This window comes from Amblyomma maculatum, chromosome 1 (assembly GCF_055883805.1).
Source record: "Amblyomma maculatum isolate TAMU_Amacu chromosome 1, ASM5588380v1, whole genome shotgun sequence".
Classification (NCBI taxonomy): domain Eukaryota; kingdom Metazoa; phylum Arthropoda; class Arachnida; order Ixodida; family Ixodidae; genus Amblyomma; species Amblyomma maculatum.
The window spans coordinates 408,237,658-408,343,362 of NC_139344.1; the positions used below are offsets into that span (position 1 = coordinate 408,237,658).

Sequence of the window (105,705 nt, forward strand, 5' to 3'; positions counted from 1 at the left end):
ATTGGAAGTGTAGCGGGGTAAGTTGAGGGCGGCCTTGTACGCCTGTCGGATAAGGGCGTTAACCTTGTCTTCCTCCACCCGCGTGAGGAAAAGGTAGGGGAGCGAGTACACAACACGGCTCAGGACAAATGCCTGTACCAGGCGTCTGAGGTCACGCTCGCGCATGCCGCGATGGCGATTGGCTATGCGGCGAATGAGGCGGATTGTTTGATGAACCATCACCGTCAGCTTAGTGATGGTTGCGGTATTCTTGCCATTGTTTTGTATCAGAATACCAAGAATCCTGATGTTGTCCACTTCTGGTATCCGGGTGTTGTCAATTGTCAAGAAGATGGGGGGGAGGAGGTCCTTTGTCTGTACGACACCTAGGAGGTCGGAGTATGAGAAGCTCCGATTTGGTAGGGGAACAAGCCAAGCCGACATTTGCGGCAAAAGATACTACAATGTCTGCTCCGGCCTGTAATGTATCTTCCATGGCGCCAATGCTACCTGTGGTGGTCCACAGTGTAATATCATCGGCGTATAAGGAGTGGGACAGGGCAGGGATTTGGTTGAGGGCGTGTGCCATGGGGATAAGGGTAATATTAAAAAGCAGTGGAGAGAGGACAGAACCCTGTGGGGTGCCAATACTACCGAGTTTGAAAGATGCAGATGAGAGCGAGCCGATGGTGATTTCTGCTGTGCGATGACTAAGAAAGGCGGATGTGTACTGGTGGACACGCGAGCCGACTTGAAGCGATGAGAGAGCATCTAAAATGGCTGCGTGACGGACATTATCAAAGGCCTTTGTGAGATCTAGGGCGAGAATTGCTCGGGTGCGCTTTGCGTGGCGGGGGTGAAGGACATCTTCTGACAGTTGCAGCATAACATCCTGCGTGGAGAGATGTGGCCGGAAGCCGACCATTGTGTCAGGGAAGAGGTTGTGGTCATCTATGTGGTTCTGCAGGCGTGCCAGCACAACATGTTCAAAGAGTTTGCCAAGACAGGAAGTTAGAGATATGGGTCGGAGATTCTTGATGTCGAGTGGTTTGCCGGGTTTAGGGATAAATATGATACGGGCGTGTGTCCACTGGGCCGGAAGGGTTCCCGTGCGCCAGCATTGGTTGAAGAGGTCCGTGACCGCATCGACAGACGGGTCATCCAAGTTACGAAGCATCTTATTTATGACTCGGTCCGTCCCCGGAGCTGATGTCGTCCTGAGGCGGTGCATCGCCGCCCTGACTTCAGCTGAAGAGATTTCCTCATCAAGGGTAGGGTTGGGAGAACCGGTGTAGGAAGGGAGGGGGGTAGAGGGGGTTGTAGTGATGTATTGATCTTTTAAGGTCTGAAGGAGGGCGTCATCGTTTAGGGGAAGCTGATGAATAATGCGGGTAATATTCTTACGCTGCGTGGCCTTGGTGTGCCCAGGATCAAGGAGATAGCGTAAAAGCGACCAGGTGTCTTTAAGGCCTAGATTACCGCTCATGCGGTCACAGACCTGCCCCCACTGCTGGCGAGCGAGGTCCCTTGTATAAGCTTCAATTTCTTTCACAAGGCGGGAAATTCGCCGTTTGAGGGTGCGATTATGCTTTTGGGACAGCCAGCGTCTCTGAAGGCTGGCGTGTGCCTCCCACATGTGGAGAAGGCGACTATCCGCAGCCGAAGTGTCCTCTGGTTCCGGGATAGTGGATGTCGCCGACTCCACATCCTGTGTGAGAGAAGCCACCCAGGCCTCCAAGTCCACAATGGTGTCCGGGGCGTTTTGCCGGATGCGGCGAAATCGATCCCAATCGACCACGCAGGCCCGATTGCGTTTGGGTGGGGTGAGGGAAGAGATGGAGAGCTCAGTGCATAAAATGTAGTGATCACTGCCTAATGAGTGAGTGGTATTAGTCCAGGGGCTTTCTCGAACGCCTTTTGAGAGAGTGAAGTCTGGGCTTGTGTCGTGCTGAACGCTAGATCTGATTCGGGTGGGATAGGAGGTGTCGTTGAGAATAGAAAGCCCTTCGTCCTGAACGAAGGACAAAATTGCCGTACCCTTACGGCAATTCTTTCGGTAACCCCCGCTGGTATGGCTAGCATTGAAGTCGCCAACCACTAGTAGGGAACCTCCCGCGCTAACTGTGAGGGCTTTCTTGATTGCGCCAATGAGGGGGGCAGGAGGGCTCTTGGGAGGGCTATAGAGGTTGAGAACAAAAAGGGTGTGTGCTTTTCGTGTGCGGGGTAGGAGTTCCAGCAAGAGACCATCCACGTCATCCACCTCAAGAGGGTGTTCGACCGCGGTAAAGTTGCGGTGCACCAACGACGCTACCCTGGATTGAGGCTGGGTGGAGGGCTCGTAAGTAGGTCGCGGAGCTTAACCGAAACAAGCGTCTCCTGCAGCGCTATCACTGCCGGTATCTCGCTAGGGGATAGGGTAGATAAGTGAAGTTGCAGATTATTCCGCTTTGTGCGGAAACCTCTGCAGTTCCACTGCCACACGCTAATTCTGTTGGGGTGTGCCGCCATGTTGGGTGCTATCAGTAATAGCTAAAGGGATGGGTAGTACAGTGCAACCTCTGGGGAGAAGCTCACAAACTTGGGTTTGGATTTGAGAAAACGAGGCCTCTTGAGCACTTTGACGCTTCTCAATAGCCTCTAGTCGTTTTGCGGCGTTCGTCATCCAGTTCTGGGTTTCGGCGCGGAAAGATTGTACCGAGCGTTCCAGGGACTGCATTGCCGTCATAAGGAGGGCAGTCTGGTCTGGCACTGATGGTTCGGAAGGAACTACCCCAGTGGCTATCTTGCGTTTTGCGGGAACGCCACGAGCAGGCGACGTAGCGCGCGAAGAGGACGCGGAGGGGGAGAGTTTGAAGGAGTTTTGGAAATGGTGGGAGGTGCTTGGGTTTGCAATACTGCAGGGGACTGCTCTCGCCTTAAAAGGAGTTGCAGCTGCCGTTTAAGCTCGGCAATTTCTTCAGACTGTGTTTTTAACTGAGCTTTAAGTTCCGCGTTCTCTCGCTCGAGCGGGGAAGACTGCGGCCTCCAGCTTACCTGTTTCGTGGATTCCTGGACTGTTTGGCCCGGGAGTGGCGGGAAGGACCTCGAGCGGCTTCTGCTGTGGCCATGGCGGAATCCCGTCTTCGAGCGGCTGCGCGACTTCGAAGACGATCGAAACCGGCTTCTTGATGGTCTAGATGACTTGAGAGTTGTCTCAGGAGGTCGAGCGTCCGAAAGCGTTATCGGCGGTGTGGATTTTTTGGAGGAGTTTCCTGAGCGTTCGAAGCGCACTTTGCAGCGTTTGGTCCCCGTGAAGTGGGCTTCACCGCATAAGATGCACCTGGGCGTGCAGTCCGGCGTTTGCTTGGGTGGATGGGCAACGCCGCAGCGGGAACACAGGTCAGTCTTCTCCTTGGGACAGACGTCGGCACGTTGTCCAGGCTTCCGACAGTTGAAGCAAGCTTCAACTTTTGCCTTGAATGGGTAGCAAGAATAAATAGTGCCGTAGAAGTTCAGTTGACGCGGTACCTCCGCGGTGTCGATGAACGTGACTAAAATTGACTTCGTCCTGCCGAGCTGCCGGGCGTCGGCGATGGTGAAGTACTTGCTCTGATTAAGGGCCACAAGGTCTTGGAAGATTTCATCTTGCGTCTGATTGTAGACGGCTTTGTAAATAATGCCTCTTACAGCGTTGTCGGGGGCCGCGCATAAGCTTTCAGGGGGTACATGTGGTCGTTGAGGCGAAGTCCTTGCATGCGGACAAACTGTTTCATTCGAGCTTCAGAAGGTGTGCTCGTGTGCAGCCTCATTTCCTGCAATAGACTCGTGCGCTGGAATCCATATTATTTCTATATTACGTTCTATCGGCCTCGCATCGAGGACGCGTTTGGCCTCTTCCGAGATTCTTCCTTTCCCAAAGTTCCTCACTGGCATCTCTCGTGCGGCTCGAAGCCGCTACCATTAATGCTCCTGCCCCGTCGACAACCGCGGATACAGCCGCCCCATGCTGTCCGCACGCCGCGTCTACATAAGCCGCCTGGTCTGCCATCGCTTCCTCATCTTTCTCTCGCAGGCCTTAGCCCCATGCTCTCGCCTTTCTTTGTTGGACTCGGGGTGCATGTTTCGCGGCATAGGTGGGACGCGTATCTTGGCTCTGATTCCTGGCGGGATGTTTACCATCTTGTGCGTGCTACTTTCTGGCCGGATTCCTACCTATTCGAGTATTGTCGTGCCCGTTTCAGACTGGCCAAGCCGTTACAATTGGGATATTCTCACCCCCTCAGCCAGCTCAACCCATCTGTTGTGAACTCCCATTTCCTCAAGCCGCTCCGTCGACGTGGGTATCGGGAGTCCCAAAGCTCGCTTGACGAATTTCCTCAATATTCTGTCTATCTTCTCTGTTTCTGTCTTGTTCATGTTTAGGTACGGCGTCGCGTAGCAGATCCGACTTATTACGTACGCCTGCGACATTTTCAGGAGATTCCTTTCTTTTAGTCCTGTCCCCTTTACTGCTACCCTCATAAATATGCCTACTACTTGGTCTGCATATGTGGCTAATTTGTTTATGGTGTTGGTGCCCTTCTTGTTGATAAACATGTCTAGGATCCTCATTTCCTCGACCCTGGGCACTTCCAGGCCTTCCACCACCACTTTAATTTCTACTTCTCTCTTGTTCCTGCTGTCGCTATTATATACAAAAAGCTCTGACTTTTGCGGTGAACACGCCAGGCCTCTTTCGGCCGCATATTTCACCACTACGTCTGCTGCCCTTTGCAAACTCCACTCAATTTCCGCGTCGCTTCCGCTATTCATCCAAATGTTTATATCGTCGGCGTACATGCTGAATTTTATATCAGGGATCTTGTTTAGCATTGCCGAGAGACCTCTCATCGCTATGTTAAATAGGAAAGAGGACAGATGGCTCCTTGCGGGGTACCTTTGCTGCCCAGCCTTATGCTGGGTGCTCTGCGTCCTGGAATTTGATCACCGCCTTCCTATCTCGGAGGAAGTCCTTGATATACTCGTATGTTCTCTTGCCCACGTTTACTTCCTCCAGACCTCTGAGCACCGCCTCGTGTCGGACGTTGTCGAAGGCCTTCGGGAGGTTAAGACCTAGGATCACCTTGGCATCTAATCCTTTCTTGTCTATAATGTCATGTTTTTGTCTGAGCATGCATTACATCCTGCGTGCTGAGCTTAGGTCTAAATCCCACCATCTCGTGCGGCCACATGTTTCGATCTTCCATGTATCTCGTTAACCTCGTCTGCACGTGCTCCATGACTTTCCCCACGCACGACGTCAGCGAGATCGGTCTCAGGTTTTCCAATTTTGGTTCCTTCCCTGGCTTGGGGATGAGAACCACCTCTGCCTGTTTCCATTCCTCCGGCAATTTACCTTCCTTCCGTATACTTTGTTCATGCATCGTGCAATCGCCTCTATCGAGTCGTCGACTAGGTTCCTGAGCATATGACATTGGATATTTTATCCGGGCCAGGGGCCGAGCAAGTTCTTTGCCCAGCAATAGCTGCTCTGATTTCCGCTATCGTAATGTCCGCGTCCAGCTCTTCATTTCCCGCTCCTCCATATTCTGCCTGTCGCATTGTCGTCGCGTTCTCTATGTAAATGTCCTTGAGCTTGTCCATCAGCTGTTTGTCCGTCCCCTGAAATGCGTGTCTCGCTTTCACCTGGCTGATGCTCGCTACCTGTTTGGATTTGCTCGGGTCGAGGAGATGCCTCAGTATATTCCATGTCTTTGCTAGACTCATGCTCCTTTCCATCTCGTCGCACCTGCCGTACCAATTTTGCTCTTTCAGTTTGATCGCATACGTTTCCATTTCTCTCATGTGTCTGGCTAACGAACGCCTTAAGTTTCTGTTCCATTTTTGAGATTTCAGTCTCTTCTCGAGCCTTTCATTCTCCTTCCACATGCTCATTAGTTTGCTGTCCATTATCTCTGGTGCATCTTCCCCTTCGGCTACCGCTTCCGCGTCCCTGGCATCTTCCCTCAGCTGTTTTGCCCAGTCTCCTATGTCTAAGGAGGAGGAGAAAGAACATTTATTTCCGCCGAATATGGCGCGGCAGCCACCTCCTGGTCCGCACGCAGGCGTTCAGGGAGGCAGTCTGTTGCACCGCGGCCAGAGGACACCCGGCCCCGTCTAGGAGAAGAGGTCTTCAGCCTCGGCCGCCAGGCGGACGGCGAATCGCTGAGTTTTTTCGTCGGAGCTTCTTAGCGTGGTCTCCCATTCATTGCTTGTTTTAATCGCGTTGCGCCCTGGGGCACGAACGCATCTCCATATGTGATCTAATGTTGCCACGTGGCCGCAAAATTTACAAATTTCGGTTTCTGCACCTTCCCTCTTCCGCCCTCTGGCACCCGTCCAGCTCCTCCACAGGGGCGAAAAGAAATTTCGAGCTTGGAGTCTTCTCCAGTCGTATGATTCTTTTTTACTCAGGGATCTATCCGGTAGCGGTTATATCCTCCGGTCTTTCTTCAGGTTGTCGGTTACATCCCTAAACGTACCAATACATTCTTTGCTTTTAGATGTTGTGGAGGCGTCCGCAGCACCCCGAGGTAGCGAGGAGCGGGCGAGCATGTGGGCAGCCTCGTTGCCGGCGAGACCGGCGTGTGCTGGGGTCCAGATTATGGTCACGCTTTCGGCGAGAGACGACTCGTTCAGAATTTTTGCAGCACGATTGCTGACTCTACCCTTGCTAAAATTCCTAACCGCCGCTTTGCTATCGCTGATGACGTGTTTCACGCCTTGTCGTGCAATGGCAATGGCTACTGCAATCTCCTCCGCCTCTACCGGCGGTAGATCTCGATTTCTTTCGATTCCTATGGCGATCCCGGTGTCTAATAGGGCGACTGAGGTTACGTCACCTTCTTTCCCGATCGCTGCATCGGTGTAGGCGACCGATCCCGGTGGGAGTTTGTCCAATTTGTTAGCGAGGTGCTTAGCTCTGCTTTTCCTCCTCCCCTTGCCTTGCGTACCCCCATTCCTCGTGTGCCGCATTAAAGTCCCCCACGATCACCAACGGGCTTGGCCCGGTCAGTTTGATGGCTTTTCTAACTATTGTTCCGAATTTCATTTTCCTCTGCCTCGGGTTGCTGTAGATATTAAGGAGAAATTTCTTTTTGTTCTCTTGCGTCTCGTGATCATTTCTATAATAACCGCAATTCTATGTCTACCGTGCTCACATCGTGCTCTAGTGTTGCTATATTCCTTTTGGCCAGCGTGGCCACTCTGCATTTTTCACCCCTATCGCTACAGAAGCTTTGGTATCCGGCCAGTTTGACCCGATTTCCTCCGGTTTCCTGCAACGCTATAGCAATTAGTTTGTCCTCTACATGTTCCAAGTGCTGCTGTAATAGCGCTCGCTTCCGTCGGTAACCACGGCAATTCCATTGCTAAATGGTGGCGTTCTCTTTCTTATGATTCCTGTCCATCATTGTGAAAAACTACGCGGTCCATTTTCGCCATCCTCTCGGTGAGGCCGCTTAATGCTGCTCGAATCTGGTCCATTGAACCCTTAATGTCTCCTAGAGCGTTTAACCTTACACTCATTTCCTTCATCTGCTTTTCCAACCTATCAATTTTGCTTCCAAGTTTACTCGTTAGTTTCCTCTCTTCGCCTCGCTTATGACGTCACACCACGTGTTAGACCACAGCGCACCTATTCGGAGAAGCGTGAAACGCCCCGCGTGGCTACGAGCCACGTTACGCTGAAGAGCCGACTTGGTAGCCCAGCTCTCGCGCTGGTATGACGTCAGTAGTCACGTGGTGTAAAGCGTAACTACCGGACCACGCTACGCTGAAGGCTCGAAACCTGGCGTAAAAAAGCTTACCAAAAAGAGATTCACAATACTGGAATGCATTACAAGCTGCATGAAGTGGCTCAGAAGCAGACCCCCTGAGCTGTACACGTTTGGCAAAGCCGGTACATACCTCCAATTGTATGCCGTTCATAAGAAGTATAGGTGTCCAACCAAGAAGCGATCGAGGCCGACAGTGCACCTTCCGAAAGCAATTTCCCCGAAAGCAAAGCCAACTAATAATAATAATAATAATAATAATAATAATAATAATAATAATAATAATAATAATAATAATAATAATAATAATAATAATAATAATTGGTTCATAGGAAGGCAAAGGCGCAGTATCTGTCACACTTGCTCTGTGGACACCTGAACCGCGCCGTAAGGGAAGGGAGGAAGGTGGGAGTGAAAGTGGGAAGGGAGATAGGGACTATTTCTTTTTTTTTCAATTAAAAAAGCTAAAGGCGTTTAATGCCAGTATCTAAATGCAAAAAATTCGAGGAGTGAAAATTCGATATTAAGGATGCTATCGCGAGTGCTCTTAACAGGAAGCCTTAAGTGCCCAAATTTTTCATTCTCTTCCACGCTTGAATAGCTTTACTCATCGTCTTTCTTCAACGCGTGAACAGCGCGGCAGCATGCCACGTTCTGTTCCGACTCTGCACGTGCTCAGCGCAGTGACCAAAATTTTCCACCGACCGCTCTTCGAGGAACGAAGGCGCCACGTCTTGCTTTCGTGAGTCCTGACACAATAGAAAAGCGCTCTGTAAGCATGGCGGAGATGGGCGACCCCCGGGCGGCCGTATGCAATGTGTTCTCACAGCGTCTCGAATCTCTAAAGCCGGCACAAGAACTGCCCACGCTAGTCGAAGACGACCGCTTCGAGCCCAGCCCTCGTGAAGCCGAGCTGGCAATACGAGTGATTGAAAAGGACTGTGTTGTGGCCCTTGGAACTCCGGAGCTGAGGCGGCAGCTATGTTTGAATGTTATTTATTTCGTGAGACCAGCACTGACCATTATTGTCGGTCAGCGTATCGTCGAAGACAAAGAATATTTCAGTTATCTGACGATATTGCTTCCACACGAAGTCCGCGTTGTACCTTCTGTGTCGTCTTGGCCTCGAGACTCCTTCCAAGGTGTGTGCCTCGTGGAGCCTGACGTACTGTTGGCGCTTCTCACGAACGGAGTTGTCAGAATAGGTGACGCCGATGTTTACATTCTCCGTGACTTCGAGCACTACTTGGACCCCGGTCACGCCTATCGCAAGATCGTCGCCTGCTTACAGGGGGTTTTCGGGCAGAAATTGTGCCCGATAACGCGACTGCTGGCGACAGCTGACGAACTGCAGATTTCTAGCCTGGACGGCCTCGAAAACGACCTGAAGCGCCTCAGAACGCCCTTGAAGCTCACCTGCTGCTTAGGGACACCTGTGAGGCCGTATGCCAAAGGTGCTGCCATTGAAGTGAGCTTTCTTCAGACGGACTGGTCTGCCCAAGTAGGCGATATCGTGGCTTCATCTGACGAACCAGAGGTACAGGAGGTAGGGACAACTCTACGGGAGCGGGGTGTCGTTGCAGCTCGTCGTCAAGCTGAGAAGATGCACGCCGCAAAGCCAAGAGCCGATTTGCAGCATTTCTTGCATCAGAGCCAGGCTCTGCTGACTAGGTTGAAGGGCAATGCACTTCTAGATCTCGTCCAAGGAAAAACGTTAGCCCTGACGAGCACGGTGTCCTTCCAGCGTGATATGAAGGGATGGCTTTTGAGCAAAGGTTCTGTGCTGGTCATCGACGGGCTCCATGACCTTGATCTGGAGACAGCTTATGTCTTAGTGGCTACGATGGCAGACATACCGACGCTACGGCAGTATCGCTGGAGCGTCGTGGTTTTTTGTGACTTGCCTTTTGGTGTCTCGTGCGATGCGCTGTTGGTGCAGGCTAACCGCACTGTGGCACTGGCTACTGAACCCGACTGGAAGAAATGGAAGGAAGCTTTGGATCTTCATGACGACCTGGAGGAGGTTCTCCAACGCGTGAACGAGTGAGGTCCTCTTTAAAAAAAAGGAAAAATAAACCATTTTTTTTTTGTCCATCAGCACTCCTGTGACTCGAAATTCGATTTAGCCAGCGACGCGCATAACCAAGTGGCTAATTACCACCAAACTGTGGTGCTTTCGTCGTTCGTATTCAGTTTCGGAGCATTTGTTTCATTTGAAGAGAGTAGTGGCTGCCTTCCTAACATGCTTCAGATGATTCAAGCATAAAAAAAAAAACTGCGTCAAGCGCTTGCTCTTTAAAATCGCGCAAGCCTTGTATTATAAGGGTCCTGGGTCTGTATTCCGAGTTGACGTCGTTTTCGCCTTGACTTCGAGTCATCTGAATAATGAAAACGCCGAAACCGGACGTCAGTTAGTTTGCCACCATTTCCCGTTTCGCCGTTTCCAATAGTCAGATAAGCGTGAAAGCGACACATACGAAAACGCTGTAGACTCTGAATACGGGCCCTGGCACATCATTGTGAGGAGCGACAAGGCTTTGTTATAACCAGCAAACGTTATTCAGCGATACATATCAACGCGAAGTGTATACAGCTCGTTGCCGATGCTGTCGAAAGGACACAACTTGAGAAAAACATCTCGGAGGAAGTACACTTAATTTCGTATAATAATGGTGAGTTTTTAAGCACGGCTACAACATAGTTGTGCGAGAAAAAGCCCTGTTAATAATAATTATTATAATTATAATTATAATTATAATCAAATTAGAGGGCCTCTTAGATGTCTCTTAAGAGGAGAATAACGAAAGCCTATACTTTCTATCCTATAATTTGCCTCCCGTCTTTAGCCTCTTGTTGGCATTATAATTATAATTGGCTTACAGGAAAGGAAAGGCGCAGTATCATGCATCTCCGGCCAGTGTGTTTGAACGGTACGCCATGCTGTTGTTGTTGTTGTTGTGGTTGTAGGAAGAAGGAAAAGAAAATGCACGGGCCTGCTACTGGCTCTGTAGCTGAGCCACCTCCGCTGCCTCGCGCAGACAGAAGAGAATGGAAAGAAGGAACAGCTCAAACGGACGGGACGTGTAGGAAGGCGAGACAGACACATGAGCTGCCTTCCTACACGTCCCGTCCGTTTGAGCTGTTCCTTCCTTCCATTCAACATGAACCAACCAGCCCGACTGATTTATTTATACTTATAGGAAAGGAAAGGCACGGTAACTGTCTCACTTGTTTTCTGTGGACACCGCAACCGCGCCGTAAGGGAAGGGAGGAAGATGGGAGTGAAAGTGGAAATAGAGAAAGAGGAGCCGTAGTGGAGGGCTACGGAGTAATTTCGACCACCTGGGGATCTTTAACGTGCGCTGACATCGCACAGCACACGGACGCCTCTTCGTTTCGCCTCCATCGCCTCCATAGACAGCTCCTTCGCTCGTTGCGTATTTTTCGTGTAGAGCTATTGCCCTAGCTTTCCTCCTTTCTTCGTGGTAAGAATGGTGCATATTCTTTGGTAGTGGTTTGATCGTCAGTCGCTTGCGAAGGAGTTTGGGTATCTGTGTTTTCGTGTCCTCGGGTGGAAGTTCCCCGCCTATATACCTAGGCGCTCTAGTATGGCTCTACCTGCCTTAGTGCGCTTAAGCCGTTCTTTTTGCATTGTGAGGTGAGCCTCCTCGAGCTCCTCTAGTGTATTATGTATTCCCAGTCCCATGAGTCTTTCTGTCGATGTGTAGTTCGGCAGCCCCAGGGCTGCTTTGTATTCTTGCCTAATTATTGTATCGGCTTTGCCTTTCTCCACAGCATCTAGTTTTAGGTATGGCAGGGCATACAACATCCTGCTCAGGACAAATGCCTGCACTATCTTACAGAGGTCTTTTTCTTTGACTCCTCTACTACGGTTGGCATTTCTTCTGATTAGCCTAATTGACATATTAACTGAACTTTTCAGCTTTTGCAGGATTTCTTTGTTTTTCCTGTTAGCTTGTAGATACAGCCCCAAGATCCTTATTGACTGCACCTCCTTGATTGGAAGTCCCCCCCCCCCCCCCCCCGCACACGTTAAGCGGGGTTGGGGGCGCTTGGCTGCTGGAACCGGGACTCCTGGGTTTTTTGTCTGATGACCAGAAGCTCTGATTTTGGGTGTGAGCATGATAGGCCTGAATGACCTGCGAGCTCTGCGATAGTGTCTACCGCGCGTTGTAACGTTTCCTCTACCTGACCGTCATTCCCGTTGGTGGTCCAGAGTGTGATGTCACCTGCCCAGAATGTATGTCTCAACCCAGGAATGGCTTCCAGTCTGGGTGGAAGCTTTATGAGAGAGAGATTGAAGAGAAACGCGGACAGTACTGATCCTTGCGGTGTCCCTCTACCCCCTAGCCGAAAAGGCAATGACTCTATTTCGCCTATTTTAATTGCTGCGGACCTATGGCTGAGAAATGAGCGAATGTATCGGAAGGTTTTTTTCTCCCGGGTTAATGTCCGAGAAGTTCTCGAGAATGGCTTCGAGTGCCACGTTATCGAAGGCCTTGGTGAGGTCTAGCCCTAGCACTGCTTTGGTGCCCGTGCATATCTCCCAGTGTCTATGACTTCTGCTTTGAGCTGAAGCCTGATATCCTGCGTAAATAAATTAGCTCCGACGCCTAGCATAGTTGTCGACAAGATCTCTTTGTCCTCTGCGTACTCCTGCAGTCTGTTTAGGATCACATGCTCCATGAGCTTGCCTACGCAGAAAGTGAGCGCGATTGAGCGCAAATTGGCTATATCTAGTTTCTTGCCTGGTTTGGGAATAAAAGTAATAATTACATGCCTCCAGGCTTAAGGGATTTCACCTTCGTTCCAGTACTTATTCATGAGCCCCGTGATTGCCTCTACTGATTTTACGTCTAAATTCCTTAATGCTTTGTCTGGGATCCCGTTCGGGCCTGCCGCGGACGTGGTGCGGAGCGGTTCCAATGGCGAAGAGAACCTCTGTCTCCGTTATTTCTGAATTTAGCTCCGGATTTGGAGTCTTCGGTGGTCTGGCAGTTGAATCCAAGAGGCCTTGCTGAGATATCGATCCTGTAGTTCTAGCAAGAACTCTTCCGTGGTGCCCTCGTATTTATGGATAAGTTTAGCGAGCTGATTTTTCTGTGTCGATTTTGTCTGTGTCGGATCTAGTAGATGTCTGAGCATCTGCCACGTTTTTTTTACATCCTAGTTGTCCATTCATGCGTTCGCATATCTGACCCCACTGCTTTTCTTGAAGCTGCAGTGTGTAGGCTTCTATCTGTCTTTCTAGTTTCGCTTCATCCGCTGGAATAAATAATAAGTTCTGCTCTCTCTCTCTCTCTCTAGTTTCGCTATACGTTTCCTTAGAGGCCTTAGGTGTTTGCGCTTCCTCAGTCTCTTTTTGCAGGCTGAGGTGAGCTTCCCACATATGGAGTAGCCGCGAGTCAGAGATTAGGCCCTCCTGTTCTATCGACACCTCCGATGTGGTTTGCTTAATATCATTTTTAAGTGACTCGATCCAATCATCGAGATTCGTGATTTCTGTTTCGGCTGTTTGCTCTCATAGGTCCCTGAATTTATCCCAATCCGTAATGTGTGTCTTCCTAATTATTGTTTTGTGCTTAGCCGTTTCGAAGGTGGTGGCTAAAATATAGTGTTCACTACCTAGTGTATGACCTGTGTTTAGCCATTTGGCTCCCATTATATTCCTAGCAAGGGTGAGGTCCGGTGACGTGTCAACGCTGATGCTATTGCTTAGCCTCGTGCATTCCTGTGGGTTGTTTAACACGGAAAGGCCCATGTTCTGTATCGCTTGCAATACTATGTTGCCTTTTTGGCTGGCTTTAACGTATTCCCATTCTGGACGCGGGGCATTGAAGTCTCCGACAACTAGTAGCTGCGCTTTGGCTGCCAACTTTAGGCTTCTGACCAGTAGCTCCGGAATATCCGTTCCTCTATCTCTCGGCGGACTGTATAGATTTAGAATAAAGAGATTTTTGTCATCTCAACTTTTTGGCACTATCTCGAGAAGGATGTAGTTTTCTTTGGAGCTGTCAGTATTATGCTGTATTGCAGTGACATTACGCTGCACCAACGTTGCAGTGAATGCACCCGTAACGGTACCGGCGTCGTATCCCGGTGGTGGGAACGCTTTGTAGCCCGGAAGTTTTACGGCACCACTAGCTACTTGTAGAGCAATAACGTCTGGTGGATGCTTTAGGTTTTGTATGTGGAGCTGCAAGTTCCCCCGCTTACAGCGGAAGCCTCTACAGTTCCACTGCCACACTTTAATTTGCTGTCTGGGGGCCATGATGCGTAGCAATTGTGTGCATTGGCTGCTGACCAGGCAATGGAGGAAGGCGCGCCTCCATTGAGCTTAATATTTTCATCATTTGTTGGAACGACATGGTTGCCTGATTTTGGAACACCCTGAATTAGTTGGTTAAGGCGTCCACCCTATTATTCAGTGTCCACCCTAGCCGAGAGGATGTCTACTTTAACCTCCACGGGGTCCATCCTTTCTGTGAGTGCATTTACATCGGTCCTGAGTTTGTTCGGGGCTCTCGTGTGCTGCGGCATATCAGTTTCTGAAGCTTCTGCTACCCGTTTACTGTTCTTCTCTCCGCTCAGGAGAGGTGGCCTTTTGATCGGGGCTCTATAGAGCCTGTTTCCATCGCTACCACCCCTACCGACGGCGCCGGTGGCGGGGCTTGCGTCTCCTTAGTTATTGGGTGTTCTAGTACCTAGTATTCTTAATTAATTGGCGGAGCTCCGCTATCTCATTTTCTAGTTTGGCAATTTTATCATCGCGTGCCTGTATCTTTTTCCGTAGCTCCTTCTCTTGAATATTGTTAATATGGGAGGCCGTATCCGGCCAGCTCACCTTATTATCTGGCTTGTCTCCGCTTCTTCTGCGGCTCGAGCTTCTTTCTTTTCTGTTGCACCTGCCCCCTTCCTTGTTTGGTAGCGACGGGAAGGAGCTGGATTGGTCTCGGGGCTTGCTGTTGCGTCTCGTCCGGCTCGAGGACCTCTTTCTGTCCCTTGGTTGATGTTCCGCGTGGCGTCGCCCCGCGTTGTCGTTTTGCGCTTGTTCGCTTGTTTCCGGACCACAAGACGATGTTTGCGGTCGTCCGGCGCCGCGACGTACGACGCCACTTGCTTGCCGTGCCCTTCAAGCTTGAGGACTTTCATGCCGGCGTAAGCTGATGCTCTTTGGCGGTTCGGTGTGCTTACGATGAACGTGTTGTTCACGATGTTTACACGTGTAGTGTCGACACTTGTGCCTCCAATGGCGCCACGTTCGCTGCCTCCCATATGAAACTATTGAGGGCACGTGGGGCGACGCTGCTCAGGTCCCAATTTCTCGGTCGACACACGATTTTGCAGTCGTCCATTGGTAGTCTCGGGGACGGTATGATGCGAAGATTATAACGTAGGTTTCGGGCCTTCGCGCGACGCCCGGCGGTGGCGCCACCATCGCTGCATCACGTGATATGTGACGTCACGCCAGGGATGAAGGCCCGCAGTCGCGTCAGTCTCTGTGCCCGCAACCGCGCCAGCGTCTTTGCGCCGGGAGTGTATGCGGTCAAGATGCCTATACGACGATTAACCTAAAACCACGTCTCCGTTACTTAGCCCCATCCACACTGAGGCAGCTGCTTAACATGCTTCGCATCCACTGGGCTTGACCTTGATAAGCCTCCAATTTTTTTTTTAGTGGCGGATGGTCCACGCTTCTTTTTGGCTGTAGTGTCGGAGTTCGACTTCCATTCGGCCTGACCCGGCTTAAGCCTAGCTCCGTCGACCGACGTGGCTGTAGCGCTTTGTTTCAAGCGTCTGGCGCTATCTTGAAGACTGAGAACGGTCTCCCATTCTCCGTTATCTAGCTCCGCTGGCGTTATGTCTTCCCCTTCGACGGAGTAATGCATCTTCAGGGTTAGCAAAGTCTCGGGCTTGCTCACGGAGCCCGTCGGCACGGGGCCGAGCAAGGCGCATACGCGTTAGGCCTAGCTCACTCCGTCACTTGGTCTGGATAAAACGTCCGAAAAATACGGAAGCTTGGCGTCGACTTGCCAAAAATTGGCATCCACGGGTGCCGGGCGGCCCCTCTGAGATGTTCCAATAGGTGGCAGGCCCAAGAACCGAAGCGTTCCGCCAAAACTTGGCTTCGAGGCGGGAGCCCATGCGACGCACGTCCGCACTGCTCGACAGCTCAGGCAGATATATCTGAAAATCAAGGGGCTGCCATCATCTGCTGCACTGCTTATATGGACGAGGTGGCTTTTTTTTAAGGCGATGGACGGCTAATCCATTGGGCTCTGCCAGCGTATGTCCGAATCCCATCCTCGTCGGAGGAAGTTTTCTATTTTTTTTCAATGCCCCTGTGAAAATGTAGGGGCTGCCATCGGCTGCTGCACTGCTTATCCGGACGAGGTGGCCGAGAGGTTAAGGCGATGGACTGCTAATCCATTGTGCTCTGCCCGCGTGGGTTCTTTTCCCATCCTCGTCACAGGAAGTTTTCCATTTTATTCAATACCCTTGTGGAAATTTGGGGGCTGCCACCGGCTGCTGCACTGCTTATCCGGACGAGGTGGCCGAGAGGTTCGATGGACTGCTAATCCATTGTGCTCTGCCCGCGTGGGTTCTTTTCCCATCCTCGTCAGAGGAAGTTTTCCATTTTATTCAATGCCCTTGTGGAAATGTAGGGGCTGCCATCGGCTGCTGCACTGCTTATCCGGACGAGGTGGCCGAGAGGTTAAGGCGATGGACTGCTAATCCATTGTGCTCTGCCCGCGTGGGTTCTTTTCCCATCCTCGTCAGAGGAAGTTTTCCATTTTATTCAATGCCCTTGTGGAAATGTAGGGGCTGCCATCGGCTGCTGCACTGCTCATCCGGACTAGGTGGCCGAGAGGTTGAGGCGATGGACTGCTAAACCATTGGGCTCTGCCCGCGTGGGTTCGAGTCCCATCCTCGTCAGAGGAAGTTTTCCATTTTATTCAATGCCCTTGTGGAAATGTAGGGGCTGCCATCGGCTGCTGCACTGCTCATCCGGACTAGATGGCCGAGAGGTTAAGGCGATGGACTGCTAATCCATTGTGCTCTGCCCGCGTGGGTTCTTTTTCCATCCTCGTCAGAGGAAGTTTTCCATTTTATTCAATGCCCTTGTGGAAATGTAGGGGCTGCCATCGGCTGCTGCACTGCTCATCCGGACGAGGTGGCCGAGAGGTTAACGCGATGGACTGCTAATCCATTGGGCTCTGCCCGCGTGGGTTCGAGTCCCATCCTCGTCGGAGGAAGTTTTCTATTTTATTCAATGCCCTTGTGGAAATGTAGGGGCTGCCAATGGCTGCTGCATTGCTCATCCGGACAAGGTGGCCGAGAGGCCATTCCACTTCCGGCCACCGAGCGTGACGGACGTGTTTATCATGGGCTCCCAAAGAGCTGCGATTGCGGCCCAGGCTGGCCGCGGTAACAGGCTTGATGGAAACGATGACAAGGAATACCATATCATTTTGCCGCATCTGTCCACCGGACGTGTTGTTTTCAACACAGCTTTTTTGCACGGCGACGTATGTACGAGTGCGACCCTTTAGGGTTGAAGATTTGCGGGACGCCCTGGCCAAGACTGGTACGCTCCCAGACGTGGTGGCCTTGGAGGCTTACCAAATAAACCATGTCTGGGCGGTGACATTGAGCAGCACTGAAGCAACCAAGCGGCTGCTAGCCTTTAAGGAGCTTCAAGTAAAAGGTCGACGGTGTATCGTCATTGACCCGGAGGATCAACAGGTGAAGCTACGGCTCCACTGGATGTTGCATGGCGTGGCGGATGAGGATATCCGAACTGCTTTTGCGGCTTTCGGTGAGGTGACCGAAGTGACCCGTGAGCGGTGGCGAGTCCAGGGCGTTCACGAAAATGGCTCAACAACGAGAACCGTGCTTCTGAAGTTGAAGCCTGGGATGAAGATAGAAGACCTGCCTCACCAGATAAGAGTAGCAGGGGAGTTGGCCCTTGTTGTGGTGCCTGGGCGGCCAATGCAGTGCCTGCGCTGCCGCGGGACCGGTCATGTGCGCCGGGAATGTAAGATTCTGCGTTGTTCGACGTGTAAGCGTTTTGGCCACTCCGAGGAAGATTGCGTGCGAACGTATGCACTGGCTACTGCACCAACAGCGAGGGCGGACGTGACGGAGCACCAAATGGATGTCGCAGAGACAGAGGAGGCCGCAAAAGGGGTCGGAGAAGCTGAAAAGTTAGCAGCAACGACAGGTATGTTAGTGCCCCTGGGGGGTGGTGACGAGATACTCGGTAGGTCAGAAAAGGTAGTCACACTACCAAACAACGGACCGTCAGAGGAAGAAAGGGTGAGCGATGCCGAGAGCTCAAAAATTGAACTTCCGGAGTCTTCGGGCAGACAGGAAACCCTCGAAAAGAGCAGCGGCCGAGCGACCAACGTCCAAGGCCCTGCGAAGCGTGCCCACGAGGAGAGCACCATTGAGACAAACAAGGCAGAGGCAGCTAGCAACGACGAGCCGCCGATAAAAACGCCAATAGGGAAGCGGGCGACCTTCAGACCAAGACCGAATGTCTCGACGGACAGGAGAGCGGCCGAAAAGCCGCCCCTGTCGCAAGGTCTGCCAGTCCAACCTCATGGCTCTGGCGTCAACGAAAGCGTCTAGCGCCATGCTAGACGTGAAAGGTAAGCACCATGCTCTTGGCCTCTTTTCACTCTAAGAAAATGGCTTATGTACTGTCACTAAAGACTGCGACCCTTAACATGAGAGGTCTAGCAGCGAAAAGGAAGCAGAGCCAAGTACTGCGCCTTTTAAATGAAAATGACATCGATATACTTGGAATTCAAGAGACAAAAGTCGAGGGTGAACAAGAGACCGAGAGCATGGTGCAACGTTTCAGGTCGCGGTTTTACGCAGCTGTCAGTCATGCAGTCGGTACTTCTGTTGGATGCGTCCTGTTTGTGAAGAAGTTGCCGGGTCTTGTAGTGCAGTCGCATGCTTCTTTTCCGTCGGGTCGGGGTTTTTGTCCTCGATTTTAGTTTTTGCTCGGCTGAGTGGCGTGCTGTTTGTATATGTGCACCTACGGTAGTTGATGAGAGGGCTACTTTGTTTGATTTTGTTGAAGAGTATTTAAACACGGATAAGCAACTTGTCTTTCTGGGAGATCTCAATTGTGTACTGAGCTCCGGTGACAAAACTAGCCATCGTACATTTAGGGATCGTAGCACAGAGGTACTTTCGCGCTTGATTGACGAGTTTGCACTGGAAGACGTTGCAGAGTGTCTCACGAGCGAGCGACGGGTTCAGTATACGCATTTTCAGGGTGCTAGCCACGCCCACCTTGACAGAATTTGTGTCCGCAGAACTGGCTCCAAAATGCCAGGATTATTATGTTTTGGCGGTAACGTACTCAGATCACTGCATGGTTCAGTGTACAATTGAAACAAGAAAGGGAGGTAGCGGTTTTAATTGGGAACTGTGGAAGTTAAATAATAAACTGCTGAATGACGAGCAATTCACCAGACTAGTAGAAGAAGAAATTGGTAAGATTTGTCAGGAGGACACCCACGAACTCGGTCAAGAATGGGAACTGTGTAAGCAACAAACTAAAATCAAAGCTATAGAAAAGGCCAGCTGCAAACGGTTTCAAGAAAAACAAAATGAAATGCATTTAAGATCTTTGCTAGATAAATTGTTAGCCCTGTAGTGTAACACGCCAGGGTTATACATGGACGACGTTAGAAAAATAAAACAAAGACTTCAACTGAATGACGAAGACCGTTATCGCGGAGCACTGGTGCGTGCGAGAGCGGAAAAATTGGCCATGGATGAGACGCCGACAAAAAGATCGTTGGGAATAGAAAAAGCAAATGCAAGGCAAAATCACGTGGCAGAGGTAGATTGGGCAGGACGCACAGAAACCGATAACGAAGGAATCGCGAAAGCTTTCCGGGAGTATTATGAAGAGCTATTTTCTTCCCGAGAGGTTTATTTGGACCGTTTTAAAGAATCCTTTCTTGACGCGATGCCAAAAATTGATGACGAATAAAAAGAAAGACTGGAGCGGCCAATAAGCGAAAAAGAAGTGCAGCAGGCAATAGAAGAGTTAAACCCAGGGAAATCACCCGGGCCTGATGGCCTGAGCAAGGGTGCGGCTTTTTATAAAGCGTTCAAGGAACAGCTATCTCCTTTGTTGTGTGCCTTATTTAATGAAGCGCATGAACTGAACGCACTGCCTGCGTCTTTCGGATCGTCGCACACAGTACTTATTCCTAAAACTGACCAACCAGATAAGCTTAGGCAGTTGTCGTCTTACAGGCCCATTGCTCTGACAAACGTTGATTACAAGATTTATATGAAGGTGCTTGCTGGCAGACTACAAACTGTTATATGCGAACTAGTGGGCCCTCACCAAACGTGCGGTATCAAAGGGCGATCTATCTTTCAGAACATTCACAAAGCGAGAAGTGTGATCGAATGCTGCGATGCAACTCATGCATGTGTGGCGTTACTGCAGTTGGAGAAAGCTTTTCATTGTGTGGCACATACTATTCTGTTCAGTATATTAGACTATGTTAATGTCGGCTCTGTTATTCGAGAGGGAGTGGTCTTGGCGTACCGTAACTGCACTAAGAGATTAATTGTCAACAAGTCACTGGGGGCCCCCATCAACGTACGGCGTTCGGTGCGCCAAGGTTGCCCCCTCAGCCCTCTTTTGTTCGACATTTATATTGAAACATTGTGTCTAAGCATTCTACAAAACAATGACATTGATGGCTTTCGACTGCAGGAGTCAGAAGTCAAATTACTGGCTTACGCAGACGACGTTGCGGTTTTTTGTGTAAATAAGGAGAGTATAAAGAGGACAGTGGGTGTGGTAAAAATTTTTAGCAAAGTCACAGGGAGTCAAGTTAACTGGGGTAAGTGCCTGGGATTTTGGCACAGAGAATGGCAGCTGACCCCCGACACTTTCGCTAATGTGTCGTGGGTTACAACGCCTGCAAAGTACTTGGGTGTGCCCTTGGAATTTTACAAGGAAAGCGAGCCATACTGGCTAGAGCAGGTCAAAGAAACCCGTGAAAAAGCGGAGAAATGGAAAAGCGCTCAATTATCAATATTTGCAAGAGCCGCAGTTTGCAACCTATTTTTAATTAGTAAGTTATGGTATGTAATGCAAGTATTGCATTGCTCCCATGTAAATGTGCAAAAATTGCATCGAGTTTTTGCGGCGTTTGTTTGGGCCTCGAGTTGGGAGAGGTGCAGTCGAATAAATTTGTTCCGGCAGGTGAAGCATGGGGGGCTTGGTCTGGGTCATTTGTTTGTGCGACAGATTGTCAACCGGTTTATGTTTTTTAGGGATGCCAGCGATCCATTCCTGCGCACAATGTGTCAACAAAGACTTGGTCGAGCGTTGCCTGATTTTGTAGTTTATACTCAATGTATGCCGGGTTCTCTTTTTGGATTCTTTACGGAAATTGTTGTGAGCGTGAAATTCTTAAGCGCACGTTTTCCGAAAGAGTATTTAAGTAATGTTAACAGGAGAACATTACACAAGGATGTTTGTGAAGTGGTTTTCCCGGTGCCCTTGTACAGAGCTTTATACTATGGAGGCACAGGAAGGAATGTATTAAAACGCGTAAAGAAAATGCACGTTGCTACGGGAGCTAAACTGTTTTTCTTTATGCTACATACCGGTACTTTGTGTGTAAAATCCTTTATGGAGGAAGAGGGTATGTTCCTACCGTGGGGGGCCCAATGTCTAATCTGCAAACAGCCAGAGACAATAGATCACGTGTTTTTGCATTCCTGGGAGGGGGTATATTTGTGGGATGTACTGCAAAGGACAATAAAAAAACAGTTCCCATTTGATTCCCATGGCATTAGGTATTTGCCATTGGATAACCATGATGATATGCCGTTAGACCAGGTTATGTTAATGTGCCTCCACAGTATATGGCGCGCACGAATGGCTGGTTATCACTGCGATCCAGATGCACGGCCAGCCCGCATGTATTTCCGTGAAAGTGTGCAGCGATGGCTTGACGTGCTTAAATTGCAACCATGTGCTCCTGAGTGGATGTCAAAGCTGCAACCTTTGACGGAGCTCAAGGCATTTTAACATGACAATGCCTGCCCCTCAGTGGGTGTTAGGCAACGCGAACTAGCTTTGTGTACACATATTATTCCTTTGTTCCTGTTGTTTTGAGTTCCAGTGCGGTGTATTTGTGTCAAAGTCAGGCAATAAAAAAAAAAAACGAGGTGGCCGAGAGGTTAAGGTGATGGACTGCTAATCCATTGGGCTCTGCCCGCGTGGGTTCGAGTCTCATCCTCGTCGGAGAAAGTTTTCTATTTTATTCAATGCCCTTGTGGAAATGTAGGGGCTGCCATCGGCTGCTGCATTGCTCATCCGGACGAGGTGGCCGAGAGGTTAAGGTGATGGACTGCTAATCCATTGGGCTCTGCCCGCGTGGGTTCGAGTCCCATCCTCGTCGGAGGAAGTTTTCTATTTTATTCAATGCCCTTGTGGAAATGTAGGGGCTGCTGCATTGCTCATCCGGACGAGGTGGCCGAGAGGTTAAGGTGATGGACTGCTAATACATTGGGCTCTGCCCGCGTGGGTTCGAGTCCCATCCTCGTCGGAGGAAGTTTTCCATTTTATTCAATGCCCTTGTGGAAATGTAGGAGCTGCCATCGGCTGCTGCATTGCTCATCCGTACGAGGTGGCCGAGGGATTTCCACTTCCGGCCACCGAGCGTGACGGACGTGTTCATCATGGGCTCCCAAGGAGCGGATTCAGCGGCTCAGCTGGGCCGTGGTATCAGGAGCACGGAAAGGCCTGCCAAGGATTATGAACTGGTTCTGCCGCATCTGCCTACAGGTTCGAGTGTTTTGCATACTGTTTTTTTTGCACGGCGACATAAAAGCCAGGCCGTACCGGGTGGAACACTTTCGAGACTCCCTCGCTTGTCTTTCACTTTTGCCGGAAGTGGTTGCCCTCGGGGCATATCAGATGAATCATGTGTGGGCAGTAATGTTTAAAGGTGAAGAGGCGAAAGCGAAGATTCTGCAAGCCGAAGCTTTTGAAGTGAAGGAGCACCGATGCGTGGTCATTGACCCCTGTAACCAAGGCATCAGGTTAAAACTTTTCTGGCTGCTTCACGGCGTGCACGACGATGATGTGCGAGCGGCGTTGGCGGCTTTTGGAAAAGTGACCGAAATATCAAGAGAAAAGTGGAAGGTGCAAGGGTGTGTAGACAAGGCTTCAACGACTCGAACGGTCACGCTGAAGCTAAAAGTGGGCGTTACCATTGATGACCTGCCGCATCAGCTTCAGGTCGCCGAGGACGTCGCACTCGTCCACGTCCCAGGCAGAGCCCCGCTTTGCCTCCGGTGCCGGGGGAAAGGACATATACGACGTGATTGTCGTGTGCCGCGCTGCGGGCTGTGTCGTCGCTACGGCCATGACGAGTCCCAGTGTGTGCGCACGTATGCCAACGTTGCAGGCCCCGTGCCGAGTGAAGTGGCAGGCGAGCACTTAATGGACGCTGTGGACGCCGAGGAAGCTAGCAGTGGAATCACTGAGGATGCAGAGCAGAAAGAACAATCCTCTGAGAAGATCCTTGCTCTGAAAGTACACCGTGAATCAGATGTGATAGTTCCGTTCTCAAATGTTACTGAGACCGAGACACTCACGAAAGAAGACGGCGGTAATGCCAGTGCTGCAAGCCCAGCTTCGTCCGCGCAACACCATGAAGAACAGGGAGACACTGAAGCTGAGATGCCAGCTGCTTCTACCTTGCCTGTGAAGCGTGTGCACGAAGACAGTGTCAACGAGGGATCAACCCAAGGAGGAGCGGAAAACGGACAGCCTCCACTGAAGGCGGCCCCCTTCGCCGGTCGTCCTTCAAGCCAAGGCCAAACGTGCCCCCAGACCGGAGAACTGTGTCACCTGTGCCTCCGCCATAGCGGGGGTACCCTTTACGGTCGAGACGTCACAAGCCCGGTCCATGATCGGGAGCAGCGCTTGGAACGACGGACAGACTCGCCAAAACGGAAGAATGGTCATCCCATGCAACAGTTCAACCGCAATGCTGTCTTTCTGCTGAAGAGATGTGAGTGAAATGTTTCGCGATTTATAATTTCTTGGGATGGCGAACTATTTATCCACTAGCTTGCGCGTAGCCACGCTAAATGTGAGGGGGCTGTCAACGCGTCGGAGACAACAGCAGGTGAACCGCCTTCTGTTGGAAAATGAAATTGATGTGCTAGCAGTTCAAGAGAGCAAAATGGAAAGCGAACAACAAACAGATAAAATGGCTGAAATATATCGTTCTAGATATAATGTTTGTGTTTGTCATGCGATTGGAAGGTCGGGGGGATGTGTCATTTTCATTCGAAATTGCATACAGTGTGTACAGTCTGTGTTCTCGTGTGAGAGTGGTCGGCTTTTGATACGCGATTTCAGTTTTTCTGGACTGGACTGGAGAGTGATCTGTGTTTATGCGCCGACTAGAACGTTTGAGCGGGAAGAGTTTTTTCACTATATGAAATCCTTCCTAATACATGAGAGACGTGTTCTCCTGCTTGGAGACTTCAACTGTGTCTGTAGACCGGAAGATAGAACAACAGACCGTGTCCTTCGTGACAAGAGTGCAGAGTTACTTATTGACATTGTTAACGAGGCAGAGCTTGAAGATGCTGGCTGTATAATGACGCATGAAGGCCAAGCAAAGTTCACGCACTTTCAAGGTAGCTGTCATGCAAGGTTGGACCGCATATATGTTCCCATTGATTGTGTGCCCTTGTGCTCGGAATATCAAACACTTCCCATGAGCTTTAGTGACCACTCCCTCGTAATGATTACTCTAGGCATGAAAAGTAAGGCAACAAAGTTCAGTTGGGAGCTATGGAAATTTAATGAAAAACTGCTGCTGGATGAAGAGTTTACCACTAAAGTTAAAGAATATATTAAGCATATGTTACAAAATGACTCTAATTTTATACAAGCATGGGAGCAGTTTAAGTGCGAGATAAAGATAGCTGCTACTGACCGAGCATGCACTCTCCGACGTAAAGAAAGAGAACAAGAAAAAGAACTTCGTAGCGCACTTGAACACATGCTTAGCATGGAGAGCGTTAAGCCTGGCTTGTTCGCCCAAGATATTAAAGAGATAAAAACCAAACTTGAGGTGATGGACGAAGAGAAGTATCGCGGTGCGGTGATAAGAGCACGCAGCGAAAAATTGTGGCTCGGAGAGACGCCCACGAAAAGGGCGCTTAGTGACGAAAAAAGGTACACAGTGTCAAAAGAGATAAAAGAAATCTGCTATCAGAACGTAGTTACCTCGGAAAAAAAAAACGATTGAACGGGCGTTTGTAGAATTTTACAGCGAATTGTTTAGTCTGAAAACACCGGACATTGAACGCTTCAGAAAAGACTTTCTGTCGCTGATGCCAAGAGTAGAAGACGAAGTGGCGCAGACACTTGAAGCAAGTATTACTTCCGAGGAAATTGAGGCCGCTATCGGGGAATTAAATTCCAATAAGTCACCCGGACCAGATTGTCTTGGTGCTGCCATATACAAGGCCTTTCCAACTGAAATGGCTGTTTTACTGGAAAGAGTTATTAGTGAATGCTACGAAAAGAACGTAGCTCCTCCGTCTTTTCGAATGTCACACATTGTACTAATCCCGAAAACAGATGACCATGTTAAGCTTCAGTCTGTAGCGTCTTACCGTCCTATAAGTCTAACGAATGTTGACTATAAAATTTACATGAAAGTATTAGGGCAACGACAGTAACGTGTAATTACTTCTCTTGTAGGCCCACATCAGACATGCGGTATAAAAGGAAGGACCATTTTTACTAACATACACGCAGCAAGGAGTGTACTCGAATGTTGTGACGCGATGCATGACCACGTAGCCATGATGCAATTAGACCTCCACAAAGCATTTGATAAATTGGTACATGAAATTTTGTTCTCTGTTTTAGAGTATGTCAATGCTGCTTCCGTGATTACAAAGGGCGTGAAAATGGTTTACGAGTGCTGTTCAGCGAGACTGGTCGTGAATAAGCATTTAACTGATCGTATACCTGTTCAGTCGTCAGTAAGGCAGGGCTGTCCTCTGTCTCCCCTTTTGTTTGCGCTTTATCTGGAGCCTTTCTGTCTAAGATTGCTTACAAGGCCAAACATACGCGGTTATAGATTTTTTCAAAGTGAAGTTCGGGTTTTGGCATACGCGGACGATATTGCGGTTTTTCGTACTGACCATGAGAGTGTGCAAGAAGTTGTAAAAGAAGCCACTGCTTTTTGCACTGCAAGTGGAAGTGAAATTAGTTGGGCAAAGTGTTTAGGATTTTGGCACGGAAACTGGCAATACGCGCCTGAACTGTTCTCCAGTATGCAATGGACAACAACGCCAGGCAATTACCTTGGTGTGCCACTAAAGCATTACCGTGAAAGCAAGGAATGTTGGGCCGGTGAAGTTGAGCAAGTGAAAACCCAAACAAACAAATCGGGAGGACATAACTTTTCTATGTTCGCAAGAGCTACCGTTTGCAATATGTTCCTAGTTGCAAAAATTTTTTACATGCTGCAAGTGTTATCTATGTCAAGAATCTCTGTTCAAAAACTGCATAGGGCATTTGCCACGTTTGTGTGGGCTTCAACATGGGAGCGTACCAGTCGATGCAATCTTTTTCATACGTTGCATAACGGTGTACTCGGCTTGTCACATTTATACTTAAAGCAGATTGTAACAAGGTTCTTTTTTTTTTTGCGCGAACAAAGCGATGTTTTTCTTAGAACGGTAATCCAAGTGCGATTGCGTGATTCACTGCCGGAATATGTAGTTTCGACTATGTCTACAGGGCCAATGGCTCTAAGTGCTTTTCTTCGCGAAGTTGTCGCGTCCTTCCAAATAGTGAAGGCGAGATTTTCAAATGAGTATATGTGTACTGTTACGCGAAAACGGCTGTACAAAGATTTATTGGAACCCTTTTTACCTGTGCCTCTTTATCGCGCTGTATATGCTTTGGGTCCGGAGCGGGACGTGTTGAAGAGAGTGAAAAGAATGCCCATCAGATCGTCCGCTAAATCTTTCTTTTTTCAATTGCATACCGGCACTCTTCCGGTGAAGCCATGGCTGGAAAGCAAAGGCCTTTTCGTGTCTTGGTCTGCTGACTGTTTAATTTGCAAAAAGCTGGAAACCATAGAGCATATTTTCCTTGATTGTCACGATGCGGTCTTTTTTTTGTGGGACGTGCTACAGCGCACTATTAAAAGGGACTTACCAATAACGCCGTTTGGCATACGCTACCTTCCATGCGCCCAGCCAGGAGAAGTGTCCAGTGAGTTATTAATGGTCTTGTGTATGCACAGCATATGGAGAACGCGGATGGATGTTCGCCATGAGCATGTTGTCGTACACCCAGCCCATCAGTATTTTGTTGAAAGTGTGATGTACACGCGTGATGTTTTCGGAGGGCAATCTGAACCCCCGGAATGGCTGCCAGTCTTGGACAAGCTCATGTCACCTTATCCATTCTATCACAAGAAACCTGTAAGAAAGTGACTTGTGTTTTTAATTCCATGCGACCTTTCATCGTTCTTTGTAGTTGCCAAGTCGGTAATAAAAAAAAAAAAAGAGAGGTTAAGGCGATGGACTGCTAATCCATTGGGCTTTGCCCGCGTGGGTTCGAATCCCATCCTCGTCGGAGAAAGTTTTCTATTTTATTCAATGCCCTTGTGGAAATGTAGGGGCTGCCATCAGCTGCTGCACTACTCATCCGGACGAGCTGGCCGAGAGGTTAAGGCGATGGACTGCTAATCCATTGGGCTCTGCCCGCGTGGGCTCGAATCCCATCCTCGTCGGAGAAAGTTATCTATTTTATTCAATGCCCTTGTGGAAATGTAGGGGCTGCCATCGGCTGCTGCACTGCTCATCCGGACGAGGTGGCCGAGAGGTTAAGGCGATGGACTGCTAATCCATTGGGCTCTGCCCGCGTGGGTTCGAATCCCATCCTCGTCGGAGGAAGTTTTCTATTTTATTCAATGTCCTTGTGGAAATGTAGGGGCTGTCATCGGCTGCTGCACTGCTTATCCGGACGAGGTGGCCGAGAGGTTAAGGCGATGGACTGCTAATCCATTGGGCTCTGCCCGCGTGGGTTCGAATCCCATCCTCGTCGGAGGAAGTTTTCTATTTTATTCAATGCCCTTGTGGAAATGTAGGGGCTGCCATCAGCTGCTGCACTGCTCATCCGGACGAGGTGGCCGAGAGGTTAAGGCGATGGACTGCTAATCCATTGGGCTCTCTGCCCGCGTGGGTTCGAAGCTCATCCTCGTCGGAGAAAGTTTTCGATTTTATTCAATGCCCTTGTGGAAATGTAGGGGCTGCCATCAGCTGCTGCACTGCTCATCCGGACGAGGTGGCCGAGAGGTTAAGGCGATGGACTGCTAATCCATTGGGCTCTGCCCGCGTGGGTTCGAATCCCATCCTCGTCGGAGGAAGTTTTCTATTTTATTCATTGTCCTTGTGGAAATGTAGGGGCTGCCATCAGCTGCTGCACTGCTCATCCGGACGAGGTGGCCGAGAGGTTAAGGCGATGGACTGCTAATCCATTAGGCTCTGCCCGCGTGGGTTCAAATCCCATCCTCGTCGGAGAAAGTTATCTATTTTATTCAATGCCCTTGTGGAAATGTAGGGGCTGCCATCGGCTGCTGCACTGCTCATCCGGACGAGGTGGCCGAGAGGTTAAGGCGATGGACTGCTAATCCATTGGGCTCTGCCCGCGTGGGTTCGAATCCCATCCTCGTCGGAGGAAGTTCTCTATTTTATTCAATGTCCTTGTGGAAATGTAGGGGCTGTCATCGGCTGCTGCACTGCTTATCCGGACGAGGTGGCCTACTGGCGTGTTCGGACGCAGGATCATGGGCTCCACCGGAGCAGCGATAGCGGCCCAGGCTGGCCGCGGTAACAGGTCCGATGTAAGTGAAGATAGTGAATATCAGATTGTTTTGCCACAGCTGCCCACAGGACGTGTTGCTTTAAACACGGTTTTTTTGCATGGTGACGTTCGAGCTAGGCCCTACCGCGTAGAAGATTTTCGGGATGCACTCGCCGAGACCGACGCGCTCGCCGAGGTTGTAGCCTTGGGGGCGTATCAAGTTAATCACGTGTGGGCTGTCACCTTCAAGACTGCTGAAGCCACGAAGCGTATTGTGACTTTGAAAGAGCTGAAAGTAAAGGGACGACGGTGTGTTATTATCGACCCTCAAGACCAGCAAGTCCGACTCAGACTACGTTGGATGATACACGGTGTCGCAGACGAGGACATTCGCACGGCTTTCGCCGCATTCGGGAAGGTGACGGAGGTCACTCGAGAACGGTGGCGCGTCCAGGGCGTCAGCGAGAAAGGCTCGACAACGAGGTCAGTACTTCTCAAGTTGAAGGCCGGGATGAAGGCAGACGACCTGCCCCATCAAATAAGGGTAGCAGGTGAGCTGGCCCTCGTCGTCGTTCCCGGAAGGCCTATGCAGTGCCTACGTTGCCATGGTTGTGGCCATGTACGACGCGAGTGCAAAGTACCGCGTTGTTCTCGCTGCCGACGCTTTGGACACACGGAAGTTGATTGTGTCCGCACCTACGCTGCGGCAACAGTGCCCGCTCTGAGAGAGGAGACGCCTGAAGATGTAATGGATGTTGTCGAGGCCGAGGAAGCAGCAAAGGGAAGCGAAGACGCTGGAACCTCTGCGGCATCCGTCAATGTGGAAGCACCGAACATCACCGGCAAAGAGGCGGGTGATGACACAGGAAAACAAGAGTCGGCAGCCTGGGTGCCAGTGGCGTCTGCGAACGCGAACGCACCCCTTCAAGACGCAGGTTCCTTGGAGCCTGCGACGAAGGTGACCATTGCTACGGGAAACGGCGGTCGGTCAGCGAGCGCGGGCAGCGCACCTAAACGCCCCCATACAAAGGCAGGAGACGGGAGCGAACAGCAGACCCTTAAGAACGACGATGAGCCGCCTATGAAAGCGACCCTGAACAGGAGACCTCCTTTCAAGCAACGGCCCAACATCGCGGCGGACAGGAGGGCCGAGGAAAAGCCACCCTCGCAGCAAGTCGAGCCCGTAAATGATGATGGAGGTGGGCATGCTGGAAACGTCTAGCGCCATGCTAGACGTGAAAGGTAAGCGTCATGCTCCCGGCCTCCTTCTAATGCATGATTATGGCGATGGACCAGAGTCTGAACGTTGCAACGCTCAACGTACGAGGGTTGGCTGGTAGAAGGAAGCAAAGCCAAGTACTTCGCCTTTTAACAGAGCAAAACATAGACGTGCTAGCAGTACAAGAAACTAAAGTGGAGGGAGAGGAGGAGACAGGGAGCATGGCGCAGCGTTTCACGTCGCGGTACGAAGTGGCTGTTAGTCACGCAGTGGGCACGTCGGCTGGGTGCCTTCTTCTTGTCAAACGGTTGCCAGGACTTATAGTGCAGGCCGTGATTTCGTCTACGTGCGGAAGGTTGATTGTTTGTGACCTGGTTTTGCATAGCAGTGAATGGCGCATTCTCTGCGTTTATGCACCAAATGCAGCTGAAGACAGGCTCATTTTCTTTAAAAACATCGAACGATACCTAGATTCAACAAGGCAGCTGATAATTATGGGTGACTTCAACTGTGTTTTAAGCGCCCGAGACAAAACCTCTAACCGCCCCTTTAAAGATGCAAGCACCGATTGTTTGTTGCAGATGATTGCAGAGTTTTCATTAGAGGATATTGCTGAGTGCTTGGAAGGAGCACGCAGCGTGCAGTACACCCATTTTCAGAGTTCTAGTCATGCTCGACTTGACCGAATTTATGTATCGTTGGATGTGATAACGAAGTGTAAAAATTATTCTGTTATCCCAATGCCATTCTCCGATCATTGTCTGGTAAAATGCACTATAGGAGCTAGAAGCCCAAGCAAAAGTTTTGTGTGGGACCTTTGGAAGCTGAATTCCAAACTTTTAGAAGACGATAACTTAATCGAAATAATTGTACAGAAGCTAAATGAAATAAATAAACGACCTAACAGCAGCATTGGGGAGCAATAGGAACTGTGCAAGCAAGAAATTAAAATGAAAGCGATAGAAAGAGCCAGCTGTATTCGCCATAACGAAAAGCGAGAAGAAGCAGGCCTAAGACCAACATTAAAGAAGTTAATAGCGCAGGAGTGTAAGGAGCCGGGGGTTTACAAAGAGGATATCAGAAAGATAAAGAAGAAAATAGAATTACTAGACGAGGACCGATATCGAGGCGCGCTCGTTCGCGCCAGGGCCGAAAGATGGGTCGCCGGCGAGACGCCCACTAAGCGCGCTCTGGGTCTTGAAAAAGCACAGGCTCATCGAAATGACATAACTGAAGTAGAATGGAATGGAAGCCTCGTGACAGATAAGAACGACATAGCACGTGCCTTCTTCGACTATTATCAGGAGCTGTTTGCTTTTCGGGACATGAAGTTGGAGACGTTTAAGCAGGTGTTTCTTCCCTCCTTGCCACGACTGGATGCCACCACAAGAGAAAAGTTAGAGCAGCCGATTTCTGAGGACGAGGTTGAAAGCGCCATTGATAATCTGAACCCAGGAAAGTCGCCTGGGCCGGATGGTTTGAGCGCAGCCTTTTATAAAGTATTCAAGCTAGATCTGTCCCCATTGTTAGCTGCAGTATTTAACGATGCCTATGAACTTGGTGCACTCCCTCCTTCGTTCGCATCCTCACATACAGTGTTAATTCCTAAGTCAAACCAAACAGAGAAACTAAAATTTGTGACGTCATACAGGCCTATTTCTTTAACAAATGTGGATTACAAAATACTGATGAAAGTTCTGGCAACCAGACTACAGACAGTAATAAAACATATCGTTGGTTCCCACCAGACGTGTGGTATAAAGGGCCGGTCTATTATAACAAATATTCATAAGGCGAGGTGCGTGCTGGAATGTTGTGACGTTGCTTGCGCGAGGGTCGCGCTTCTTCAGCTCGACCTAGAAAAGGCGTTTGACTGTGTTCCACATGATGCATTGTTTGCAATATTGGATTATATCAATGTCGGTTCTATTATCAGAGAGGGCGTAGCCCTGGCGTACCGAAACTGCACAACGCGATTGAATGTTAATAAAGTATTAGGGGAACCCATAAATGTGCGGCGTTCGGTACGTCAGGGTTGTCCCCTCAGCCCTCTTCTATTCTGCATTTATATCGAAACTTTATGCCTGTCGATTATGCAAAATCCATCTGTTCAGGGCTTTCAACTGTACAAGTCTGAGGTCAAACTTTTGGCGTACGCTGATGATGTGGCAGTGTTTTGTGCGAACAAAGAAAGTATTTGCGCCGCAGTTGAAGTTGTGAAAGATTTTAGTGCGACCACAGGAAGTCCAGTAAACTGGGGAAAGTGTCTTGGCTTCTGGCACGGGGCGTGGACATCAACGCCTGACTTTTTTGCCAACGTTACATGGGTTACAACACCCGTGAAGTATTTGGGTGTACCTCTAGAATTCTATGAAGACAGCAAGCCATTTTGGCGAGCCCAAGTTCAGGAAATACGGGAGAAGGCTGACAAGTGGAAAGGAGTGCCGCTGTCTATCTTTGCACGAGCCACTGTGTGTAATCTATTTTTTGTTGCCAAGGTGTGGTACGTCATGCAAGCACTTCATAGTTCTAGGTTGAGTGTTCAAAAGCTACACCGAATCTTTGCTGTGTTTGTATGGGCATCAAGCTGGGAAAGATGTAGTCGGGATAACCTGTTCCGGCCAATTAAAGACGGAGGTCTCGGGCTTGCTCACTTATTTGTGCGCCAGCTTGTAAACAGATTTATTTTCTTTCGCGACGTTACCGACCCCTTTTTGCGCACTGTGTGCCAAGTGAGGCTCGCGCGGGCGTTGCCCAATTTCGTTGTTGCTACGGAAAGCATGCCAGGACGTCTTTCTAGTTTTTTCAAAGAGATTGTCAGCAGTGTTCGAATTCTGTCAGCTCGCTTCTCGACAGAATACTTAAGTTCAGTGAAAAAGAAGAACCTGTATAAAGCTGTTTGTGACGACTTCTTCCCTGTTCCTGTGTACAGAGCCTTGTATAGCGGCCGTCTAGGTCAAGACGTACTGAAGCGGGTCAAAAGAATGCCAGTTTCTCCTGGGGTAAAGACGTTTTTCTTTAAGTTACATACAGGAACATTATCGGTACAAACTTTTTTTGAAAGCAAGGGCTTTTATCTGCCATGGGGTTCACTTTGCTTAATATGTAAACAGCCAGAGACAATAGACCATGTATTTCTGCACTGTTGGGAGGGCGTCTATTTTTGGGACGTGCTGCAACGAACTGTTAAAAAAGAATTACCATAAGACTCATACGGGATTAGATTCCTGCCAACTGAAAATAATGATGGGATTCCACTTGATACGGTTATGCTAATAGGCCTGCACAGTCTATGGCGGTCCAGAATGGCGGGTTTTCACTGTGACCCTGACGCCCGCCCTGCAAGGCTCTACTTCCGCGAGAGTATACACGCATTGGTTGAAATGCACAAATTGAAGACCACTGTGCCAGACTGGATTTTAAGAGTCGAACCACTATGCGAGCTGAAGGAAATTTAACTTGACAAAGGCAACTCGTATGAGCCTGCCGGCTTCTGTATTAAGTGTCATGCTTGTGGTAACCGCTCTGCTGTGAGCATTTGATTGTAGCGCGTTTTTGTTGGTTTTGTTGTGTGTTGGTGATGACCGGCAATAAAGAAAAAAAAAAAGACGAGGTGGCCGAGAGGTTAAGGCGATGGACTGCTAATCCATTGGGCTCGGCCCGCGTGGGTTCGAATCCCATCCTCGTCAGAGGAAGTTTTCTATTTTATTCAATGCCCTTGTGGAAATGTAGGGGCTGCCATCGGCTGCTGCATTGCTCATCCGGACGAGGTGGCCGAGAGGTAGATTCTACTTCCGGACACCGTAGTGAACGGTCGCAGAATCATGTGCTCCAGCTGAGCGGCAATAGCGGCCCTTTCCAGCCGCGGAAACAGGCTTGAGGACATGGATGATAGCGAATATCAGATTATTCTGCCAAGTTTGCCCACCGGACGCGTTGTTTTTAACACGCTTTTTTTGCACGGCGATGAGCGAGTCAGGCCATACAGGGTCGAGGATTTCCGCGACGCCCTTGTCAACGCTGGTGCGCTCCCCGACGTTGTGGCGTTGGGGGCGTATCAGATCAACCATGTTTGGGCGGTCACGTTAAGCAGCACAGAAGCAATGAAGAAATTGGCGGCTTTCAAGGAACTCGAAGTTAAGGGACGCCGTTGCCTCATTATCGATCCCGAAGACCAACAGGTGAAGCTGCGACTTCACTGAATGTTGCACGGTGTGGCAGACGACGACATCCGGACAGCTTTTGCTGCTTTTTGGAAGGTGACCGAGGTGACCCGGGAGAGGTGGAGAGTTCAAGGCGTCAGGGAGAAGGGGTCCACCACGAGGACTGTGCTCCTGAAATTGAAACCCGGCATTAAGGTCGATGACTTACCTCACCAGCTGCGAGTGGCCGGGGAGCTGGCCCTTGTCGTGGTGCCTGGGCGAGCGATGCAGTGCCTGCACTGCCGCGGTACCGGTCACGTTCGACGAGAATGCAAGGTGCCGCGTTGTCCAAAGTGTAGACGCTACGGTCATGACGAGGCTGCCTGTGTGCTTTCGTACGCTTCGGCCGCGGGACATGGAACTGCGGAAGGGTCGGCGGAGCTCACCATGGACGTGGTCGAGGCGGAGGAGGCGGCGAAGGGTGCCGGAGAGGTGCGAACACAGACACGGGAGATGGATTCGTCGGTGGACTCGGCAGAAAGCGGCAATGCTGCGAGGGATGTGGGGAGAGCGGACTCTGCACCTGAGCTCCCTAGCAATGAGGAAGGCACGTCACTTGAGCCGGCAAACGGTATGGAACAGGATAATGGGGAGGAGCAGTCGGACACCAGCGGTGTTCGTAAGCCAGGCGTCCCAGCCCCAGCCAAGCGATCCCACACACAGTCCGAACCCGAAGGTAACCAGACGTCAGCCCCCAGCGTCGACGAGCCACCAGCAAAAACGAGGCAATCCCGGCGGTCCACGCTACGTCCGCGGCCGAACATTTCATCAGAGAGACGGGCAGCGGATAAAGTGCCCCCGCTGCCGGGTCAGCCGCTCGCACCGGACGGGGATGGATCCAACGACGGCGTCTAGCAACGCGCTAGACGGGAAGGGTAAGCACCATGCTTTCGGTCTTTTCACCCTTGATGAAAATGGCTCCCGAAACCACCTTAAGAGTAGCCACGTTAAATGTCAGGGGATTGGCAGGCAAAAAGAAGCAGAGCCAAGTACACCGGCTCTTAACTGACCACGATATTGACGTGCTTGCCGTGCAAGAAACCAAGGTTGATGGGGAGGAATAGACCGGGAGCATGGTGCGACGTTTCACGGCTAGATTTTACGCCATTGTTAGCCACGCAGTTGGGACATCGGCCGGGTGTGTATTGTTCGTCAAAAAGCTTCCTGGTCTGGTTGTAAAGGGCTACTCCTCATGCTCTTCTGGACGGTGTGTAGTGGCTGATTGTGTATACAGCGGTGTTGAGTGGCGCATTATTTGTGTGTACGCTCCTAACTGTGTGGAGGAAAGAACAATGTTTTTCGAGAATGTTATGCAGCAGTTAAGTACGGAAAGGCAGGTAGTATTGCTGGGCGATTTTAACTGTGTACTGAATGCTCGAGACAAAACCAGCACACGCGGATTCAGAGACAAGAGCACTGAAATGTTATGCCAGTTAACAAGCGAATGGAATATGGAGGATGTGGCTGATTGCTTGGAAGGACCACGTGCTGTTCAGTACACGCACTTCCAAGGTTCTAGCCACGCGCGTCTGGACAGAATTTACGCGTCGCTGGATTTGATGCCTTCATGCAATGAATACCGAGTTGTGGCTATGACATTCACGGATCACTGTTTGGGGCAGTGCTTATTCGGCACCAAAAAACGAAGCAATGCATTTAGCTGGGAGTTATGGAAATTGAACAATAAATTGCTTAAGGATGATGCCTTTAGACGCGTGGTATTGAATGAATTGATTAAAGTGAGGCCAGGGACTTTGCTCGAAATCTGGAAACAGTGGCAGTTGTGCAAGGAACAGATTAAAATTAAAGCCATTGACAGATCTAGTTCCCTGCTGTAAGAGAAGAAAATTACAGAAACCCAGCTGAAGGCTTTGCTCACAAAACTACACGAACAGGAATGTAAGGCACCCGGCAGATGGATAGAGGATATTCGAAAAATAAAAACAGATTAACCTGATAGAAGAAGACAGATACCGAGGAGCATTAGTGCGTGCAAGAGCGGAAAATTGGGCCATGGGCGAGACGCCATCGAAAAGGGCACTGGGAATCAAAAAGGCTCATGCCGAGAAAAACCGCATTGATAAGGTCGAATGGGGCGGCGTGCTATCGTCGGACGACGATCATATCAGGCATGGTTTCTTCCAATATTATCAGGAACTGTTCAGCAAAAATGTGGTCGACATGAAAGCTTTCAAACAAAAGTTTCTCGCAGCTATGCGGCGACTAGACGAGGATAAGAAGGAAAGATTGGAGATGTCAATCACAGAAATCGAGGTAGAATAAGCGATCGATGGTTTAAATATGGGAAAGTCGCCTGGGCCAGACGGCCTAAGTGCGGCTTTTTATAAAGAATTTAAGAACGAAGTAGTTCCAATATTGACAGCGCTCTTCCATGAAGCCTATGCAGTGAATAGATTGCCGCAATCTTTCGGACTATCTCATACTATTATTATTCCCAAGACAAATGACGAGGAAAAGCTGAAGCAAGTCACAGCATATAGGCCAATTGCTTTGACAAACGTAGATTACAAAATATTGATGAAAGTGTTAGCTAGAAGATTGCAGTCAGTTATTACAAATATTGTTGGTCCTCACCAAACGTGTGGTATAAAGGGGAGGTCAATTATGACAAATATACACACGGCAAGATCGGTGCTCTAGTGTAGTGAACTAATGGATAAATGTGTAGCCATCCTCCAACTGGACCTCGAAAAGGCTTTCGACTGTGTAGCCCACGAAATATTGCTGTGTATTCTGGATCACGTGAACCTAGGTTCAGTAATCAGAGAGGGCGTGGCCATGGCGTACCGTGGATGCACTACTAGATTAATCATTAACAAGAGTCTGGGGGCCCCCATTCAGGTGCAACGCTCGGTACGCCAGGGCTGCCCCCTCAGCCCACTTTTGTTTGCCATCTACATATAGACACTATGTGTGAACATTATCCAAAACGAGGCAGTTAAAGGTTTTAAGTTGCAGGCAGCTGAAGTCAAGTTGCTCGCATACGCGGATGACCTAGCGGTCTGTGCTGTGGATCAGCATAGTATACGCGAGGCAGTGCTGTGTGTCGACAGTTTCAGGAAGGCAACCGGAAGCAAAGTGAACTGGTCAAAGTGTCAGGGATTTTGGCATGGCAATTGGCCATCGACCCCAGAGCTTTTTGCAAATGTGCCCTGGGTAACAACCCCCACAAAATACTTAGGAGTTCCATTAAACAGCTACAGGGACAGTGATGCATACTGGAAAGGACAACTGAACGAAATACAGGAAAAAGCAGATAGATGGAAGGGGGCATATTTATCAATTTTTGCAAGAGCGACGGTGTGCAATGTGTTCTTTTTAAGCAAACTCTGGTACGTCATGCAAGTGTTGCACTGTTCCCGGGTAAATGTACAGAAGATACATCGTATTCTAGCTGTGTTTGTTTGGTCATCGAGCTGGGAACGGTGCAAGCGGACGAACTTGTTTCGAAGTGTGAAAGACGGTGGTCTCGGGCTGGGGCATCTATTTCTCCGCCAGCTTGTCAACAGGTTTTTCTTCTTCCGAGAAGTTAGTGACCCTTTCTTAAGAACTGTGTGCCAACGAAGATTGAACCGTGCTTTGCCTGATTTTGTTGTGGGTACCAAGAGTTTACCAGGGAGAATCTTCGGTTATTTTATAGAAGTGGCTGACAGCGTGAAATTTCTTACAGCGCGTTTTTCGACAGAATTCTTAAGTGAAGTGAAGCGGAAAAAGCTATACGGTGATCTGTGTGATGTTGTTTTTCCAGTGCCTGTGTACAGAGCCATGTACAATGGAGGCAACGGTGGGGACGTTTTGAAAAGAGTTAAAAGAATGCAAGTGCAGCCAGGAATAAAAACTTTCTTCTTCAAATTACATACAGAAACACTACCAGTTAAAAGTTCTTAGAGGGGAAAGGTTTATTTTTACCATGGGGTACGCATTGCCTAATATGCAAAGCGCCCGAAACAATTGAACATGTATTTCTTCACTGTTGGGAGGGGGTGTATCTTTGGGATGTTTTACAAAGAACCATTAAAAAAGAGTTTCCGCTTCATCCGTACGGCATCAGATTTTTGGCCATTCAAAATGAGGATGGTTTCCCGTTGGATCAAGTAATGCTCTGGGGCCTCCATAGTATATGGCGCTCCAGGATGGCGGGTTATTACTGCGACCCAGACGCGCGACCGGCCCGCATGTACTGTAAGGAGAATGTGCACAGATTCGTGCAAGTGGTGAGATCACAATCATGTAACCCCGATTGGCTACCCAGGAGGGAAAATTTGAGCCTGCTCAAAAAATTTTAAACAAGACAAGGCCTGTCATGCAGCTCTGGCAGGTTGCTGGTGTCCAGATTGAATGGTTTTTTTTTCTTTTTTTTTTTTTTTGTGCGTGTGTGTGCAGTCTTTGTCAAAGTATGGCAATAAAAAAAAAAAAAAAAAAAAAAAAGTGGCCGAGAGGTTAAGGTGATGGACTGCTAATCCATTGGGCTCTGCCCGCGTGGGTTCGAATCTCATCCTCGTAGGAGGAAGTTTTCTATTTTATTCAATGCCCTTGTGGAAATGTAGGGCTGCCATCGGCTGCTGCACTGCTTATCCGGACGAGGTGGCGGAGAGGTTAAGGCGATGGACTGCTAATCCATTGGGCTCTGCCCGCGTGGGTTCGAATCCCATCCTCGTCGGAGGAAGTTTTCTATTTTATTCAATGCCCTTGTGGAAATGTAGGGGCTGCCGTCGGCTGCTGCACTGCTTATCCGGACGAGGTGGCCGAGACATTCTACCTCCGGCTACCGTTCGGTGCGGACGCAGGATCATGGGCTCCACCGGAGCCGCTGGCTGCGGAAACAGGTCCGACCCAAGTACTGATAGCGAGTATCAGATCGTTTTGCCTCAGCTGCCTACAGGACGTGTTGCGTTAAACACGCTTTTTTTACACGGAGATGTTAAAGCTAGACCCTTCCGAGTCGAGGATTTCCGCGATGCGCTCCCCGAGGTTGTCGCCTTGGGGGCGTATCAGGTAAATCACGTATGGGCTGTCACTTTCAAGACCGCTGAAGCCACAAAGCGCATTTGTGCTTTGAAAGAGCTTAACGTTAAGGGGCGACGATGCATTATTTTCGACCCTCAAGACCAGCAAGTCCGCCTCCGACTTCACTGGATGCTCCACGGTGTCGCTGACGAAGATATTCGGACGGCTTTCGCCCCATTCGGCAACGTAACCGAAGTCACCCGTGAACGGTGGCGCGTCTCGGGTGTAAGCGAAAAAGGCTCCACAACACGGTCCGTACTCCTGAAGTTGAAGACAGGGATGAAACTGGACGACCTTCCCCATCAACTGAGGGTAGCAGGCGAGTTGGCCCTCGTCGTAGTGCCCGGAAGGCCTGTGCAATGTCTACGTTGCCACGGCTCCGGACACGTGCGACGCGAGTGTAAAGTGCCGCGTTGCTCTCGCTGCCGGCGCTTCGGACACGCGGAAGTGGAGTGTGTGCGCACGTACGCGGCGGCAACGGTACCAGCTATGAGAGAGGAGACGCCCGAGGACGTGATGGACGTTGCCGAGGCTGAAGAAGCAGCGAAGGGAACCCGAGACAACACGGGAGGTTCCGCAGTGCCAGATAATGGGGCGACATCGCATGGCACGGATAAAGAGGTGTGCGTGGACACCAACACTCAAGAGCCAGCGTCGGCTGTATCGGAGTTGTCCTTGAAAGAGGACGTGTTCAGTCAAGGCGCCGCACAACAAGGACCAGCAATGAGTGTGAGTGCTACCACGGAAGTCGGAGCTCGGCCAACGGGCACCGCTTGTGCGCCAAAGCGTCCGCATGCCGAGGCCGGCAACTGTGCTGACAAAGGGAACCCGAGCAACAACGAGGAGCCACCAGCGAAAGCGACACAGAGCCGACGACCACCGTTCAGGCCCAAACCTAATACCTCGGCAGACAGGAAAACCGCTGAAAAGCCTTCCCCGCAGCAAGTCGGGCCCACCACAAGTGATGGCGGTGGGACCTCTGGCACTGTCTAGCGGCACGCTAGACGTGAAAGGTAAGCGCCTTGCTCCCGGTGTCCTCCTTATGCATGAATATGGCGATGAAACAGGCCCTGAGCGTAGCAACGCTTAACGTCCGTGGGTTGGCAGGGAGACGAAAACAAATCCAAGTACAGCGCCTTTTGACAGAGCTAGACATAGACTTGCCTGCGGTTCAAGAAACCAAAGTGGAAGGGGAGGAGGCGACTGGGAGCATGGTGCAGTGTTTCACGTCAAGGTATGATGTGGCTGTTAGTCACGCGGTGGGTTCATCGGCTGGGTGCCTTCTGCTTGTTAAGCGGTTGCCAGGACTGACAGTGCAGGCCATGACCTCATCCGCATGTGGAAGGCTCATTGTCTGCGACGTCGTTTTTCACAATAGCGAATGGCGCGTTCTGTGTGTGTATGCACCCAATACTGTTGAAGAAAGGTTCAACTTCTTCACAAGCATGCAACGATATTTGAGTTCAGAGAGAAAACTCGTGGTGATGGGGGATTTTAACTGCGTGTTAAGCTCTAGAGATAAGACCTCAAACCGTGCCTACAAAGACGCAAGCACTGACTGTTTGTCCCAGATGATTGGTGAATTTTCGCTGGAAGACGTTGCGGAGTGTTTGGATGGTGCGCGCAGTGTGCCTTACATTCATTTCCAGGGATCCAGTCATGCGCGACTCGATCGGATTTATGTATCGTTGGATGCGATACCAAACTGTCAAAATTATGCCGTTATCGCGATTTCGTTTTCGTTCGATCACTGTCTTGTGAAGTGCAGTATTGGACCTAGAAATCAAAGCAAACTTTTTCTCTGGGAACTCTGGAAGTTAAATTCTAAACTCTTAGATGACCAGATTTTACGTGATACTGTATTAGAGAAGATAAAAGAAATAGAGAAGCGACCTAACAGTAACATTGGGGAGCAGTGGGAGCTATTTAAACAAGAAATAAAGATGAAAGCGATAGAAAGAGGTAGTTGCATTCGTCATAATGAAAAGCGAGAAGAGGCAGGACTAAGGTCAACACTAAACATGTTAGTTGCTCAGGAAAGCAAACAGCCGGGGGTGTATAAAGATGACATCAAAAATATTAAAAAGAAAATAGAGTTAATGGATGAGGAACGATATCGTGGAGCGATCGTTCGTGCAAGGTTTGAAACATTGACAGCTGGCGAGGCCCCCACTAAGCGGGCCCTCAGTCTCGAAAAAGCACACGCTCGTCGAAACGAAATACTAGAAATAGAATGGAACGGCAGCCGTATGACGGATAAGGATGACATAGCACGTGCGTTCTATGATTACTATCAGCAGCTATTCGCAATAAGGGACATTGAGTTGGAGAAGTTTAAGGGGGTGTTTGTTTCTTCATTACCCCGACTGGACAACTGCACAAAAGAAAGACTAGAGCAGGTAATTTACGAGCAAGAAGTAGCACGAGCAATAGAAAACCTAAACCCAGGGAAGTCGCCTGGGTCTGACGGTTTGAGTGCAGCTTTCTATAAAGCATTTAAGGAAGAGCTATCCCCGCTGTTGGCAGAAGTTTTTAACGGTTTCCACCTTAAAGTGTTGCCGCCTTCGTTTGCCACGTCACACACTGTGTTAATACCTAAAACTAATGAAACGGAGAAATTAAGATTTGTGACATCATACAGGCCTATATCACTAACAAATGTTGATTACAAAATTCTAATGAAAGTTCTTGCGGCCAGGCTGCAGACAGTAATTCAAGAGATAGTCGGCACCCATCAGACTTGTGGCATCAAAGGACGGTCCATAACTACTAATATACATAAGGCGAGGTGCGTGCTGGAGTGCTGCGACGCTGTTTGCGCTAGGGTCGCGGTTCTCCAGCTCGACTTGGAAAAGGCTTTTGATTGTGTTTCTCATGATGCTTTGTTTTCTATTTTGGACTATATCAACGTGGGTTCTGTTATCAGAGAGGGCGTGGCCCTGGCGTACCGAAACTGCACCACGAGATTGATTGTCAACAAGGAACTGGGCGATCCAATAAATGTGCAACGCTCGGTGCGCCAGGGCTGCCCCCTCAGCCCTCTTCTGTTCTGTATTTATGTAGAAACTTTGTGCTTGTCTATTATAGGAAGCGAATTTGTCCAGGGCTTCCAACTGCATATGTGCGAGGTGAAACTCTTGGCGTACGCAGATGACGTAGCAGTTTTCTGCTTGGACAAAGAAAGTGTACTCAAGGCTGTTGAGATAGTGAAAGAATTCAGTGCGATCTCAGGAAGCCCAGTAAACTGGGGAAAGTGCTTAGGGTTCTGGCATGGGGAGTGGTCATCGACGCCCAATGTTTTTGCCAACGTAACCTGGGTCACAACACCTGTGAAGTATTTGGGCGTACCTTTGGAATGCTATGAAGACAGTGATTCATTCTGGCATGCCCAAGCTCAAGAAATAAGCGAGAAGGTCGACAAGTGGAAAGGGGCGCCGCTATCTATCTTCGCACGAGCCACTGCGTGCAATCTGTTTTTTGTGGCAAAGTTGTGGTATGTCATGCAGGTACTTCATTGTTCCAGGTTAAATGTACAAAAGCTTCATCGAGTTTTTTTCAGTTTTTATTTGGGCATCCAAATGGGAAAGGTGTAGCCGAGATAACTTGTTTCGCCGGGTTCGAGAAGGTGGACTTGGGCTTGCTCATCTATTTGTACGCCAACTGGTTAATCGTTTTATTTTCCTCCGTGACGTCTCAGACCCTTTCTTACGTACTGCGTGCCAAGTAAGGCTCGTGCGGGCAGTGCCCAATTTTGTTGTCTCTACGAGAAGTATTCCAGGGCGAATTTCCCAGTTTTTTCAAGAAATAGTTAGCAGTGTCCGAATTTTAACTGCTCGTTTTTCGGTAGAATACTTGAGTACAGTCAAAAAGAAGAAACTGTACAATGATATTTGTGACAACCTTTTTCTTCTTCCTATGTACAGAGCCTTGTACAGCGAGAGTCTAGGTCAAGACGTATTAAAACGCGTGAAAAGAATGCCAGTTTCACCGGGGGTAAAGACGTTTTTCTTTATGCTACATACAGGTACATTACCGGTGAAAACATTTTTCGAAGACAAGGGTTTTTATCTGCCTTGGGGTTCACAATGCCTAATATGTAAACAACCAGAGACAATAGACCATGTTTTTCTGCGCTGCTTGGAGGGGGTTTATTTTTGGGACGTATTACAAAGCACACTTAAAAAAGAATTACCTTTAGATCCACACGGAATCAGGTTCCAGCCGACAGATAATGAAGATGATGTATCCCTAGACACCGTAATGTTGCTAGGATTACACAGTCTCTGGCGGTCCCGAATGGCGGGCTTCCACGTTGACCCTGAAGCTCGCCCTGCAAGGCTCTACTTTCGCGAGTGTATGTACACCTGTGTTGAAATGCACAAAGCGATGAGTGCAGTCCCAGCATGGGTGGTGAAAGTTGAACCATTGGTAGAGTTGAAAGAATTTTAACTCGACAACGTCAACCCCAATATGGTCAACGGCTTTTTTACCTGTGTCATATTTATGTGAACATCACGAGCTGGAGTGTACAGTTCAATTTGTGTGTCAACCTTGGTTATGTGTATGACAGCCGGCAATAAAAAAAAAAGAAAAAAGACGAGGTGGCCGAGAGGTTAAGGCGATGGACTGCTAATCCATTGGGCTCTGCCCGGGTGGGTTAGAATCCCATCCTCGTCGGAGGAAGTTTTCTATTTTATTCAATGCCCGTGTGGAAATGTAGGGGCTGCCATCGGCTGCTGCACTGCTTATCCGGACGAGGTGGCCGAGAGGTTAAGGCGATGGACTGCTAATCCATTGGGCTCTGCCCGGGTGGGTTAGAATCCCATCCTCGTCGGAGGAAGTTTTCTATTTTATTCAATGCCCTTGTGGAAATGTAGGGGCTGCCATCGGCTGCTGCACTGTTTATCCGGACGAGGTGGCCGAGAGGTTAAGGCAATGGACTGCTAATCCATTGGGCTCTGCCCGCGTGGGTTCGAATCCCATCCTCGTCGGAGAAAGTATTCTATTTTATTCAATGCCCTTGTAGAAATGTAGGGACTGCCATCGGCTGCTGCACTGCTTATCCGGACAAGGTGGCCCAGAGGTTAAGGCGATGGACTGCTAATTCATTGGGCTCTGCCCGCGTGGGTTCGAATCCCATCCTCGTCGGAGGAAGTTTTCTATTTTATTCAATGCCCTTGTGGAAATGTAGGGGCTGCCATCAGCTGCTGCACTGCTTATCCAGACGAGGTGGCCGAGAGGTTAAGGCGATGGACTGCTAATCCATTGGGCTCTGCCCGCGTGGGTTCGAATCCCATCCTCGTCGGAGAAAGTATTCTATTTTATTCAATGCCCTTGTGGAAATGTAGGGACTGCCACCGGCTGCTGCACTGCTTATCCGGACGAGGTGGCCGAGAGGTTAAGGCGATGGACTGCTAATCCATTGGGCTCTGCCCGCGTGGGTTCGAATCCCATCCTCGTCGGAGAAAGTTTTCTATTTTATTCAATGCCCTTGTGGAAATGTAGGGGCTGCCATCGGCTGCTGCACTGTTTATCCGGACGAGGTGGCCGAGAGGTTAAGGCGATGGACTGCTAATCCATTGGGCTCTGCCTGCGTGGGTTCGAATCCCATCCTCGTCGGAGAAAGTATTCTATTTTATTCAATGCCCTTGTAGAAATGTAGGGACTGCCATCGGCTGCTGCACTGCTTATCCGGACAAGGTGGCCAGAGGTTAAGGCGGTGGACTGCTAATCCATTGGGCTCTGCCCGCGTGGGTTCGAATCCCATCCTCGTCGGAGAAAATTTTCTATTTTATTCGATACCCTTGTGGAAATGTAGGGGCTGCCATCAGCTGCTGCACTGCTTATCCGGACGAGGTGGCCGAGAGGTTAAGGCGATGGACTGCTAATCCATTGGGCTCTGCCCGGGTGGGTTAGAATCCCTTCCTCGTCGGAGGAAGTTTTCTATTTTATTCAATGCCCTTGTGGAAATTTAGGGGCTGCCATCAGCTGCTGCACTGCTTATCCGGACGAGGTGGCCGAGAGGTTAAGGCGATGGACTGCTAATCCACTGGGCTCTGCCCGGGTGGGTTAGAATCCCATCCTCATCGGAGGAAGTTTTCTATTTTATTCAATGCCCTTGTGGAAATGTAGGGGCTGCCATCGGCTGCTGCACTGCTTATCCGGACGAGGTGGCCGAGAGGTTAAGGCGATGGACTGCTAATCCATTGGGCTCTGCCCGGGTGGGTTAGAATCCCATCCTCGTCGGAGGAAGTTTTCTATTTTATTCAATGCCCTTGTGGAAATGTAGGGGCTGCCATCGGCTGCTGCACTGTTTATCCGGACGAGGTGGCCGAGAGGTTAAGGCGATGGACTGCTAATCCATTGGGCTCTGCCTGCGTGGGTTCGAATCCCATCCTCGTCGGAGAAAGTATTCTATTTTATTCAATGCCCTTGTAGAAATGTAGGGACTGCCATCGGCTGCTGCACTGCTTATCCGGACAAGGTGGCCAGAGGTTAAGGCGATGGACTGCTAATCCATTGGGCTCTGCCCGCGTGGGTTCGAATCCCATCCTCGTCGGAGAAAATTTTCTATTTTATTCGATACCCTTGTGGAAATGTAGGGGCTGCCATCAGCTGCTGCACTGCTTATCCGGACGAGGTGGCCGAGAGGTTAAGGCGATGGACTGCTAATCCATTGGGCTCTGCCCGCGTGGGTTCGAATCCCATCCTCGTCGGAGAAAATTTTCTATTTTATTCGATACCCTTGTGGAAATGTAGGGGCTGCCATCAGCTGCTGCACTGCTTATCCGGACGAGGTGGCCGAGAGGTTAAGGCGATGGACTGCTAATCCACTGGGCTCTGCCCGGGTGGGTTAGAATCCCATCCTCGTCGGAGGAAGTTTTCTATTTTATTCAATGCCCTTGTGGAAATGTAGGGGCTGCCATCGGCTGCTGCACTGCTTATCCGGACGAGGTGGCCGAGAGGTTAAGGCGATGGACTGCTAATCCATTGGGCTCTGCCCGCGTGGGTTCTTTTCCCATCCTCGTCAGAGGAAGTTTTCCGTTTTATTCAATGTCCTTGTGTAAATGTAGGGGCTGCCACCGGCTGCTGCACTGCTTATCCAGACGAGGTGGCCGAGAGGTTAAGGCGATGGACTGCTAATCCATTGGGCTGTGCCCGCGTGGGTTCGAATCCCATCCTTGTCGGAGGAAGTTTTATATTTTATTCAATGCCCTTGTGGGAGTCTAGGGGATGTCATCGGCGGCTGCACTGAGTATCCGGACAAGGTGGCCGAGAGGTTGATTCGACTTCCGGCCACCGAGCGTGACGGACGGGCGTATCATGAGCTTCCAAGGAGAGGTTTTAGCGGCCCAGTCAGGCCGCGGTACCAGGGATGAAGTTACTCAGGATTCTGTTGTTCTTTTGCCTCCCCTGCCAACTGGGTACATTGTCGAGAATACTGTTTTCTTGTATGCTGATGTTTCCAGGCGCCCATATCGCGTCGAAGATTTTAGAGCGGCCGCTTTTTCAACGGGTACCGCCCACCGAAGTACTTGCGCTCGGCGCATATCAAATGAATCACATGTGGGCAGTAACTTTCAAAATCTCCGAAGGCGTTGAGAAGCTACTTGAAAAATAGACGTTGACAGTCACGAAGCGTAAATGTTTGATAATCAATCCCAGCCAACAAGATGTGAGAGTGAAGCTACATTGGCTGCTATTTCATGAGCGTGAAGATGGTGTGCGGGAAGCCCTAGCGCCTTATGGATGGGTGGTTGAGATAGGAGTGGACAATGGCGATTTGACGGCTACAGTCAGCGAAACACCATGATTCGTACCGTGGTGCTTAGGATGAAAGCGGGGCTATCCCGTGATGATATCCCTCACCAAATACGAGTAGGGAGTGAACAAGCGCTTGTTGTGGTTCTTGGTCAAGTACCTCGGCGTCTTTGGTGTCGACAACTCGGTTATATTAGATGTGGGTGCCATGCTCCAAAGTGCGATGTGTGCAAATGTTTTGGACACGCGACTGAACGCTGCATCAAAGCTTATGCATTGTGTTGCAACAATTGCAAGTGAAACAACTAACTAACCATAGACGAGGCAGAGGCGGAGGAAAGCATAGCATCTGAGAGAAATGCGGAATGCTCAGCTGGCGACATCAATGCAAGGGCTGAAGAGGCTCCAACAAAGGGAACAGCATCACTTGCGGCGCCGACTGAGAGTAGAAGTACACTAAAGGTGACTGCTGGACCACTTGAAGCCAGATTCCCAGACGTTGCAAAACAAGCCCGACAGGAAGAAACATGAAACACGACGGAGATTCCATGGACGTCGTGGGAGCTAGCGAGAACAGTATCGCAGGGAAAAGACCGCGCGGTGATGTCGAGCTGGAATGAAGAAGCCAAGAGCCTCCTTCAAAAGCACAACACGCCAGAAGAGGAAGACTTTCCGTGACGTCTAACGTTGGGGAGGGTGTAAAGAGGGCGGGTAATCTGCCCACTTAGCACCACCAGCAAGAACCGGCTTTTACCCCTGGACTGCGAAAAGCTACACACCGACAGCACCGTTAACGACACGTCTTGGTGAGATCAGCACACTATTATTCACAACTTTAAAATGGCTCAATAAACAGCAATTTGTTTTGCCACGATTAATGTGCGTGGCCTTGCCTCTAGGCAAAGGCAGTACCAGCTTAACAGACTGTTCGATGAACGAGAGTTGCGAAACCAAGGTGGAAAGTGAAGAAGGCACTGACAGAATGGTGATGTCTTTTTGCTCATTGTTTAATTCATGTGTATCACGTTCAGTTGGTTTGAGTGTGGTTATACACTCTTTATCAGAAAGGCATTGAACGCGGTGGTAATGAAGTGAGCAGTAGTCCTTCTGGTCAGTTTGTGGTCTGTGATATGTCGCTCATGAGTACTGAATGGCGGATAATTAACTTGTATGCTCCGAACCGTAAAAGGGAATGGAAAACTTTATTCGAAGAAATAGGCACCCTTATCAAAGGTAACAAACTTATCGTTTTACTGGGCGGTTTGAACTGTGTGTGTGCCGTGTAGGTTATACTATCGATATGACCAAAGTACTGCCTTTTTGAGTGAACTTGCCATTGAAAACGGGTTGGAAGATGTTTCCATTAGTGTGTGAAATGGAAGCGTGCAGTTCACGCACTTTCAGGGACAGAGGCATACGCTGCGCTCTAAAACAGACATGCCCTTTGATATTACAGCCTGCGATGCGACGACACTCCGCCGTCTATTCTCTTGTGATGTCACACAAGCATTTCAAAATGGTGGTCGCTTTCGGTGGGAGGAGTGTCCCAATTTCGATTTCTAGCACGTTTTTTTTTTAATATGCCCCGCGCGCTGCGCACTAAAACTTTGCGAATGGAATCACAGACTTGTATATTATTCACATCAGTATAAAACGGAAATGCGTCGAACGATCCTTTCATCGCCCCTTTATTGGTTACGCATCAATAAATTTCAGAAACAGAAAGACTTAGACAAACATGTATTGTGCCGGGTATTCGGGCATAAATTTTGCACAGAGGCGTTTCTAGTAAAAATATAACTTACAGCTGAATTCATATTTTATTTTTATTTATTTATTTATTTATTGGATACCTGCATCGCCCGTAGGGCATTACAGCAAGGAGGCTAAAAACGTTAACTATGACTTTACATATCATTTAGTGCATGGTAAAAAGCATCGTTCATCGGCATATACACAATGCTTGATGGCAAACTGTTCCATTCTCGAACAGTTCTAACAAAAAAAGTGTAACGCAAGACGTCACCCCTACAAGAAAATTCCCTGACTTTCAAATCGTGGTCCAGTCGCTTCGATATATAATTTGGCGCCTGGATAAACTTTTCACGGTTGATGCCTGTATTAGAGTAATAAATGTTATGAAAAAAATTTTAATCTAGCATTCGGCGGGAGGCAGCGCGTGGGCCCAACGCTGCGCGGCGAAGAGGTAGCAGCGGCTGGTTGATGCCGCTGACGCCGCTAGCGAGTCAAGGCAGCGTGGCTCTGCGTTTCGGATGGTATGCCGTTTCTTTAAAAATATTTCGGCGATTTTTAACGGAGCCTTTTTGGTTTAAATACGAAAAAATTTTTGAAGTTCAGTGCTGCAACTCGAGCCATAGTTGTCCCGCACTCTCAATGCACTGCAGAACACGGCCATAGCGCCGCTCACATTTCTATATTAGGTTTACACGAACAATCGTGTGGAAGAGCTAGAGCATCAAATGATTCACAGGGGCCAACTCCGTCGCCTGCTTTCCACTGATCCCTCCCCCCCCCCCCCCCCTCACAGCCGGAGTCTACACAATTAATTCGCTCTGCTCCCAAATTTTGTAACCGGAGTTGTTCACTTAATGTTGATGACGCATCATCATCATCATCATCAGCCTGACTATACCCACTGCAGGGCGAAGGCCCCTCCCATATTCCTCCAATTAACCCGGTTCTGTGCTAGCTGCATCCGCTTGACCCCTGCGAACTTCTTAACCTCATCCGCCCACCTAACTTTCTGCCGCCCCCTGCTACTATTTCATTCCCTTGGAATCCAGTTTGTTACCCTAAGCGACCATCGGCTATCCTCTCCTCGCACTACATGTCCTGCCCATGGCCATTTCTTCTTGATTTCCACTAAAATATCAGTAACGTGAGTTATGATGACGCAATAGAGTGTTTATTCCAACTGCATGCAGAATAAATGCATTTGGACTTATCAGTCGCGCAAGCAGCATAGTGAGGTGTTTTATTGTTGCCCCAGCAAAAGCATGCAATGCCTGAAATAGTTTGAATCGATATCATACATACTTTGAAGAGTATTTATTCTGTGCACTCTTGTTTTCCACGAATTGATAACGGTAATACCCCCCCCCCCCCCCCCCTACCGCAACGGTTCGGGCCACAGTGTGATCGAAACGGAAACAAGGGTGGCATATCAACTGTCTCACTTTTGCGGTTCTAAAGCGAGTAATGCCGATTTCATTGATGATGGGAACAGAGCTGTGGTGGTTGCACTTGGTTTGTTAGTGAAAACTCCCTTGTAGCTGAACAAGACGTCGTTACAGCGAGAAGAGTGGTGAGGGATAATGGTCTGAAATTATGCGAATCACGCGGGCCTTTCACAGACATAGCTATTGCAAACCTCTTATTATTTTGGGCATATTTTTCTTCAACAACGCTTTCTGGAATCCAAACGACCTGAGTACTCTTTATGCCAGTTTTTGCCCGTGTGAGTAGCTGATAGCGTGGCCTCCGTTACGCCTTTGAAGGCTTGCTTGCCCTTGATTCAAGGCACTTTACGATCCATCCAATGCCGTCACGAATGCTCTTCCCATGGGTTTCACTCAGTTGCCAGATGAAATTCCTCTTCACGGTGGCACAAGATAATGATGTCTTAAAGCGAAAGCCTTTGCTGCCCCATCGTTGTCGTCAGCAAAAGCGTCACGCTTTTGCGGCGGCTCTGATTGGTCGAGACGGGATGACATCATGGAGGTCTCGACCAATCAGAGCACCACCACAGTATGCACGAATGCGTGCTTTTATTGCCAAATGTCAATCAATAATCAATTACTAATTATGACCAGTTGAATAACTACAATTACTAATAAATTACCAATTACAAATTAACACCTATCTAGATAATCAATTACTAATTGCTAATTAGTGCCTAAATTCTTAACAATGACTAATTAGTTACAGTTGTGTAATTAGTTAATTGCTTATGAATGTCGCCCACCCGGCAAAATCAACCACACAACAGTAAACATAGAACAACTCCCAAAATACAAGGGGCGCGATCTCGTCGCTGCCAAGCAGAATTCGCTGAATAAATGCACTCGCAGAATGTGAAAGAGTGGTCGCTCACCTTACTTGTTGCAGCATTCATCGCTACATGCGCAACAGTCGCGTAGCAGAATGCAGCACTAAGGATTTCGCCTTTCATCGCTTTAGTCGCCAAAGTGTCCTCGAATTTTTATTGATATATTGGGATGAGTGACTTTCAAAGGACTAGTAAATTGTTTTCACTGCCACTAGATTTATTTATTTATTTATTTATTTATTTATTTATTTATTTATTTATTTATTTATTTATTTATTTATTTATTTATTTATTTATTTATTTATGGGCGCTGAGTTTGCCGCACGGCATAAAAGGTGGTGGTAGAGTCACAGGAATGCGTGGAGTGCAGCCATGTGCAAGAAGTCACATAAACTGCGTGCATAAATGTTGTTTGCTATCCATAAGTGGAAATGGGAGTCATTAGTCGGTGAAAGTCCAGCTTTTTGTAGAATGGTCTTGCGCATATGCGAAGTTCCTGGGCATGTCCAGTCCATATTAGATGCCAGACAGTGGTGTCGCAAGCGGGTTCTTCGCAGTGTGGGCATTTGTCGGGAACTGGAATTGTAGGACTTTGCCATTGGTGTCGAACGGCGTGTCTAAGGGCCACTCCGACTCTCAGCCGTCTCAGAGATACCTCTTCCACCCTCGTTAGATTGGGGGGAAGAGGGTACGTACACGGAGGAATTAGAGCACGTGTACGCTGCCTGAGGGATGCTGATGATGTCAAATGGGTCAGAAGTGGATCCGGTGGCAAGGAATCATGAATAGGTTGCTACACATCTGCTGCATGAGGAAGCACGTCTGCTGCTATGATATTCAAATTGGCGTTGTCTTGAACCCAGTGAATGATAGTCGCTGGGTAACGGTGACAAGCAGCATGTATAGTCTGTGCGACCCTAAGAGTGCCATGGACTTCCTTTAAATGCTTTAGGGCTTCTTTGGAGTGAGTCATTATGTGTACTTGTTTAAACGTAGGGTCGGCAGATAACGCTTTAACGGCGTTTAAGATAGCTTGCAGTTCGAATGCAAGAGTTAATTTGGTATCGGTAAGGTAAGTTCGAGTGGTGTTCAGGTGAGGGTGGATTGAGCTTATAAAAGCAACTGAACCACCTGTTAGGGTTACGGCTGCATCTGTGTAAATAAATAGTCATCAGGTATTGCGCAAGAAGTTATTGGGAATAATGATGACAACTTTGACTTCTTGATGAGTAGAGGTTTATTAGAAGTAAGGTGGTAGTAGTCTAATGGAGGTGGCTGGTTCACTAATTCAGGACAAAGGGAAGCTTTTCTTGCTCTGTTTGTCTGTCTTTGTGCGGCACTAGATTTGTATTTAATTTCGCTTCCCTCCATAATGTGTACTCAGCCACTGCGATTATGCCGTCGCGACAGTAGACAAGGTGGCGTAGACCGATTTTGATTTTCCAGACTGCCAACACGCAGACTTCGTTGACGACACGGAGGCTTTAAGAGCGTTTCTCTCTGATTTTTGCTGCAGCGTAAACACCGGGCAGCACATGGCTCTCGGGAAACGGGGAAAGCATGCCGAGAAGTGCAGTGGCGGCATGGGGCAACCATGGCTCGAGGTGTGGCGCTGAACTTCGACAATCTTTTCTGGCTTAAAACAAAAACGGCTCCGATAAAAAATGTTGGGCGAAGTTTCGATGAAGCTAGCATTGAGCTACAATTGAGCTACAATTTGTATCCTTAATAGGAAAGCCTCAGTACGAATTGCATGCCCGAAAATGGGGTACAAAACAAATTTTTTTTTTGGCAGTTTAACATTCTTTTATTGCGATAGCAATACTGCGCCAGGTTTCGAGCCGTCGAGTGGTCCCGGCGGAGGCCACGCTTGACCATTGAACAGCCGAGGAGGAGGAGGAGGAGGAGGAGGAGGAGGAGTAGAAGAAAAAGAAGAGGAAGACTGGTAACTTGCGCTCTCGCGTCATACTCTTTAAGGATGAGCCTAAGTGTCACCAATAATGTAGCACCTTACACTTATAGGGCGTGATAGGGGAATAATGAAGCAGACAAAAGAAACTTCCGCCATTGCTATCGCAGTTCAACAAGGGTTAACCAGAGTTAAACCACAACTAATTTTTTTTTTCTAAAACATGTTGCGGTGTATTAACGCTTCAACTATTTTTCTTTTTTTTTTTTTAGATAGCTGTGAAGAGAAAGAATTTCAGTCAGTGCCACTTCGCGTGTTCGACCTGACTGTCTACGGGCTATGTTCGCGGCTGATCTTCCCAGTCACAGTACCTTTAAATAAACCCCCATCTTACATTTGGTGGAGTCGCTGGCTAAGAACATCGATTTGGTGGAGTCGCTGGCTAAGAACATCGATCCTGGAGCTCCGCAGCTGCACTCTCCTGACACCCACGATGCCTGAGGACGTTAGACACCAAGCCGAGCAGGCAGGCCAGCTGTCATCTGCGCCGGCTCCCTTCGCCACTGGGACCCAGCTATCTTCAATGAGATCGATGACCATCATAACGGGTGAGCCTTTACAAGTGGGACAATGACACAAAGCTGAACAACGTCATATTTTATCTTACCGGCGTGGCTAATTTGTGGTACCAGACCCCGAGGGGGATATCCGAAGTTGGGCTGCTTTCAAAATGACTCTCTGAGAAGTGTTTGGCCGTCCGGAAGTCAGAAAACTTCGCGCTGAACAGCGCTTGCGTTAACGATCGCAGCAAATGGGCGAAAGCTTTACGGGCTACAAGAAGATGTGGTCGACTTATGCAAGCGGGTGAACCCCAACATGTGAACATGTCGGAAGATCACAAGATCAAGCACATCTTGAAAGGCATAGGCGATGACGCCTTTCAGATGTTATTAGCGCATGACTTGGGCACCGTTGCTGCCGGAACTTCGAGGAGTTGCGCAAGCAAAGGGCACTGACTCGTCAGCACCCAAGGCAAGTGGAATCGCTTACCGGACTGGCGCCTGCCACCGACAGCTACTCCTTGCTGCAGCAGATAAAATATTTCGTTCGTGAATACGTGGCGCGTCAGCTTTCACTTCTCCCTAGCCCCCAATAACAGACACCGTATCTGGCCCCTCCTCTCCGTCAAACCATTCAAGAGCAGGTTGCTGAGGCAGTCCCGTCCTCCCATCCACCACCACCTGTCGCCGCTCCGCTGATTTACGCCGACGTTCCGCGACTTACTACCGCTCCCGTGACTTAAGCCGAAATCGCCACGAGACCTCGACCGCCTTCCTACTCTGCGACGTCAGTGCCTGTACAAGCGCCGACTTCATCATACCATCGACCAATACTACGAGCAAGCAACCCATGGCGCACAAATGATAACCGTCCTCTTTGCTACTTTTGTGATTGCCGGCCATATTGCCCGCTATTGCCGTCGCTGTTACTTAGCGCCCAACACCTCCACCAAATGTAAGATGGGGGTTTATTAAAAGGTTCTAGAACAGGCAAGATCATCGACGGACACAGTCCGTAGACAGTCAGGTCGAACATATGCGCAGCGATAGCAGTGGCACTGAATGAAATGTTCCTCGCGTGTTCTTTCTCGTCACATCAGTTCAGTCGTGTCCGACTCTTCGATCGTGACCCTATGGACCATATCACGCCACGCTTACCGGTCTCTATCTTCCTAACATCACATAACTTCATCTGCAGCGCCTCGAGGATGCCATCTAACCATCGCGTTCGCTGTCTACCCCTTCTCCGGTGACCCTCAACCTTTCCCAACATCAAATTTTTCTCCAGCGACTCCTCTCTTCCCAATTCTCCTCTCTTCACATAGCGAATATTAGAGGTGGCGAAACATGCGGTGTTGCTCGCCAATTAGCGAAAAAGTATGGCATCCTCGAGGCACTGCAGATAACGTAATCTGATGTTAGGAAGATATGACAGACCGGAAAGCGTGGCGTGACATGGTCCATAGGGTCACGAAGAGTCGGACACGACTGGACTGACTGACTGACTGACCGACCGACCGACCGACCGACCGACCGACCGACCGACCGACCGACTGGACTGACTGACTGACTGACTGACTGACTGACTGACTGACTGACTGACTGACTGACTGACTGACTGACTGACTGACTGACTGACTGACTGACTGACTGACTGACTGACCGATGAAAAGAACTTTCAGAAAGTGTGTTTTTGAGGGAAAATAATGAAATAAAACGACCCAAGAAATCTGGGCTACACATTGTTTTTTTGCGCGATTAAAATTGCAGTTCATATTCATTATCTCTAAAAAAATTTCGAAAGCAAATTAAAATATTTGACTTTTGTAAATATTTAATGAGAAAAACATTTCCACTCCGCTGAGAAATTGGAAGGGCTGTCACATGACCAGAAAATTTTTTCCGCCAAATTAAGAGTAATTACTTTAGCCGGTTCAGTAAAGAGCCACAAATTTTGTCGAAACGATCGGAGGGCATCGAGCGCAAACTCTGGTACGTTCCACATGGACATACCCAGTTTCATTTCGCCAGTTTATGTATAGACCTTCGCCGCTGAATTTCAGCGCTGCCGAAGGCAGCGGGCACTCGTAGTTCAACGATCGCCGAGCACGTTTGTTGCTATATCCACCACCGAGTCGCCGATTTCTTTACCAGAGGAAGGTGAGCGCAAGGATGAATGTATTTTAGTGTCACTCCAGTCTCTTTTGCTGCTGACGACACTGACACTACCACGCGATGATGTAAGTACGGAAGGTAAAGTAATTTTCTTGATGGTTCTCTTTTCGGAGAGTTGAAAACCTCTCCAAATGTGGTGATTAGGCGATGTTGAATAACGAGGTGATGATGCAGGAGACGATGATGAAATGTATTCACGGTATTTACAAAAATGCAAGGTTGCAAACTGCAAGTTACAGATGCAACGTCACAGACAAAAGAAACAACTGTAAGTAAAAAAGAACACAATATCACACAGAGATACTGATCGTACACTGAGACGCTGTCTACAGGACAGAGATAGGGGCGGTCATTTTCGGTGGCCTCCTCCTTGTGTCTTTTAACGAATAGAAAGGTAATGCAGGGCGGGTGCACTGCCCTGTGGGTTCAGCTCAGCCTCGCACTCAGTGCCCCGCTGACAAAATAAAACCACTCAAAAGTAATGAAATTGTTAACCCCCCCCCCCCCCCCCCCTTGAGTAGTTAAAGATCTCCATGTGGTCGAAATCACTCCGAAGCCCTCCACTACACCTCTTTTTCACCGCTTTCGCTCCGACCTTACGGCGTGGTTCAGGTGTCCATTAATCGTGTGTGACCGATACTGCGCCTTTCCTTTCCCGTGAACCAATTATCATTACTCTCTCCGGTGTGAGGGCCCGCGCCCTCTCCTTTCAGGGTTCAGGGTCTCTTCCCACTTTCATTCCCCAACGCCTTCGCCCCCTCACACTTTCGTGTCTCGTGAAATTCCTCAGACTTGTTCCGTCTTGCTAGCAGCCGGGCCTTAACAAAATGGGGAAATCGGACACGCGCAGACAAAATGATTGCGTTGGGAAGTCTTCTTCGTTTTTCTATTGTACGGGTGGGGGATCGACCTATCTGCCTCAAACATACTCAGGCGGGTGCCGCCGTTTCCCAGTTATAAATGAGCAATGGTATCACTTTACCTATCATTTTACCAGGCGATTCATGCATATACGAAGCTTACCTCGCCGGGCGTCCGATCCAGGCGTTCGTGCTGCACCTTTCATTGGGCGCTTCCTCGAACGCCGCACCGTACACGAAGACGCAGAAAAAGCAGGAATCAGCGGCGTTTTGAACAAAGGCTTTCGCCATCATCGCACTTTAGTGGTTCAAAGTGCACCCTAGAATTTTTGTCCATTTCCTCTGATGGGTTTCCAAAAACGAGCGGAATGCACTGAGGGTTAGTTTCTTAAAGGCTCCGCAGATTTGTTTACCCTTACACATAGATTGCATAATTTGTGTCCCAAGTCAGGCGGGTCACGACATTGTATACGCAATAAAGCGCAGTTTCAATCGTACACATCTAGGCCGAAACAAGAGCAGAAATAGCTTTAATATGGTGTAGTCTTCAGACCGAGGTAACTGGGCAAGATTTACGCCACTTGGAAATGGCGAAAACTTTCAGCCTACAAACTCTCTACCCCCCCCCCCCCCCCCCCAAAAAAAAAAAAAAAAGTAGGGTTCTTCTGAGGGCCTTTTCTACTATGCCATAAAGGACAGGCGACTCCTCGAATAACGGAGAGAGCCTGCAATGGCGGACGTTCTCTCGCACGGTCATAGCAACTGCACCATCTTAGGTGCGTCATGTTGAGGAAGCTAGCGTGGAACTATGCCGTTAAGAGTTTCCGTGAATGAGAAACTCCGCAGTTTGCTGAAACAGCTTTACTGTTTTCGCCTATGGGGCACGAGGCCGGATGCTCTCAAAGTAACGGATGAGCGATGATGCCTTACAGCACTCCGCAGCCGCTTCCACAACGGGCGACGGATCTCTGCGGGCTGCGGCCCAGCTGGCTTCCGAGCCACTTGCCGAAGTGCGCTGCGTAGGGGCCGTCCTGCTACTCGAGGGGTCGCTGTCAAACGAATACCACGACGTGGATGACTCGTGCGGCGACAATGTGGCGCTCGGAGCAGCCCTCTCGGCGGCCAGCTCACTCGCGTCGGTCGGAAACGTAGACGTGTCTAGCTGGACGAGGCTGCTGGCGCCGTCGCTGCTTCCGCTGTACGACACATCACCCCGGTAGTAGCGGCGCACACGGCGTCGCACTCTCTCGGCAGCCGCCACGGGCTCCATGTCGCACCTGTCCAGGACCTCCAGCACCGGCACGTCCCGTATGCTGTTGGGGTCTCGTTCGGTGGGAGCGAGGACATCGGCCTGCGGCTGCTGCAACGATTGCTGCACGCGCTGTTGAGTCGAATGCTGAGACTTGGTGTTGGCTGAGCCGATCACAATTTGGGTGAGCTTGGACAACTTGCGGCACGTCTGCTCGCCATCGCCAGCGCGTAGCAGCGACGACTTCTTGAGCGTTAGAGAAGCGATCTGGGATTTGACTTTGCCCATGTCCAACTGGGACGGTGAGTAGGCTGGCGCGAGAGCGCACTTGGCGGAGGTGGGTGGTGGAGCTGTTTTTTCGGTGGCTGCGATCGCGGTCCTTGCACCGCCCAGCTGCAGCCTGGAGCAGGATGCGCCCCTGCGCTCAGGTCCCGGAGCGTTTCGCACTTTCTCCTTGAAGTAGAGCATCTCGTCCGAGCTGGACAGGGCGCGGGGGCTCGCGGGCATGGGGACCTTAGCCGGCGGCGGGGTCTCGGGCTCCTGAATGGTGCCGAGCAGGTGATAGCGGAGCGTGATGTTCTGTGTGGCCTCCAGGAGCACGGACAGATTCTTGTCGTCCAGCAGCAACGCCTTCCTGTCCGTGAGGGTGGGGTTCTTGAGGCGTCCCTTCTTGAGCAGCTCGCCAACCATGATGCCCTCGTCGACCGCCACGTCACTCAGCCGCAGCTGCATAGATGGCTCGGCCGTCGTTAGCTGCACGTCGTCGCCGTGCTCTTCGATGAGGCGGGAGGGGACACGCTCGTGCTCCTCGTCCTTGTCCCGGGGCGGTTGGTCGCCTTCCACGAAAGCCCCCTCCGCCATGGCTCACGTCCTGCGGCACCTGAGACAGTGACAATAATATCACGAATTCGAAATAATCGACTGGCAACAAATGCAAAAAACTAATTTGTTCTTGACAAGCACGAGGATGGTATATGACGCTGGGAGTCTTTACAAGCGATGCGCGCATACGCTATGACTGCATTGGAAACAACATGAAGATTAACAAATGAAGTGTACGTACGCTTCACATGAGGAGTAAAAATGAAATACATTTCCGAGTTACAATGCATTGATTGCGTGTGGGGGAAGGGCGGGCACTGCACCCAAACTCCCTCCGAGCTGATGCTATGCACCTGGAACCAAACAAAGCGCGAAGAAAAAAAAAAAAACGAGATACTCCTTGCATAATAAAGCTAACTGCGGGAAACTTTCGATATCTCCAATGCTGTTCGTCCGAACTTCCAGATGTGCTGGACGCGTGCGCAGTTATCTGAGATCGCGCAGCTGTACACAGGTTACCGCTGACGGGATGGTATATGCAGCAAGCTTGCTCTCCCAGCACACTGATCTCAGCATCTAGCACACTCTCTACTTTCCTAGGCTGCAAACATGCTTGTACTGCACATTGTTGCATATATGCAACATGTCCATAAATGGCAGTCTCATATAGAGTGCCATGAAAGCATAAGATGGGAGTGAAACCTCGCCGGCATTCATTAAACCCACAAGGATGAAGCTGTCGGAGCTCAGCATGACAGACGTTATCGCGGAGCGGTCGCGCTTTGGCCGTGGCATGCCGATAACACGCTCTCGTGAGAATCGTGGACATGTGGAAAAGCCGGCTTACCTAAGGAGCTGTCTAAAACTAAGCGGCGAGAATTTGGTTTGTCACATTCCGATGTCAGCGCTCGAGATCAACTTCGTCGACGTCCTCGTCGTTTACCAGCGTTAGCCTAGGTTAATCAGTCAAAACCGAAAAAATGCGCTGCTATCAAAACACGTAATACACTTGCGCAAAGCACGTTCATTTAATCACTTCGGCGGATTACCCTAAGATGACCGCGATACTGTATTATTTGACTGTAACCGACGAAAAGACAATTTATTTTAGACGGTTATGTTTAGGATTATGATGATGGTGACTATTTTAATCAATGCAAGTCTAGAAGATGGGGAATAATGGTATTGGCAGCTTTGTCAGCTTCCTTCTTTCTAAACCTGCCCAACCAAAGAAAGCATCCCATCATCTGGTAAGTCATCCCTACATGATTCTATTGAAAAATCTCGGAAGCGCGGAAAGGCGCACAGTGAAAACGTAGATGAGCGCTACAAAGATCACTACGTGTGCCTCACCGCACACTTCAAAAAGCGGACGCTGTCTGGGCCAAAAGTCCCACAGTTATTTACCACATAGTCTAGGAATACGCGAGGAATCCCTTTGAAACATTCAATTATCGGCGTCTCTCATATTCCGAGTCGCTCGTGACGTTAAACCTCATAGACCAACCTAACCCAATAGCTACTCCTTTCGAAAAGGGGGAAAAAGAAGCATAATTGGACAACAGAGGCAGCCCGAACCATCCTAGGTTTGCCGCGTTTAAAGCTACGTTGATGTCAAAGGAAATGATCGAAGCACTCAGAGAGGAACCCAAAGAGAACTTGGAAACAAATTGTCGACTGTTAAGATACTGCGAAATTTCAGCGCAGATCGTTATTAATGTCGGAATTGATTCCATTTTCAATACACTGAGGTAAATAATATCAGACTTTCATGTGCTATTACAGATACTTCATTTTCCACTCATACTCTTTCTGACAACCCTCCTCTCCCACTACTTGACTGTCATGAAGGATATGTTGTGATCGGCGAAAGGATACAAGAAAAGAATTATATATATATTGCGGTTTCTAATTGGGCATAGGCCACCAACCACCGCGGGTTCGAGCGTCGCGCGAGCCGAAGCCCCGATCAGCCGTCACCACGCGCACACTGAAACACCGCAGCGCGCACTCAACCTCCACCGGGAGGAGAGCACTGCGCTGCAAGGACACAAACCTCCAAGTTCACAAAGGAGACGTTTATTGAAACGCCATCCTCCAGCGGCACACACACATACACACACACACACACAAGCACACATATACACATATATACAAAATGCACATACACACACATACTCAGTCACCGTGTCAAGGGAGCGCGCGAGGAGCAAGGCTCCCCTGCGCGCAGGAAGTGACACGGAGTGCGCGCCGCAAGCACGCAAGGGCGTGCTGTGATCTCTCTCTCGCAGTGACCAAAGGGTTCATTTGAGAGAGAGTGGGCAACCACCGCAAGGTACGCCTGTCGCGGACCGCTGGATCACGATCGACAGGCTCGAGCTGCGCTCTCAGGTGCGACCCGGAGCAGACGAACTCGAGTACACACTGGTCTGCGCGGACAAAGGCCGGCAGACAAGAACAGTAGCGTACGCACCTTGCGATGTCTCGGAGGGGTCTCTCCTTGGGCCCCGCTCGGAGGGTCGCGCGAGCGCGGCCGTCGAAGCGGTGCCGTGTTCCCGCCAAAAGGCGCCAATGGGAACAGCCACTGGAACGCCAGGGCAGAGCTGTGGCCCGAACGACAGTGACAAGTCGTCCGAGACCCTCTCCGCCGCCTCAGGCGGGAGAAAGGGAACGAGGAGAACAACATGGCACGGCGGCGGCCGCTCAAAGGGCAGCCGCGGCAAGCCCGAATCCCACATCCTCCTCTCCTTAATTGCCCTCCTACTCATCAGCGAAACCACGCGGCAGGTCCCCAGCATGAAGAAAAGAATGCTATCCTCACGCAACAAGTCAACTACGCTTCAGCTCCAGCCAAAAAGATCTCGAAAAGACAGACACTCCAGAAAGACAAACACCAGCAAAGCGCACAAAAAAAAATAACAAGATGGCATTAGGAATAATGTACAAAGTTCCGGAGGCTAAGTAACAACTATGTACAGAGCGCAACTATGTACAGAACAACTATGTACAAACACAACTATGGACAGAAGTTCCAAAGTTCGTCGGTGCACCTCAGGGAGCCTGCGGTGACTCATCGCTCGGTGACTTCTGGGTGGCCAACGTTCATCGTTGGCTGCAAACGATCTCCGTCAGTGGTGGTGCAGGTTAAATGCGGGAACAGCGAACACGCAGAAGGGGCCCCAGGCGTGGAAAGTCCGTGACTCCGTGGCGATCCAAGGCGCACATGGGAAGACCGCGCGGGGCTTCCTTTCCACCGCACTCCGCAGACGCCGGCAAACACACATGGCGCGACGTCGTCGCCTCCACACCCAGGCACGCACACGCACAGCCACTCACACATCAAAGGGTGATGCCGACCTTCCGCGGTGAACCTGTCCCGAGCACCTTCGCAACCGCGGCGGCCTTGGGTGAAAGGGGCATCGTCCATGCTTCCCGTCCCCAAACGGCCCCAACTTCCTTTCCGCACGCACCAGAAAAGTCGCGCGTCGGGGCTGCCTAATGAGCAACCCTCGCAATTTCAAGAAGAAAGACTGTACAAAAGAAGGCACTCACTGTACAATATTTACACGATAGGAAGCAGTAACAACAACAGCAGAAAGCGAAAAATGTGAACACACACACACACACAAATAAAAAATAAAAGCACACAGGCTGGAACTGAGCGAGCCAGAAAAGGGGGGACCAACCTTGCCTTCGACGAGCAAGCTCGGTCGGTGAAGCGGTATGCCTTCGGTTGCGGAAAAGGCCCGTCGTCCGGCATCAATCACAGTGAACGTCGCCTCAACTTGTACCGGTCCGGGGCGCGTATTGACAAACCATATCCCGTAGGAGCACTCGAGCAGACGACGCTCGGACGCGCTGGCACGTGACACAATGTCACTTCCGCGAGTAGCAGCGACACTGTTTCTCCCTAGCGCCTTGTGACGAGACTACTCATGGTTTCAGTTTCGTTTCTCGTAGGGCTCGTATTTACGCTTTTTTCCAGCTGGTATTTGTCAAAGGTACTCATGTTTCAGTGTCGTTTTCGAGCAGCGCCCGTATTTTCGCACGGCTGTCGGCTGAAGTTCACGTAAAAATAACGCGAATTGCCGTCGGCTAAAAGTTCGGGCGCGCCTTATGACGAGACTCCTCATGCTTTCAGTTTCGAGTTTCAGTTTCGTTTCACGCAGGGCTCGCATTTACGTTTTTTCCCCACTGGTGTTTGTCAAAGGTACGCATGTTTCGGTGTCGTTTTCGCGCAGGGCTCGTATTTCCGCACGGCTGTCAACTGAAGTTCACGTAAAAGTCGCGCAAATTGTCGTCAGCTAAAAGTTCGGTCACGCGATCACGTTAATTTCGGTCCAGTGACCACTGCGCGGGCTTTTTGCTCTGGTGTTCTATAAACGTCGGTCGGTTACCGGTCACGTGTCACGTAAATTTCAGTCCAGTGGTCACTTGCGCGGCTGTTCCTGTTCTGGAATCGTCGCTCGGCTCGGCTACACCCCGAAGTTTGCACTTCAACCCATCCGCATAGCTCCGCGCACTTCGTCCGGTGCTTCTGGGTTGTACGCACGTGCACTTGGCTCATCCGTTGCACGCTGCGCTAACCAGGGTGATTTTGAGCTTGACGAACTTGTGTGTCAATTGCGGATAACTAGAGATGATGGACGAGCTCCCAGAGCCGCTCGAGCTCGTAAAAGATGAGCTCGTGTCTAAAGGGCACGGATCAGTGTATCGGGCGAACCTGGCAAACGAGGCAGCTGTCAACGAATGGCTGGAAGCCTACAGCGTCGAAACCAACACGTCTTGGATCGTGCAAAAGGTTCAAAGGGATGGAGAAAGGTACGTACATTGCCGATCAGCCCGTATTGCTCTTAGCAATATATTTCAATCATTGTCAAATAATTTATACTCGGCTAGTGCTATATGTGGGTTGAATTTTAGTCAATTTAATAAAAAGCGGAGCTACATTTCTAGCTTATAATGGAGTCGAAAGTACACGAGCGCAATATATTAGGCGATAGTTTCCATGCAGACCTATGCAGTTAGCTGGCAAGCGCGAGAGAAGAGACTTTTCAACGAAGTCATCACCTCGAAGCTAAATGACTAATTGTAGAAATGATGACACAAAGTGCTAGTCACATGCCGTCAATCTGATAACTTTCCCTTGTAAACGTTCATAAAATCAGTTTACAAAAAAAAAATAAAAATCTTAGCCAAAGAATTTATACTCAGTGAACATCCAGTGAATATCTGCCGCAAATATTAATAATAAATCATTATAGTATACATTGTAATGTCCACGTTGAAGAGAGTAGAGAGTGGACATGTACCAAATACCCACATATGCCCACACATCTCTTGATGGGATATTAAATGATATTCTGTAGATATGTAGCCAACATATTTTTATGGGTTGTGAGCTGTGTAGTAAGAGTACAGCACTTTATAACTAGAGCAATTGCTGTAAAATGCCAAAGATGATAATTGTTTATTTAAGGTAAAAATTTCCTACTTGTTTCTTGCTGGGATCCTACTAGTTCCAGTAGTACTGGTATATTAACACATTCCCCATAGCCACTGGAATCGGTAGCGGCTGGGTCTCCCTGCAGAAGGTCGGTCGGGTGCATTGGTTCTGGTGGGCCTGTTGACCTATGAAAATCTTGGTGCAGCAGCTGCCTAGGGCCGCACTATCAAAAAGAAGACAAGGGCAAAGGTTTCATAAGTATGATTCATACTTTATTATTTTCCATGTCTACAAAAGTTCTGCAATCTGCATGGACACTTTTGTCTTGTTGTCTGGTACTGCTGCAGGTGTTCCAGCTTCAATCAGATGTTGCAATGAAGTTAGCTGCACAGAAAGATTTTTTCAGAAAAACATGCTAGCAACACCACACTAATTTAAATATCAACAATTTGGAAAGCAGCCATTCAAGAACAATGCATTTGGATTACGTTTGTGTACTTGCCTTGCCAAGGGCTTAGATTACTTCCAACCAAAGCCATCATCTCAGCTTTTAGACATTAGTTGATGGCATGGTACCCTGTCAATTTAACAGTCAAACCATTCTATATGTGACACACCACAAATTGTTAGTGCTGTGCTTCGCATGCCTATACAGCTGCTTACAGTGCGATCAATCATGTTTCTGTCTAGTTTGAGCTTATTCAGAATCAGTTCGCGGCGAGCCTGTGTATGCATTTGGACCAGGATATGAGAGTGAAAGTGTGTGCAATGACAACTGGTGCATGTGGAGAACATGCACTTCATGTGTGATACGTCGACTTTGCGAGACGAGTGCAATCCACTGTGTGCGTGGTCTTCTCTATAACTCGAACCAATTCACTGCACTACAACATTGTCATCAACCATTTGTATCCTCATTCTCCTTTTATTTCCCTTTTCTCCCTTCTCTAGTGTGGAGCAGCACGCCAAGGTCATATTGCTGCTGGCCGAACTCTCCACCTTTCTTTTCATTGAATTATTTTCATCGCTATCTTGCTTATTACTGTGCTTTGGGCCTCCTTGCAAACACAAATGTGGCTATTTGCAATTCAAAGTAGGTTCTTTGATGGCTGCATGGCTGCCCAGTGTCATTTGTAGAACTGCAGTCACATCTGCCACTTTTTCCTGCCAAAAAGTTGAAGGCATTTGCCAGTAAAACAAACTGCTTCTGCATAAATGGTTTACAATGTATTGCTTGCCGTGCATTTACTAAACAGTAAAGGCATTGTTTCACCTAAATTTAGAAGCAGTGCATTTCACTTTTATTTAGTAGTGTCCCAAATTGACTTAGGCTCTGCAGGATTCTGTAGTGTAGGTCTCCGGCTCATTTTTGACCAATGATTTTTGTTTTTTAACATGCACTGACATCACACAGTAAATGGGTGCCTTACATTTTTCTCTATCAAAACATGGTCGCTATGGCTGGAATCGAACTCGGGTTCCTCAAATTTAAATGCCTAAAACTGGTTGTTGCATATTATTTCCTAGACTACTTTCATCGGGGTAGCCTTGTAGTACCTAATTTACTATAAACACACTTGTGGCACATGATGATGACATTAACAAGCGTTTCTTCTTGATTTCCTCTACCTTTTCCTTGCTATCCCTTTATTTCCGCCGCCCCAGTCCAGGTGCTTCAGATATCAGATAGCAGATACCGGGACTGGCAAACATCTTTTCTTTCCTTTTGTATATACAATAAATAACCACTACCACCACCACCACAAGCGTTTCTTGAAATGTTGGATTGCTAGCTGACCAGTGTGCAAACCATAAGGGAGTGATGTCAAAATACTCTGGTTCTCCCCTCTTCAAGTGTTGCTATAATTTGAGCTTAATTCTTTAATTTTGTAGCAATGCTTCCTTCTTCAAAAATATTGGTAGGCAGAATGGTGCAAGTACAACATGTCACCTAATTCAGAAGCTTTTGAAGTGGCTGTAAGATAGTTTGGAATTCAAGTTAGCCAAGGTCACGTTGAGATGTATACTAGGAATAAACAGTTGCTGTGAAAGCCAGCACTTATTTATTTGACTCAATATTGAACTGCACCATTCTGCATAAGCATGTTATGAGGTGCCAACGACTTCAAAAATAAACACTCTTGTTTCTTCTTGCCATGACACATGAGCAGAATACCAATCACATACATAAAGAGTTACAAAAAACAAATTACACAGCATGCTATGCCACTGCCTCTGCTTAACAGGTGCAGTTATGTTAGCTACTGCGCTCAAAAAAATGCCTATTCAACGCAGTGCTCTCAAACAAGCGTGAGTACTTTAAGAGGGTGGAAATTCTGGCTGGTTGGTGCATGACCTGTGGCTAAAAACAGCGCTAACACGAGACGAAGCAGACGAAACAGCGTCGTGTCCCCTCTGCTTCGTCTCGTGTCAGCGCTGTTTTTAGCCACAGAAGCGTGAGTACTTGGTTATCGAGTTCACCTAATATCTCACTTTCAGAATCAATAGTTTGATTATGGGCTTCAGAAAAGGGCGGTTGCCGCTATGACCAGGGAGCCGTAATCATGCGTGCGTTCACAAAACGAGAGCATGTTTTCTTTTCAAGGATTATTACTGCTAGTTTCAGAAAACTAGCTTCGCTGTCCCAGCATGTTGACATATAGAAACATTTCCGTATTTAAATGCCAGAAACTAGAAAAAAAAATCCCGAGTGCAAACAGCTGCTCACAAGGTAGCATAAAATGAGAGACGGTCTTTGAGATGTAATTTAGCATCGGTAGTAGTCTACATACGCCCTTGGGTAAGCCAGTAGCTTTAGCATCCTTAGCGAAGACCCCCTCGAGCAGCGATGCATCATCACAGCAAATGTTTCACAAATACACCACGTAACCATGTTTTTTTTTTTTTTTCTCTCTTTTTCCCCCCTTTTTACCCCCCATATTCCAGCAGTGCTCATCCAAATATTGCAGTGATACTAACCAAGGCCCTTTGAGCGACTAGTGGCTCCAAGGCGAGCATCCAACGGCACTGCGCAGCTTTCTTGGAATCGACGCACTTGCACATCCAGCACCAGCACAGTCGGCATCCAGCATGCTTAGGCAGCAAAAGTTCAGCAGTCGTGGCTTCACAAAATCGCTTGCTGTCAGAGTCAAACACCAGACTTCGAGATGACGGCCAAAACACTTGTTTCGAACTGCAAGCATCACAGTATCCAGCATCCAAATGGCACGGCTTGGGCCACTGCGTTTATAAAGCCTCAAAACTGCAGCCGCAGCACAGGCACTACCTCTAAGCCATGGTAGAAGGATACGCGCTTGTCTGGCTAACCAACGCCCCAACGCCAGCGTCGGCGAAGCAACGGCGCGCGCGTCTGCGTCGCCATCTTTCTTTGGCGTAAGAAAAAATAGAAACAAGCAAAAAAACAACTTAAAGGAAGTGACGTCGTGTCACGTGCTTGCGCGTCATAGCGTCGTCTGCTCGAGTGCTCCTAGGGGATATGGTTTGTCAATACGCGTCCGGGGCACGGCTGCGTTCCACCGCATCGGGTGTGCCTTGGCGCTTGCCTGTGGTGACAATGGGCACCAGCGCAAGCTCGTCAGACCGTTACGCTTAGGCCTTCAGGTCTGCAATGTAGGCACTGGCATTTCCCGTAGGGGGATTCTCCAGCAAAGAGCCCCTGCTTGTTACTGAGGAAATGCCCCATGAAATCGCAGGTGGCCATCTGCCACGGACGCACACTGTCAGTTGGTTTCGTCATGCCCGGTGGCTTGCCACCCCTCGACTTCTCCATTTGACAGGCATGGCAGGAACGGCCACAGCGGAAAAAGTCGCGCTTCATGCCAGGCTGCAGTCACCGATTGACTCAGTTTCTTGAAACCTTGGAGCCGCTCAGATGACCAGCCAATGGTTTATAGTGAAAGAAACGCAACAGAGCGCGGCTCAGACATTGGGGAATAGCCACTTCAAATGATTCATGGACTCGTTATCCGTGGCTATGTACTTCAGAGCGAGCCCGTCATGGCCCAGCAAATATGAATCCCCGAGGCACGCCGCGACGCACGCTGACTCGTAACCCCCTGCGCCCGCTGCAATACAAGCAGCGTAACGGCGCTTCGTCTCCCAGAGACCGTCGCTGACATCGCGACAAAACGCGTCATTCTGCTGGACCGTCGTAGCTCTTCATGGCTGAAAACGATCCCAGTCATCCCAAAGGAGACGTCCCCCCGCAGGTTCGCAGCAAAACTTCCGCTGGCATCGGCGTCTCAGATGTGCTCACAAAGAGCTTTCACCCTCGCCTGCTTTGCGAAGCGCTGCTTACCCGGATAGCGAAATGGGGAACCCGTCTGCGGGCGTCCCCTCCGTGCCGATCTGCGGCTCGTCCGCTGTTTCGCCCCCTTCGCCTGCCGGCGTAAAGACGACGCCGCGGGCGAGTGGAGCAAGGGATAGCGCGTCAGCTACCACGTTCGTTCTCCCCTTAAGATACTGCACCGAAAAGTCGAAATGCTGTACCAGGAAAGAATGGCGCACCAGCCGGCTCGCAAGTTCACGGAGCCGCATCAGCCAACTGAGCGCGCTGTGGGTGCGGATTCCAGAGGGAGCCCGGCCGACGCCTCGCCGTTCCCCGAACAGAAATGACTGCAAGCGGGGTACGGGTGCTGTTGTGCGGAGATGCCGGCAGCGGCGGCGTCGCGCACATTGCTTCCGCAACGGCGTAAAGCTGAAACAGCGGAGGCATATGGTCAACGGTCGCACCGCAGGGTGGTCCGAATAACCATGTAGCGTGTTTCAGTGCCTTTGCCATGTGCCGCGCAGCGGGCGGCAGGCATGGCGCATGAGCTTGATCGTCAAGGTGACCGGCTCGGCCGATGTGCTGTCCAACGACTCATGGAGCCAAGGACAATTCACGTTGGGCGCCAGTTGTGGTTTCTACTTGGGCATAGGCCACCAACTACCGCGGGTTCGAGCGTCGCGCGAGCCGAAGCCCCGATCAGCCGTCACCACGCGCACACTGAAACACCGCAGCGCGCACTCAACCTCCACCGGGAGGAGAGCACTGCGCTGCAAGGACACAAACCTCCAAGTTCACAAAGGAGACATTTATTGAAACGCCATCCTCCAGCGGCAAACACACACACACGCACACACACACACACACACACACACATACATACTCAGTCACCGTGTCAAGGGAGCGCGCGAGGAGCAAGGCTCCCCTGCGCGCACGAAGTGATACGGAGTGCGCGCCGCAAGCACGCAAGGGCGTGCTGTGATCTCTCTCTCGCAGTGACCAAAGGGTTCATTTGAGAGAGAGTGGGCAACCACCGCAAGGTACGCCTGTCGCGGACCGCTGGATCACAATCGACAGGCTCGAGCTGCGCTCTCAGGTGCGACCCGGAGCAGACGAACTCGAGTACACACTGGTCTGCGCGGACAAAGGCCGGCAGACAAGAACAGTAGCGTACGCACCTTGCGATGTCTCGGAGGGGTCTCTCCTTGGGCCCCGCTCGGAGGGTCGCGCGAGCGTGACCCCATTCCCGCCAAGAGGCGCCAATGGGAACAGCCACTGGAACGCCAGGGCGGAGCTGTGGCCCGAACGACAGTGACAAGTCGTCCGAGCCCCTCTCCGAGCCCCTATATATATATATATATATATATATATATATATATATATATATATATATATATATATATATATATATATATATATATATATATAGTGTGCTGTGCGATGTCAGTGCACGTTAAAGAATCCCAGGTGGTCGAAATTTCCGGAGTCCTCCTCTACGGCGTCTCTCGTAGCCTCAGTTGCTTTGAGAGGTTAAACCCCACAAACCAACAAAACAACCATAAAGTGAATAGACATACTTGGTTGCTAGAGGTAATACACAAGTGCAAAAAAGCTTCATACTTGTTATTTATACATCAGGTAATGGCGCCCGTTTTCGCCCTGCTTGGCGCGGTCGCCCATGACGGAGTCTCCCGGCGGTCCGCCTGGTTAGCTTGCCGTTTGGGCCCCTCTGTCGTCATTGGCGCCCACAACACCCCCCCCCCCCCTTTCTTGAAAGGTTTGATCTCACAGGTCCAGGCGTTCTGGTCGCTTACAAACACGTCCACTTCTTGTGGTGCTCGTGTCCTGCAACGGTTGCAGGTGTCTTGCCGTACGTCTTGCTTGTCCTCTGTCGGTTTGTACAAAGTAGGACCTTGGTTCTGGTGTTGGCTGTGTTACCACGCCGTGTGATGCAGCTCCGTGGTGGTAAGCGCTCTCGGCTCCGTACCTTAATTGTGCCGGGTGTCGTATGATCGTTTCATTATTTTGTCTGAATTCGCTGTCGTCTCACTTCGGGGCTAGTAGCTTCGAAGTGGTTGGTACTCTGGTGTTCAGACGACGACCCATTAAGAGTTCTGGTGAAAACCCTTCCACGCTAGGTGTGGCCCTGTAGGCAAGCAGCGCTTCGTGTATGTTGGAAGACTTCCTCAAAAGCTGTTTTGCTGTCTGCACAGACCTCTCAGCCATACCGTTGCTCTGCAGGTAGTAAAGGATTGAGGTTGTGTGTGAGGCTCCCCAGTGATGCACTAGTTCTTTGAACTCTATGGAAGTGAACTGCGGCCCGTTGTCTGCGCGTATTGTCCGTGGAACACCGTACCGTGCAAACATTGGCTCCAAGACTAGGGCTTTGTTTTTTGTAGCTGTCCTCGCCAGCTGTTCTAGCTCAAAAAATCGGGAGTAGTAGTCTACTACTACGACACTTCTCTTTCCCCTCCAGCGTGAAGAGATCCATGCCGACTGTGTCCCAAGGGTGTGCTGGCAATGGGGTTAGAAGCAGGGGTTCTGTTTCTGGCTTTCTGTGCTCTCTGCAAGATGGACACTTTTCCACGTAGTCTTCAATGTGCTTGCCTATGCCTGGCCACCATATGCATTCTCTTGCCCTCGCTCGGCACCTCGTTGTGCCCAAGTGGCCTGCGTGGAGTTTTTCCAGAACATCTACTCTGATGTCTGGCGGGATAATTATTCTGTCGCCTTTGAATAGCAGACCATCAACGAGCGAAATCTCACTAGCCACCTCGACGTACCTTTTCAGGTCAGTTGACAGCCCGTGCACAGTTTGCCATGATGTAGTGCAGAAGGTCGCCACCCTGGAAAGTGTTTCGTCTGACTTGATGCTTGCCCTGATTCTGTCCAGCATTTGGTTTGAAGCAGGAAGCTGTTCAAGTGCTCATTCTTCAAACTCGCGCACTGCACTCTCGAGAGTTCTTTCTTTTTCTGCTGGTTTCCCAGATGGCTTCCGGGACAGAAGGTCAGCTGTGTACAGCTTTTTGTCGGGAGTGTGGGACATAGTGTAGTCGTACTCCAAAAGGCGCATCCTGAAATGCTGAAGGCGAGGATTCAGCTCGTCAAGTCGTTTAGTCGTCAGCAGTGGTATTAACGGCTTGTGGTCCGTTTCCATCTGAAAGGTTGACCCAGCAGGTATTTGCGGAAATGTTCGCAAGCCCATGTGATTGCCAGTGCCTCCTTTTCGATTTGGGCATATCTTTGTTCTGTATCCGTAAGGGAGCGTGATGCATATGCCACAGGTAGGAGTTTTTCGTGCGACTGCTGTAGAAGTACAGCCCCAAGACCGTATGAGGAAGCATCCACAGACACTGTGTGAGGCGACTGAGCATTGTAGTGAGTGAGAATCGGCGTCCTGTTTAAAGCTTGAATGAGTTTGTCAAAACTCTGCTGCTGAGCTGGGCCCCAGTGCCAGTCGGCGTCTTGGTAGAGCAAGTCTCTGAGAGGCTTCGTAAAGTCTGCTAGCTCTGGAAGAAATTTCGCTAGGTAGTTTGCAGAGCCCAACAAAGACCTCACTTCTGACACATCACATGGTGGGTCGAGCTGAACTATGGCCCTCACCTTTTCCGGGTCGGCGCTGACTCCTGTTGTGTTTACGACGTGTCCTAAGAATGTTACTTCTGTTTGTCGAAAGGAACACTTGTCGATGTTGAGGGTAACACCTGCATCTTCCAGCTTCTTCAGCACCAGCAGTAGGTTGGTATCATGTTCCTCAGTTGTCTTCCCTGAGACAATGATGTCATCTTGTAGACAACTCACACCATCTAGTCCTTCGAGCACAAGGAGCATTTCTCGTTGGTAGAACTCTGGCGCTGTGAAGATTCCGAAGGGAAGCCTCAGGAACTGGAACCTGCCAAATGGTGTGATGAAGGTTGTGTATTCGCGAGAGTCATTGGACAGTGGCACCTGCCAGTACCCTGCTCGTGCATCTAGGCGGCTGAAAACTGTTGCACCTGCTAATTTTGCAAGACACTCGTCCACCGTAGGCATGAGCACACGTTCGCGTATTATTTGTTGTTGAGTTGACCATAGTCTACGCAGATGCGCAGCTTATTGTTCTTTTTTCGAGCGACAACCATTGGAAAACACCACTCGGCTGCTCGCTCGATCTTCTGGATGACTCCCAAGTCTTCCATCCTTTCTAGTTCTTTCTTCACAAGTGGAAGCAGTGGAAGAGGCACGCGCCTAGGATAACTGACTGCGTATGGCTCAGCATCCTTTGTGACTTTGATGCGGTACTCAGTCTTCATGACTCCAAGCCCAAACGTTAGCTTTAGGTATGACGCCAAGAAGTCGGGGACAGTTGATTGTGCGAGGGTTTCGTCTAGCTCAAGAGGGCGCTGTAGAATCTCAAGTGATTCTATAGCTGGTCGACTGAACAGCAGTTCTTTTAATCCTTTGATGATAAAGACTGCTTCTTGGACTTCAGTGTTGCGCCAGGTGACTGTTGCATCGATGTAGCCAACAGTGGCTATCGCTGTCTGGCCTAGGCCTATGAACAGCTGTTGCGTTGACTTGATGGGTCCCATGACGGTTCTGTCGTACTGGTCGTGTGCGATTGCAATCACATCCGCGCCGGTGTCGACCTTGAAGGTAAAAGGCAAGCTGTTCACGGTAGCAGTAATCCTCCACGGCGTGTTCGCTCCCACTTTGATTTCGCCTAGATATAGCTCTCCGAGATCTTTTGGTCGTTGTCGGATACTCGAGGTCTCGTCCTTCGTCTTAGACATGCAGACGCGGGCGTAGTGGCCTTTTTCCCACACTGGTTGCACGTCTTGTCTATCGCGGGACACTGTCTTCATGTGGTCACGCACACTACCACACCACTTGCAGCGTTCGTATCCCGTCTTGTGTGTACGTTGAGGGCGCGACTTGAAAGGTACCTTCGCTTCGTTCCGGCGAGTTTTGACGTTTGTCTGGCCGCGAACTTCTCCCATGTCGAGAGCTGGCTGTTCGATGCAGCGAATTTTCTTGTGTTGAAGTTTCACGCTCTCTGAATTGCGGGCAGCTGTGAGTGCTTTTTCGAGAGTGAGTTCTGCATCAAGCTGCAGGCTCTCGCTGAGTTTTAAGTCTCGCAAGCCGACCACGAGCCTGTCCCGAATCAGTTCGTCTTTGAGAGTTCCGTAATCGCATCTTAGTTCAGTCGCAAATGCGTCGATGTTTTCATGCTGCTCTTGTTTCCGAGAGTTAAATCGCGCTCTCTCATAGATGACATTCTTTCGAGGTAGGAAATGCTTTTCAAAAGCACTCACCACGGCGGAGTATGATGCCATCTGTTCGTATGTCAGTTTCAAAGCAGCGAGCACGTCCTCCGCTTCTTTGTCCATGACGTAAAGTAATGTGTTGATTTGCGTCGTCTCGTCCTGTTTTGTCAGACCGGAGATGAGTCGATAGCGTTCCCACCTGCGGTGCCATCGTGTCCAATCTTCGGGCTTGCGGAAATCGAGCTTTGTCGGCAGTTCCACGGCGAGCGGGTTGTACGTCATTGCCGCTCGCGCACTCTGCGTTCACGCCGCGAGTGTCTGGCATGACGCTGCGGCCGCTTACGTTGGGCTCGCTGTCCTTCTGGGTGTCACGCTGCGTTGGTTATCCCGCCGCTGCCACCATGTGGTAGACGTAGCCGGTATAACAAGCAAAACCGTTTATTTATACATCAGGTAATGGCGCCCGTTTTCACCCTGCTTGGCGCGGTCGCCCATGCCGGGGTCTCCCGGCGGTCCGCCTGGTTAGCTTGCCGCTTGGGGCGCTGTCGTCAGTGGTGCCCCACAGCCCCACAGTTGACAGCCGTGTGGTGCGAACGCGTGTTCCATCGCTCCTCCGATTGCACGTGGCTACCGGAAACGGACGGACTGGCGACAGCGGGAGCTTCCGAAACGTCAAATAGATGAGTTCTTCCTTTTATTAACTTTATTTCCTTTTCAGCTAGTTAGGTTAGGTACAGCCTAAAGAATACATTTTAGCTCTTGGTCCTAGCGGCCTGGTTTTTCGTGCCGGCAGCTAGGTTTTCTTGGCGTTCATTCATTAACTATTTTGTTTAGATAAATACTTTTTTTAGGCTAATGGCATTCGCAGAATTGGTTTTTAACGCGTGTTTGCTAGTCGTTTCTTGTGTCTTCTTTTGGCAATTTGTATATTCTGAGAATTCGTAATAGATATAGTTCAGTCGATGAGCGCTTAAGATGTGCAATGAAAAGAAGGTAAAGTGTACTAAGTGTGAGGCGCAGGTTAATATCAAAGAAACGCGTTTTGACTCTGTAGGTGAAGCGGAAGGCAGCGACTTTTTGTGTCGGTGTTGCGTACTGAGTGCGCGTCTAGATAAATTTGATCAAGAAAGGGGCAGTTTGGTGTCTCGTGTGGATGATTTAGAAAAGGAAGTACGGTTGCTAAGGGCGGAAAGTCAGAAACGGCTTGGACAGCTTCCTGAAAAAAAAAGGGGCCGACTTTATTCTTGGAACCAACGAGGACGAACATTCCAATGCGGGCCACGTGGCTGGGGCCAGCACTGGCATGGAAGGCATAAGCAAAGTAGGTCAGGCGGATCCGAACCGTCAGAGTTATTTAGAAGCAGCTAAGAAACCGGAAAAAAAGGAAGAAGTAAGGAAGAACGAAAAACCCAGAGATAAGGACACAGATAACCGAAAGCAGGAGCCAACAGTTGGGAGAGGGAGAGAGAAGGCCCAGGTGCTTATCGCCGGAGATTCTAACATGAAAAGGTGCAAGCGAGATATCTTGGAACGTGTAAAGGGTGATAAGAGAGTGTTGGTTGGAGCCTTTCCAGGGAGAATAATCAGGGCAGTACTGAAAGAGAGTAAAAATAGGCTGTTGAAGAATTCCGCAGAGCGCAGTATGGTAATAGTAGCCGCGGGGCTAAACGATGTCCTAAATGGTGACGCTGCAGGAGTGGTGGAAAGCTTGGCTAAGGGAGTTGACGAGATCAGGGAGATAGCACAGCAAACGCAGATAGTTGTATGCACAGTACCAGAGGTGCTAGGATTGAACGGAAAGCTGGAAAAGGACGCGATGACAGTTAATCAGGACATAAGAAAGTTAAGCCTGGAGAAGCGTTTCGAAGTGGTTGAGGTAAACAGGGAGGTACATAAAGCAGGTTTTGGTAGGGCTTTTCAGCGAGATGGCATTCATTTTAACAGAAGGGTGGGAGCAGAGATCGGCTGGCGCCTGGAAGGCAGGGCTGTAGCACAGAGGTAGTTAGAAGTGAAGCAGAATAAAGTGTAATAATGGAGGCTGAGCCCCCCAAAATGGCAAAGAGTAGGTCGAGAAAGAAAAGTACAAAAAAAAAAAGAAATTTAGCACTAGGATCAGCTACATAAACATGCAAGGAGGTAGAAAAAGAGCGAAATGGCTAGAGATAAAACAGCAGTTGAAGGATAACAAATTAGGTGTGTACGCTCTTTGCGAGACTCATCTCAGGGATCTAGAAGATCCGCCGTTTATAGAAGGCTACGTCTGGGAAGGGTGCAACAGAACGAGAACGGAAAAAAAGGGTGGAGGAGTAGGTATGTTGATACACCAGGGAACAAATTAGCAAAGAATTAAATCATCTTGTAAAGAACTTATCTGGGTTTCAGGAACAATTGTCGGCATGAGGACATGGCTAGGGGTAGTTTATTTAGGAACAGGAATCAATGCAGGCAAGAAAACAAGGACATTGTTGAATGTCTCAGTGACGATATAAGCCAGTTTGGAAACGGGGCCAATACTATTCTATTGGGGGACATGAACGGCCACATCGACGATCTGGAAGGATACACGGATTTTAACGGGAAGCTAATGCTAGATTTCTGTGAGCGACACGATCTAGTTATAGTAAATAGAGAAACAAAATGTGAAGGCCAAATCACGTGGGAATTCCGCAACAGGCAGACGACCATTGACTATTGTCTAACGTCGCAGGAAATTTATAGCAAGGTCACAAAAATGAAATAGACGAAGAAGGTGAGTGTAGTCTGGGAAGTGATCATAAACGTATTAGTCTGCCGATGGGGCCCTTGATGAAAAGAGAAATGGAACTTAGACAAAACGTAAACGAAAAATTAAACGACGATCAAATAGCGCAGATAGCAGCAGACATAGAGGAAGCAATAGAGAAAAGCCCCATGGAAGACTGGGATTATGAACAGGTATAACTGCTCATAAGGAGGAAAACTCAGGAGGTTAAAGTAGCAAACCGCTGGAATGGAAAGAGGAAGCCACGGAGCTGGTGGAATAAGGAAATCAGGAAAACTATTGAACAACGACGGGCTGCTTCAAGAGAACACCGAATGGCAAAGAAAGCACAGGTATCTCAGAAGGAATTCGACCAAAAATGGGAATCATATCGACAAAAGAAACTTCAGGTGCAGGCCCTAGCTCGTCCAAAGTAAAATAAGGCAGTCCACCGATCGCTGGATGGTTGACATACACGATGCCTCTAGAGGCGGAACAAGAAAATTCTGGAGCCATATAAGCTGCCTAGGGAAGAAGAATCAAAGAAAGCAGGATCGGATTCAAGATAACGAGGGAAATTGTTTAAAGGGAGACAACGCAGTGAACTACATTACATGAGTTATAGCCGAGTCATTTAAGAGCGACGATAGGGTAATCTCCGCAAATCAGGAAGCAACACAAGGTAGCAGAATACAAAGCAGCTTAGAACTGTGCAATCTAAACTGGAAAAAGGCAGAAAAATATATTCATAAAAACACATCTACAGGAATAGATGGAATTCCGATCAAGCTGATTAATGAACTCGGTCCAAAAAGTAAGGAAACGTTGTTAAAAGCTCTGGAAACAGTCATAACGAATAAGCAAATTCCGGACAGCTGGCGTCAGAGTAAAATGAATTTGATTTATAAAGGAAAGGAGACAGGATGCACATAAAATCCTACAGGCCGATTACCATAACATGTCATTTACAGGTTAGCCATGCAGGCTGTGAAATTAAAGGTGCAAGCATGGGTAGAAAGTAACAAGATACTCGGAGAACTTCAGAACGGCTTTAGAAATGGTAGGCGCTTAGAAGATAGCCTGTTCGTGCTTACCCAATGCATCGAAATATGGAAAATAGACCTTTGTATTTTGCCTTCCTGGATATAAACGGGGCGTACGACAACGTAAGCAAGAAACTCCTGTGGAACATATTAAAAGAAGAAGGTATCGGTTATGAGATAATAAAGTTCCTACAGGAAATATACCGGGATAACAAAGTAGAAATTACGTGGGAAGGGATTAGAAGTACGGAGGATGTCAAAGTATGCAAAGGATTAAGACAAGGCTGTCCTCTATCACCGGTGCTGTTCATGCTTTATATGATAAACCTGGAACGGAGGATACAAGACAGTAACCTAGGTTTTAACCTGTCATATAGATTAGGTGGAAAGGCGGTAGAGCAGCGCCTCCCCGGTTTGATGTATGCAGACGATATTGTGCTACTAGCTGAGAGTCTGGAAGAATTAAGTATTGCGGAGACGAAGGGGACGCACTAGGCTTCAGTTTCAGCGCAGTTAAGTCGGGTCTGATTATTTTCAACGGCTCAACTGATCAGGGTCTTAAAATACAAGGCCATGAAATACCTAGAGTAGCAGAATATAAATATCTGGGGGTATGGGTAAACGAAGGATTGGCATACATTGGAAAGCATGAGCTATCACTTAAGGCCAAAGGACGAAGGAATGCCGGGATAATTAAGCATAAGGCATTGTGGGGATACAATAGGTATGAGGTTTTGAGGGGTATTTGGAAAGGAATTATGGTGCCCGGACTTACTTTCGGAAATGCGGTTTTGTGCCTAAAATCAGAGGTACAGTCGACATTAAAAATAAATCACAGATCCGTTGGATGATTAGCACTAGGTGCCCACGGCAAAAATACAAATGAGGCGGTACAGGGAGATATGGGCTGGGCATCTTTCGAAGTGCGGGAAGCTCAGAGTAAAATATTATATGAGGAACGCCTGAGGAAATTGGACAGTAACAGATGGGCAGCTAAAGTATTTAAATACCTGTACTTAAAAAGCGTTGACTCACAATGGAGGAAAAGAACAAGGAATGCTAGTCACAAGGACGGAGAAATAAAGAGCATTAAGCAACAGGTGAAAAACACAGAAGGTAAAAATTGGATAAATTCGATGGAAAAGAAACAGAGTATGGAATTATACCGAAAGTGGAAAACGCAGATCAAGAAGGAAGATTTCTTTGGTAACTCAAGAGGCAGTGCCCTACTTTTTGAAGCTAGATCAGGGTGCCTTAGAACAGGCAGCTACAAAAAGAAATTATGGAGATGATGCATGTGCTGTATGTGGCAACTCCAGTGAAACAATTGACCATATTATACTCGAATGTAATGGTATCCATCCGGAAGTTGATGCAGGCGCAATCACTGTTCCTGAAGCTCTGGGGTTTAGAGATAACAGTGGCCGGTTGAATAAACTGGCGGTGGAAACTAGCAAAAAACGACTGGAAGATTGGTGGCTTAAAAGCAGAGAAGTGACAATGTTAGTATTGTAGGAACAAACATTTAATAAATAGAATGATGGTTTAGTTAACCATTCTAAATCAATAATTAAGATATAGGGAGAAAAATGAGCATGATAGCTACTGCTACCACCCCGTTTCAAAGGGGACGCTCCTATATTCCATCCATCCCCACAACAATACTGATTCCAGTTTTATTTGGAGTCGACGTTTCGGCAGGAGCCCTGCCTTTCTCTAGACTCAAGGCAGGGCTCCTGCCGAAACGTCGACTCCAAATAAAACTGGAATCGGTATGAAGCTTTTTTTCACTTGTATATATATATATATATATATGTGCCAGTTTTTTACTTTAAGTATTTTCTTTTATTGCGCTAAAACATGCGGCATATTAAGCCCCAATTATTTCTGTTAAAGCTGCTTTGATGACTGCGTGCTGGTATAGGCAATATTATGTTTTTGTTTTATTATTATGAAATGTGGCACCAGCATCAAAAACATTTTTTACCAATAACGTAACGTCGTCAGCTCTTCTCATACAAGCCTTTTTTGTCGATCACTGCTTGGCAATGCCGAGACATGGAGTACACGAAGCTGTCCCTAACCGTCCAGTCTATGCATCCCCTTCAAAGTAGCTGGTCAAAATTGTCCTCAGAGCTGTGGCATCTTTTGTCTCTAGAGCGATGTGCATAGCCTCAGTAAATATTTTCAATCCAATTAATCTCACAAAACCGGCTCAGCGACTTCTTATAGCATTAACAAATCTGTTCTACCTACTTCTCACCTGCGCAGAAGAGACGTGTTTCAGGCCGTCGTTCTGTTTAACTTCGTATCTAAGCGCGAATTCATGCATGCTTACGCAACCATACTATTCCTGCAGTTAGATGATAAACCCATTTGCTGGTATACTAACTAACTTAAGGAAACTAACGTCATAAAAGGAGAATAAGGTCCGTACCGTAACGTTCCCGTCTCCATGGTTTATCATGGGGAGGTTGATAACGAGGTTCATGTAAAGTACGTTTGGGGCGTATAGCATATACAACCAATTATATCAATTTCACAAGCCAAGAACTTGGATTCGAATAAAAAAATCACTATTTTTGATTCGCCGCGCACTTATGTACGCCAGGTGTGTGTGTGTGTTTTTTTTTTTTTTTTTGCATAAACTATCCTGCATGGTAGTCCGTCTCTTTTAACAGGTGTGTATGTATTGAGCTGCGCTCCAGCCTTAGCCTTGAATATGGCAGATGACATTTCGCAAATCACGGAACCACTTGAGATTTTGTTGGTTAGTTGTATGATATGTTATGGCGCAAAATCAACTTTAGCTATGATCCGCCAGAAACAATCAGACTTTGAGACCAGGGAAGAATCTTCGTAGACGTCACAACGAAGAGTTGGATTTTCTCGGTGGTGGTGGTGGTGGCAGTAAAACTTTAATATCCATCAGATACAAGATAGGCGGTAGCCTATCCGTCAGCCTATCCGACGGAGGCCTGGAATGATTTTCGACTCTTTCCATTGTCAATCTTGGTTTTCCCGACGAAAATCGAAACCACCTCTTCAACATCTGGAAAGCCGTCAGCTGCGTCACTCTGAAATGCTGTGCACAGAGTTTTGGATACGTATAGTTGCGATTTCAGTAGTTGTAGCAGCTCTACATCCAGCCCATTGCTTATAAAATTATAGGCAGTGAGGCATGTTCCTGCAGGAAACGTCACTTCAAGAACCCGGTGGAAAGAGCCCTTGAAAAGACAAAAAGGTAAAAAAATATAGGACGCTTAAGCTTCCCCTTTAAGAGTTAAACGCTAGCGCTATCAAACAACGCTCGCTGTTCTTAAACCCCCATTCATTTGAAGACGATGGATGATGTACAAGGCTTTGAATCGGGCGGCGACTCACGCCATCTGTTGCGGCAGCGCCGTACGATCGAAGGAATTTTCCAGTGAGCGCCACATCGCAGGCAAGCAAATCAGAAATGTTCTTTGCTACTCGCTTAACTATTACTTCCGTAATTAGTTTCTTTCTAATGGCCCATCTAAACATTAGCTCACAGTCATATAAGGCAATGCATACGTCCATATTCAGAGAGAAGCAATGCAGTTCTGTGGCGGAGTGGTTGTGTGCTCGCCTCGCACTGCGAAGGAACCGCATTCGACTCCGCAGGTTTCCGCAAAAATGTTATTGTTTCTTTGCTGTCTTATGATTTTCGGGTTACAACCATAACACCGACACTGGCTTTTTTGCCACAAGGGGCCCTTAACGCCATGCGTTAACAAAAACGAGTTAATTCCCTCCCAAAGGAACTCCTGTCTAATGAACAGATCATTATTTCATGAAAATATATTTGGAAATGACAGATTGTTAGTTTGTATTATATTCTGAACTCTTAAAATAAAATCGGCATTGTCACATTTTTATTCACAACTGATATATGTTCGACATGCTGGACTAGTATAAGCATAGTTTTCAAATACGAGGTCTGCTGGTTAGGTTGTGCATCGGCGGTGCTAACTCCCATTGGCGTCAGTAGGGTGGTGCAGAAATGTCATTTGCCTCCCTCCCCCAGCGTTAATTAACATTCTAAAACTTGATCCTTAAGAACAAAAAAAAAAAAAAGATTTCTGGATTTCTTCATTCTACATTATGTCCCTTCGGCGCACGTGGAGTCTCGATCACTTTCATTGTTTCAACCCCTCGCTTCCCCCCCCTCCCCACCTTCTGCGAGGTTCCTTCCCCCCCCCCGCAATACAATATCCTGTCGACGTCCATGGTCACTCATAGCTGCATCCTCTCAGCGCTGGCTGGCTGTGCCTCTACTCGGGCGGCCCAATCAACAGCAGCGGAAGATAAGGTCCGCATCAACTTGATGTATCGCTGTCTGATCAGAAACTAAACTGCCTTCGCGCTCGAGGTGCTTCCCTTTCTTTGCACCTATAACGCGGTTACACTTCACTGTGGAGAGCTTCGAATTCTCAATGTAACTTGGCCTCCCGGAGGAAACTTCCAATGAGAGATAAACAACCAGGATTCACGTATCCTCAACGAACTGATAAAGGCAATTATCATCTCCAAAAGCGCCAGATTACAAACCACAACACCAAGAGTTATCGTCGACAAGGTAGGCATCCCGGGCGTTGGAGTGTTCTGGGAAGAAAGAAGGCACTACCTCGCAAGCTCAGGAGCCGCATTAATATATCCTCAGTACTATATAGCATATGGACCGCGAGCTACACGATGAAAGACGCAAGGCTCGGGTTGCACATCTGATACAAAAGCTGCAAAAGAATAAACACGCAATATACGTGGACGTTGCGGCGTATCCGGAAGGGAGAGCGTACCTTGCAACCGCCAATGATCGATGTCTTCGTGAAGGTCGAGAGCTCAGCCACAAGGAGGCCGTAGCAGTGGCCATCAAACGCCGTGATAGGCTCGGAGGAATGTCACATTTCATAACCAACTCACAAAACTTCGGTTGGGATTGCAGAATGGGCAGATCCCACAAACAAAAGAAAGGTAGTGGAAATCTGCCCGCTGAAACACTGTTAGGTCACGAGGTCTCCAGGCCAGGCGGGACTCGAAGGAAAAGGCGCATGTTCCAGCTCAAGCGCTTTATTTGGTAATTAACCGAGCAGATCACTCCTCGCCCAACCTCGAACACTTTCAATCCACCTGCAGTGAAAGGCTACAAAACCAGCGACTTAGTCGCACCCCCTCCTCCTCCCTTACAGATAAATCTGAGCTCAGAAAAGACTACAGTGTGGAGACCAATCCCCACTTTAACACGTCACTTGTGCAGGGACAAACCAGAACACTTAAAAGCGACACGCAGGTAGTACTGAAAAGCAACAGCATACCCCGGAGAGTTCGAGAGGCATCAAGAACCCCTGGAGTTTGGAATGATGACACCACCCGCCTCATGCATCCTCAAGCAAATCTTCAATGAGTTGTTGCCCTCATGAGAATATGGTCAACAGAATTATTTCCTCTTCCTCAAACGCTGTGCACGCGCTCCAAAAGCTTATCTTCTTTACTTGTCCCAAAACGGTGGTGGTGGTGGTGAAAATATTTATTCGGTAATGAGAGAGGATGATGCTCGTGGGAACCACTAATCTAGCTGTTGTTCTTATTCCGGGCGTCATTGATCACAGCCGCCGCTCGAGCCCGTTGGACCAGAGCTCGTTGTTCCTCTAGTCCGGAGCTGCTGAGAAGGTTTGATCACCTCCCAGTCCTCTTGAGTGGGATGGGGAATAGGGGATAGTTTGAGATTTGTTGGCAGGCCCAGACCATTTGATAGCCATCTGCTACGTCACCAGTGTTGACACTGCCCTTTGAGTTTTGAACCATAGCATAGCAATGTATTCGTTTGGAGGCGCCGTAGAACGCGTTCTTCTTTTTTGGATAGGCCTTCCGCTGGCTAGGATTAGGTTGGTTGGTTTGTGGGGTTTAACGTCCCAAAGCAACTCAGGCTATGAGAGACGCCGTAGTGGAGGACTCCGGAAATTTCGACCACCTGGGGTTCTTTGACGTGCACTGACATCGCACAGTACACGGGCGCCTTGCTTATCGCCGCCATCGAAAAGCTGCCGCCGAGGCCGGGATTCGATCCCGCGTCCTTGGGAACAGTAGTCGAGCGCCGTAACCACTGCGCCACCCCGGCGGGGTGGCTAGGATTACAATCGGCACTGCTCGCAGTAATAGTCTTAGATTGCACTGAACCGAAATAGGAGGGTTGTACACTCAGGCTACTTATGAAGACAGTGCGATTCCCGAAGAATTAGCGCGCGGGCCGCTGAAACTACAGCTTCTTGTCCCGGAAACCCTGTTGGGCGCTTTGCTGAGAAATCTAGCCCAATAAAACTGTTCTGTGGCCGTGTTCATTCATATTGCGATTTAGGAATGCTGTTTGGATTCCTGTGCTGTTCTGTCTCCAATGTCGGGCTACAGGCATTCCTGAATTCGCTGTGGGAAGCTCCGCTTAAGCTCTCTTATACATTCTTGTGCTAGAGAGTTACCTCATATACAACATTGTCCAGCTTAAACACAATGAATTAGCACCTGCACGAACTTTCGGTGATCCGAGAGAAAATAAGACGCGCTTTCAATGCATGAGACATTCCGGTAGAAGTAAATGAGACACCAACAGCAATAGTGGAACAAAATCATTGTCCTGGCACAAATTGTCGAAGACAGTATAAAAGTACATAGAAACAATAAATAGACTTAAGTTGACAATTAACATGACAAGAAGTTTGATACGGCACATAGCCTACAAAACGGGGGGGGGGGGGGAGCCAAAGAGAAAGATTTGTGATAAAGGGTCAGGCTTTTGTGACAAGCAGAACAGTATACGCCATATCCTACCTCAAACTAAAGAGCTGGCTGAAAAGAGCAAAATAGAGGGTATCATAAAGCAGTCATATAAAAAGCACTGAGGACGCGCGTTCTCGTCTCCCCAATGGAACATTCACGCTGCTCGGAGAGCAGCGTACCGAGGCGGAGCGCGTGACGTCAGGCGTCATGTGATCAAACTTTTCCCGCGCTTGCGTTGCTATCTGCCGGTCGAACGCCACCGCTACTCACTTTACCACCGCTGCCGCCTTCCGCCATTTTTTTTCGACCGTCCTGCCCGGGCTGCGTATTGACAAACCATATCCCGTAGGAGCACTCGAGCAGACGACGCTCGGACGCGCTGGCACGTGACACAATGTCACTTCCGCGAGTAGCAGCGACACTGTTTCTCCCTAGCGCCTTGTGACGAGACTACTCATGGTTTCAGTTTCGTTTCTCGTAGGGCTCGTATTTACGCTTTTTTCCAGCTGGTATTTGTCAAAGGTACTCATGTTTCAGTGTCGTTTTCGAGCAGCGCCCGTATTTTCGCACGGCTGTCGGCTGAAGTTCACGTAAAAATAACGCGAATTGCCGTCGGCTAAAAGTTCGGGCGCGCCTTATGACGAGACTCCTCATGCTTTCAGTTTCGAGTTTCAGTTTCGTTTCACGCAGGGCTCGCATTTACGTTTTTTCCCCACTGGTGTTTGTCAAAGGTACGCATGTTTCGGTGTCGTTTTCGCGCAGGGCTCGTATTTCCGCACGGCTGTCAACTGAAGTTCACGTAAAAGTCGCGCAAATTGTCGTCAGCTAAAAGTTCGGTCACGCGATCACGTTAATTTCGGTCCAGTGACCACTGCGCGGGCTTTTTGCTCTGGTGTTCTATAAACGTCGGTCGGTTACCGGTCACGTGTCACGTAAATTTCAGTCCAGTGGTCACTTGCGCGGCTGTTCCTGTTCTGGAATCGTCGCTCGGCTCGGCTACACCCCGAAGTTTGCACTTCAACCCATCCGCATAGCTCCGCGCACTTCGTCCGGTGCTTCTGGGTTGTACGCACGTGCACTTGGCTCATCCGTTGCACGCTGCGCTAACCAGGGTGATTTTGAGCTTGACGAACTTGTGTGTCAATTGCGGATAACTAGAGATGATGGACGAGCTCCCAGAGCCGCTCGAGCTCGTAAAAGATGAGCTCGTGTCTAAAGGGCACGGATCAGTGTATCGGGCGAACCTGGCAAACGAGGCAGCTGTCAACGAATGGCTGGAAGCCTACAGCGTCGAAACCAACACGTCTTGGATCGTGCAAAAGGTTCAAAGGGATGGAGAAAGGTACGTACATTGCCGATCAGCCCGTATTGCTCTTAGCAATATATTTCAATCATTGTCAAATAATTTATACTCGGCTAGTGCTATATGTGGGTTGAATTTTAGTCAATTTAATAAAAAGCGGAGCTACATTTCTAGCTTATAATGGAGTCGAAAGTACACGAGCGCAATATATTAGGCGATAGTTTCCATGCAGACCTATGCAGTTAGCTGGCAAGCGCGAGAGAAGAGACTTTTCAACGAAGTCATCACCTCGAAGCTAAATGACTAATTGTAGAAATGATGACACAAAGTGCTAGTCACATGCCGTCAATCTGATAACTTTCCCTTGTAAACGTTCATAAAATCAGTTTACAAAAAAAAAATAAAAATCTTAGCCAAAGAATTTATACTCAGTGAACATCCAGTGAATATCTGCCGCAAATATTAATAATAAATCATTATAGTATACATTGTAATGTCCACGTTGAAGAGAGTAGAGAGTGGACATGTACCAAATACCCACATATGCCCACACATCTCTTGATGGGATATTAAATGATATTCTGTAGATATGTAGCCAACATATTTTTATGGGTTGTGAGCTGTGTAGTAAGAGTACAGCACTTTATAACTAGAGCAATTGCTGTAAAATGCCAAAGATGATAATTGTTTATTTAAGGTAAAAATTTCCTACTTGTTTCTTGCTGGGATCCTACTAGTTCCAGTAGTACTGGTATATTAACACATTCCCCATAGCCACTGGAATCGGTAGCGGCTGGGTCTCCCTGCAGAAGGTCGGTCGGGTGCATTGGTTCTGGTGGGCCTGTTGACCTATGAAAATCTTGGTGCAGCAGCTGCCTAGGGCCGCACTATCAAAAAGAAGACAAGGGCAAAGGTTTCATAAGTATGATTCATACTTTATTATTTTCCATGTCTACAAAAGTTCTGCAATCTGCATGGACACTTTTGTCTTGTTGTCTGGTACTGCTGCAGGTGTTCCAGCTTCAATCAGATGTTGCAATGAAGTTAGCTGCACAGAAAGATTTTTTCAGAAAAACATGCTAGCAACACCACACTAATTTAAATATCAACAATTTGGAAAGCAGCCATTCAAGAACAATGCATTTGGATTACGTTTGTGTACTTGCCTTGCCAAGGGCTTAGATTACTTCCAACCAAAGCCATCATCTCAGCTTTTAGACATTAGTTGATGGCATGGTACCCTGTCAATTTAACAGTCAAACCATTCTATATGTGACACACCACAAATTGTTAGTGCTGTGCTTCGCATGCCTATACAGCTGCTTACAGTGCGATCAATCATGTTTCTGTCTAGTTTGAGCTTATTCAGAATCAGTTCGCGGCGAGCCTGTGTATGCATTTGGACCAGGATATGAGAGTGAAAGTGTGTGCAATGACAACTGGTGCATGTGGAGAACATGCACTTCATGTGTGATACGTCGACTTTGCGAGACGAGTGCAATCCACTGTGTGCGTGGTCTTCTCTATAACTCGAACCAATTCACTGCACTACAACATTGTCATCAACCATTTGTATCCTCATTCTCCTTTTATTTCCCTTTTCTCCCTTCTCTAGTGTGGAGCAGCACGCCAAGGTCATATTGCTGCTGGCCGAACTCTCCACCTTTCTTTTCATTGAATTATTTTCATCGCTATCTTGCTTATTACTGTGCTTTGGGCCTCCTTGCAAACACAAATGTGGCTATTTGCAATTCAAAGTAGGTTCTTTGATGGCTGCATGGCTGCCCAGTGTCATTTGTAGAACTGCAGTCACATCTGCCACTTTTTCCTGCCAAAAAGTTGAAGGCATTTGCCAGTAAAACAAACTGCTTCTGCATAAATGGTTTACAATGTATTGCTTGCCGTGCATTTACTAAACAGTAAAGGCATTGTTTCACCTAAATTTAGAAGCAGTGCATTTCACTTTTATTTAGTAGTGTCCCAAATTGACTTAGGCTCTGCAGGATTCTGTAGTGTAGGTCTCCGGCTCATTTTTGACCAATGATTTTTGTTTTTTAACATGCACTGACATCACACAGTAAATGGGTGCCTTACATTTTTCTCTATCAAAACATGGTCGCTATGGCTGGAATCGAACTCGGGTTCCTCAAATTTAAATGCCTAAAACTGGTTGTTGCATATTATTTCCTAGACTACTTTCATCGGGGTAGCCTTGTAGTACCTAATTTACTATAAACACACTTGTGGCACATGATGATGACATTAACAAGCGTTTCTTCTTGATTTCCTCTACCTTTTCCTTGCTATCCCTTTATTTCCGCCGCCCCAGTCCAGGTGCTTCAGATATCAGATAGCAGATACCGGGACTGGCAAACATCTTTTCTTTCCTTTTGTATATACAATAAATAACCACTACCACCACCACCACAAGCGTTTCTTGAAATGTTGGATTGCTAGCTGACCAGTGTGCAAACCATAAGGGAGTGATGTCAAAATACTCTGGTTCTCCCCTCTTCAAGTGTTGCTATAATTTGAGCTTAATTCTTTAATTTTGTAGCAATGCTTCCTTCTTCAAAAATATTGGTAGGCAGAATGGTGCAAGTACAACATGTCACCTAATTCAGAAGCTTTTGAAGTGGCTGTAAGATAGTTTGGAATTCAAGTTAGCCAAGGTCACGTTGAGATGTATACTAGGAATAAACAGTTGCTGTGAAAGCCAGCACTTATTTATTTGACTCAATATTGAACTGCACCATTCTGCATAAGCATGTTATGAGGTGCCAACGACTTCAAAAATAAACACTCTTGTTTCTTCTTGCCATGACACATGAGCAGAATACCAATCACATACATAAAGAGTTACAAAAAACAAATTACACAGCATGCTATGCCACTGCCTCTGCTTAACAGGTGCAGTTATGTTAGCTACTGCGCTCAAAAAAATGCCTATTCAACGCAGTGCTCTCAAACAAGCGTGAGTACTTTAAGAGGGTGGAAATTCTGGCTGGTTGGTGCATGACCTGTGGCTAAAAACAGCGCTAACACGAGACGAAGCAGACGAAACAGCGTCGTGTCCCCTCTGCTTCGTCTCGTGTCAGCGCTGTTTTTAGCCACAGAAGCGTGAGTACTTGGTTATCGAGTTCACCTAATATCTCACTTTCAGAATCAATAGTTTGATTATGGGCTTCAGAAAAGGGCGGTTGCCGCTATGACCAGGGAGCCGTAATCATGCGTGCGTTCACAAAACGAGAGCATGTTTTCTTTTCAAGGATTATTACTGCTAGTTTCAGAAAACTAGCTTCGCTGTCCCAGCATGTTGACATATAGAAACATTTCCGTATTTAAATGCCAGAAACTAGAAAAAAAAATCCCGAGTGCAAACAGCTGCTCACAAGGTAGCATAAAATGAGAGACGGTCTTTGAGATGTAATTTAGCATCGGTAGTAGTCTACATACGCCCTTGGGTAAGCCAGTAGCTTTAGCATCCTTAGCGAAGACCCCCTCGAGCAGCGATGCATCATCACAGCAAATGTTTCACAAATACACCACGTAACCATGTTTTTTTTTTTTTTTCTCTCTTTTTCCCCCCTTTTTACCCCCCATATTCCAGCAGTGCTCATCCAAATATTGCAGTGATACTAACCAAGGCCCTTTGAGCGACTAGTGGCTCCAAGGCGAGCATCCAACGGCACTGCGCAGCTTTCTTGGAATCGACGCACTTGCACATCCAGCACCAGCACAGTCGGCATCCAGCATGCTTAGGCAGCAAAAGTTCAGCAGTCGTGGCTTCACAAAATCGCTTGCTGTCAGAGTCAAACACCAGACTTCGAGATGACGGCCAAAACACTTGTTTCGAACTGCAAGCATCACAGTATCCAGCATCCAAATGGCACGGCTTGGGCCACTGCGTTTATAAAGCCTCAAAACTGCAGCCGCAGCACAGGCACTACCTCTAAGCCATGGTAGAAGGATACGCGCTTGTCTGGCTAACCAACGCCCCAACGCCAGCGTCGGCGAAGCAACGGCGCGCGCGTCTGCGTCGCCATCTTTCTTTGGCGTAAGAAAAAATAGAAACAAGCAAAAAAACAACTTAAAGGAAGTGACGTCGTGTCACGTGCTTGCGCGTCATAGCGTCGTCTGCTCGAGTGCTCCTAGGGGATATGGTTTGTCAATACGCGCCCGGGGCTCCGGGCGGCGAATAACCAGAAGAACGGCCGGCATAGCGGCCGGTCCCGAGGGAGAGAGCGCGCGCGCTCTAGCTCTCTCTCGAGACCGACCGTGCAGAAGTGACATCAAAAAGGTCACGTGACTTCCTCCGTTCTCCCTGTACTCCGCCGCTGGCGACGGAGCACCGAGAACTGCTCTCGGCTGCTCCCGGGACCCCAAAAGCGCGCCTCCTCTGCCAATGGAACACAACGCTACTGCTCCTGTTCGGCCACTGGTAGGCGCTGAAACTCGCGAGAGCACTTTTAGTGCAGCTAAAAGTGCTCCTGTTCGCCCAATGGAAACCGGTATAAGACTATACTGAATATAATCCCAGAAAGAAATGCACAAGTAAAACTGCTGACCGAAGTGAGGAAGGTATAGTCAATATTAAACCGCTACCAAAAACATGCACCCTGCTTTTCACAAAGGCAGGAGGAAAGAGCAAATTAAGGCCCTTGAGGCCAAGTTAGAAGGCTCTGAATACACTGTTTATGTAGACACGGCGGGATACGAAGCAGGCAATTCTTTTGTGGTCGTTAACGTGAACGACACGAGTAAAGCATTAATTGCAGGTTCGATAAAGAAACAAAGAGCTCAGGGACAGCGGAGGAGTCGGCAAACGCCATGGCGATGGCCTGTACCAAAGCTGTCCCCATAATTAGCAACTCCAAAGCCGCTATAAACAATTTCGCGAGAGACATGGTCTCCAAGGAGTCAGAACGAGTTCGAAGACATTGAGACTGGAACCAAAAAGATGTGGGACTAATATGCGTGCCGGCACACTCGGGAAGCAGGGGAACCGAAACAGTATAGGTCGAGGTTATCTCAGCCGGCCGAGCAGTGAGCCAGGATGAATCCCCCGATTTCACGAGATGCAGTCATATCGTTTCACGTCTACACTAATCACTTTAGGCAAGAAAGGCGGATATATATCCTCTGTTAGACCAGAAGCTCGACGTGGCGTCGGCTCCAGACGCGAAACTAGCCCGCGTGTACCGAAGGCAATACAACCCGACCTCCAAAGAATGCGGCGAGATAGCTGCAGTTATAATTATATTTTATGAAGCTGCAAAAAAGCGTGCGGTGGAGGCCGCGACATCCCAAGGAATCCCCGGTCCTTTGACTGGTCCCGTTTTTGGGCGCAATAAAAATGTTCATCACCACCACCATCACCGGCGGACCAGTCCTCCGTGACTATTCTCGAGAGGGGTACAGTTGGTCAGCTGCCTCATTACCGGCTATAGTGCTACATGTGAAGGGATCCACTGCGATGAAGCAACAATGTGTCGGAGTCCAAGCTCGTCAGCTTAGCACAGATGAGCAGAACCAGGTTGCAACCTTTCTCAGTATGGAGGGGCTGCAGGCCGGCCCGAGTCTGCGACAATAGCAGCAGAACAATCTTGTCGAGAATTCGAGTGTGAGGTCGACACCAGAACTCCGCTGTAGTGGAGGCGGGAGTCAGAAGTCGGCATTGTCGTTGTATTTATAGAGCAGGGGGCGACACATGTTACGACTGCAGAGTTTCCGCCGTTTAGAACGGACCCGTTTGTGTACACTATGAAACTCTGGGCATATTTATTCGCGATACAGCTGCCACTTCCTGTTGGATGGCACAGCGAGGCGTCTTGCGCTGTGCTCTGAGCTCTGGTAACATGCTATTTGCTTCCAGTAGTTTGCATGGGTATAGGGAGCCTCATATATTATGGGCTGGTCTGGGTGCTGGATCCAGAAGCTCGGTGAGAAGGTTCGCCGCTCTGCTGAATCGAGAGAGGCTGGTGGTGCGAATGTGAGCCAGTAAAGGAGCGCACTCTGGTTCTTGGGTAATGCTTTCTAGGTGGTTCAGGAGAGCTTTGAGCACTGAAACGGAGACTGGGCTCTTCTCCCCATGTGTGACTGCAACAGGGGACGTACGAAGTAGGTTACAAGTCTCAGGGCTGCGCGATGATCTCCATCAGGGACGTGCCATAGAAGTCGCACGGGGAAGAGGGAATAGAGGACCTTGGAAGTAGCCATGGTGTCGTAGACTCGCTGGCATAAGCGGGGTGTTCAGCCCTCCCCACGTGCCAGGAAGAGTCGGGCTTCGACCAGCCACTTTCGGTCTTTTGGCGAAAAGTCTTGATAGCGAGGTCAGCAATTAAGCAGCCGATTGTCAGGCCAATGGAGTGGGCAACCGCCATGGCAGAGGTTGCCCACCGAGCCGAAGACGGGTGACTTTTTGCGCGCTACAACCCCGACGGTGTACCATGAGTATTTGTCTTCTCACGAGACACCGTCAGACCGACGTTCAAGAGGAACGTCACAACGCGATCAAGCACGCACTGCAAGAGGCGCACTGTGGGTCGGATATATCTGTTGGCGAGGATGTGAAAAGGACCACACAATTGACACAGATGGCTGCAACGTGGAGAACGTTCCGGGCTTTAGGATAAATGCAGTCCGCGATGCCGGCAGGTAAAAGATCAAAAAGAAAGAGCTGAGAACGCTGCCCTGCGGGACACCGCATGTCACTGGGCGAGGAGCTAACTCAGAGCCTGCGCGCACACGCATAGCTCGATTCCAGAAGAAGGAAGCCGCATAGTTGTACAAACGGCCACTTATACACATGCCAGCCACAGCGTCCAAGATAGCCCAATGGGGAGTAAGCCAAAGCATTTTTCACATCAGTACAAGAAAGCCGGCGCGGTGCGAAAGGAGTGTTTGCTCCAGTGTCGACACATCGGCGATAGAGTACGCCGCGCCACGGAGGCAGCGAAAGCCTTTCTGTTGAGGGCTGAGAGCATATTAGATGACTTTGTAACCCAACTGAGGCGGCCAAGGGTCATGCTTTTCATTACTTTGCCAACGACGGAAGTGAGCGAAACAGGCCGATAGGATTCATTTGGCCTTAAAAATGGGGGCTAAAAAGGCCTCGCGCCAGGCCTGCGCGATGCCGCCACAACGCCACACATCATTTTAGACTAGAGGAGCTGCTTGGGCCTACTCAAATTGCGAAGCGTTTGCCTATGACCTTTACACCGGTCTAAGGCTCGGCACAGCTCGTGAGGAAAGAAATCAGCCTCACACAAAGAATTAGCTGCCAGAATGGTAAGGCAGGAGTCAGCAGAAGGTTTGGTTTTGTTTTTAGGGCTTAATGCCCCAATGCGACAAATTATGAGACACCGTAGTGAAAGGCTACGGAAATTTGGACCACCTGGGGTTCTTTAACGTGCACAGACAGCAAGCAGAAGGGAGGAACGGCGTAACACAAGGGCAAGGATGAAAGGTAGAGGTTGGGGGTGGGGATGGACAGTGACAATTATTTTGTGGAAGAGCGAAAGGCGAAAGCATAAGGTGAAACGTGGAGGAGAGTACGGCGATGCAGGCGAGAGCGGTCTCGCCCAGTTTTCGCAGTCCGATGCATGATGTACCCTGGCGACGAAATTTGAGCAGGCAGAAAAGATATCGTACCCAAGCTGTCCATGCACCGTCCAAGACGATGACGATGAGGTGTGGTGACTGATTCCACTCATAGATAGGCCTCCCCTTTCAGAACCAGGCTTTGTTACGGCACCTTAGAAACATCTGCCGCTTCTCGGATAAGAGTACTGCACTGTATCGATCAAGGACGGGAAGAGTCAGCTGAAAGGTGATGTGGGAACTAAAAGGTTTACTGCACATACATGCAATATATAAAATTCTTTACCTACCTTAGCATATGGTAAAACCAAACCACCTGCAAAGCTGCGCTGACATTTCACATTATCAAGTATCGTAATAGTCTGCCAATTCTTTTTAATTCGAAATGGCCTCAAGGAACGTTAACCCTCTCATGCATGAATTAAACACAGTGGATGAAAAAATTATTTCATGCCAAAAATATCGCTCTAGGCTACAAAGATCTCAAGAAAAATTTATTTGAAGTAATTGTTACGACCAAGCATCCGCAATTGCGCGCTCTATTGTTCGCCTGTGGGCATGGATAAGTTTTGTGAATATGTGGTGATGGTCCAATGGCTCTAAGTGAGCCTGTTTCCAGGAATCCTGTTTTGTAAGCATGTTTTGCTTTGTGGACAACCTGCAAATGCCAAATTGACCCTGTCAAGAGAACGTCTGGAAAAACACAAAGAAACGTCCCCCTGAGGGAAATAGCAGGAAGTGCTTTCTTTCTTTTGTTCACCCTTCCAGTCGAGAAGTGCTATCCTCCAGTGATGAATGCCTCCTATCCAAAGGAGACGACAGAGTGACATGTCCGCTGACGTGCAGGACAAGAAAGGAGCATGACTCATACGGCCATTAAGTGATTTCCCGGGAATGCAGGAAAGATTTGCAATTGTCGAAAAGGGACCATGTTGGGAGCCCTATGCGGCGCCACGTGCACTCGGGTTTCTGAGAAGTAAAACCCCTTGTCAGAACCAGCCTGTGGTTTCTTTGCTGAAGAATAGAAATGTACCTCCTCTCCTCGCCGTTCCCAAGCTTTTCCCGCCAACAAGTGATCACGCCCAACGAATGAATGCCGGACCAGTCAGTGCTTCAGACCATCAGTGCAGTGATGTGTTCGATTGGATGCCGATACCTGAGGGGCGTGCCCTGGATTTGGTTGGTCAGCATCTTCAGAGAGGGGCTGGACATAGGGGGTTTTTAAGGACGCTGCAGAGCACGAAATGTCGCTCTGGGCCCTGGGTAAACGGCTCATCCAGTCGCTTCTCGCTATGAACTCTTAACGCTTGTCATTTTGCTGATGTACCCTTCTTTTTCATGTAAATATTCTTGTAAATACGTTTTCTCAAAGTGCCAGTAAACCTGCTTGTACATATTTCACCAACTTCGAAGATTCAATCCTACTTCAACCCCGAGTCTCTGCACGCTACCAAGTGAAGGCCGGGTCGACGTAGCCCCAGCGTCACGACAACTGGTGACCAGCGTTGGGATCTGAATCTACAAGCCACAACATCTGATGACTGGAGATGGGATCTGGATCTACAAGCTACAACATCTGGTGATTCGAGGTGGGATCTGAAGCTACAAGCCACAACATCTTGTGATCGGAGGTGACATCTCAAGCAACAAGCAGGCGCAACAATCGGCCAACAAGAGAGCAGCTCGGAACATCGATCGCATGTGTGGGTGAGTGCTTGGCTTTTCTTCTGATGTGGACCAGGTTCTAGAACAGGGTTAGATTTTAGAACTGGTAAAAAGTGTTGAAACGCCTTTAGGTTTGGTAGTTTGCACTGTTGTTTTGGAAGTAGCCGACACTCGGAGCGATCATGGACCTACAAAAGCTGCAGAAACCGGAACTGTTGCTATTGTGTGAGGAATTGGGAATTGATACAAGTGGTTTGGCACGAAAACCTTTGATTATAAAGGCAATCACAGATTTGGGAGCCGATGATGAGGAGCTCAGTGAAGCATGGAACCTCATCGGTCAAAAAAAGGAACAGCTCAGACAGCAGAAAGAGCGGGAAAAAGAGGAAAAGGAGCGGGAAAAAGAGGAAAAGAAGCGAGAAATTGAAAGAGAAGCAAAAAAGCTGGACCAAGAAATTGAGCTCCGGAAATTAGAACTAGAGTTGAGCAAGAGGTCGGGCGATTGTCCCCAGCTAGCGGTACCTCGTCTCAACAAGGAGGCAGATTTCAAGATGTCAAAGTACATGCAGCCATATGTGATATCAGGGGATATCGGTCTGTATCTGGCTAACTTTGAGCGAACCTGCGAAAAACTGTCCTTCCAGCGAGACACTTGGTCTCAGAGATTATTGACGGTTCTGCCCTGCGAGGCAGCGGAGGTTGTCGCGCGGCTAAGCAAGGAGGACGCGGACAACTACGAGAAGGTCAAAGCTTGCCTTCTGAGAAAGTATAGGCTTAGCGCCGAGGCGTTCAGACAACGTTTTCGGAATGCTACTAAGTCCAGGGACGAGAGTTACCCTGAATTCCTGTACAATTTAAGAGTTAATTTGGGCGAGTGGCTAAAGAGCACTGATTCCTACAGTGATAGGGACGCTGTAGTCGAGCGAATTCTTTTGGAGCAGTTTTATAACTGCCTCCCAGAAAAAGAAAGAAATTGGTTACAGGACCGAGGCGAAATTAAGTCGGCAACTGAAGCTGCCGAACTTATTGAGGAGTATGCTTCGCGCCGACAATTCAGCAACCCAGCAGTGGATAGGCCCCGCAATCCCAAGTTCAGTGTGAAAAACCGTCAGGAAAGGCACTTTGCTAGAGTTGGAAACGAAGAAATGAAGGTTTCTTCAGGCAAATTCCCTAGAAAGGACGGCAGTGAGAAAAGTGGGGAAGTGACCAACGTGCAGAACACAAAGAATAAGCTTGAGGCTAGGAAGCCGCTCACATGCTTTAGGTGTAATGAGCAGGGTCACATTGCCGTCAACTGCCGGAAAGAAAAGATTGCTTTCTCGTATGTCAGGGACTGCGATGAAAATATGCAGCTTTTAGAACCCTACCTGCATGACCTAGTAGTCAACGGGAAGCCTTACAAGGTACTGCGCGATTCGGCCGCAACGATGGATGTTGTCCATCCGGCGTATGTATCGCCTTCCGACTATACAGGACAGTGTGCATGGATCCGACAGGTAGTTGAGGAACAGAGTGTGTGCTTGCCGATCGCGAACGTGGTCATCGAGGGCCCTTTCGGCGAATTAACAACCGAGGCTGCCGTTTCAGGAAAGCTTCCTAAGTGCTATCCGTATTTGTTCTCCAACAAATCGGACATGCTGCTGCGAAAGAGGGGCATCCTTTTCGGAGACAGAGTTGTGCAAGCCTTAACACGTTCAAAGGCGCGAGAACTAGCTACACTGCTCATTCCAGAAAAATCCACAGCGGAGGAAACGGCAGTTAAAACAGTGGTAAATGCGGAAGATAGCAGTTCAGAAAACTTTGAGAGCGAGGCATCTCAGATATGTCAACTTGAAAGGGAGCTTGATGAGACGCGGAATGAGGACGTTCTTGAGAGTAACCTCTTGCCGCCAGTGTCTAGTAATCTCACGAGACTTTTAAGTGGAACCCGAGAGGACTTAGCTATAGAGCAAGCCAATGATCCCAAGATACAGGAGATAAGGGAGCGCCACCGCGCCACTAAGACAGCAAACAATATTTCTTTCGAGATGAGAAAGGGAGTGCTGTATCGCTTATTCAAGGATAAGCGCGGAGTAGAGCGGGACCAATTAGTCGTTCCCCAAAAGTACCGCGGAGACTTACTGCGACTTTCCCATGGCAGCTCGTGGTCATGTCACCTTGGAATAAAGAAAACAAAGCAGAGGCTGTTGCAAGAATACTATTGGCCTGGATGTTTTAAGGACACGGAAAATTTTGTACGGTCATGCGACACGTGCCAGCGGGTTGGAAAGGCGCAAGATAAGTGGAAAGCTCCGATGGTGTTAGTACCAATCATTACCGAGCCGTTTCACCGGTTAGTAATAGATGTAGTTGGGCCACTTCCTGTGACAGAGTCAGGGTACCGTTATATCCTCACTATGTTATGCCCAGCCACAAAGTTTCCAGAGGCTGTTCCGCTGCGCGAGGTGACGTCCGAGAGTGTAGTGGATTCGCTGCTGTCAGTGTTTGCACGAGTTGGATTCCCTTCCGAGGTCCAAAGTGATCAGGGTAGCGTTTTCACGAGTGTCCTCACCACCTCATTTCTCGAGCGATGCGGCATTAAGGTAGTGCATAGCTCGATCCATCATCCGCAGAGCAACAGCGTAGAAAGATGGCACTCTGTTCTCAAACGAGTCCTGAGGGGACTGTGCTATGAAAACAAGCGCGAATGGGATACCTGCCTGCCTGCAGCGCTTTTCGCTTTGCGGTCAGTGCCGCACGAATCCACTGGATTTAGCCCAGCCGAGTTGGTGTACGGAAGGTCACTGCGCTCACCTTTGCGAATGGTGCGCGAAGCCTGGGAGGGGCGCGGAGAAGACCCAACAGTAGTAGAATTCATTCTGAACCTCTTGAATCGCTTACATAACACTAAGGAACTCGTTGAGGCCAGCATGAAGTCAGCCCAGGCTCGTTCCAAGGTGTACTATGATAAGTCAGCCCGTCAAAGGACGTTTTGTATCGGGGACCAGGTGATGTTGCTGAGAAGTTCAAGGCAGAATAAGCTCGAAGTACAGTGGGAAGGACCGGCTGAAGTCGTTGCAAAGCTTTCTAACACTAACTACGCAGTGAAAATTCCCGGTAGGCGTAAAGAAGTGCGCATTTATCATTGCAATCTTATGAAGCCTTATGTGCAGAGGGAAGCCGTGGTAAATCTAACTTTAAACCTTCCCGAGGAGATGGGGGACAACTTGATTTGCCTCAGCGGAAAAGGAAGCAACGCTCAGGAGCTTCTCAAAAAGACGGAGCAGAGAGGAGAACTAAAGAAATCCCAGCTGTCCGATCTGGGCGAAATAATAACAGAGTTTGAGTCCTGCTTCGTGGACAGGCCAGGCAGGACTGATTTGACTGAGCACGATATTGAGCTGACTTCAGACGTGCCAGTGCGATCAAGGTGCTACCGATTCTCTCCAAGGCAAAGAGAAATTCTGGATAGGGAAGTAACTCGCATGCTGGAATTGGGAGTAATAAAACCCTCGGAAAGCGATTATGCTTCGCCTATGATCTTAGTAGAAGCTCCAGGTAAAGACCCTAGGCCTGTGGTAGATTACCGAAAGCTAAATTCTCTCACCAGGGATCAAGTGTATCCTATTCCGAATATTGAGGAGAGAGTAGAACAGGTCAGTAGAGCGGCATATGTGACTACGCTGGACCTTACTCGAGGATACTGGCAAGTACCGCTCACTGAACGCGCCAGCAGATACGCGGCTTTCGTCACTCCGACGGGCAGCTACCAGCCAACAATGATGAGTTTCGGGCTCAAAAATGCTCCATTTTGTTTTTCCCGACTCATGGATAGGGTTTTAAATGGGTGTGAAACATTCGCGGTGCCTTATTTAGATGACATTGCGGTTTTTTCCGACTCATGGGCGGACCATATGGTACATCTAAGAGCTGTACTGAGCCTTTTGCGTCAAGCTGGATTAACCGTAAAGGCCGAGAAATGTTGCCTGGCAAGGGCGACCGTGGACTACTTGGGTCACAATGTAGGTCAAGGTTTCAGGAAACCCAGCGAGATTAAGATTTCTGCGGTAGCAGACTACCCGCGGCCGAGCACGAAGACGGAAATTCGGGCATTCTTAGGTCTGACGGGATACTACAATCACTACATCCCTAACTATTCAGCTTTGGCTAGCCCTCTGACCGACGCTCTCCGCAAGACAGAACCGACAAATGTAGTCTGGGACGAACAAAAGGAAGCCTCCTTCGTAAACCTGAAGGCTGTGCTGATTAGCCGTCCGGTATTGCGAGCTCCAGACTATGGCCGAGAATTCACGGTCCAGTGTGATGCCAGTGATCGAGGGTTAGGTGCTGTTCTCTGCCAGAGAGATGACGACGGTAATGAGCACCCCGTGCTCTACCTGAGCAGAAAACTGAGTTCTAGAGAGAGGGCTTATTGCGCGTCAGAGAAAGAGTGCGCTTGCATTGTATGGGCCATTCAAAAATTGCAGTGCTATCTTGGAGGGGCCAAATTCACCGTAGAGACGGACCATTGTCCCCTGGCTTGGCTGCAAACTGCGACATCGAAAAACAGTCGCCTTCTTAGGTGGAGCTTGATTTTACAGCAGTACAATTTTGAAATAAGATACAAAAAGGGGAAGTTAAATGGGAATGCGGACGCGCTTAGCCGCTCTTTCTAAGCGGTCCGAGATGTTCCTCACCATGTATCGAAATTGATAATCAGGTTTTTTTTTTTTTCGTGCGCTTGTATATGTGTGGCTATGTAAAGCAGCACGTTTGGTTTTCTAGGAATACGTGGGTCCCGAACGTCTTGAGAGTGGGCTTTTCTCGAACAACAATGGCAGTTTTCTTTTGACCTGGTCTCTTCAGACGGGAGCCGAGTGCTTACTTCGACATGTGGTTGAGTTTCAGACAGCTCGAGCAATTTGGCCTACAACAATCAAGACAACGCGACAAGCAACAGCGAGCTTCAAGCGTTCACGTGCAGGCCATTAAGTCGTCTCTTCATGCAGCAGCTGGGACTGCTGCCCTCCGAGACTCTTCTGGCGGGGGAGGAGGCTGTTACGACCAAGCATCCGCAATTGCGCGCTCTATTGTTCGCCTGTGGGCATGGATAAGTTTTGTGAATATGTGGTGATGGTCCAATGGCTCTAAGTGAGCCTGTTTCCAGGAATCCTGTTTTGTAAGCATGTTTTGCTTTGTGGACAACCTGCAAATGCCAAATTGACCCTGTCAAGAGAACGTCTGGAAAAACACAAAGAAACGTCCCCCTGAGGGAAATAGCAGGAAGTGCTTTCTTTCTTTTGTTCACCCTTCCAGTCGAGAAGTGCTATCCTCCAGTGATGAATGCCTCCTATCCAAAGGAGACGACAGAGTGACATGTCCGCTGACGTGCAGGACAAGAAAGGAGCATGACTCATACGGCCATTAAGTGATTTCCCGGGAATGCAGGAAAGATTTGCAATTGTCGAAAAGGGACCATGTTGGGAGCCCTATGCGGCGCCACGTGCACTCGGGTTTCTGAGAAGTAAAACCCCTTGTCAGAACCAGCCTGTGGTTTCTTTGCTGAAGAATAGAAATGTACCTCCTCTCCTCGCCGTTCCCAAGCTTTTCCCGCCAACAAGTGATCACGCCCAACGAATGAATGCCGGACCAGTCAGTGCTTCAGACCATCAGTGCAGTGATGTGTTCGATTGGATGCCGATACCTGAGGGGCGTGCCCTGGATTTGGTTGGTCAGCATCTTCAGAGAGGGGCTGGACATAGGGGGTTTTTAAGGACGCTGCAGAGCACGAAATGTCGCTCTGGGCCCTGGGTAAACGGCTCATCCAGTCGCTTCTCGCTATGAACTCTTAACGCTTGTCATTTTGCTGATGTACCCTTCTTTTTCATGTAAATATTCTTGTAAATACGTTTTCTCAAAGTGCCAGTAAACCTGCTTGTACATATTTCACCAACTTCGAAGATTCAATCCTACTTCAACCCCGAGTCTCTGCACGCTACCAAGTGAAGGCCGGGTCGACGTAGCCCCAGCGTCACGACATAATCAACAACCTCATTATATTTTCAATGTGTCCCCATATGAGCACATGACGCAAGGTGGTCGAGACTATTGGCTTAAGTGCAAAACAAAATAGCAACTAAAAAATACAGGCTTCTCATGCTAGAACAGCTTAACAAACAATTTAAAGTGAAGTTTGATAGTGGGCCTTGCACACTCCATTTATGTGCTGTGGAAGGACCCGGAGGACTCGGTACAGAGACAGACGTTGCAGCGACTGCAGATGTACCTTGCCTTGCCACAGCAGGCAGGACTTCGACACCAGTTGGCTTATTTCTGGTTACTCTTGTTTAGAAAATGCTGCCCGACGTCGCATATTTTTTTTTCCAGAGATACATAGTGGAGCACTCTGTTCTACATAAAAACTGGTGCAGGATCACTGGATGAGCAGCCTCGTCGAATCGAGGTCTGTGCTGGTTCAACGCGGTTTATGAGCGTCTTAGCAATGCGAATTCGGGACTCAAGTTGGTTCACGTGTTTTCTTTCCTTTGTTGCATCTCCATACCGTCGAGGCGTTCGCAACTGCTGCATTTGGTAGGTAGAAGAGCATTCTCACATAACCCCCCTTGTTCCGCGGACGTTGTTTCTGCACCTTGACATCAAGGAATCCATGATTTCGACACCTCCCATGCGTTTGTTGTAAACTTCCATGGAGTCCAACCTGGTGACATCTAAATTCTGTTGTCGTTTTGAACTGCATACAAGCTTGTTCGGAAAACAAAAGTAAAGATTCGGGAATTACGGCAATGAAGTAGTCAATCGATGTGTGTTGTGTACGTTGACCCTGTGCTCATCAAGAAACCCAGGAGGCCTCCTAGCATAGTCATTGTCTTTATTGGCGACCCACTATCTGCTGTACTTTCTTCCAGTAGAAGCCCTCGAGGCAGCCCTTAGGACAGAATTTACTGAAGCGCCGTTAACATGTAGAGGCTCGCTGTCATCCCCCTGCTCTTTTGAGGTGCTCGAAGTGCCAAGATCTCTCTCCCAGTCATTCGCCTCAGAATCGTCATCGGAGTCAAATTATAGGTCCAAAAGAGCATCGATTTCCTCCCCGGACAGTCCTCGCTTTGACATTTTGGAAAACTGCCATTTCTTCCACGGTCTCTTGAAGTGCAACACTTGCACACCATTCCCACCAAGACAGCGGCACCGCGCATGGAAAGCGCGGGAAAATACAGGCACTTGATCCCAGGCCTGGAATTCCACAAGTGATTTTTTGTTAGGTGCAGTTATGAGGCTACACGTTTCATGCATACTGTCCCCATTTGAGGACATGTGCTTGTTTCCATGTATACAAGCCACAGCCAAGAAAAGGACAACAAAAGTGGATGACATTAAACAAGAGTTGTACTTTGCGCATATGTATTTTTATTCTCGGACAGCCACTGCCTCTCGATGAATTATTTTCTTTTTTGTTAGAAACATTCGATGACCTCAACAAGCCTAATTACCATTAGAACCTGTCATTTCCAAAACATCGAAGGGTGTCACATATGAAGCATTTTAGGAACCTTAACATGTCCTCAGCTGAGGAGTCCATGTGGCTAGCGACACGCTCCCAGCAAATGAAAAAAAATTTACACCAGGATAAATATGCGGCCTTGTATGAAGCCCGTATGCATGAGGGGGTTAGAGACGAATATCGTGCAGGGTGAAATCGGTCGCCGCGAATACGCCTTGGAGTGCTCACGCGTCGTAGCTACGCATGCTTATAGCTACACACAGTTTCCGTGCATGTTCTGCATCATGGAAACCGCGGAACCGCTGCCCTGCAACAGCAGCATCACTGCACTGACGTCAAGAATGCGTGTTTGTTGCGTTCATGACCTGCAGTCGGTTCTACCGTTCCACAATTGAATGACTCGCCGCGGAGTGCTTCACATACAGTTCTAACCTCGGGTGTCACATTGACTACTCGGGGGTGGAGGCTGCGCCTTATATCCAGCTCCGGACATGAAGTCCAAAGGGCCCCCTTACCCTCTTAACACGAGCATGGACAGCACCGGCAGCGACTGCACGAGTCTCTGACTAGGACCGCACTCATATACATCTTCCTCCCGCAGCTCCGAATGAAACTTTTCATTCAGTCCACAAGCACAGAGCGGGGCTGACGGAGGCTCTCGCAACGACTTTCAACAAATTTCTTTCATGCAATGCATTTACTAGCGTTTGTGCATCTTAAGTTATTATGACTGCGTTATTCATAAATATCACAATTTCTGACTGAGAGTCCTAGGAAGCAGGAGCATTTGTGGTTTAACTGAATAATGAATCGCCTCCTACCAACGCCATCGTAAGCAGCCTGGATGCACTGGCAGATGCTTCAACTATCATTAGCTCCAAATCGTGGTCACTAAACTGCCGTCCAGCCTCATCGCCGGCGCAGCCTAACCAAATTTTCCCTGTCTTTGCCACTGCTATAGTGCCACTGCTGCCAACCCTCATTCCGCGTTACCGCCGGACTCTCCTTCACGCCTCCATCCCGACCCTAATCAAAACCGCATCTCAAAGGAAAGCGCAACGAATCGCCAAAATCAACACATTTGAAGAGAACACAATCAGCTCTACTCTGCTGCTGCATCACCACTCCTACGAACTCTTGCAAGAGAGGTATCCATCAGGTGAATGCAGGGTTTACTACCGATGCGATAATCCAACAGCTGGAAGGCTACCACACGATGCTATCCAGCCCCCCGTGCCATCTGTAATGTTACGTATCGTCTCTCGCCGCACCACCTTCCGCTGCTGCCCCTCACCTCATTCAAAGGCTTACAAATGTGAAATGTGCAACGTGTTTGGACACCGTGCTTATGCTGGCCCTGAAGAGTTCCTCACTTGTTCAGATACTCAATTCGGCTCAAGAAACTCATCTGCTCGCCTGAGTCTTTATTCCGAGTTTGTCGTTATCGAAAGCGTAGCTATCAACTTAACCTCGAGTCATCTGATTGGTGGAAATGCCGGAACCAGAAGTGGTAGCCACTTCCGGTTCCGACTTTTTTTACCAAACAAATGACTCGAAGTCGGGGAGATAACATTTGTGGAAATGATGCAAATTCCGAATACAGACCCTGGCGCATCTGCGTTGCTATGGAGAGCATCCTACCTTCTCCCCCAAGAGTTCGGCTCAACAAGAAGGGCCAAGCTCGGATTAAGGCGAAATACGAGCAACATCTGCACCACCGGAATTCATTACTGGCCCCCAACCAACCCCAGTCCACCAATGATGCAGACTCCTCCTCCCAGTCCTCCTATTTATACGCAGCTGCCTATGCTGCAGTCCTCGCCTCAGCCACACAAAATCGACCATGGCAACTCCAATTAAAACCATTTTCGCCAACCTTTTCAGACAGCCACACTGACCATCTAGCCAGTGACTTCTCAGCATAAACTCCTGTTGTCCATGGCACCCGCCTCATCATAAGCGGCATCTCCCTTGAACAAGATAATCTCAGCAGGAAACCCGGCTGTCAAACCAACCTCGTCCAATACTCCCTCCACCCTTTCTTTCCCAGAAGAATGAGCTGACCTTCGTGGTCGCCTCGCCTCCTGCGAAAAACAAATCACTACCCTCACCAAACGGATCACCATACTCTCAACGATAACTCTCAAAATCCTCAGTTATTAGCCCTTTGGTCTCACAAACTGAGTTCTTGGTCCACGCTCTCTCTTTCATCGAACAAACAATGACGAATTCTGCGACCAATACTCCATCTGGCCCTGAAGGCATCCTAGAGCGCCCCCTCAATCTCCCGCGAACCCACCCCTCCGGAAAGATGGAGGCTCCGACTTCCCACACCTGCAACTGGAAATGTTGAAACCTCTATTCTAACCGCACACCCTCCATGGATGGCTCCTTACTCTGCCCCATGCTCAGCTGTGCAGGAGTACCGCGCACCGCAAAATGTGTCGGGACATTGGGCACCCCAATTTTTCCCAACTGGTAATCCACTCACCTCCTTCACCCGCCAGGACTTGCAATGTGAACCCCAAACTTTCCTTCTTGCCATCACAGGCAAGGATTATAGGGATATAGATGGATTATAGACAAGCTTTTGCATATGCCCTTCCCACTCCCAAAGACTCGTGGCTCTCCTAAACTTCAACTATCATCATATCGAGCCCATAGTATTTAAATCCCCCTTTCAGTATGCCACCAAGCTCACCTCTGAGAGGTCATTAAAGGGGGACCAATGCCTTTCATATTCTGTGGTGCTAGAAGGCCATGCTGGACTCAAGACAAACACATAGAGGCCACACCACTGCTTCGCTATTCACAACAACCGTGACACTCCCATTGTTGGCGCACAGTCCAAAGCCCCTGGCCTCTTTCCTACTTAGCCACACTCATGAGTCATGACACCCCCCCATGAAGGCACACAAAAATTCTTCTCAGCGACCATTAAATTCTCTTCATCTCACTGCAACTCACTGGCAAACTTGGCACACATGTCAATCAAACACACAAAATAGAGTAAATTCCAAAAACTGTCTAATCCCTGGCTGCACCACATCCTACTGCCACACATTCACTCTCTTCACATGGCACAGAAAGAGGCCCCACATACTGACACAACCACAGACACAGCTGACCACCCAGACCCGCATATGATCATGTGTTAAAACATCGTAAATGACTCTTTTAGTGGATAAGTCAGTAACCTTCCTTTGAAATTCCACATGCAGTTCTCTCTACTCACTATCTCAAAAAGCATGTGCAAACGTTTCACTCTATTTTTCTTCTACCCACGCATGATGCTGTGCGGCATGACATTGACTGGCCCACTGTACTCCCTTCAGCTAAGCTCTTTAAAGCTTTCACACATAAAAATAATGCACAGTTCATCCACACTCACTTAGGTCTGAGAAACCAAGCCCACACGAACAGGTTAATGGTAGATTGTAATACATGCACAAGACTGAGCTACGTCGTACCATTAAAGTTGGCACGAACTTTCAGTACAGGCTGAAAATACA

At 48.9% G+C, this 105,705-nt stretch overlaps 3 protein-coding genes, 33 non-coding genes and 1 pseudogene across 36 annotated transcripts; 36 read left to right on the top strand and 1 right to left on the bottom strand.

Moving 5' to 3' along the window:
- The first annotated feature begins 8,550 nt into the window (after nucleotides 1-8,550).
- Nucleotides 8,551-9,819, top strand: LOC146208843 (uncharacterized). The gene has a single exon (XM_084587330.1). The coding sequence runs from the start codon at nucleotides 8,551-8,553 to the stop codon at nucleotides 9,817-9,819; it is 1,269 nt and encodes a 422-aa protein (XP_084443456.1).
- A 6,362-nt stretch (nucleotides 9,820-16,181) lies between these two features.
- Nucleotides 16,182-16,263, top strand: TRNAS-GCU (transfer RNA serine (anticodon GCU)). The gene has a single exon. It is a non-coding gene; the product is annotated as a tRNA-Ser (tRNA).
- A 228-nt stretch (nucleotides 16,264-16,491) lies between these two features.
- Nucleotides 16,492-16,573, top strand: TRNAS-GCU (transfer RNA serine (anticodon GCU)). Its single transcript has one exon. It is a non-coding gene; the product is annotated as a tRNA-Ser (tRNA).
- A 75-nt stretch (nucleotides 16,574-16,648) lies between these two features.
- Nucleotides 16,649-16,730, top strand: TRNAS-GCU (transfer RNA serine (anticodon GCU)). The gene has a single exon. It is a non-coding gene; the product is annotated as a tRNA-Ser (tRNA).
- A 232-nt stretch (nucleotides 16,731-16,962) lies between these two features.
- Nucleotides 16,963-17,044, top strand: TRNAS-GCU (transfer RNA serine (anticodon GCU)). Its single transcript has one exon. It is a non-coding gene; the product is annotated as a tRNA-Ser (tRNA).
- Nucleotides 17,045-22,016: 4,972 nt separating this feature from the next.
- On the top strand, nucleotides 22,017-22,098 carry TRNAS-GCU (transfer RNA serine (anticodon GCU)). Its single transcript has one exon. It is a non-coding gene; the product is annotated as a tRNA-Ser (tRNA).
- A 75-nt stretch (nucleotides 22,099-22,173) lies between these two features.
- Nucleotides 22,174-22,255, top strand: TRNAS-GCU (transfer RNA serine (anticodon GCU)). Its single transcript has one exon. It is a non-coding gene; the product is annotated as a tRNA-Ser (tRNA).
- Nucleotides 22,256-22,320: 65 nt separating this feature from the next.
- Nucleotides 22,321-22,402, top strand: TRNAS-GCU (transfer RNA serine (anticodon GCU)). Its single transcript has one exon. It is a non-coding gene; the product is annotated as a tRNA-Ser (tRNA).
- Nucleotides 22,403-27,558: 5,156 nt separating this feature from the next.
- Nucleotides 27,559-27,640, top strand: TRNAS-GCU (transfer RNA serine (anticodon GCU)). The gene has a single exon. It is a non-coding gene; the product is annotated as a tRNA-Ser (tRNA).
- Nucleotides 27,641-27,715: 75 nt separating this feature from the next.
- On the top strand, nucleotides 27,716-27,797 carry TRNAS-GCU (transfer RNA serine (anticodon GCU)). The gene has a single exon. It is a non-coding gene; the product is annotated as a tRNA-Ser (tRNA).
- Nucleotides 27,798-27,872: 75 nt separating this feature from the next.
- On the top strand, nucleotides 27,873-27,954 carry TRNAS-GCU (transfer RNA serine (anticodon GCU)). Its single transcript has one exon. It is a non-coding gene; the product is annotated as a tRNA-Ser (tRNA).
- Nucleotides 27,955-28,029: 75 nt separating this feature from the next.
- On the top strand, nucleotides 28,030-28,113 carry TRNAS-GCU (transfer RNA serine (anticodon GCU)). Its single transcript has one exon. It is a non-coding gene; the product is annotated as a tRNA-Ser (tRNA).
- A 75-nt stretch (nucleotides 28,114-28,188) lies between these two features.
- On the top strand, nucleotides 28,189-28,270 carry TRNAS-GCU (transfer RNA serine (anticodon GCU)). The gene has a single exon. It is a non-coding gene; the product is annotated as a tRNA-Ser (tRNA).
- A 75-nt stretch (nucleotides 28,271-28,345) lies between these two features.
- Nucleotides 28,346-28,427, top strand: TRNAS-GCU (transfer RNA serine (anticodon GCU)). The gene has a single exon. It is a non-coding gene; the product is annotated as a tRNA-Ser (tRNA).
- A 75-nt stretch (nucleotides 28,428-28,502) lies between these two features.
- Nucleotides 28,503-28,584, top strand: TRNAS-GCU (transfer RNA serine (anticodon GCU)). Its single transcript has one exon. It is a non-coding gene; the product is annotated as a tRNA-Ser (tRNA).
- Nucleotides 28,585-28,680: 96 nt separating this feature from the next.
- LOC146208858 (uncharacterized) lies at nucleotides 28,681-30,388 on the top strand. Its single transcript, XM_084596347.1, has one exon. The coding sequence runs from the start codon at nucleotides 28,697-28,699 to the stop codon at nucleotides 29,933-29,935; it is 1,239 nt and encodes a 412-aa protein (XP_084452473.1). The 5' UTR covers nucleotides 28,681-28,696; the 3' UTR covers nucleotides 29,936-30,388.
- Nucleotides 30,389-33,539: 3,151 nt separating this feature from the next.
- Nucleotides 33,540-33,621, top strand: TRNAS-GCU (transfer RNA serine (anticodon GCU)). Its single transcript has one exon. It is a non-coding gene; the product is annotated as a tRNA-Ser (tRNA).
- A 5,112-nt stretch (nucleotides 33,622-38,733) lies between these two features.
- Nucleotides 38,734-38,815, top strand: TRNAS-GCU (transfer RNA serine (anticodon GCU)). The gene has a single exon. It is a non-coding gene; the product is annotated as a tRNA-Ser (tRNA).
- Nucleotides 38,816-43,757: 4,942 nt separating this feature from the next.
- Nucleotides 43,758-43,839, top strand: TRNAS-GCU (transfer RNA serine (anticodon GCU)). The gene has a single exon. It is a non-coding gene; the product is annotated as a tRNA-Ser (tRNA).
- A 75-nt stretch (nucleotides 43,840-43,914) lies between these two features.
- On the top strand, nucleotides 43,915-43,996 carry TRNAS-GCU (transfer RNA serine (anticodon GCU)). Its single transcript has one exon. It is a non-coding gene; the product is annotated as a tRNA-Ser (tRNA).
- Nucleotides 43,997-44,071: 75 nt separating this feature from the next.
- On the top strand, nucleotides 44,072-44,153 carry TRNAS-GCU (transfer RNA serine (anticodon GCU)). The gene has a single exon. It is a non-coding gene; the product is annotated as a tRNA-Ser (tRNA).
- Nucleotides 44,154-44,228: 75 nt separating this feature from the next.
- TRNAS-GCU (transfer RNA serine (anticodon GCU)) lies at nucleotides 44,229-44,310 on the top strand. Its single transcript has one exon. It is a non-coding gene; the product is annotated as a tRNA-Ser (tRNA).
- A 75-nt stretch (nucleotides 44,311-44,385) lies between these two features.
- Nucleotides 44,386-44,467, top strand: TRNAS-GCU (transfer RNA serine (anticodon GCU)). The gene has a single exon. It is a non-coding gene; the product is annotated as a tRNA-Ser (tRNA).
- A 75-nt stretch (nucleotides 44,468-44,542) lies between these two features.
- On the top strand, nucleotides 44,543-44,624 carry TRNAS-GCU (transfer RNA serine (anticodon GCU)). The gene has a single exon. It is a non-coding gene; the product is annotated as a tRNA-Ser (tRNA).
- A 75-nt stretch (nucleotides 44,625-44,699) lies between these two features.
- TRNAS-GCU (transfer RNA serine (anticodon GCU)) lies at nucleotides 44,700-44,781 on the top strand. Its single transcript has one exon. It is a non-coding gene; the product is annotated as a tRNA-Ser (tRNA).
- Nucleotides 44,782-44,856: 75 nt separating this feature from the next.
- TRNAS-GCU (transfer RNA serine (anticodon GCU)) lies at nucleotides 44,857-44,937 on the top strand. The gene has a single exon. It is a non-coding gene; the product is annotated as a tRNA-Ser (tRNA).
- A 75-nt stretch (nucleotides 44,938-45,012) lies between these two features.
- On the top strand, nucleotides 45,013-45,094 carry TRNAS-GCU (transfer RNA serine (anticodon GCU)). The gene has a single exon. It is a non-coding gene; the product is annotated as a tRNA-Ser (tRNA).
- A 75-nt stretch (nucleotides 45,095-45,169) lies between these two features.
- Nucleotides 45,170-45,251, top strand: TRNAS-GCU (transfer RNA serine (anticodon GCU)). Its single transcript has one exon. It is a non-coding gene; the product is annotated as a tRNA-Ser (tRNA).
- A 75-nt stretch (nucleotides 45,252-45,326) lies between these two features.
- Nucleotides 45,327-45,408, top strand: TRNAS-GCU (transfer RNA serine (anticodon GCU)). Its single transcript has one exon. It is a non-coding gene; the product is annotated as a tRNA-Ser (tRNA).
- Nucleotides 45,409-45,483: 75 nt separating this feature from the next.
- TRNAS-GCU (transfer RNA serine (anticodon GCU)) lies at nucleotides 45,484-45,565 on the top strand. The gene has a single exon. It is a non-coding gene; the product is annotated as a tRNA-Ser (tRNA).
- Nucleotides 45,566-45,640: 75 nt separating this feature from the next.
- Nucleotides 45,641-45,721, top strand: TRNAS-GCU (transfer RNA serine (anticodon GCU)). The gene has a single exon. It is a non-coding gene; the product is annotated as a tRNA-Ser (tRNA).
- Nucleotides 45,722-45,796: 75 nt separating this feature from the next.
- Nucleotides 45,797-45,878, top strand: TRNAS-GCU (transfer RNA serine (anticodon GCU)). The gene has a single exon. It is a non-coding gene; the product is annotated as a tRNA-Ser (tRNA).
- Nucleotides 45,879-45,953: 75 nt separating this feature from the next.
- On the top strand, nucleotides 45,954-46,035 carry TRNAS-GCU (transfer RNA serine (anticodon GCU)). Its single transcript has one exon. It is a non-coding gene; the product is annotated as a tRNA-Ser (tRNA).
- Nucleotides 46,036-46,110: 75 nt separating this feature from the next.
- Nucleotides 46,111-46,192, top strand: TRNAS-GCU (transfer RNA serine (anticodon GCU)). The gene has a single exon. It is a non-coding gene; the product is annotated as a tRNA-Ser (tRNA).
- A 75-nt stretch (nucleotides 46,193-46,267) lies between these two features.
- Nucleotides 46,268-46,349, top strand: TRNAS-GCU (transfer RNA serine (anticodon GCU)). Its single transcript has one exon. It is a non-coding gene; the product is annotated as a tRNA-Ser (tRNA).
- Nucleotides 46,350-46,485: 136 nt separating this feature from the next.
- On the top strand, nucleotides 46,486-47,454 carry LOC146208878 (uncharacterized; annotated as a pseudogene).
- Nucleotides 47,455-57,130: 9,676 nt separating this feature from the next.
- Nucleotides 57,131-58,622, bottom strand: LOC146208879 (uncharacterized). The gene has a single exon (XM_084587331.1). The coding sequence runs from the start codon at nucleotides 58,604-58,606 to the stop codon at nucleotides 57,371-57,373; it is 1,236 nt and encodes a 411-aa protein (XP_084443457.1). The 5' UTR covers nucleotides 58,607-58,622; the 3' UTR covers nucleotides 57,131-57,370.
- Nucleotides 58,623-105,705: the final 47,083 nt, after the last annotated feature.

What these genes read in the sequence shown, in the direction of transcription:
- LOC146208858 (XM_084596347.1), top strand. Translation starts at nt 28,697, where the DNA reads ATGGGCTCCACCGGAGCAGCGATAGCGGCCCAGGCTGGCCGCGGTAAC.
- LOC146208843 (XM_084587330.1), top strand. Translation starts at nt 8,551, where the DNA reads ATGGCGGAGATGGGCGACCCCCGGGCGGCCGTATGCAATGTGTTCTCA.
- LOC146208879 (XM_084587331.1), bottom strand. Translation starts at nt 58,606, where the DNA reads ATGGCGGAGGGGGCTTTCGTGGAAGGCGACCAACCGCCCCGGGACAAG.